Below are 121,896 nucleotides of genomic sequence, written 5' to 3'. Positions count from 1 at the left end.
CAAATGAAATGAAACATTGGTACACGTGCATGTACTTCTGATCCATTTTTACCAAGAAAAAATCATTTTGAACATGCTTTAATTTATTTTACAAAACATTGTTGGGGGCTAGCCTAGTAAAGCAACGCATGGAAATCTGTTAAGAGAATATGACCAATAGAAACTCTTGAAGGTGACAGAATAGTGGTGATGGACTTACAGAAAATGTTTACTAGAATGTTTCGCCTTGTCTACTGGTTCCAAGATAAACATTTTTTGAGGAAACAATTGTGAGAAATGCTTCTGTTTGAAAACATTTGCTTATGGAGCAAACACTTGATTTTGAAATCTATACTTAAACTATTAGGTTGCTGCCAAATAAAATACTTGTCCACCCAAACATATGTTTCAACTGAATAATGCTTGCCAATGTAGACAGTGAAAAAGAAAATGCCCCAAACATGGTCAAGCTTACCAATATTTTAAAAAGCCAAATTGTTAATTACTGAATTTTCAAAATGTTGATTTTCCAATCAATGTTCCAGTGTCACTTGTCAATTACTATATTATAAAAATGGACTAAGAATGTATTGTATGATCGTGAGAAGATTTTTTTAAAGTTCTTTTTTAGAATCTGGCAATTCTGTCAGTGAAAAAATTACTTTTTTTCCTTTGAGTCTACAGAACCTTATCATTTTTCTGTAATTTCTTTTGAAGGGAGATTAACCATAGTTAGTCTGTAATTAAAAACCATATAGGAAATGTAGCTGCCTATTCTAAAACATTTTCCTATACAGTTTTTACTTCAGAAGGATCTGGATCACTAGTCTTTTAAACTTCTCTCAGTTTTATTCCATATTCCATACGAAATGTATGTGTATATTTCATAGTTACTTACAGTTTAAAAAGAGCAGGTCAGAGCATTATAGCTTGTGCCATCCAGAGGCAGGAAATGGCATTGTCAAGCTTATCAAATCGTGGTCCAGTGTGATTTCTGTTGTGCTGATGGCTTCATTCTGGAGCCCTCAACGGTTTTTTAGTTATCTTAATAGTGAGTTGATTTTCAGACCTGAACTTAAGCATATTCGCTCAGGACATTCTCATAAAAACGTCTTTCTAAATCTATGGAATATGACTGAATGGACCCCATGGAGATGGAGTTCTGGCTGTAGGGCAGCCATCCATCCAATTGTTATTCTCATGAATGGACGAAGAAAAGTCACCTGGGCCTCCCAGTTTATTTGTGTAGGGTCATGTTTTGGGTTTTTGCTCAGGCCCTTCCTGGTCCTAGAGTGCCTTTCTTCAGTTCCTCTCTACCCACCTTAATGCAGAAAATCTCTATGGCCCATTTCCTTTGTGAAGCTTTGCATGTTTGTCTCCTAGCCTAACACCCAATAGCTTCCTCTTCTGAACTCTTTTGCCATTTACTGGCTCCAGATCCTGATGGAGCTAGTAAGTGGCAAAAGAGTTCAGAAGAGGGAATTCTTCTGGTGGAGAGCGAAGGCTGAATCTCTGAAAGATTTCCCCACCATAAGATGACTGAAGGCGGGGCACTGCAATTCACTCAATTGATGTCTCACCCAGCAATGTGCAGGTGTCTTTATTTTGGTCAAAGGCAAGTTTTCCGGTTCAGAAAAGGAAACTGAGGGTAGTTCTTTTTTTTTTTTTTAACTGAGAGGCTCTTACACAGAGAACATACATTCACCATAAAGAATACAATAAAAACAAGGCTTAGTGTCATCCTCTGACTGCCTAATTCAGAGGAGGGTAAGGGCAGGCACCAATGCAGCCAGGAGAGTGTAGGCTGGAGGGGCAGACAGGCTGCCTAGGGTCCCACAGGTGTATTGAAGAACCCCTGTGGGAGCATATGGGTCCTGTTACCTCAGGCTGGCCTGGGGGGAAAGACCTCAGGGCCCCCTCAATCATGGGGCTGCTGGAAGCCATCCTGGATCCTAGAGGTAGTGGCCAGGCACTCAGGGGAACCCACCATGCAGTAGGAACCACCAACCCTCAGAATGTGAATCAACCATAGCATCTGTTCCTAATTTCAAACAGATGTGCTGCAATATGCTTGTCTCATCCTGATTACAACCTAAGGCCTACAGGCATCACCTAATTTAGGCAACAATCTGGTAACTAAAGGAAGACTGTTAGAACTAGGTAGCATTTGCTGGAAGAGCTTCAAAGGAGATCATCCCAAAGATCCCTACCAATACTCTCTTGCACACAGTAGGTACACATTTGATATTATGTATAGCTGTTAATTTGCAGGTAACTTCAATTGGCCTTATCTATTCTTACAGATTCTTAGAGAACTGGAAGAGTAAATTCCTGGGGGAAGGGTGGATGTAAAGGAGATATGAAGGGAATACATGAGTTTCTGAAGGGATAGTTCTTCGTCTAATTATTTCTCTTTACTTGTCAAGACATAAAGAAAAAAGAACAGCTGTTTTTCACTCAATGGCTATTCATGAAATCTTTATGGGACTGAACAGCCCCGATATGTTTTAAACTCACAAGGCCTTTGCATATAATAATAGCTGATTTCCCTAGAAACGGAAAGGATATATTTAGAGGCTTTCCTGGGAGAATGAACTGGCCCCAGGGATTGGTAATGGACTGCAGAGCCTTTCACCTCGAGGTCAGCAGGTCAAATCCAAATCAGGCCTGGGGTGGCTGAGAGGCATTGTGTGAGTGACAGCTGTTGGGTGACCAGAATGAAAGGAGCTGGAGGGTTCAGCTGCATTTCAAGTGAAGTGAACAGGTGTTGTCTGCGGTTATCCTGGCGGAGGATGAAAGACAGTGGTCAGAAATGGGCTGAGCTTGGTCTCTCAGCCCCAGAGGCTGTCTCTGACCTGGCAAAGTGAGGAGCTTGGCTTCCTGGTACTATTGTGACTGGAGGAAAGCTAAGGCGATGACATGGATAAAGTGCCAAGGCCTCCGAGGAATGGTGAGGCTCATGCTGTACCATCTGAGGAAAGAGCTGACTTATGCATGCTATGCTTTCCAGTGCCTTCCACCTCATGCTTCGTACGTCTCACACCCTTTCTTTCCCATGGTAGCTGGCACTGTTTTCTGTCACTAAGTAAGGGCAAAGGAGTGAAGATGCAAAGAGATCAATGGGAAGACGGCAGTGATTAAAATATGTGACGTGGATTTTCTTGTTTTCAGTTACTCAATACATTTCACACACCATACACCTTAGACTCATGGCTTCTGGGAGGTGGGGCATAGTATGGGTGGTAGAGAATTTGGTAGCTGCTTCATAAAAAGCTTAATATAGGAAGCCACATTAGTCCCATCATTTAACTGTGGAAGACACAGGCCCAGACAGTTGGGAGTAGGTTCACTGTGTAAAGCTATGAGTTGCCAGCAACAGAGGCAACCTCAACTGATGTAAACAGTGAACAGATGTATTTGAAAGGATATCAAGTAGCTCACAGCATCTCGTGGGAACCAAGTGGGAAGAGGTAGGAGCAAAGGGAGCCAAGTGTGGCCAGGGGCTGACCTGATGAGGCAGAATCCTTACCCAGGGCCTTGCGGGATCTTTAAGAAGCCCCTTGTACTGTGTTCGCCCCTGGGCCATAGGTTAGGACAGGGAATGCCCCCTCTAGGCACAAAACTGGCATCCTCTTGCTATGTCCCTATTCAAATTTCAGCTCATAAGTGAAGACTTCTCTGACCACTACATTTAAAATAGTAACACCCTCCACTACTATTCTCTTTTCCCCTTATCCTCTCTTTATTGCTCTCTATAGCACTTATTACTATCTGACAATTACTTGTTTATTGTTTACTTTTTGTTCCCCCACCACCATGTAAACTTCATCAGGATGTGGACTTTTTGGTTTTATTTTGTTTTAATGCCACCGTAGTCCCTTTCTGAGGGGATAGAGCATCCACCAGAAACTGCCTGTGCCCCTAGGAGTGGAGCTTCCTTTAGATTTCAGGTCTGGCAAGTTACAAAGGACCTCCTTTGGCAACTTCATGGGGGGTGGAGGGTAGCCTTTTCCCAGAGATTTCCTCTTTTGCCTGTGTTCCAAGGTCCTCAGTTAGATGGCTCTTCTTGTGGAAAAGCGTGGAGTAAAGGAGCTTTCTGAATAAGTGTGAATGAAGAGACGTAGAAGTAGGGAAACTGACTACTGAAGGCCAGGGTCCTTGTACAGTTTAGATGCCACATTTTTCAACCAAGTTTTTGAGGGCAGGCGAGAGGGGCCTGTCCACTAATCTGGGTGAGCAAAGATTCTTCCGAGCGGTGGTCAGCCTCAACATTTTCCTTTTATTCCTTCTCCCCTCCTTTCACCTGCAGCCTAACCACCCCCACTCCACCCCGATCCATTTCTCAGGAAAATAAATCTCTGGGAGGATGCCGGGAGAGTGGATCTCAGAGAACCCTTCTGAATAAATGTCTATATTAATGAATTATTAACTCAGCCACCCATGACCTTAAACCTAGAAGCAGGAGCTCTGAGGGCAGAGAGGAGAGTTGTTGAATCCTTTATTGGAGTCCTGTCAAAGGCAACCGACCATTTGTTCCCCTCCTCCATCAGGAAAAAAAAATTAATATGAAAGGCAAACGTGAAAATTGTATGTCAAACGAAATCAGATAGAGGGTATCCCGGACAGAATCCTCTTCTTGCTCTCCTGCCCCTTCCTGTCACTCCCTCTCTGCTCTGGTCCCCAGCTCCCTTCTTCCCTCCCAGATAAGGGTACAATGGGCTTCCTAAGGAAAATTTTCGGGGAAAAAAATTGCTCGAGAAAATGATGAATTTGGGTAGTTAATTTATCGACCCCAGCTCCTCTTCCCACTTGTTTTATTTTCGAGGTCATTAATCAATGAAGAAAAACACCACCGTGTCCCCCCGATTGCATTTAATACACTCACGCTCCTTATTTATTCCTCTGGAACAAATTCCCAGCAAATATTCACCCATCGATTTGGGAGCGATGGATTTTTATAAAGGTTTGATCGCTTTCTAAGTGGTCGAAGTGATTTGTTTCCGCGGTCTTCCTCTAAGTAATGAAGAAGATGGGAGCGGATTTGATGGGTGCATGTTGGTGGGCTCCCTTTCTAAAAACCCCTGTGACTTGCCAGGGTAGCGTTGACCAAGCGGGTCCGGGATCAGCTGGGTGAGAAGCGGCCTCCGCAGCGTCTGTGGCGTCCGGGGAGCTCCTGCTGTCCTGATTACGGAGCTCGCTGCGCTTCTCCCGAGGGGGCTTGGAGGACCCGGCTGACCCCTACCTCAGCCAAGCCTCGCCTGCCTCCTGGAGGTTATGGTCGCAACAGGGGCCCCGCCCCGCGTCCTTGGTCCACTAGGGCGGCTCTGGGGGTGCTCGAACAACCATTGCACTCCCCTTGAGACTTTATTCCTGAGCTCCTGGACTCTGGGGCCTCTGAACGCCCCACTGAACTTTCGCCCACCTCCTACTTGCGAGTTCCCTAAGGCCTCTGGGCATAGAGTCCCATCACCACGACTCCCCGGGAGACCCTGGGGAGTCCTGGAGTCTGGGACACCATACACACACACACACACACACACACACACACACACACGCATAAGGGAGAAAACGGGGTTCAGTTACTGTCTCTTTTTCTCTCCCAGGTCCCAGGAGCAGTAGGAACCACATCTCCCCCCACACCCTTCTGGCGGCAGCCTGGACGGTGAGGGTAGAGGTTTGGCCAGGGTGAGCAGGAAAATGCACTTGGTGCCTCACTGATTGGGGTTTAAATCTGACTCATTAACGGCTTGACTTTAGGCAACTTCTCTCTAACTTTTCTGAGCCTCAGTGTCCCCATCTGTTACATGGGGTTAATGATAATGCCTTCTCCGCGCGGCTGCTCGGTGGACTAAATGTACTTAAAGCGCCTACCCGCGCCTGGCATGTAGAAAGCGCTCACTAACTGGTCAGCTAATCTTACTACGATGAGCTCCTCAGCCCTATTCCCTGCCCCTCCACCCCCCTGCCCCCGGGCTTCCCAGAGTGTGGGCGGCATGAGGCCTGAGGAGCAGTTGTTGTAACTAGCCTCTCGAGATTTTCAAGTGTGTTTGGGGGACGGCCAGTCCTGAGGAACAACTGCTTATTAAGTAGCCAGCTTTGGCAAAAACAAGAAGGCAGCGGAACCGTTTTCACAGTGTACGGGATTCCGTCCCCGGTGCTCCGTTTCTCCCTGAGAACACCGAAGTCTCTTCGTTTCTCAGCAGTGAACCTGGAGAGTGTGAGAAAGAGTTTGGCCCTTCTCTCGTGGTCTAACAGCCACTCTTGGGCAGTTCTGCGTGCAGATTAATTGAAACGGGCCTAGAACTTCACCCTCTCCTTCCAATGGAATTGTTCAAAGCCCGAGGAGCCTGCCTGGTTAGCCTCGAGGTCCACAGCTTCGTGGGTTTTCCCTCGTGGTGTCTGCCTTAAACTTGGTACTATCAATCTATCCAGGGATGACTGATGACCTTGTCACAACGACGCCAGTCAAAACATTTTCGGTCCAACGCTGTTCCAAGCAGCATTGAGGCATCCTGCGCGAGCCCCGGAGGAAGTCTTAAACTGCGCGTTTCCCAGGCTCAGAAGAAATGAGTGGGGGGAAGACAAAAAGAAACACACAGAAATCAGGAAAGAATGGCTAGTAATTGTTCAGAGTGGCGGGTGCTAAATAAGTTGGTTTGTTTGGGCAAAGACGAATGTCACTTCTTTTCTTTGATGTGTGGACAGAACTCCGAGGAGAAAGCGCCTGAGCCGGTCAATTTTCACACTCCCTGTCCTCGCCCTCCCCAACGGAGTACAATCACTACCTGCAAGAGCTGGGGGCGGGTTCCTAATTCGCCGAGACCATGCATGAAAGGGCGGGCATGGCCCAAGCCGCTGCAGTGGGCAAGGTGGCGGGTGGGGCTGCGCTCTCACCCTGCTCCTCCGACGACAGGTTTTGGGGTGAAAGACTTATACATGATCCCTCCGGGGCAGCCCCGGGCAGCCAAAGGCAAACAAGCCTCGCCCGTGTCTGGGAACAGTTGTATTACACTACCAGACGTAGCTCTGAATACTTGCCTCGGATGCCAACAAGGAGAAGGAGCGAGCCCCCCAGGAAGACAACTCGAGAATGAGAGGGCTGAGCGCTGCGTGGTGTGGGTGAGACTCCATTGCAGCCGCCTCCCCGCCCCGCGGCCAGGCTGAGTCTTGCCAGGACCAGCCGCCCTTTAGAGACCCTCGGTCTCACGTCTACCATCTGGACAAAGCCTGCTTCCTCCGCAGTGGATTGAAGGTTTCATTCCAGCGCGCAACTCGTCACCCCCCCGCACTCCCTCCAGTTACCCGTTCCCCCAACCCCAGGATTCATCTTAGAAGTTGCGTGGCGGGCTAGTTGCCTCTGGTACCCAGCAGTACTCCTAGAAAAACCGAGCGGGGCAAAAGCGCAAACGCGGTCCCGAGACTTGGTCCACTCTCTCGGCCGCGCGCGCCTGCCCGGATGCGGACACCCGAGTGCGTGCGAAGATGCATTCCGCATTTCCACTGCTTTCAGGATCCTGCTTTCAGGATCAGTACAGTGAGCCGGCACCTAGAAAAGACATATCATGGGACAGAAAGAGACAACAGGCGAGCGGGAGACGTCACGCCAAAAAAAAAAGTGGGAGGTGGGACAGCGAAGGAGGTATTTGTGCGGGAGAGGCGCACGGGCAGTTTGTGCATCCAGCCGAGTTAGAACTTCCTTCTTCCCTCTCCCCTCCCCTTGGTTCTTCGGGCCTGCCTCCCGCCTCCCCCTCCCCCTCCCCCATCTCTCTCTCTCTCGCTCTCTCTCTCTCTCTCTCTCTCTCTCTCTCTCTCTCTCTCACACACACACACACACACACACACACACACACTTGTATTTTGTGTTGTCGTAAAACCCACGTGTCCAGCCGGGAGGCTGCCAGAGCGTGGAGCCGAGAAGCCTGGACGCGGCCCGAGCGCAGCAACCCACGGCAGCTCCGTCCGGAGCCCCGGTCCGCCCGCGCTCCCGCGCGCTTCGCGGCACTGCTCTCGCGCCCTCCGCGGGCCTCCGTAGCCCTTGTTCCCGGCAGGGTTCCGGGAGGCCGGATCTCTAGGGCTCTCCTCCCGCGCTACCCTAGGGAATGTAGCGCACCTGGGGCGCACACGCTCCCGCAAACTCGAGACACACGTACACGCACACCCGCCGGAGGCTCCAAGTTTTCAGGTAAGGCGAGGCTGGTCCGCCTGGGGCTGTGGGTCTTGGGCCCCCGGGACAGGAGGCTGGAGATCCCAGGCTAGGGGCGGGGGGCGGGGGGCGAGACTGACCCGCCTCCTATCGCGGGAGGCCAACGCGGCTCGGGCGCAGCGCCACTCCGGCTCGGGTCGGCTCCGGGCACCGGCTGAAGGCGGGAGCTGTGTCTTGCAGCCGAGTTCTGCGGGGAAGCGCCCTCGCTTCGACAGTGCAGGGTGGGAGCTGGCAGCCTCGGGCTGAGAGGCCAGACAGCGTGCACACAGCTCTCTCCGCGCCGCGCCGCGGCTGCAGAGTAAACTTTGCGCCCCAGCGGAGTTGTGGGCAGGGAGCCGCCGCACCGGGCGAAGCCCAGGACTCCGGCTCCAGCCGCAGGGTCTCGGCGGCCGTCCGGTCCGCGCCACTCTCACCAGGCCCTGGGTCCGGCTCACGCGCACCCTCCTCTCTGCCCTCTGCCCCCCAGCTTGAGGCGTCGGACATGCTGAAGCCCGGAGATCCCGGCGGCTCGGCTTTTCTCAAAGTGGACCCAGCTTATCTGCAGCACTGGCAGCAACTCTTCCCGCACGGCGGCGGCGGCCCGCTGAAGGGCGGCGGCGCCGCGGGTCCCCTGGGCGCGCCGCAGCCTCTCCAACCGCCGCCGCCGCCGCCGCCGCCGCCCCCCGAGCGCGCCGAGCCGCCGCCGGACAGCCTGCGCCCGCGGCCCGCCTCGCTCTCCTCCGCCTCCTCCACTTCGGCGGCCTCCTCCACCTCGGCCTCCTCCGCCTCCTCCTGCGCCGCTGCTGCCGCCGCCGCCGCCGCGCTGGCCGGTCTCTCGGCCCTGCCAGTGGCGCAACTGCCGGTGTTCGCGCCTCTGGCCACTGCCGCCGTCGCCGCAGAAACGCTGCCCCCCAAGGACCTGTGCCTCGGCGCCGCCTCGGGCCCGGGGCCCTCCAAGTGCGGCGGCGGCGGGGATGGCCGGGGCGCGCCGCGTTTCCGCTGCAGCGCCGAGGAGCTGGACTATTACCTGTACGGCCAGCAGCGCATGGAGATCATCCCGCTGAACCAGCACACCAGCGACCCCAACAACCGTACGTAGCCGCTGCCCGCGCGCTCTCTCCCGTGGCGCCGGCGCCGTCCCGGGCGGGCGCCCGTCGGGGAGGCGGGTCAGACGAGGGAGACCCCAGGTGGTGGGCTGGTCCAGGCTGCGGGTCCGCACATCCTAGAGCACTGTGGCAAAAGTTTTCTGGCGTTAGAGGAGGGAGGAGAACGGATGGGGTGGCCGGGTGGCACCTTGGGGTTACCGCTTCCCCTCCCTTATCCTCTGCTTCCCACCCCCAAGCCTTTCGGACAAGATTTGCTCCTGGGCTGGGACTTTCAGATCTCCTCTCTCCCGCGGGACAGTGGCCCGGGCGGGTCAACTACCTGCAGGGCGCGATGGGGCGACCGTAGAACGGGCTGGTTTGGCCAAAGGGGAGACATGAGAGGGGCTCAGAGTTTCTGGGGAGCCTGGATTCCAGGGCTTGTTTCTCCTTATCTCTGCCTTACTTCTGGAATTAACTGCGCCGGCTCATTTTTGGGCCTCGGAGTTGTCTGGTGGAACGGCCCGGAGCTGCTGGCTGGCCTGGCCTCGCGGGAGTAGGAGTTTTGGATGATACTGGGTCAGTTTCTCCCTGCAGGCAGGCATTATTCTTAGGTCTACTATTTATTTAAAAAAGAAAAATGTCATCTAATTAGTAAGAAAAAAATCTGTCTTCAGGGTAGGGTCGTTCCCTGCGGTTCCCACGTTCTTTGTGCACCCTGGACCCTGCAAACGTTTGCAATCCGTAGCCACGCTTGATGGCTTACTTATATTTAAAAATTGGATAACAGTAATTTAGTATAAGAAACTTACCCGCCTTGTCCCGCACGCCAGTGGCAAATACCTAAGTAAACGTCAGGTCTCATCCAGCTTCGGTTCCTATATTCAGAATTTCAAACGCTCTTCACAAGTACAGTACCATCTTGAGGTTTTGAAGCAGGAGGCTAAATGAAGACCAAGAATGTCTGTTGCTTTATATCATCATCTTTTTTGGTAATTTCAGAACTTAAGCTATGTTTACACCTAGCGTGTTGGGGTAAGTACTAAATATAGTTCCAGAGACCTCTGGAAAGAAAATTACACCAGGTTAAGAGTCAGGTTGAAAAGCAATACATGATTTGAAAAGTCAAGCACTCACCGTTTTCTTCCTCTTATTCCTTCGTCTAGCTTCTATGTGAGAAAGATTGATCATAAACGCTTATTATTATTCTAGTTTGAATAAGTCCCTTCTGTCAGAATGTCTGCCATTCCGTGAACTACTTAATTCGTTTAAAAGCAAAATACCTCCCAGTTATAGTTATTTGAAGGACTCCCAAAGTTGTTACTTTGATGAAAAAACACTGGGCGTGAGCCTCGTGATTAGGTGTATTAATCTTTTCATAATGATAGGAGAAAATTGTTCTAATGAAGCTCATTATTACTAATAAAAAGAGCAGTGATATTTTCTTTTTTCCTTTCTATAATTTGAGAGTAATGTACTATCTTAAAATGAAGGTTTCCACTTGAATTTGTTCTGCAGTTAAGAAGACAGTTGTATTTCACAGTTTCAGCAAAAATTTTAAAATTATATTGTCTTAATGGATTTCAAAAATACTTATCGCCTAATGAATTTCTTGAATGTGTTGCTTTCAAAGCAGTTCTTTAAAAATGTGAAATAAAGAGATAAATACTTTGGAAAAGGCGTTTGTTACTGCTAAGTATAAGTGTAGTCACTGTGGGCTGAGAATGCTTCATCAAGCTTGCAGTTTCTCTTCTGAATGAAATCAGTGCTGGAAAATAAACCAGCACTGCACCCCCAAAGCCTTGGCTGTGTTGAGCTCCCTATACTGTTTACAATGCAGTCTTGAGGTTCAATATATTTTCACCAGAGAAAAACGTAGACTAATCAGAGAAAGAATTGGGATAGATTCCTAATTAATATATGGCTATTTGAACCAATTTATTGTCTAGGTAACTTTTTTTCTCTAGCTAGAGGAAATGAAGTATGATTTATTTAAATTATTCCTATTGTGTATATCTTCTGGTATCTCCTTTTTGAGTCGATGAATGGACTGCTTCAAATGTGCAAAATTCAGGAGAAAAGACAGTAAAGGAAAGGAAGTCACAGTGTCCTATTAGAGTTTCACTTCACATTGCTCCCTAATGTAAGGGCAATGGAGAAGGAAAATAGAAAGCAGGGGTGGGGTAGGAGAACAGGTCTCCCGTTTTTTCAGGAAATTCTCTGGGCAAGCATATATGCACGCATTTTACACCATAGGATGTGTTTTACAAAGATGAAGTAAGAAGTGATTGAGGTTAATGTAACTAGGCACTCAAAACAAATCAGAAATGCATATTATGGGAAACTGTTTCCTTAGGCAGGGAAAGTTGTTATGTTTGTTACTTGAAAGAAAGTGAAAAACAGAGCTTCTCCCCACCTTTTGGGGGAGGGGGTGTGAGAGGCAGGCAGAAGGGAAGCACCTATTCATTTATTACATATATATTCCCCTAGTTTCCCTTTCGGTGTTTTGCCATCTCCTTCTAAAAAAACTGGATGAAGTGACCACTCAGCATTGTTTCATTTTGTTACTTTGTATTGAGTCATTTTCTTTTTCTTACAAGGCAAAGAAAGGTGCCTCCTTACTTCTCTGTTCCCTATTGAAGAGTAACTTTTGTCTGGGATCACCAAGCCAGTAACACTGAATCAGTAACAGTAGTTTTACCTTGAAACTTTATTGGCATCTATGGCAAGTGCTATAGAGAAAGGTCTTGTAGCTCTCTTTACCACAAAAAGAATTAAAAACAGCAGAAACTATACACGCTACCCTGAGTGAGCTGTTCCAATGTATTTCTGTTATCTAACTTCATGTATTCAATTTATTCTATGATTGAAGTACACTTTCCACTGAAGCTTTAAATGCTTAGCTGCCTCTTCTTTCACCTCTTTAAAGTTGGGTGGGGAGGTGTGTAATATAATTGGGGGATAGGGCCCTTTCTTTCTCTTCTTGTATTACTGCCCTCATTTGCTGCTGGGTTGCCTGAAGCCATTGATTCCGTCAGGCTCTGTGGCAGTGGCCTCTTCTCTGGTTCTGGTGCATTGTTTGAGACCCTGTCAGTACTCTTGGAAGGCAGGGAGAAATGGCCATGGGGGGGGGGGGTGCACCTGACTTTTGTGTTTGTACAGAGAAGGCAGAGCCAATTAGCTTTTAATACCTTTTTTGTGAAGCTGTTCCTCCCCTGGTATCTGGCAGGGAGGCAGGAGCTAAGCCCGCACCAAGTCTCTGCCGAGAGTCAGGTCACTCAGCCACTTTCCCCGCTGGAGGTCTCTGTCTCCTCCGGGTTTCGGGAAGCCCCGCTACATGTACCCAGGTATATGAGTATGGGCTGACATTTTCTAGTTGGTAGTGCCACCCTTTCCAAGGGTTTGAGGAGCGTGGCCAGGGGAGAGAAGGAAATCTGGCCCCAATGCTGGTGTGACCAGTTGAGTGGTCAGGGAGAGAGATAAAAGAGAGCAAGTATTTTCTGACTTTCTAATCTCTTCCCACTCAGTTGGAAAACGCAGATTCTGTTTGGGAAGCTCGTGAGCCCAGTGACCCACCAATGGGCTTTGCCGCATACTCTCTTCACTCCTCCAGACCACTGTCTGCTGTCAATGGCAATGGAGCAACGTAGACTTCAGACGGGGTCCCTAGTGGGAGGGAGGCTAGGCGTCAGTGTGTGGGCTTTGGTGTTGTTCTATTTTTCTTTTTCTCTTTTCTCTCTTTTCGTGTGCAAGCCCAGCCCCATCCCATAACACACATGATTTAGTTACTTTACATCATTCTTTATCTAGCGCCCTGAAACTGAACATAGAGCCATATATTAGATTGAGGGTTAGAAGAGGTGGCGACTGTTTATTTAAGGTGATAAAATGGTCCATCAGCAGTAATCTCCATCGATATGTGCCACTAGGAGATGAAGGATGAGGGGACAAGCCACAATTAATTGCCCTATAGTTTCGTAGGAGCGAGTGGAGCCAGCCCAGACCCGTTTCGATCTCCTCGGCAGTCCCCTATTCATCATCTCCGCATTGTATATGGCGGGCCTCGCAGGGGCAGGGCCGGCGAGGTTTATCTCAGCGCAATATTCTCTCACCAGCACACACGGGCACTCCCATTTAATTTATTAATACAGTTATTGGGAGACAAATAAAATACACATGTCCTCCCCCCTCTTTTTTTCCCTCCCCCTTTTGTCTCTCCCTCTTGGTCCCAGGGCCCAGCACAGCAGGCAGCCCGGCTGAGCAGGGAAAACCCCGCGCCTCCGCGATTTGCCAGGAGCTTTAAACTCGCCTAAAGAGAGTCCTCGAGAAGGTTCCGCTCGAGCTGAGCCTCCCGCGGGGGCCCGACCACAAAGGAAGCTTCTGGGCTTCCTTTCCCGGTGGCCAGGCTAAACCTCTTCGCCTCCGGATCTGCTTCTAGACCCTCTCCGAGGAGCCTAGAAGACCGCTGCCAGGTGGAAGACGCCGGCCTGGTGGGTGGCAGGGCGCAGCTGGGGCTCCGGAGTAAGGTGGCGCGGGCCACGTCTGGCATTGTAAGAAAGCCCTTCGCTGGCAGGAAGGGGGTGAAGCAGACTAGGTGCAGGGGGACCCCAGCCGGCAGCCGGACCGCCCACCCTGTGCTTCGCCCATCGCCACCCCATCTGGCCGGTTGCGCTGGTACGGCTGGGGGAGAGTGCCGGGAGGACGGGCGGGAGCAGCTGGGGAGGAGGGTGGTGTGTGAACCCGGGTGCTGGAGCCTCCCAGCTACAGAGCTCCGCCTGCCCTCTGCCCCTTCGGCCAGCCGCCTTCGACCCTGCCGCCGGTGCCTCGGTGGCCGGCACCCAGAGTGCACGTGGCGCTGCCAGTAGGCGGCACTCCTGGGGCTGCATCACCGGGCAGAGATCAATGGACGCTGGCTCCGCTGGGCTCGGCCTGCGGGACTGAGGGCCGTGACCTCAGCAGCGCTTGTGGAGGATTTATAGTCCAGCCGTTACCGCTGCCCAAGCAGGGAGGCAGGCTTTTCAGCTGCTCTTTGGTTCCCTTGCCAGAGGATGGGTGAGGGCAGGCGAAGGCCGCAAAGAGGCATTGAGAACCCAAGGCCTGGCGTGTGGGTGCGGAGTGCTTCCCTGGGTCGCAGCTCCGCCTGTGCCCACACACACCTGTCGGCCTTTCTAGACACCTTAAAGCCCTGAAACGTTTTATAGTTCGCCTTTCCTAGAAGGACAAATGAAAATACCAGAAAAAAACATGGCCTGTTTTGTTACCATATCTATTTTAGATCCATTTTCAATTACAAAAGTAATACAGGCACCTGTACAAACATTCAAACCATACAGAAGGATGTGAAATGAAGAGTGAAAGTCTGCTCTTCCCTCCGCTTGGCGGGGTCTGCCGAAGCCAGTAGGTGAAAAAGTCTAACTTGATGGTGCCTCCTTCCCTTATTCAGGGACCCATAAACAGGAACATTAACAGATCTATTCAAGATAGAAAAGGGACCATGATCTGGTATATTCCCTGACATTTCAAAGTGTCTTGCTTGGAGACTATGGCATTTCTCACAGATATAGAAACACCTTTATGAATAATAATTATGAACTTGTACAAAAGCTTACCCTGACTTTAAGAGAAAGTAGGAACATTTATTTGCCTCCTCTTTATGAATACAAATAGACGTGTATTATGTATTGCTTGGCATGGAATGCTGTGTGTAATGTATGTATTATATATCATATATGTGTACTTTGGGAATCTAGCCCACTCTCCTTCAAACCTTTTCATGTAGGTGTTTATGGCTTGCTGTCTAGAAAACACTCTGTGAGAATGTTTGTCTGCTTGTGCCACATTTGTCAACCCCAAGTAATCAGTTACTGGTTTTAAACATCCTCACACTCCTTTGGGACTCCGGTACATAAGTCGGAAGCCAAATTTTTTTCTGTGATGGAGGTTTTGTGTAATAAAAAATAATAACATTAGGATATAACATGTATTTTGATGTAATTGGTCAACTTTTCTAACAGAATATTTTGATATAACATGAAGTGGTTTGTAAATTAAGACGACTCATGTTGGGTGGACTAATTAAAGAGGATTGGCCTTGCCTCGTCTGCTGTGGACCTAACATGCATGTAGTCTTCACGATTTTGGGAGAGCATCAGCTTTTTCACTCTGCAAAATGCTACTCATTAAGTTTTTTCCAACACCCTCGTAGAGACAAGTGAAACTTAAGTTGAAGAGAGCTTTAGAGAACATCTTAGAGAAAGGACTATCCATAGTGCTACGGTGCCGAGCATGCCGAGCAAATATCGGGAGTGTGCTTGCTGTCTGGGGGGCAGGAGGAGTGGTTGAATTTGGTACTTTCGCTCCTCATTTTATTATTGATGTAGTTGATGTGATGTTCTATGTTGTGGAAATGTTGGAACTTGACAGAATCTCTGGTATGAACTGTTAGGGGAGAGAATACTAAACGCTTTTGCTTCTCACCCTTTGTTTCATTGAGCCAACCAGAAAGGGAAAGTTAGTTAAACTGAAACCTGGGGTGATTTGTTTTTATTTTTATGCACATACAGCCTTTGCTTATTGTCATCTGTTTTAAGCTATTTTTGCTAAGGTGCTGAAAGGTCAACTCTGAAGTTGGGCACTAAAATTCAGGTATGGACATTATCTACTGTATTTCCTTGAAAATGAGACTGGGTCTTATATTAATTTTTGCCCCAAAAGACGCATTAATGCTTATGTTCAGGGGATGTCATGCTGAAAAATCATGCTGGGGCTTATTTTCCAGTTAGGTCTTATTTTCAGGGAAACATGGTATTTACTTATGAATTCATCCTCTTTAACTCCAAATAAGGGTGGGAGGGAAGGAGAGAGAGAGATCATTGTAATTCAATCCTGCTACAGCATTTTTGTGCTCCCCAAATAGTGACTTCAGTGAAATATTTTAATTCTATTAATTGAGTTATAAATTTGAATGTAAAATTCTCCCAGCTCTCATTAGTTTTCCTAAATCTTTAGGTTTGGAGGCTTTGGAGTCAGGCAACTGACTGAATCTTTCTCCACCACTTTCTAGTTTCTAGTCCTTGGTCAAGTTACATTGCTCACGAAACCTCAATTGCTTCATCTGCAAAATGGGAATCATGACATTTAGATAATAGGGTGATTGTTTGGGTCAAGATAGGTGCCTGGCACATAGTTGGTCCTTGGTAATTGAGTTATTATCGTCTTTCCATTCCCCATTTGTCTTGAAGATTTTATTTTCACAGTCAGAAGTTTGAGAGGGTGTATGAAGTGCATGTGTTCGGGAAGGGTTGACATGTGGATAAGGGTGGACATACCTTCCATCTAGGCCCTAGGCTCAAAAGCAGAGCCTGATACAGTTTTTACATTAGTTTGTGATTCTGGAAGAGGGGGCCTTTGTGTGATCCAGGTCCAGAGGCATAGACACTTCACTACCTGCAGAAACAGGTTGTTGCTTTTCACTTGAAAAGTCTGGGGACACGTACAAGAAGCTGTAGTCAGAAGGTCCCCTCATTCCCTGAGCTCACTGGCAGGCGTGAGGAGTAGCTGGCAGGGGAGACAGAGCAGGTTGGAGCCCTCTTCTGAGACAGGAGGCTCACATAGTCAACCCTCAGCCACTGTGAAGCAAATAGCAAAAGGAGGGGTTGAGGTTAGGTGTTCCTTCATTGAAGGTTCTTCAATGACTTACTTTGTCATAACTTCCTTGGGCGTTTCCTCTGTTTCAGCATGAAGAGGGTACATCCATGGTGACCCACCAGGACTGGTTGGGAGCAAGGCCCCGTACAGGTGCCTGGAGACCCGAGGGCGACCCCCCACCCCCAAGTCCAAGCCCTGGCGCATCTGCTGATGCCCAGCTCTCACCATCTCCTCCTGTTGGGACTCTCTCGGTATCAGGCCCAGTGCCACAGGGCTCCGTTGTGCTGGGGCGCCGCTGCTCCCCAGGGAGGCTGGGCCAGGGAGGCCGGCTTGCGCCAGCAGGCGCCGAGGCCATCTCCCTGAGGCAGGTCTGCCGGCACAGACACGGCGGCTCCGCCAGGCCCATTAATAACCCGGAGGGCGCTGAGATCCGACAGCGCAGTCGCCGCAGGCCCTGCTTCCCGCGGCCGCCTGGTCTCTTACCCTTTGAGTCGAGAGACGCTGGGCGTCCACAGCCCGGCCTGGACGTGGGGGTGCCCTCGAACGCTAGCTGCTCTGGAGAATAGCCGAGAGAGAGGGCTTTAGAACTGTTTATAACACAAGATAATCGCATTTACCCTGGGGACCAACCGTTTGGGCAGGAGTTGGGGCCCTCTCCATTGAACCATTATCCAGATCATTAAAGACCCATTACCCCATCGTTGAATTTGCTATTCGTTCCTTTTTGGCTTCTGGGAAGAGATGGCACGCAAGCATAGACACCCCTAGCCCGCCAGAGTAGCTCCCCTTTCCCCACCCATCCCCACCTGGCTGGAATGCCCAGAGTGGGCACTGCAGGGCATCAGAGGGGGAGCCCCCCACACACACGTGCTCCCTTGGTGGCTGGTATCTGGGGCTCCGGGCTCCACCCTTTGGCGTGGACTGTCTCTGGGTGCTGGGGGTGGGGGCGTGGGTCCACAGGAGTGGGAATGGCGCTCTCAGACAGGTCGCCCACCTGACCTGGTGATTTTTAAAATCTCTACTATAATTGTAAAAAAAGAGGAAAACCAAATATACTCAGGCAACCAATGTAGAATTTCTCCGATATTGGGCAAGAAATGGGCTTTCTTTGTTGCGCTTTCTTCATGGTACAACGATAAATACCCTTTGAAACTCCCAACAGAGAGTGAACCCGCGGGAATCCGGGAGAGGGACAGGGGACTAGAGACCGAGGGACGAGGGAGACAGACAGAGACTGGGAGCCGTCGGTTCCTCAGCGACAAGGACGAGGTCATAGGCACCTAGCTCGGAAGGCTTTTGGGGCAGCCAGGGTCCCGACCTAGTACTAGCCAGATTTGGGTACGGTGAATTCCGAGGGAGGGGTTCAGGTTCACCTCTCCCCCTACTCCTAGTGGCCTCGGGCCCCTCAGGGCGTAACCTCCCTTGCAGATGGCTTATCTGGGCAGGGTTGCTATTGTCTTGGGGGTTTACCCGAGGTTGAGCCGCCAGAACCGGGTTAACCCTCTGCCTTCCCTCCCTCCCGCGTGTCTCCGGCAGGTTGTGACATGTGCGCAGACAACCGCAACGGAGAGTGCCCCATGCACGGGCCGCTGCACTCGCTGCGTAGGCTCGTGGGCACCAGCAGCGCCACCGCCGCCGCGCCCCCGCCGGAGCTGCCCGAGTGGCTGCGGGACCTGCCGCGGGAGGTGTGCCTGTGTACCAGCACCGTGCCAGGCCTGGCCTACGGCATTTGCGCGGCGCAGAGGATCCAGCAGGGCACCTGGATTGGGCCTTTTCAGGGCGTACTCCTGCCCCCGGAGAAGGTGCAGGCCGGCGCCGTGAGGAACACGCAGCATCTCTGGGAGGTAAGTCACCCGCCGCCCAGCACCTTGCCACCCAGCCAGAGCTTTGGCCGGCAAAGAGCCTGGCCCATGGAAGGTGGCAACCTCGGGGACAGCCTCCCTTGTTTCCTAGAGAGTAATAGTGGAGATAGATTTCTCTGGTGTCTGCAACACCTGCAGTAAGCAGGTACAGAGCCTGGCCTGACAACAGCAACCCAACTGGGAAGGCAGGGCCTACAAGTTTCTGTGGGTGTAAAGAATCACTTTAATGAGTCTGTATTCCAGCTGGAATGGATTTGATCTGTGATTTCCCAGGATCTTGAGAAAAAGAGAAACCAGCTGAAGAGATGAAGCAGAAGTGGCTGGGCACTGGGGGTGTGAGCTAGGTGAACTTTGTGTCCTAGTCTAAACTCTTCCAATCTGTTTGTTTGTTTTTGTATACTGGGCAAGAAGGAACATAAGCATAAATCGCAAATAGAGTCAGGCTCGTTTTGTCAGATAAAAGCAATTTTGCAAACACTGAATCTGAGAGACTGCAACATGTTTCATAACTTTCAGAGTGCCCGAAGTAAGCAAATTATAGTAGTATGAACCAGAAATCACAGATTCTGGTTCTTCTCTGACAAGGTACAATGATGCAGTCTTTAAGAGAAAATCAAAGCATAGAAACACTCTGAGCACTTTGAAATAACCCAATTGATGACGATATTTCAATGGCATAATCTTACCTGACACTATTATTTAAAAATAAACAACCTACTTGAAAAACATTAACTTGAGATTTCTCCCAAAGCTTCATGGTTGATTATTGAGGTCCACTACTGAAGAGATAGACCCTTGGCCATAGATAATGCCCCCATCAATTAGCCTCCTCCAACCCATGGAGTTATTTATGAAATATAAGATTCTAGAATTGTCCTTTAGGGCAATATGTAAATCTGACTGAGGCAATATAATAGAGTGGCAATAGCCAGAAAAGAAAGTTTCTGAAATGCCAGCAGTCAAGTTGTCATGGCCTTCGGGCTTCGATAATGGGTCATTTCTATAGCTTGCGCCTTACACTTGGCTCAGTGGCCTGTCAAGGTGATCATTTTCACCATGAGCTGCCTCATATTCACTACCTAAAACTCATGGGACTCAGTAATCCACTCGTATCTTTGCTGAGCACTCAATCTGGCCAGCCCTATGTTAGGCCTTGGAGACACATTGTTGTGTTTTGAAAAACAGACTCTGTCTCCAGAACCCTTACATGACTATTGGCAATGGGGTGCTGTGGCCTGTGTCTGCAAAGCCTCCTTTGATTGGGGGAGTGGGGGGGGGGTAGGTTAAGTGTATAAGATCACAGCCTAGGTGCATATGGGCTACATGCCCTGTACCCAGGCTCCCAAGTTCCATTTCACTCCTAAACTATTGTTGGAAAACAATTTTACATCTTTAGTCTTTCGAGATAGGATTCTTGAGTGAGGCATGTTTATTTTACCAGATAGTGCTTTTATTTTTTTAAAAAAACAGGAATTTTTATAGGAAAACAGGGCAGGAGAAAATGCCTTGGTAAATAGAGGCAGGTTCGCAGTTAGAACTTTTGGATAGAAAAAAATGACAAGTGGGAAATAAAACGTGTGGTTTTGAAATATTTCCTAGTTGGTTTTTGTTTCTGACTAATTAGCTGTAAGCTTCCATGTGGTTTAAAGTTTATAAAACACTTTCAGGCACTTTTCATGTTCTAGTGGTATTATTAGGAACTCTAATACCTTACATTTAAAGGTCTGCCAATACTTTTCTGAGGAAATCATAAAGCAATTGTTCATTGGTACAGATTTGCTCAATCTGAAACTGTTGAAACTGAACACTATTGCCCTCCGATGCTTCTGGGTTGGAGTGCCAGGGGAGAAAGCCCCACACGTGAAAAAAAATCCTATTGTTTATTTTTTGTTTGTTTTTCTAAATGGCCTTGGATGATTGGGATGCTGTCAAGAGACCACTACACATATAGAATATGATTCTCTATATATTAATACTGAAAACTATGGAACATTTCTTTTACACCTTTACACATACTTGATGAAGTTAAAATTCTCTTGTAGTTAAGAGACTGGGGAGTTTATTTAGTTTTTTGTTGTTGTTGTTGATACTTCAGTACACATAAAGTGAGTTTTACTTGTTTGGGTATGTTGAGTGTGTTGCAGGTAATGGTATATGCTTGAATAATCTACAGGTCCCTTCTCCTAGTTCAGGACAGTCTATTTGTTTTTATCATCTGTAAGAACAGTTGGAATAATGTATGATTAGATTGAAGGGATATTAAAATGCACTCATGCAAAATGTATCAGTCTCCTGGGAGATTACATAAAATTTGACTGACTGGGGCCAGGTAACTTAGTGCCGATGTCTATTTATAAGATAAAACACTTACTTTAATAGGTTTCAGATTTTTGTTAGTAAAATTATTTTTAAGATATGAAGTATGAGTTTATTTGTAAGCATTATGATTTATTATTTTATGAAACATGACTATTTGAATTAAGTTATATTTATAACAAGATTCTAAATGTTGGATTGTTCTTTAAATTTTAGTCTTTCCTTTTAAACCTAAATTCTATTGTGAAAAATTTTTAATCATTTTATTGTTTGTCTTAGAAAGAATCAGTAATTGGAATACATTGTAGGTCTATAGGAAACTTTTGGCAATAATTATTTAATGACTCATGTAAAAATTATCCACTTTTAAAACATACTCTTTTAGATATCTTCCAGAATATCAGATTGACATAAAGCAGATCTTTAAAAAATTAAAAGCAGTTGAATCGTGACTATTTCATTTTAAAAGTCAACTGTAATCGTTTCTCTTCCTCACATTTTTTTCAAGTCACTTGCTGATGAAGAAATGTCTTTATATTTAGAGTTCAATATTCAGGTCCTGATGGATCTTACCAGGGTTACTTATCTTTATTTCAGTACAATAAATGGATTGCTAATCTTTTTCCCGTCACTGTTTCCAAGTAGATGATGGATTTTTGTTTCGGTTTACAGTTCATTGTTTTTAGTATGGTTGTACTTTATTATACACATGAAGGCTTATTACAGGAAAAAATCAGATTCACCTTAGTTACTCCTTCTGTTTAAAAATTAAAAACTATTTTCTTTGTAGAAAAATGACTTTTTAATATTTAACATACATCAATCAGCTCTGGAGAGCTTGTTTGATTGGTTTATAAGTGTGCTATCATCTTTTAGTTAACATTTTCTTTGTGTATAATCCTGGTTCTTAAAAATATAGCAATTTAAAGAAAGTTAAATATCATTATATTATCTTCAATATGTTTTGACTCTTTTGGGTGTTTTTGAGAAGTTCCAAGAGCTTTTCTGTTTCATTATTTTTTTTTTTTAGCAATAAGCTAAGGTAACTTTTTTTGTACTTTGAGGAGATTAACAAGCTAACACCTAAATTATTCACCTTTTTTGGCCAATTTCTTTAAGAATCAGAATTTTAATGTGTTTAACAAAAATAATAAATTCAGATAGTTTAAAACAAAAACATTACAGGGTGGATTAAATAATCACTTGCCTTGCTTACATACATTTATTCTAACAAGACTTGGATGTATGATATAGTTCTAGCTCTTTGGACATAATGGGAAAAATCTTTCTGAATGTTTTGCAAAGAAAACCTAGTCTTTCTCAGCAATTAGGTCTTGTTGATGAGAGTGAGATAATTTTATCCTAATGTGTTTTCTAATAAAGAAGTGAAAAGGCACATTTATTCCGACATTTATGAAAACATTATCTCAATTATTAATGTGTTCTTTTCCCTTGAGATAAATTAATCTAGTTGCACATGGTTTCCCCTTTCTGCTTAACATCAGAATTTAATATGACTGGACCTGAGGAATGTACACAGTGTATACTTAAAATTCTACTGGAATAAAATACAGAAGTTTAAAATAAAGTTACAGTTTAAGATAGGCTACAATTACTCAGGTCTTTCAACTCAAAGTCTGATTTGACAAGAAATTTTAGCAACAGTGACAAAATAAATTGCACTTATTGTCATCCGAGAAAAATTATTCTGCTAATTGAAATAATGTAGTGACTTGTTAGGATTACAGTCAAGGTACTACAAAGGGATTTAATTTTACAGAACCTTTCTTCTCTTTGCCCGAGCAAATTTGAGTGTCTCATTTTCACCTGCACTATGTGGAAACTTTCATTATTTTTCTTCAGAAAATCAAGGGGGATAATATGGTCCTTTTTGTGGTTTGATTTTGTGCCATAATATTTTAGATTTAATAAGAGTTTTGCTTTTAAGCAAATGGTCTATTTTTCATCATTACCATTTAGCTTAGGTCAAAAGACAGTAATGAAAACCAATATTAAAAATGTATTACACGTGGCTAAATGTTTATATTTCAAAACCATCACAGGTAATTGGTACTAGAAGGAAATAAATTGATTTTATATTTTAAATATATTATGTATGTTTCTATAAATGACCCAATTCCATTTATAATACTGTACCCATTTGTATCTATTTAGATGTTGAAAAAAATCATTTAAAGTTATTTTAAACTAAATTAAAGAAAATTTTAGATTAAATTAAAATCATTAAAAAAATTGTTACAGTGATAATACCATAACAATATGCTCCATAATTTGCTTTACAGAATTTGGCTCATTTTGGCTTGATTTATCAAAACACCAGGGGATAGAATTATGTAGCTGTCACAGTTATATTGAAGTAAAAATTGTGTTTCTTAGTAATTTATCATTTAATATACTGGACTGATTGTCAGCTTCGTTTTGAGTATGCCGATTTTATGAAATACAAATAATTTCTCCTTTAAAATAAGCCATAGTAATGTTACTATTACGTTTTAAATTATGCAGGGTAACAGCTGGTGTAGCTCTTTGGCTTTGCCTCATTTGATTTGAAGATGTCTTTTATAGTGGTGCCCATTTGATAGAGTGTGAGCATTTTGTAGTTTTACATAAACTGTAAAACCATCTGCTGCCTCTTGGAATGGTTTCCAGCATTGTGTTGAAAATCAAAACTTAGTATTTAAAGTTGGCTTTGAAAAGGTCCATTTAAAGTCTTGGTCCTTTTGGCTTATATAGTCCCCTGCACAGTGCCACCCTGGTGTTCTAAGTCCAAAAATGACTCTGCTTTAAAAAAATTGGTAATAGCCATTTGGAAATTCTCATGTTAGCGAGCTTTAATCCAAATATGCATGTGACACTACAGTGCTTTAGTTGCAAATAGTTTGTAAAGAGTGATGTGTTCTGTATCTGCAGGACTATTTTTCTCATTAGTCAGTTCAATTTATCTTGTTTACAGATTTCTTCTTTTATTGATAGCATTTATCCATATAAAGAAAATAATTCAAAGTATTCCATAACTGCATATTTTCTTACATCATATTTATTTTTTTTATTTTTTCATACTGACTTAAAAGTGAGTTAGAGAAATTCAAATCAGAATCTCAGAGAGGTTCCTGGACAGATGAAATCCCCCCATCCCAATTACTGCATGGCAGCAAGTGATCTGATGAAAATGTGATTGTGGTAACACTGGGCCTGAGAACCTACAGCGCAGCCTTTTTATTTCGCTGTGTCAATTAAGGCAGTTTTAATTATTTCAGTAAATTTATTGTATCACGCAGAAATCACTTATAGTTGTGGTATAATATTAGGGGTTTTAAAAATTGGTATATGAAAACTGTCTGTTATTTAGCTGAGGAATCATGTCCCACAATATCAGAAATCCTCTCTTTTCAGAGGATGGATGTGATACATTCGTAGTGTGGGAAAAACATTTTGCCATTTTAAAGAATGTCGTGCATAGAACCACTTTCAGTCTGCCTTGCTCTCTTTCTTTCTTTTTTAGAATCATATATACTCCACGATTTCATGAGTTCAGACATTCCTTGTGTATTTACACAAGAAATACAGACTCCGCTATAACTACTTAGCATAAAAGCCAGAGCAGAATATACTTTTCCTTGTAAGCATTTGCCACCTCACTCAGATAAGTTACAGAATTCCATTATCCAAATTGTTACACATGTGTGACAGAGGTTGACCTTTCGTCATGTCAATCCTTTTTGTGTAGGCCCCAGGCTCCAGCCTAATGGCTCAAACCCTGATTTACTCACTGTAATAAGGGCAGGAGGTCGAGCAATTGTCAGGCTGCCTGTTCGTACTCTTCTTGGAGCCTGGTTGAAGGCTGTTAACACAAAGCTTTTCAAAGTGAATTTACAACCAGCACCACTGACAGAGGCCAATCAGTGCACCATAAATGTCAGGTTAGTGAGATTGAGCAGTAAGTAAAGTACTGACAGCACACTATTGGCTGGAATCAATTGGCCAAGGTTTAACTGAGAAGAACATTCTATGTGTGGTGGGCTTAGGGAAAGAGCTAAGTGTGCAGCCTCGGTTTCCATGTGGAGTCTGCAGATTTACCTGGTAGTGGGAGCAGAAGGGTTGGGACGTCACCCATTTGCTTTCATGCATCCAGAATCATCCGTGTTGATGTGCTTTCTGACCTGGGAGCTGAGAGTGGCCGAGCCTGCTGACTCTGAGGCTTGGTGGTAAAAAATGGCCCAGCATTAGAAAGGAAAGAGAAAAACTATTACAGTATGTCAGGACTGGGGACACATCCAGTGCATTACAGTTCAATGGAAGGTAATTTGTTCAAATTCCAAAACTGAAACGGATTTATTTACATGAAGGCACAGACACGAATAAACCCATTCTTTTGCTCTTCTTCTAAGGCTTAGCAGTGTGAAACTTTCATAGAAGTCACTAACGAGTGATTATGGGTTGAGGGTCTGAATATCCATGAGATGTGGTTTCCCCACCAGACGGAATGTTTTTATCATTTTGTGTAATGACAGCCTGGACAACAATTCATTTAGCTCTGAAGGCATCAGCATTAAAATGGAAGAATCCATTAAGATGCTGTATGCAAGGGTTTATAAATTAGGCAATTTCCTTGATTATTGCAATCATTTACAAAATTGATTGTTCCAGTGTGGTATAGACAGATTTCAGCAATGATCATTGACAACAAGCACATTCTGTGAGCTCTATACGTAGCTGCTGGACACTAAACCAGGTCACTGTTCCTCAGGCTCCCTGCTGTTCTTGGTCTCAAGGTCAGGCAGACTTTTGTAATTATGATGTTTCAGTTGTCTTCAGAGGAGACCCACCTAGGCTGTGAGGGTAGGTGCAGGTTGTTTTAAAGGTTGTACCATTGTTTTTACATTTTAATCCTAATTTTGGAGGAAGGTGTTGATAATCCTGATATGCTTCAACTCAGCAGCACAGATTTTGAGAGGATGCCAATTTAAGAGGGAATAATTTTTGCAAATTGAAGCTATAAATATTTGTTTGATTGAAAATCTAAAAGTCAATAATGTGTTTTATTTTGGTCCTTAGAGTTCTAATTATCTAATAGATGTATCTTCCAATCACTGGATTTTAGGTCAATTAATTCTGGAAGCCATAATAAAGACATTGTTACAAGTGTGAAATGCTCAAAATGCTACAAATTTTCCTATACAAGAATGTACACAACAAGTCCACTTGGGGCCTTAATGACTAACCACAAACCACAAAGTTGCCTTTATTCCTGAAAGATCAGATATGGGCACGCCAAAAATGGCTGCAGAGCGCTAGCCAGTGAAAGTTAGCCTTGCGGTTCATGCTGACTATTATACAAAATAACAGACGTTAGACATTTATTTTTAATCATCATTTTGTTTTGAATCATAATTTTCCCTTTTTGGAGCTCTCACACCAACTGGAGCTTGAAATAATAACACTTTAGAAAATTGTTTAACGCTGTTGGGAAGGCCAAACTTTTTTAGTTTGTCCTGACTTGAATGTATAATAATTCGATCTCAAGGTAGTTCTTTGGTAAAAGGGGAAATGTTATGTTTCAGGAAATTCTGTGGCTTCATGGCTCCTTGCATGTTCATTTGGCGATGGTTGCTTAACAAGTCAGAAGTTCATTTGTATTTTTAATTGGTTTTAAAATCACGATTTCAAAATTCAGTGAAAAGGCAATATTTTCACTTGTCTCAGTATTATCTCATTTTTATTTAAAAATTTTGCAGGGTTTCTGGTTTCTGTTAAGACTTAAAAGCCATGTGACTGGATCTGTCTTGGGTGAGCTGTGAATGAGGCACTCAGTATTACAGATGTTTTTGCCAGTGTCCTTGTACATTTATTTAATAAACCTAACTCTACTGCATGCAATTGTGAAATAATGATATGGGATTAAGCCCATTTTATTAAAATGAACAGTGCTTTTCACTCTCTGTGGTCATTTTAAATTGAAGCTGCCTCAGAGAATGAAGTGTCTTTTATAGAAACATTCAGTGTAATCTAATTCTGTGGAAACTTCTTAAGTGCTTTTTAATTGGAATCAAATTAAATGTAATCAAATCATGTTTTCAGTGTCTTGTAAAGCAACAAAACCTCAGTGTTGTTAGCACACTTGGGAATATTAATGTTTATCACAAAAGGAACAGCACTAAATTCTCAGATATTCATGCAAACTCCCACATAGTAGATAGCCCATCAATAAATTTTAGGTTAGAGTACGGTGCTTTCAGAACCTGTTGTGTCTGTCCCAAACTAATATTAAAATTCATTTGTGGTATAAAAAATTGCACACATAGCTCCTGCGGTAGAGAGTCCTGAAACATACTGGGCTACTGAGGAAAGCACTTAATTTCAATTTATTGCAATTAATTGCAATTTAAGATTTGACCTGGATAATCTACAAAGTGGAAACTGGGTAATTATTAAGCTTTAAAGTAGCAGAAATGATCTTTTCTATTAAAAATAATTAATGCTCATAATAAGACATTCAAACTATATAAAAGTATAAAACAGTGGTAACTGTTGTTGATGATTTTTTATAATGGCCTTTTAAGAGATGACTAAGTAATATAATACACATTTATTTCATTGAATCACAGTGTTGGTAAAAGATACTTGCACTATCTCCTTGGTGCTGCAAAACCCATTTATTTTTTTCAAAACACGTTTTTTTAAAGCAGCAACCAATGACACTGTTTTCATAGGCTCTCCTGCAAATGTTTAAATTTGGCTCACCCATGAACAGATTTTGATTTTGTGTCTAGTCCCGTTCTCCCCTCTCTGTATCTTTCCTGGTGGGAAATTTCATTAGCAATCTACAAAGCCTACTGATATTATAGAAACACTTCTACCAATAATATTCATATGTTTTATAGCACATGTCTTTAATAAGACCAGAGCCTTTTGGGGTCTATAGGGAGATTTTAATGCTCTTCAGAGAGGAAGGAGAAAATTTCTGTTTTTCTTTTTACACATGAAGGTGTTAGCAAAAAAAAAAAAAAGGATCAGATCTCTTTGAAATGCTTTTCTAAGTAGCAAGACTAATTTATCTAGCTGTATGTGAAACGTCAGTGAAACTTCTTAATTTCTTTGTACCTCTATTTCTCCATGTGTAAAAGAGAGTCATACTGGACTGCTATGTGAGTCAGAGAGACAATATTTATGACTTTTGCATAACAAAAGAGATTTTTCCCTTTTTCAATTGGGATTTCAATAGTAAATTTTAAGTCTCTAGTGGACTCCGCAGAGTAGTTATAAAGAATTTCATTATTGGTCAGTTAAAAGAAAAGATTATGTACAGTGGACACACAGTTCAGATTTAATTACTTACTACAAAATCAGGCTTAAATAATATTTAAATGCAATTTTTTTAATGCTGCTTATAAGTAAGAAAAGATTACATGTTAAAGGGATACCATAAAACATGGATGGAAAAAAAATTGGATGGCTTTAATTTCTAAAACTATCCTTCTAATGGGGGGCAAAAAGGGGAACTACAAATACGGGGCACCTAAAGAACATTTCTTAGATGTACATGATTTCAGTAAGTGAAATCCCTCTGAATCTGCACAGCAGAGACTGACTCACAATATGAAAATGTGAGGGCAATGACTTAGTAACAGAGAGAAAAATCAGAAGGACCGCACATCAGGAGCAAATCATTAGGTAGGATTGACACTGGATTTTGAATTCTCAATAGAAAAACATCTCAATGCCAGGCATATTGTGGCTTGTCAATAAATATTAAATGATAACAAATCAACGTAATGGCACATTTGCCACTGCCTCCCAAAAGGTGTGTGCAGCTGGGTGTGAACCAGTGAAAACCGATGCGCGTCGTACAAAATACGAATGTGTCAGTGTTGACCCAATGAAAAGCAAGAATTTCAAGTGAGTCTGCAGTTGGAAAATGTTGGATGGAAAAAGAAACAAATACCAAAACGTGTCATAAAGAACAAAAGTTTAGACTAAACTTAATATTTTTTCTAATATATATTTGTTTCCTATTAATCATTTCTGTTACGGTATCTGAAGCTTTTACTTAGATGGGAATGTAAGCCGGGGTGATATTCAAAATATTTGACAAACAATTGAGCTTAGACCCTGCCCCATAAACCTGGATGCCTGCAGTCGTTTCTGTACTCCACACGCAACATGTCAGCTCCGACTCTAGGACAGCTAGTTAAGCTTTAGCAAATCTATTAAACAAATAAACAATAAGAATAATAATCTATGATGGGTATAAAGTTTCAGTTTTGAGAGATGAGAAAGTTCTGGAGATTGGTTGCACAACAATGTGAATGTACTTAATGCTATTAAATGATACACTTAAACATGGTTAAAATGATAAATTTTATGTTACATATATTTTACGACAATTAAAAAAAGAATAATAATATTATCAGTGATTTTTTTCCCCCTTCTAGCTCAGTAATTCTTCAAGTCTAACATATAGGTGCTGGGAGCCGAGCAAAATTCAGTCTGGGGACCTGCCCCTAAAAGATTCTGGTTTGTAGTCCTGCATTGGGGCCCAGGAATCTATTTTCTTAACAGATGTCTCCTGTGGTCCTCGAGCTACACTTGAAGAAACAGGATGCTAGTCTCCACTTTTCTCTACCTTACTTCGGTGCTTGTCGGCTTCCTTTCCTACTTCTTCCCTTGCTGGCTGCTCAAGCTCACCTGCCTTCTCTTCTGCTTCAGTTCCACACCTCGTCTGGTCTGGTCTTGTTACTGTGTTAATTCTAGTCTCAACCATGCTTTCATCCTCGCTACACTTTGTCTAATCTCTGCCCATTTCTACTGTCTTCCCTTACTGCCCCCCTTCCAGATAGACAGATATATAGATAGATAGAGATAGATTAAAGAACTACTAACAGTAAAATTGACTTCCCATGACTTTCATCTTTTCTGTATTTTGGAAGTTTACCAGGCCATCGCTTCTCGGCCTTTTGGCTAAGATCAAGTGTGGAAGTTTACCAGGCCAGGCGTAAGGAGGCAGCCAGAAAGGCAGAAAGCTTTACACTGCGTGTAAACTGCAGTGTGTAATTAGCCCTGAGTAATCACGGTGTGCTTCAGGAGGAGGTGGCCTACTCAAAGGCATTTGGGGGTCTTCACAGGGCCTGAGTTCCAGCTCTCACTGGGTCTGATCTGTGTGACTGCGAGCAGACACCTTCATTCCCTCAGCTCTTACTAGTGCTACATCCCACTGCACAGTCCTCTGTTTCTCCTGCCGGCCCCTTCTCTGCAGTCCTATATCATATAGAGAGGCCATATGCTCCTTGCATGACATTTGCAGTCTGTAAATTTTCCATATGCCAGCTTTATCTGCAAATTTGCTGGTCTTTTTCTGTTTTCCTCCTGGGCTTCCCATTTCTGCCATTGATGGAGGTAATCTGTGAGCATGCAGCCTATTTTCTGATCTTACCTTCTCACACTCAGACAGCTCACCTGTTCTTATTGTTTCAATTGCTCCCTGGGAGGGATGGTTCTCAGACTCCATTTCCCACACTGATCTCTCTTAAATCATATCTCCTCCGTTGTCTGTTGGACACCTCCATTTGGATATCCTGATATTGTTTCAAATGGAGTTCACTAACTGCCCCCACCCCACATCTCCTCAAATAGGCGTCTCTTTATCCTTAACTTGCAGTGTTCTCATAGACCTTTTTGGCCTATGAGTCCCACATTTTGGAGTTACTGTAATGGCTTTTTAAAATAGTTTTATTCCAGCCGCTAACAGAGTATCTAGCACATAAAAGGCACTTAATAAACACTGTTGATCTGATAGCAGTAATAAGAGCTAACACAATTAAGCTGAGACTGTGCCAGGTACTCTGCTAAGAGTTTTACCCGGGGTTATCTTAATTCATCTTGAGAATAACCCAGTGAGGCAACGACTACTATTTGTCATTTTTCAGATAAAGAAAGTTTTCAGATGAAAGCACAGCGAAGTTAAGTAACTTGCCCAAAAATGTATGCAGTAAAAGTAGGATTTCCACGGAGGTGTTAGGGGCTGTCGAGTCCTTGCTATGAACCAGTCTGTTGCTGTGCTGCCCTGCACCCCCAGCCCCTCCACTATCAGACCTGAACTCCCATTATATTATGGGCCACCGGTATCTGCCACAGACTTCTCCATGCAGTTGACCCTGGCCTCTGAACCTGGGTGTGAGCTCTCCCTCCTTGGTGGACCCTGCTTTGGTTTCTCAGACCCAGCACCCCACATAGAGCTTCACAGAGGCCCAGAGCTCAGGCTCTTGATGAGATTAGACAACCACTCTGTGTTCCAGGACTGTGGGCTCCACATTTATTTTCCCAGAAATGTAAACTCCCCAGCCTTCAGAGAAGCCCATTTATTGAGAAACCACTGTGCATGAGGCATCATGCAGGTCGCAGAGCTGGGCACGACCAGCGTAGGACCACGAGGAAGTCCAGTTGGAAAGAGTGTGCAGAAGTGCTTTGTGCGGTGCATGAGAGGAAGGGGTGACTTACTGCGGGAAGGTCAGGGAAGGAGGAGGAATTTGACCTGGGGACATAAATGGTGAATATGGGGAGTCAGGGCTGGGGTGGAAAGACAGGGATCAACCCCTCGTCAGTGGAGCTCCACAGTCCTTGCAAACCCAGCTTTAGGCCCCTCTGCTCCTTCATTCTAACTGCTTCTTGCTCTTTACTAAAGTTTTACTAATTTCCACTGCTGTTATGTAGCCCAAGCTGTTTCTTCACCTGGAAGGCCCTCCCTTCTTATTCTGGTCAACCTGTATCTTTTACTTTTTCAGAGTCACATCTCCCAAGAATTCATTCTGGGCTAATCCCAGGTTTCCACATGCTCTTTTCTCCAACCATCCGCTTGACAATTGTGGACGTTTTGCTTTATTAACCGATACTGCAGTGTCAGTTACTTTGATAAGCTCATATTGAGGACACACGTAGACTGAAAAGGCTATTTGTTTTTTATCTATAATTCAGCATTGAGTGGGTGTCCTGTATTTTTATTTGCTCAATTTGCTAATCCTATTAAGGGGACAATTGAAGAGAGACCTGATCGAAAAAGGAACGAACCTTGTGAGTGTCACGGAAGTCAGTGTGCTGGAAGCCTAGTGAGTTCAGAGGAACGTGGTAGGATAGGTCACAGGTAGCTGGGGTCAGATAAATTAGACTGTGGGAAAGACTGCGTTTATTTTGAATAAGTAGAGCATGAGCGAGGAGAAGTACAAACTGATCGCTCTGGGTGCTGGGTGGAGAACAGTCTGTGGTGGGGCAAAGGGGGGTGCTGTTAGGAGGAACTCAGCAGACAGGATGTGCTGGAGAAACAAAGGAGGAGCTGTGAGCCTCTAGCTGTTACTTGAATCCATAGGACCACTTGAGGTCAGCTTGGGTGTTTGGGTAGGCAGAGCTTTGACTTAGAGGAGAGCTAAGATGGCACCCTATAAATCCTTGTGCATTGGATCTGGATCTGTAGGTCGAATGTGGAATAAGAACCATGTAGTTCGGCACGGTGTGGACGCCTCATCTCGTTTCTCTCCTCTGCTAGTAACGGGAACATTCCTTGCTGTTGCCTGTATGGTTGACATGACAATGAGGCAGTATTGTGTCACCACTCCTGTGAACCAGGAGGCCATCATGTGTTCCAGTTGAGGTCTATACTGTAATCCTTCCCCAAAGAGAGGGATGCTTAATCTGACTCGTAAATCTTCTACCGAAAATCTCATTTATCTCCTCTACTCAGAGTGCGGCATCTCACATGCTCTCTTGCATTTTTCACAATGCTTCTTCTGAAGTCTTTATTTTCTGAAGATTACAAAGGCTACATGTATCTGTGAAAGGGAATTTGGAAAATGCAGAAAAATATTGTAAAAGGAAAAGAAAAATGAGCTATAATTAATTTGGTGTCATTCTTATTGCAGTTAGCATTTTCTCTTAATATATAGCTGAAAACATGCTGTTTGCCGCATAAAATTATAAACATTTACCTCATGTTGAAAACTCTGTGTGTATGTAGCCAATAAAAATTACTGGCTATATACTATTAAAAAATGTATTGGCTTTATACTCTTCATATGGTTGAATCCAATTGTTGGATGTTCGTGTTGATCTTCCCTCCTTCCCTCCGTCTTTTCTTACTTTGAAAATGTTACTAATCATTTGATATTCTGAGTGTGTTGGATCATGCTTGCCAGAATACCTGCAGGAAGAAGCACACACAGAGAAACTCCCTTTGTACTAACAACAACAAGACTAAAAAGAACAGCAAACATTTGTCCATCACTTTCTAATTTGTAAGAGATTTCACAACCAGCTCACTAATTTGGTGGCTGCAGCCTCTCAGATGCAGGGCGCGCTCCATCCTGCCTGGTGCGTGTGAGAGGGGGAAGCTGGATGGGGAGGCTGCCTGCTCTTCCGCACACGGGCCCGGAGCTGGCTCTTTTGACCTGTATGCTCCGGGGGAGCTTTCCATCTGTCCAAATGTTAGCCTGGAACTAAACGCCTCCACACAGTGATGAAATCCCGAACAAATGTAGTGACAACACTGAACATAAGGCCTTAATTTTTTTCCAATTGCTTGCATTTACAGTTAATTCAATTTGAATTAAAAGTCACCTCCGTGCGAATGACTCATCCACTCGTTATTATGAGCTTTGTTTTCGAAAATGTACAAAACAGAGAGAAGCTGGTGTGCAAACTGTGCATAGCCAAGGTAATAATACCGAACTGGTTTCCAACTGAGAAATTTGTTTCGTATCCTTGCACATCTCGTATTCCAGATTTGGAGTTCCACAAAACAATGGAAATATCTTTGAAAAGCGTGTTTGGACCACTGTCCACAGTGGCTATTGGAGGGGATAAATATGCAAATCAAACTTAATTATGTAGCAAAGTGAAACACAATTTTTTTCACTATTCTAGGACATTTTGCTCCGGGGCAGCCGAAACCCTTTTCCAAGTGCAGATCTTCCTGGATCTAGGGGGGCAGATAGATTAGGCCTTGTAGGTTGTGATGAAAGGGAGGAAATGGTTTTAAAAGCAAATGACTTTCACACTGGATAAAAGACTGGAAAGAAACAGGAAGGAAATGTCCAGAAAACAACCATGTAAATAGATAATTGTTGAAATATTTGGATAATTTTGAGAATAAATGCAGGCTAACATTTTTGGACAGTGAAATCAGCTTTTCATAATAACTCTGTCTCCCAGCCAGTAATTTCCTTGTTCTCCCTAATTTACTTCACTCGTCTGGAGCTGGCAAATTCCTGTGTTCCGTACCTCAAACCAACTGGCTTCCCAGCTACCATGCTCTGTAATGAGACTCGTCTTGCCCCCGGCTTTTAGGCACAATTGGTTCTCGCCCCCCAGCCAGGGAGCTCGGGTGCCCTAAAAGGGCCTTGGGCTTCCTGATGACGTTCCATGAAGCCTCCAGGGATGCCCACTATCCCAACAGTTGATTTCATGTTGGACCCAGGTCCAGACTAACCCAAGTTGTGCAATTTTTAACAACAGTCTTAGGCTCCCAGTAAAGGGGTGAGGACTAGGACAGAGCAATTAATACAACCAGGCTCTGCAGAGGGGCTGTGGCTAAAGTGGGCACAGCCAAGGTTGGGCTCCCCTAGAAGGCAGTTTGTCATTCGAGGTATCTTTGGCATTTGGCATTTATTTTCCTGGCCACGTGAGAGGAGTGGCAGTGACTTCTACTTTTGAAAACTCTGATAAGTGGCCTGGCACGATGGAAGTGTTCATGCTTTTGACTTTGGGTGGATGGCAGCAAGTTTGTGTCTGGAAAGTTTAAAATGGGTGCTTTAGGGACACATTAGAAAGCACTAAATGACCAGTAGGAAATACGGTAGGTTTCATTTGGGTGTCCCCTCACCTTTCCTGTTTGGCTAAAGGATGGATATTTCTCCGTCACCCTGCTGATGTAAGATCTTTAATGATAGAAGTTCCATTTAAAACTTGCTGAAGTTGCCAGAGGAAGGAGTGTCATTCAAAGCAACTGTGGAGTGGGTCGCATAGGGATGAACGTCAAGTACTAGCAGCATTTGCTTTGCATGTGTGGTGACTATCAAACAGAACTGGACCAGAAATTGCAGAGATGTGTAAAGTATTAATGGAGGCAGTCGCAGGTCTGGAAGTGTGTGCAGTGTGAGTGAGGAGAGCCATTCATGTAATCATTCAACACATATTTGATGAGCTTCTCCTGTGTGCCAAGTACTATACACGGTCATTGGAGGATAGTGTTGTGTTAGAAAGACATAGTCTGTGCCTGCCAGGAACTTACAATCCATAAGGAAGACATCACATATCGGAGAAAGATATTTAAATGGAACAGATCAGGCAAGGTGAGAAACCCTGGTTGCGCAAATCCAGAGGGATGACTGAGGAGCGAATGAAGGACCAGTGTGTGTGTGTGTGGGGAGTCACCTAAAGCCCCTAAAGGTGGGTTTGCACTTAAGTTTTTCAGGGATGAGTGTATGTGGAATAGTGACCAACAGGAGAGATGGAATTTAAGGTGGGAAGAAGAACAAGTGCAAAAGTGCAGAAGAGGAGTAAGCAAGTCATTTTTGTTTAAAAGGTTGACTTGGTCCGCGGGTCCCTCCCAGTGGAGTGATAGTAAGAAAAGAGGCTGAAGAACCGGGAAGGCACATCAGTGAGCTTCCTGAAAACCGGTTGGAGCATGGAGAGTTGAGGTGTGAATAGGAAACTACGACAGTCTTCAGGAGGGTGACTTGAGCAGGGCTGGGTGCAGATAAAGGGGAAGTAGGTTTGACTCAACGTAGTATTTCAACTACAGGTAAGGGAAGTTTCACCGACATCTGAGCTCTTCCCTTCATTCGGGCTGATACAGAGTATGATAAAGCTAGGGACATCCTGAACCCCAGAGGACTTCAGTGGCTAAAGCACAGTTTATCTTACACATGAGCTGTCAGAAACGGGGCGCAGCACTTTTTTAGGGCACTTGAATGTTATAATGTCTTAGGTTTGGTATGTAACTCCCAGTAACATGTAATTAGATGGGCCAAGGAGTAGAGGAGGAACATGTAGGAACAGAATGGGGCTCAAAAGGGAATAGGAACCTTTTTAAGGTAGATAACAATTCTCTGTGTGAGCAGCTTTTTATTCTGACGGTAGGGTCACGCACAGGTGGATGACCTTCTGTTAGAGCAAAGAGGAGTATCTTACAGTTTGTGACAAATGAGTGCATTTTGTGGTCAGGATCTAATTGTCTCTGCCATTGTTAGTCCTTCAAAAAACAGCAATGAGATGTGCAAATGTAGAGAAAAAAGACAAACAGAAAACTAGAAAGCCCAGCTAGCTAGGAGCACAGAGTTGAAAGATGGTGGTGGTGGTGGCAGTAGTGGTGGGTGTTCATATGACACTTCCAGAAAAATAATGGATACTATACCGAGTGGTTAAAGGGTAGAGGGTAGAATTAACTCTTATTTCCTATACACCAACAAACAAAAAAAGAGGGAGAAGATAACCTAAAATCTAAACTAACCTCCAAACTAACAAGAACAGTAAGGAATGCAAACTTTTGAGTTGAGATTAGGGTAGGAAAAAACAAGGTGAGAGAGTTATAAATAAATAAATAGATAAATAAAAATAAGAATAAAATGGGCGATAAAGGTTGGGAGTTGAGAAGAAGAGAGGACCTGAGCAAAAAAGATGACATGGCAATACATGAGATGGTGGAGAAAGAACGGCGAGGGGAGAGAGGCACTGAGAATAGTTTCAGTTACAGGTGGGGTTTATAGTTCTGCCACCTTCAGGGCCACCATGCTGCTTCCTCAGCTGCAACATCTCAACTGCTACAATGACCAGAAGCTTCTGCCGGTGATGCCTAGCCCTACCCCCTCTTGGAATTAGAGGAATGCATCTGTTTGTGGGCTGGAGATTAGAGTTGCAGGCAGGGGGACTACAGGGAAAGCTGTCTTTTTGGGTGGCCTCCCAAGATATGCTTCAGACCCTAAACTTCCTTCTCTGATAATCTATAATTTTCTGTTTTTAGAACTGCATTGTCAGTGGTGTCAGAGATTCATCCATTTAAGACCAGCAATAATATCTCTTGTTTGGAAATTAAGCAACAGAAAGGAATTTAAGGGGCAAGCTAAGTAAGGACATTTAAATTAAAATGTATCTATGGTTAGACTACCAAGTTAAGTCAGCTCAGTTTTATTCCTGAGCTTTATAGAAGGTTAAAAATTATAGTTTAATTTATATTTCAATTTTTTTTTTAATTTTAAAATTTTAAGTTGAGTTAAAAATTATTATTAAAGGGTTTTCCCTCACCATTTCTTTGACAATGCCAATACACATTAGATATTTTGAAAGAGTTATTGGTTAGTTTTGAATATCTTTCATTTTATTAAAGGGGTTTATTCTCAGTTCACCTTGTTCAAGAAAAAGTAGCTCTTAGAAAGTTTTTTAGAGATGGGTAAATGTTTTGAGAAGGTGAAAATTCTAAATAGAAACAAATATGCATTATTTAAAAAATAGTCTAGATACTGTTCTGATATTGGAATATGGTATGTCCAATTAATGTTGTCTTCACAAGGTTACCAAATGTATTCCTCCAGGTGTTCTGTCGTTTGTAGAATGGATTTGATGTTACCATGATGTGATGTTTTGCTCCATTGTCTGAAGGCAGTGTTACACAGTGGGCAGAGGGACACGTGCAGAGTGGGCAGGCCACAGTCTCCATCCGTGCGGGGAGCTGACTAGTGGTGGAATGCTGGGTTTCTTTATTAAATTGTTTTTTCTTATTAAACAAGTAATTGTTGTTTATTACCAAAAATTCAGAAAGTACAGAAAAAATAATTGTCATAGTCCACCACCTAGAGACAAACTCTAAAATTTTAAAGGTGCTATTTGCTAAAAAAATTACATGTATGTATGTGTGTATTATGCCGAAGTTTTTTTTTTGCTTAAAATTATTGCCTAAACATGTCCTAGTACCATTAATATTCTTTGTAATCATTCTATTATCCATCGAATGAATCAGAATTTGCTTCACTGTTTGTTTCCTTATTGTTAGATATTTAACATCTATGTTGCTTATAGCTTTTCATTATTTTAATGAATGTATTTAAACACATTAACTCTAATTTAGAGCCATAATTTTATGGCTTCTATATATTGGGAATTATTCCTCTCATAAGGGTTATGGTAATAATGAATAAGGTAATATATGATGAACAGTAGGTGCTTATTGAATATGGGCCCAGTTTTCTTTGCCTTTGGTCTTAATAGGGCTGTTTTAAGTATCTGTGAGTTGATGTTTACTCATATAAATGTTAATTCACTGATGTTTTGAAAATGATAACTCTGAAAATGTGAAATTCCTTTCTTAATGTAAGAGATAAGTTGCTTTAGGTCCAGCTTTACAAAGTGAATGAATATCTTTCAACTGCTAAGGCAGGAGTTTCCAAACCACTGGGATATTTTTTCCTAATTGTTTATAGAATTTAAAATATAAGCAGTAGAGTAAAATAAGTAGATAGAACTAGTATAATAAATTCTCTTATATCCAGCATGCATTTTGAAGAACACTTTTTTCATTTTTGTTTCTTCTGTTCTCTCCTGCTTTTTTTTTTTTTGTGCTTTGTGTTTATTTTGTGTTGTATTTTTGTTGTTGTTGGACTATTTTAAAGTAAATCTCAGATACTATAACATTTTATCTACAAATACTATAGATTAAAAACATACTGCATAACCTCAATACCATCATCACACCCAGTACTAACAATGGTAATATCATCTAATTTCTATATCACTTCATTTCCTCCCTGCCCCCAAAATCTTTTAACAATTGATGCGTTTGAATAACAATCAAAATAAAACCTTCATATTGCATTTTGTTGAAGTATCTCTTAAGTCTTTTAAAATCCATAACTGTTCAATAGTTGGGGAGGGTTTTTATTTTAACGAGAATTCTTGAGTCTCACCTCTTTCCTACTAAATCAGAATCATCAGGGATGTAGTCTGATGGTCTGCATTTAATAAAAGCTCTAGTGCAGATTCTGATGGACAGTTTTGAGAACCTTTGTACAAAGGAGCATACTTACGGCACCTTTGGAATGAATTTTTTAGAAGAGGAACAAACTTTTTGAAATATCAATAATCACCCTCTAGTTTCCTAGTTTATTTATTTTATAAATGTGAACCCTTTATTGATTGGATTTTTTCCCAAATGGGACTCACTTCTTAGGGATGACGATTGAGATGATGGAAGCCTTCTTTCTACGATTGCTTCTTTTTCTCCTAGTGAGTTTTCCGTTATGGATGTTTTCACTGTTTTATGTTGAGAACTCTGTACTCAAATTTCTCTGTCTGTTTGCATCCTATCTGTAGTTACGTTTCTTTCCTTGGCAAAAACATTTTTAAAATGGAGAATATGTAGGGAAGTAGGAAGAAATTACCTATAATCTCTCTGTTTAGGGGTAGTCACTATTAGTATTTTCACTGTATTTCATCCTATTCTTTTTGTGCGACAGTAAACTTTTTAAAAGACAATGTCTAAAATCCCACTATGAACATTTTTGTAACTCTCTAACTTAACGTATTGTAAATGTTTTTTTCAATGACTAAACACTTTTCACTGTAACTTTAATGGCAGCCTAGTAGTTCAGCATACGGGGTATGCATTGATTTTGGTATTTGTTTTGTTTAAATTTTTCCCTGGTATGGATAATATTCTATTAGAATCTCTATAGGTTTTTTGTTTGTTTGTTTTTTTTGTTTTGTTTTTAATCTATGACTGTTTTCCTGGTTTAATTTTTATATTTCTGAGTTAAAATGTTTATACAGCTTTTATTTTAGGTCTAATTTGCCTTCAGAAGGGTTGTATCAGTTTACATTCCTCTGAGTGGATGAGTTTCCCTAATCCCTTGTCTACATTGTCGTCTTTTCTATTATAAAACATTTAAGTGTCCCTCCCTCTTTCATATTAATGGTTTTCAATATAGGACCTCAGTTATGCTTTCTGAAGCACATCACACCTGAATATTAAGTATTTGGCCCTTTTGACTCTTTGAGTGTTAGGAAAACATGCTTTGGAGGTCTGGGACAATCCCTGTGGTCAGTTCAGAAGCCCTCAGTTCCTATTACAGGGATAAAGGATCATTGGAACTGTGTATCTGACTACTGAATTTGTTTCATTTAGTTTGAGCATTTTAGATATTGCATTATTGGCAGAGATAATGAAATGTCTGGGTTCTACAGGTGATTAGATTTCCTGGGTGAGCCAAATGAATCCAAAATAAATAAACTTTGCCAATTATCTTTAAGCTCCTTGGGGTCCAAGATTGCAGAAAAATATTTTATAATTGGTTATATTATTTTCATTTTTATTGTTCTTTGTTCTCTCCCCACGTTTATACTGATGCTGTACTAGGCGTATGTTCGCTCTCTCTTTCCGTGCAACCTCTGATACCATTGTGATAAAGTTTGAAACTTTAGGCCCATTTCATATAGACCCTTAGATGTGTCCCCTGATTTCTTATCTGGCTTTTTCAGCTGCCTTTAGTCTCTTGTCTCAGATGGGATATCATTACAGAGTGACTGAAAAAGGAATAACATGGAAAAGAAAGGGAGAGACAGCTGAGGTCTGGATGGGGAAGGAGAGAGCTGTGATATTTGAATATTTTGAAAAACTGGAGAAATCCATGGATTGGGGGGCATTATAGCCTTTAAGCAAAGCTCACCAGAGTGGAATGAGCAAGGGCAGGGAATACAGGATCCCGGCAATTGTGGACCTGGCCCCAGGTGGGCCAGCCTTGGTGACTGACCCGGCAGGCTTGGCCGCTGCTCCTTCTGTGTGAAAGGTCGGTTGGGTTGTGCATCTGTGTTTGGTAATGCGATTGTCCTGCACAGCCACACAGAAATTCTTTGCGTTTGTGACTGTTTCTGCAGCACAACAGGAAGAGCTGATCTGGTGATTTTCTAAATAATTATCTCAGTGTAGATGGCCAGCAGGATAATTCAGACTTAAATGGAAATGATTTTATCTTAGATTGTTCACTTTAGCCAACCACATTGGTAGGATAAATGTTGCCAAACTTCAGTTTACTTTTGTGCTGTTTAGACACACTTCATATGGTGCTTTGTTTTAAAAGACCTCAAAGTATTTTTATGGAAGCATTTACAGGAAGTTTGGTTCTCGAGGGCTAAGGCAAAAATATTATTACTCCTTTGGTAAATGGATTAATCCCAATCTGCGTTTGAAGACAATAGCCTAATTTAGAGCTGGCATTAACTATGGAATGATTCGGGTCTTTCATAGATACAGTGTCTAATTCAGGAACTTTGCTGTTGTTGGCAATCACGCTGCCTTGATTTAGGTGGGACAGGGATCAGGGATTAAAGGGCTCTACTCAGGAGGGACGTAGACAAGTTGGTCTGCAGTGAAAACCAAGACATTGCTGGAAAATTTATGGTTAAGACCAGGGAAGTCGGGAGAGTTAGACAACTCTGTCATTTATTAATTTACTGGCCTGTGCAACATGTTTTACTTTCGAAAGCTGATCCGTGACCTCTGAAAGGATATGTCTTCAAGCTCTGTATTTTTTTTCCTTCATATAAAATAAGGATATTCTGCTTACAGTATTCTAAAAGAGAAAATTGAAATAAAGAGGGAAAAAAAGATCCATGAGATCCAGATCCGTGAAAAAAATTTTTGCTTTTTTTCTCTGTTCCCATTTTGTGTACCCCGAAGGCTTGATGTACAACCTCTTCATTACAAATATTTCCCTGGAAACCAAGTGAGGGCAACTTATAAAACATTTTTTTTTTTTAAACCTTGTATTGCGTTTTCCTGAAAACTCTCCCAGCACACTGCTCAATCCTTATAACACACGCATCCAACCAGGGACTCTTCAGCTGTGGGTGGGTGTCTTTTGCACTGCTAACCCAGCTGGGCTTGTAGTACATTTTAGGTCTTGGTGACTCACAGTCTATTTGTTTTGTTGCCTCATTTAAATTGTGGTATCATAAATCACTCCATTTTTTAATCATTTGAGTAGCAAACACCCCAAAGCATTAAAGTTAAACAATGTTAATGGGGATTTACTTTGGATGCCATTGTTTTAGTATGACAAATGGCCATGCATCAAGCTGCGTAGCACAGTTTATTTATGCAGACATAATTAGGCCTTTGAAATGAAATATACAGTGAGCCATTTGCCAGAAATTCAAAGCCTACTTGACATGGTTCCTCCTCCAATGTTACTCCTTCTATGTGCTTAATAGGCTTAAAGCAAAATATAAGCTGGATGAATACCCTTGGTTGGGGGAAATTTTAACTTGGTTTAGGAAAGAAGTTACCTGATATTCAGAATGGAACACTTCCTCCTCCACTTCTTTGGCCTTTTTTTTATGGCTTCCAGTAGAAGAGACTTGAAAGTTAGAAAACAATTTTTGTTTTTCGGTTTCCGTTATCACAAAAAGAAGCAGTTTCCCAAAGTGGTCTTATTGAAGAGAGAGAAGGTTTCATGCTCTGAAGGATATTGAGACTCCGGAGAGAAATTGTGAATGTTCTTTCTCAGAGATCTCGGAGAACAGCATACGTATGCTCATTTTCAGGACCTTGTCCGGACACTAGGGTCCTGTCCCTACCCCTGTATATTTATTCTGTTGTGCTTGTGTGTGTGTGTGTGTGTGTGTGTGTGTGTGTGTGGGCGAGGGGGTAGGAGACGTAGTAGTTCATTTACGGCTGGACAGATACTGCTTTAAGGTCGTAATTACTTACATTTTAGTAGTTAGGAAATAGGGACTAAGTTGGCATGGCAGACAAGTTCTGGGAATGAGGAACCAATATGCAAGGAATTCTCACAAATTCATTTCAGCTTCTCACTCGTGTTCGATTATGACTAGGCCCAATCTTCCTCATTAATCTGAGAGGGTGTAGGGTAGTATCAATAAAGGCAGAAAGAGGGACCAGGATTTCATGAGTTATGTCATATTTGTGGCAGTCATTATATTTCTTGCTTGGTGTGAAATGTCAAAGGAGATAGGTGACTCCTTAAAAGTCCGAAAGCAGGAGTTGTCAATACTAATTGATCATGATTTTTCTGGTGAAGTTTCCAATGTAGCATCTCTGTAGGGGCCGAGACCCCTGGCAGTGACCAGTGGACCAGTACTGTTTGGGTGAGCTTTTTCTCTGGGTTTAGCTAATTCGTTATGGAAATGGTCCCCTGCCAGCCACCTCCATATCTAGGTTTTGATACACTCTCAGAATCAACCCAGTTCTTTTAAGATATTACCAGTTTCTCAGATTTCATTTTAACCAAGTTTTGTCTGGTTAAGCAAGATATATATCCTGGACAACAGATGATACATATTTCTACATTTTCTTGGAATATAGGAAATAGGATTAATTTTAAGGAGAATATTTCTAGCCAATAACAAGAATTTCCAAAGGTTTTATACCAGTCCCTACCTTTGTTTCCAAAAAAGAAATCTTCCACCTACTAACCTGATTTTAGCCTCCCATGAGTTACTATCATGATCATAATCACTAAGACACTTCTTGTGTGTTATAATGTGACACAAAGTGGTTTCTCCTGTTGATGGAATGCAAGTTGACAAGTGTTTATTGTTTTGGTACAAATGACTGAGCAGTAAATAAAACTGAAAACTCTGACTTTCAAAATTTAGACAAAAACCTCAGTCTACTCCCAACACTTACTTTCATTTATGCTTTTCACAAGAAACACTTGGCAAATCTGACAGTTGAGGTGGAAGGAAAAAAAAAATCAAGAGGTTGGGGAAGAGTTCTTGTTTCTGATTCTTAGAACTGTAAGTTTGAGGGTAAAAGATCTGGTCTCTATGCAGCATCATTGAGAGAGGAAATGGAGAAGTGACTGCTTGTTCAGGGTTGAAAAAATGAAAACACTGTTAGTTATGAGACTTAACCCTTTTCAAGGTTTGTTAACTTTTAAAATCTATGTCTGGAAAGATCTGTGGATGAAAACAAGGCAGAGCATTTTGATCCTAAAAGAGACCTTCTAAAGAAATGATATTCTAAGAGCTTTCTCAGGTAATATGCTACTATGAAAGAATTTAGGACCCTATCAAATCCAGGACTTGGTATACAGAGTATCATTAAGAAGCAATACCTTCCCATTCTAACTGCAGCAGGACTCTCCTGAGGTGTTCAGTAAGGCTGTAGGTCTGCCCTGCAGCCACTGAATCCGGTGTCTGGAAAACACCTTGTATTGTACACAAGCACAATTTGAGGGCATTTATAAGAAAGGTTATCGTGTGGGCTTCCCAAGCATCTTTCTTCCTTCTAGTGCTATGCCAAGAATAAACCTTTCTGTGAAAGGAGCTACGTGGGATAATAGAATGAATAAGGCCTTCGCAATTATACAGGTTCAAATCCTGACTGTACTTGGTGTGACTTAGGCAAGTCACTTTTAACTTTTCTTAGCTTCAGTTTTGTCATTTGTAAAATGAGGAATACCAATCTTACCTAACTTTGATAAGAATTAAATAAAACTAAGTTATATAAATTTTGTAGCATGTTGGTTGACACGTAGTAGGTTCTCTGCAAATGTTTCCTTCCCTTCATTGCGTTAAAACAATTTTTTTGATTTTGAAGTTCTGTTCCACTTAGAATCTAAGCCAGAGAGAATCAGAAAACCCAGTATTTCAAACCTAAGCAATTCCAGTTTATAAAAATAGCCTCTGAACTGGCCGACAACCAACCTCTTTTCTTTCCTTCCTTCCTTCCTTCCTTCCTTCCTTCCTTCCTTCCTTCCTTCCTTCCTTCCTTCCTTCCTTCCTTCCTTCTTTCCGTCTTCCCTCTCGCCCTCCCCCAGCCCCTTCATCTCTTTCTCAACAGCACTTAGCCCTGAAACACATTTTGAAGAACCGGGAAATCCTCAAGCATGGGGAATAACTAATTTCTTAATACATGTGGAAGTGCATGTATGCTTTTGGATTAGAATCCGGCACAGAGGATCTTTTTTCATAATGGCTTTAAATTCTCTCATTTATTTAGGGATATTTTTTAAATGATATAGTACATGTGCTCCATTAAAGTGTTTATAGTATTAAGAGCTTAAAAATTGCATTAGAGCCAAAAGATAGTCAATAAGCAGTTACTAATTCTCTCAAGAAATTGTCTGAGAAGTTTCACAGCTGTAATTGCACTTGAATTTTTTCATTCTTAATAACACAATATTCCCGGCTACTATACTCTGTTCATTATGTTAAAAAATTATCATTATCAATATTAACAGTGTTTACTGTGTGCCAGGCATTGTTCTGTACACTTTGTACACGTTATCCATCTTAGTCCTTGAATCATTCCTTTGAGGGTAGTTTTAATTACTTCCATTTTATACATCAAAAACAGAGTCCCTAAGAGGCTATATCTAGTCATAAATTTTAATATCTGTCTTTCTCCGTAGACTGAATAAAAGCAACTTGAGGTCAAAGGTCATATCTGACTCAAATGTATATCCTGAAGTTTTAATAAATATTTGCTGAATGAACAATGATGATGGGAGTTATTTATCCATATTGAGTGCTTGTTATGTGCTTGGTACAGTGTCAGATGTTTTGCATCTAAGATGACTTAGGTTTGCATCTCAGCTTTGTCCCCTAATAGAAGTGTGTCCTTGGGTGAGTTGCCTAGCCTTTCTGTGTCTCAGATTCCTCAAAGGCAAAATGGGCATAATAATGCTATCTTTCCCATAAGGCAGTTAAGGATTAAATGTCTCCTTCCAAAGTATGTGCTTTTTTCATAATACCTATCTTTCTTTTTAAAATTTTATTTGCATATTTTAAAATAAAAATTGTATAAATATGTACAACATGATAATTTGATATACGTATACATAGTGAAATGATTACTATAGTCAAACTCATTCATGTATCATCTCTTCACAGTTACCGTTTTTTGTGTGTGTAATGAGCAGACCTGAAATCTACTCTCTTAGTCTATTTTCAGTGTTCAATATGGTATTATGAAGTAGAGTCATCACGTGTGTAGGTGAGCTTTCTTGATGTCATACTTAAAAATGTTCATGTAGAGAGAGCCAAATTTCCTTTCTCTGTTATTTGAGCTAACTTCCCACATTGTAGTCTTTTCAGGGCTAAGAATCTCATCCATTAACACGTGGGGTACATAAATGTGGAGAAACACCTCAGGCCTTTCAGAATTAGAATTTTTGCTGGCTCAACCTTCACATAAGCAGGCTAAACAAATTCCTCTGTCCAAATAACAATGAGTTCTGTGGGGTTTTTTTTTGTTTGTTTCCTCTTCCTAACTTATCAAAGAGAAGTTTCCAAATCTTGGATGTTCTGTAAGTACCTTCTAATGGGTTTCCTTGTTTAGTTTTTCACAAGAGTAGGTATATCATCCCCATATCTCTGGTTGAGCACTCTCAAAGTGTGTTGACATTTCAGGAAGCTTTGAATGTTTCTAAAAGCATCAGAGTTTGTAGCTGAGTGGTTGGCTCAGACTCAGAGAAATCTGCCTACTCAAGATAGTTTCCAAGGATGATTTCTAATGATAGAATTGTGGTTGTACACACATATGTGTCTTCACAGGTCAACAGACCCTTGGCATTTTCTTGTTATTTTAGAGGTTTTAATTATTATTTTAAAAATTAGCTCCCAGATATAGTATTAACTTTTTGTGTTTTTTTCTATTTTGCCAAGATATAGATACTATATTTTTACAGTTGTTGAAGTTTGATAAACTCTCACATGTTATCTTTAACAAATATTATCTAGAAGGCTGCTTTCTGATGAACAGGACATTTTGTCCATCCAATTCTCCTAGACCATGAAGTGTGCAATGTTCCTATAATTATCTCCCAAATAAAGGGCCTTGAAAGGAGAGAGGACACATTAATATTGATAACACATTTCATGTTTTGGAAAGAAGATGCAAAGTCGGTCATACCTAGTGTGAGATGGCTGTGAATATGGGAGTCAAAAGAAAATAATTACTTGATTGCAAAAATAGTGTTTATCTTCTTTCTCATAATCTCCTTTTCCATTTAAAACAAAGCTTCTTATTATCATAGGTGATGCATTTTGCCAAACTAAGGAGAGTAGTAGGAATCTCATAAAAATTCTTTCTGTACAAACGTGTGCTTCTCATACAACTGAGGGAAATAACGACCTGTCATAGTACTAGTAGTCTTCTCCTTTTGAAATAGAATCAGAGTCATAGCTTCCATCATAGGAAAGGGGAAAAAAACAAAAAAAAGGTTTGGTAATTTATTGCACTTTCTTGAAAAAAAAACACAAAACAACAAGACAAAACTGAAATATCCCTTTTCATTAAAAGTCAGAATTAGTATGGCAAATAGAATCCAGAACTCCAGAGCTGTCACTAGGGTGAACCTTTTGATAAATTGGATCTTGATATTTACAAAATCTATTAAAATACAACCAATAGTGTGTTTGTTTATATGTTGACAAGATGATCTACACCCTGAAGGTCAAGGGTGATTTGAACTGTTTATGGTGTTCTTGTCAAAGTAGTGAAAAAAGAGGGGGGGGGGGAGTATTTAAACAGTTTTGATGGAATAATGGCTTCACCACAAGTGTGACAGCAAATGCATGGATCATCTTGAAAAACTTCAATTGATTTGAAACAAAAATCTGTGATGTTTATAATCAAAAAAAAAAAAAAAAAAAAGAAAAGAAAAGAAAAAATGAAAGTTTCTCTTCCTTTCGTGCATGTTAAAAAAATTGGCAGCTCAAATGGAAAAACAAATAGTGAAATTCAACAGAAAAGCATTGATTTAACTTCTTGGGTGGTTTATCTAATGCCACAACGAACTTTTCATTCTGTCTTGTCATTTATTAATTACCCTGTTTTAATCAAACCAGTAAAGGATCACATTACAATTTTTTGGGTTACTTCTGTATAAATAGTTCCAACAACTCAAAGTCACTTTGTCCTTTTACCAAATATCTTTCTCTAATTGTCAGCCAAGTTGTAGTTCTTTTCCCCTTGTAAAAACTCAGACTGTATCTGAAAAATAAATGTGGGGTTTACATAATATTTTTCCTAGCATGATTTTACCACTGCATTTGGGTTCCTTGTTCTCTTTTTCTTAACGATTGTACTGGCCTTAATTATTGGAGACTTTAACTCTAAAAGAATGTGGATTCATTCAAAATCAGTTAAGTTTTTCAGTTGAGATCTTTAGTACTTCAAATCGATATCTAGAAGAAGTGGAATAAAAATTGTACATGTTAATTTTAAGGTAATAGATTAATTTCAAGGTAATAGATTAAGTTTACTTTAATGAAGAGTGTTGGTATGGTCTATTAACAAAATATGAATTAGTATAAGTAGATGGATTTAGATGTTACATCCTCACCATCTACTTAGAAAGCATTTTAATTTTTATGTATTTTAAGTTATAGCAGCAGACACAAAGCTAATTTTGGGGCACATTTGAATTTATTTTTGAAAGGAACTGAACTTTTTATGTTTGTCATAAAATGGATTGATAAAATGAAATTAAGCCAGAATAATTGTAAACAGACAACAAAATATTTACTTCATTATCTCTACCAATCATGTCCTGCATAAAATTTCTGCTAAACTATATGTAGTTTATCACCCAGGAATTAATTCTTTGAATACATTTCAATTAATTGGTTCATCTCCAGTTACTACTCACTCTGCAGAGATGCGTGAGAGAACGTTATATAAGACATCAGTGTATTAAGAAACTAATCACATTGCAATGCAAGGACGTTTAGCTTGCAGTGATTTCCACATTTAGCCTCTACAGGCCATAAGGAAAACCAGATCTTATCAAAATAAATGCATAAAAGGGCAAAAATGTTCTTTAAGAAAAGAAAATCAATCCCTGTTCTCCTTAAGTAATTCAAAGCTTTTGTTGAAAACACATCTCTATGATTGTTCTTGACTTAACAGATCATGGTCAGCCTAGAATTAGCAATTGTTAGATGGTTTACATAGACTGGAAACCGTAGTGAGATAAAATATCTGAAAGTATTGTGAAAACAATAAAGTCTTACTACACAAGTGCAAAGTGTTGTCCTATGAACGGGAATGAAACCACCCTAGCCTGTGTGCATTTAAAACCTTTTGCTCCTCCTATCCGAGGAAGGCTTGCTTAGAAATCAGCAACTCAGATAAAAGTGTTAGGGGCAAATCTTTAAGGAAATAGAGATAGGATTGTGAAACTCACCATGCTACAAAAGCTAAGCCTGGTCCCCCAAGACAAAAATAAAGCACAAAGGCATCCCTGGCTGCAGGAGTGATCGTAGGAATGTCTCCCCCAAGGTGGCTCTTCTGTGTGCACGTTCCCGGGCTGTGGTTCAGCTTCGGAGTAAAGACTGTGGATTTAATTCAACGTTCGGCTGTGTCCATTAATGGCTGCTATAGACAGGGTGTAGGTGATGCAACGTTACCCCAAACCACTTTCGACTCCCTAGGCCAGCTCCCCGGGAATTACTTCTAAGCCACTAAACTATATCTAAAGCTGGTGAACCGCTCCTGATTGCTTTGAAATAAAACAAATAATTTAAGAATTAAAGTTTCTGTATCCCGTTATCCAACTCGTTAAGTCATCTCAAGCTGCTGAATTTAGGATGAATTTTCAAATTCCTGAGAATCTATTCATACACGTTTCACACACACACACACACACCCCCAAACACATATATTTATCCATGTTACAGAAATACTAAAATAACCAGACCCATCTATTTGGACAGCAGAGTTCAACATCATTATTTTAGAGTTTCATTCGTTTGTTTTGTTAACTGTCACACTGCCTTCGGATATTTTAAAAAAGTTTTTATTTTTCACTCTTACTAAGTAAAGGAAATTAAAGCACTAAAATTATATTTGCAGGTGGTCTAAGATCTTACAGTAAAAATGAAACTTCCTTGTTTGGCGAAATCTCACTGTTCTGCTACACATGTATGCATTTTGCAGAGGTCTCTGTGAAGTGCGATTAACTAGGTTTCTGGTGAGAGTTTCAGGGAAGATTTAAATTATAAGGCTATTGTTGCCAGCTCTGTCCCACTCTGAACTCAGACTTTTATCTCCTTTTGGAAATCATTCCATTTACAAGTTTTAAGGCTATGATCATATGACTACAATTTTGAATGTATTTTTTGGCACGTTGTATGGTGTAACATGAACTACATAGGCCTAAAGTGAATCACACCACTTCTATTTTATTTCTGCCCTGTTTTAATGTGTTTATGGGGTTCATGATGGTCCAGAATGGCAGTGAAATATACGATGTTATTAACCGAATTCAGTAGACTGTTTTACAAAGTAGATACCCAAGAGGGAAATCAAAGTGTTTCTAATTGTTATTATTTTCTATTCTTTTGTAGAAAGAATGAAAACGTGAAAAGAAAAAAAAAAAAAAACAAATTAGAAGCTATTTAAGTAGGTAGTAAAATATAGCAGGTTACGCATATACTTTAGTACATTTGACTTTATTTTGGGACATTTTGGCCGCACTGTTTCTTTTTAATTGTAATCCTTTTTTGGGAGGGAAGAGGCTGGGATACAATGTTATTTGGATTTTTTGTCGTTGTTACTCGTGGTACTGTTAAAATGTTTAATATTGCTGATCTTATATATGCTGAATTTAGGCAAAAGAATACATGTTGCTGTGTATTTCTTTTCCGTTTTCTTATCATTTTCCAGCTGTCATTCACTTTGATACTATTTTTTTGGTGTTCTCTCTCTCCATCCGTCCCACTGTCTCTTCACATGCTCAGAGTTCTGCCAGTAAAATGTGCATGGGAACCGTAGCGGCTGAGAGGCACCCCAAATTTGTAGAATGGTGTAGTGACGAAGCCCACACTCTGCAGCCAGTCTCCTGGGACTCCAATTCCCAGCTACGTCACTTTCTAACCAATTGTATAATCTTGTGCCGGTTACTTCTCTTCATGCCTCAGTTTGTTATCTGTGAAACATGTGAATGGATGGTTGTGAGCATTAAGGTATAATATGGTGCGTCCTTGGAACCGTCTCTGGCACAAGGTAATCACTAGATACACGTTTGCTGTCATTTCCCAGCATGCTCATTGCCCAGTCACTTGCACTTTTGTGTGCACAGTGATGAGGACAAAGGAGCACTAAATTGCGAGTCCAGAAACCCAAAGTCTGGATCTGGTTCTGCTCTGATTTACTGGACGAGGTGACTCTGCAAATCATTCTAGGAGTCCTGGGAACATCAAAATTTTGAATTTAGAAGAGACTTGACATTACCCTGACATTTTACTCATGCATGAGCAAACCAGGAGATCCACAGAGCTTGCAATTACTTGCATCTAGTACATCAAACCCACAATTTTATAAATGTTATTGGTTATGGTGAGGCTAATGTGAAAAATTGATTTAAAGTCATTTAAAGAAGAATATTAAGTACATGATGGTACAGATAGTGTAAAGATAAAGTGAAAATTATCAATGCTGATACTCAGGTATGGGGTATCCGGCCTATTCCAGGTTCTCCCGATCCCTTTCGGCTTGAGAGCCCACATGCTTTTCTATAATTGAAGATGTTTTTTAAATTTATGATTATACCTATGTCCAAAGATAAGGCACTTCTTAGGCCTGAGTTTTTTCTATTCTAGTAACTTAAAAAAAAAAAAAATCAGAGCACAAGTGAATATTGGTTAGCCATGTGACATACTGTTCTGGAATCCTAATTGCAGAAAGAAGCAGTAGTTGTTGGCAGTTGCACCACATTGGGGGAAGTGTGAAACGCACTTTAGAGGGAAAAGGCAGATATGAAAACCAAAATGTCAGGAATGGTTCTGATAGCGGGCGGGTTATCTTATCACACGCATACGAACATTTACTCATTCACTTTCTGCCAAGATGGTTCAGCCCCTATGTCATCTCTCTTTATCTGTGTGTACACACAGGTAAGCCCTACTTCACACAGTAGCTATATTTTTGAAATGTTATAAATACTTGGAATTTGTGTTATTCAAATCATTCTTTAGAACTCTGAGGAAGTTGGGTGTTCTAAGGAAAACTAGTTAAGTCTTTTTCAAGAAAAAGCACTCCTTTTGGAAATTTGGATTTTTATATGTCACATTTGCTTAACACATAGCAGACATAATCAGAATGTCCAAAATTGGGGCATATTGGCTAACAAGTGTTTGGCGTTGTTTCAGTTGTTTGTGCTGTTGGTTGTTTTTGAAGGCATGGAGGGAAGCCATTGGACACGTGTGCTGCTCTCTTACTGACCCCTGTCCCCTCCCCCCACTTTTTAAAGTACACTAGGTCATTTTTTAAGTAAATAAAAATTCAAACATTAAATTTGCAGTTCTTGGACAAATAAGAAAAAGGAGAGGTTGTTGATTCTACCTCAAACTAGGGACTTAGCCTGGCCCAAATCAGTTTTAAAGTATAATAATGGAATTTCTTGGTAGGTTCTTAAAGCCTCCTTTTCCAGATGGTCTGCGAACCGATCTTCTCATGTGGTCAATCAGAAGGAGTACAGCCTGTAATTTACAGATAATATTTAGTGAAAGTTATGACTTGTCATTGTGTTGTTAAATTAGCATCCATTTTTTTTTAATTTTGTTTTTTTTTCAATTTTGTTTTTTGCATGGTGAGCTTGAGCGAGAGGAAGATGTGAACAGTGGAGGCCATAGTGTCTTTGCTGTTCTTGAAAGGGTCATTGGAGAATCGTTTCTGTATTGGCATATGCCGAACCCAGCTTTGCTGACCCAGCTTCACTCAGTGTTGTGCAGGCTGTGTTGGACCCTGGTGACTTATTTCTATAAAATCACTGTATCTACTGTTTTGATTTTATTAACTGATCCAGCCAGTGCTTAAAATGGGGGGCTATCGGAACTTTCGGTTTATTATAGGCACAGAGTTGAATTGAAAAAAGACAGAGATTCTGGAACCACATGAGTTGAACTAAATAGGAACGAGGAGGATGAGGGTTGAGCTGGGTGATGGGGGAGCACGACCTGGAAGGAGGCAAGATGGGTAGCACAGAGGATGCTGCCAGAATGGCCTTCGTATGATATAATTATTCAAAACTGAATTATAAAACCAAGGAAGTACCATCATGAGAAGCTTGACAGCCTTTGTACTTTTCTCTACCTCAATAGAAATACTTAATTTCTGTTATCACCCTTGTAACAACTACCAGAATTAACCCTAAAAAATAATTGACTTCGTTTTCACAATTTGGGAAAAGATGCTGACATAATAGTAGCCCTTATCACAAACTGCAGTATGCCCTGCCTTCGATGGTTTTTTAAAAAAAGGAATTGTGTAATTGGTAGTTATAGCTGGTCTCAAACCATTCAAAAATATTCTAAGCACTACTGTAAGCTCATAGACTTCCTAATGACATCATAACGTCAGATCATAATTATGTCATAATTAAATAATAATTACTGTGGCTTATGGAAAAATGGGTTATGTTCTAAGATACAGTAACATCTTTAATCTGAAATTATCTGTGCTTTGCCAAATCGACTTGTCTGTATTTTCTTTCACAAAACATTTGGTCTCAATTGTAGTTTTCTTTCTTTAAAAAAAAAAAAGTTCAGAAAAAGTTCAAAATGACATGGTGAAATATATGTTTGTTTGGAAAAATAAGCTGGTTATTACCATGGCAGCTATCTTAAAATTTTAGGGTTATATGATATAGTTTTTATATTAATACCATCTTTGAAATTTATTTACATGAGGTAACAGCTCCAGTTTTTACATTACATCCTTGAAAGCAAAACTGTACAAACTAGCCAAGATTCATGCAGCTTCTAAGCAAGAGAAAATTATTAAATTTAAGGAAAATAAAAGATATTTGTTGCGTTTTAATTATGTCATTTAGAATTTGACATGTATTTAATTTATTACAAAAGAAAGGCAAGGATAGTTTATGGAACAAAATACTCTTACCTAATAAAAAATGACATATCTTGGTAAGGCTACATACTTTTGCTTTCTAATGAGAACAGAGGTCTAAGAAATGGGTTTCATGAATGAGACAGAATCTTTGTATTCCATCTTCCCTCTGGTACATGGAAATGTCATGTGCATTTACTCTTGCTGGGACTTTGGTTTGTAAAGGGTTTAACTGATCAAGAGAAGGCAAGTTGTTAATTCTTAAATAAATTTTAGTGATAAGTATTATTGTTTCTAGAGTTGTTTATTGGCCTAGTCTTTCATCAGACACATCCACTTTTTAAAATTGAACCTCAAATTCTAGGTTAAATATTTTAGTAAACATGAAGTCAATTATTTTTTAGGGGTAATTCTGGTAGTCTTTACAAGGATGATTATTGAAACTGCATATTTCTATTGAGACAGAGAAAAGTAGAAGTTCTGTGAAGCTTCTCATAATTTTACTTCCATGGTTTTATAACCCAGTTTTGAGTAATGATATCCCAAGCTCAGAATTGTTCTGTAACATATATATACACCAAATTCTGATTGTTTTGAGCATATAGGAGTAATATGATTTTTCCCTTTAAATGTTTACTTTAACTTAAAAAATATAGTGTGATCCAATGAGGTAAAAGTGAAATGATTTGGAAATTTATTTTCAAGTTTGAATGTGTCTCCATTAATATTTGAATACATTGGCATTTATATTTTTAATGCAAAACAATTATATAGAAGTTTTTCAGAATTTGTTATTATTTGGCACTTTTAGTATTTAACATAATGGGATCACTAAACTATAGGAAAACAAAATTTTTATTTTCTAGGAATACTCTTTTGTAGCTGCATCTCAGTCACTGTTCTCAGCCCTTTATATTCCTTATTTCTCTAAATCCTTGGACACTCTCAGGTGTTATTGTCTTTTTACACATTAGGATCAAACTGGAGATATTAAGTAATTTGCTTAAAGTCACACAGCTGAGATTTGATTCCTGCCCAGTTCCACTTAACACACAACATGCAAGGATTGAACATTCTGTCACTTTCTTTTGTACTTAGTTTTTCAGAAATACTGAAGAAATACTGAAGTCTTTCAGAAATACCGAAGAAGGAAATTTGTCTTGGAAAGGAAAACCCAAACCCACCAGTAAAAAGCAACGATAATGGTGCTATTTATTGAGCACTTACTATGTGTCAGACACGTATATGGATTATCTCATTTCATCCTCGCAAAAACTCTTTGAAGTTACATTAACACCTTCCTCAACTTACAAATGAGATAAGTGTTTTGCCCACAATGACACAGCTCCTAATTGCTGAATCCAAGATTCAGACCCAGTCTGTCTGATTCTGCTCCATTACCGGGTCTCCATTTCACTGAAATCTAAGTTTATCCATTACACATTTGTACAATTGAGTTTACTTTCAGTTATGTGGAATTTTAAAAAGTATAACTGTGTAAGAGTTTATTCTCGACTTAGTTATACTCTATAGCTTGAAAGGTATAAATTATAATTAAATTTGCACAGGTCTAATAAAAAAAAGTGTGTGATTTATGGTTATGCTCTTCTACCCCCCTTATTGAGCGTCAAAATATTTTTATATGTACTCGAAATGGTTGTGTTATGGCTTTTATCCTTCTGGGTTCCAGCAGCCAAGTACTTATATGTAAGACATATTTACATAGTCATTAATTCAGGAGATCATAGAATTTGGGCTGAGAATCTCAAAGAACATCTAATTTAATGTCATACTTCACACGGGAGGACATGGAGAGTCAGGTTAACTGAGTTGCCTACGTTATAAAGTTAATACCGCCCAAGTAAGAATTAGAACCCAGGATTCCTAATTTGTAGCCCATCTACCAATGAATAAACTAGGAACTATAAAGGCATAAGCCAGAGAAAGATAAACAATGCTTTAATTTATGAAACATTTACATGTTACAAAGCAAGTGGTTCCATTAGATGGGCTGATTTAATGTGATTACATGCTTTCTTTTTAGTAGGAAAAAATGGTGGCATCAAAGGGTTTGCTCAAAGCTGAGAGGGAATCAATGCTTTGTTGTATTAACCACTGACTTACCAAATTCAGAATAGGCAGTGGTCAATGTCCACAAAGCTGCAACACTGAGCCACCTGATACAATCTGGCCCACTCACATGGTCTCTAACCAAAAAATATCTGTCTTATGAAAGAAACCAACCAAAGGACTCTATTCCAGTTGACTTTTCTAGTGGTCCTGGAAATGTGGTCAGAGATTTAGGCAAAATCAATGCATCAAAACACAATTACAATCAAATACAAAATGAAAGTACAGTAAAAGGAACCTAGGAAGCCAAAGAGGAGGAAATGAGAATGAGATCAGGAAATTCAGGGACCAAAGAAACCTGTCAGTCTTTGAAGAGTACCTCCTCAAACATACATAAAACACCCCTAGAATTCTAGCTCATCCACTCATGTTCTTATCTCCATTTTTTCATTCAATACTCTCCTTCTTTCAGAATATATGGAATTTGGCAGTAGTGTGTGTGTGTAAAAACATACCCCCTTTTAGAATCTGCTAAACTCTATGGACCTTCTTCCCAGATTACTTATATGCACATACGCGGTAGGCTCAAAAAATGTAGTGAATGTTTAAATTGAAAAAAAAATTATTATAGTAAAAGACCATTGCTATTAATCCCCCTTAAAATACTCCCCCTCACTTCAAACACACTTATCCCATCATTCTTGCCACTTTCTGAAGCAGTTCTGGAAGTCCTCTTACATGAGTGTCTTTAGTTGTGCTGTCATAGCTGCCTTGATGTCCTGAATCGACTCAAAATGTTTACCTTTCATGGTCATTTTGACTTTGGGGAAGAGCCAGAAGTCGCACAGTGCCAGATCCAGTGAATAAGATGGATGAGGACACACCGTAATGTTTTTATTTGACAGAAATTGCCGTACCAGCAGTGATGTGTGACATGGAGCCTTTCCGTTGTGATCAACAAATAAGGTGACTGCTGCTGCCGAGTGCCATCAACAGAAAAGCAGGGATCTTGAATATGGGAAGTGGTACATCGAACCTTAGTAACAGTGTGTGATAAGTTTCAACTTGTTTGGTGCAGTCAGTTGGATGTGAGCTATGGTTGAGAGAAGGTGTGCTTTAAAGTGTGCCGAAAATCATCCTCCATCATGACAACTCTCCTTGTCACACATTGTTTCTGGTATACGGCAATTTCTGTCAAATAAAAACATGACCGAGTGTTCTTATCCACCTTATTCACCGGATCTGGCACCGTGTAATGTCTGGCTCTTCCCCAAAGTCAAACTGATCATGAAAGGTAAACATTTTGAATCAATTCAGGACATCGAGGCAGCCACGACAGCGCAACTAAAGACACTCATGAAAGTGGACTTCCAGAACTGCTTCAGAAAGTGGCAACAATGATGGGATAAATGTGTTCAAAGTGAGGGGGAGTATTTTGAGGGGGATTAATGGCAATGTATCTTTAAGTGTAATAATTTTTTGTTGTTGTTTAAACATTCACGGTGTTGTTTGATCACACCTTGTACGTCATTTTCTTGAAATTCCAGAGTGTTTGTAGCCTTGTCTGAAACCTCTCTTTGGACCCCAGTGTAAGAGATTGCTTTCTTTTCTTTCAGCCCACAGATGCTTCCTGTGGAAAGAAGAGAATCCTAAGTCTTGCCTAAAAATTAGGGAGCATACAAGTTATAACAATGTGGTAATTAGGTGGTTGCTTTTCTTGGGTGTTGACATTAGTTATACCTCTCCTAACCAGAGGATTTGCAATCCTCATGCCCCAGACGGTCAGGTTTACTGGATCTCTTGGTTGGATTTCCGGGGAATCATGCTTTGTGGACTTGACTACTTATCCAGAAACACAGGGCTGTCTCTCTGTAAGAAAGCACCGTGTCCCAGTGCCGGCTACACACTTGCCAGCCGGTCTGGCCCAACTATGTGAAAGGAACTTTATCAACAAGCCCACACCAGGGCTGTTTAGAGGCCTGGGCCACTTCCATTTTTTGAGGCCCTTGATATATGGAAAAATGAAAAAAAAATGCCAAAACAGGGTTACAAAAACAGGGGTATACTTTAAATGTTTACCTTTAACAACTTAATACTTTTAATACCAGAAACATATAATTGTGCTATTCATAAGTTAGTTACAGGATTTATAAAAATGTTAATTTATGGCTCACTACAGGCAGTGTGGTCTGGTCAAAGGACCCAAGTTGAGAGTGTGCAAAGAAGGCCTCCTTTTAATCCTGTCAGTCTATCTCTGGGATTGTATTTATAACCTCATTTGAAAATGACTTCAAAGGTCTAAATTGGAAGGTCTTTATGAATGTAAGGCAGAGTGGCCCTGCTGGCACCCCTGGAGAGGATCCACAGAAAACTCTTCTGCAGGAGGAGCTGGGTTTGCCCGTTACCAGAGTCCCCTGCCTTTCCCTCTGACTCCCACCCTTCTGCAGAAGCTCTTGTCCTGGAAATGCAGCAGCACAGTCAGCGGCCTCACCCTGGATCGCTACAAGGACCCAAATGGACCATCTATGCCATAGCAAGGGTCCCAGGAATGGTCATTTGTCCTCCCCAGGAGGACTTCAGCCCTTATTATGGTACTTTGAATTTCTTTAAAAGAGCTTTATGCCCCCTTTCTTGTCTCCCTTGAAGATAAATCTCAAAATGCAACTGTTCTTTTCCAGGAGTAGCACGTTGACCTAGGTTCACAGCTAGGAGTAACTGTGGAGGGTAGAAAAAGAGTCACCGAAAGGGAAGACTAGGGAGAGTAACAGTAACCCTCAACAGGGACAGTTTTGGGGGTTGGGATGGGAGGAGAGACCAACATTGGCAGAGAGGCAGGTATGTGCCACGCGACTGACTGAAATCTCCATCCAGGTGCTTTGCAGCGGCCTCAATTCTGCAGAGACTATTGGGCATTTTTTTAAAAAAATAATTGATAGTTTATTAAAAAGCTTGATTTAAGCATCTGCAATGGTGACTTCAACCTCGCCTCCTGGTTCAATACTAATGAAAATAATCCGCTTCACAATCTTAGAAGAACTGTGCGAGTCAATGAGTTGCTTGTGGATCTTCATCTGAAAACATTCCTAAGGCTTAGAACCTTCCCCATGGGGAATTTTCCTTGTAGTGATGCTCAGAGTCTTGGTTGGCATCCCAACTGGTCCTTGCACTTTGAGATTCTTTTCTTTTGTGCTTCTGATCAAGTCAGCACACACCTTCTCTGAGGATTTTACGTTGCAGCTGGTTAGAGTCATTGTAATTCGGTGAATCACCACTTCTGGTTCCATGGGTGTCTTTCCAGTGTCTTTAAAAGCCAGAGCTGCAGCATGTTTCCTGACCAACCAGTTCCTCAGTGAGAGCGAATAGCGAATAGCGGTGAGTCAGGTGCAGGAGTGGGCGGAATGGAGCTCCGCGTTAGCTGTGACCATCCTCCTCCAAGAGTTGTTGGGCATTTTTAAAGGAACTTAAATGTTCTCACCAAATAATAGATAAATATGTGAGAGGTGAGGGCTGTGTTAACTAATTATATGGAGGGGGGATCCTTTCACAATGTATACATACACCAAATCACCACAATGTAACTTTGAATACCTTACAATTTTATTTGTTAATTATACCTCAATACAGCTGAAAAAAAAAAAAAAAAAGAAACAAGAACTAAGGGGGGAAAATAATAATTTTAGCCAGTGAGGCAAAGCACCCTTTTTCAGGTATCATTGCATCCCTTAAAATTCTCCCAGTTGGATATTCAGTTCTCCTCTAACTCTGTTGACCTGCCCAGACAGCAAAGAGGCATGGTCCAGCCCTTCGCTTGCATACCTAGAAGTTATCCTATCCTTTCATCTGTATCCTTGTAACTGTCCATCCTTTTGTCTACGTACCCACCCATCCATCCATCCATCCACCCACCCACTCTCCCACCCACGAAACCAACCAACCACCCAACCAGCCAACCAACAGACATTTATTCAACACTAGGTACCAGGGGTACGATAGCAAACAAGACAGATTTTTATCTTTGCCTCATTGAGGTTATAGTTTGGCAGATTTTAATCAAACATTTACTTAATGCCACCTTCACAGTCCAGAATTTGTGTAAATCACTAGCTTTAACTTTCGCTTTAAGTCCTGATGTCCTGTTTGTAAAATTGGAATGGATGACCCTCCCACACTTAGGAACCCATTCTAGACATCAAATGTCAAAGTTGGGATGGGAAAATCTACAGATTGTGGTGCCAGAATAAATGTCTTCTGATTTGTTTATGTGTGTATCTCTTCTCATGAACTGTCAATTACTTGAAGGCAAGGCCTGGATCTTAAGTTTTTGATGGTTTGTGTTAAGCAGTGACTGGCACATAGTAGCTGCTTACTAAATGTTTGTTGAAAGAATGCCTTCTGGGAGGTCAGAAAGTCTACCTTTAAAGCTACTGCCATCACCTTCTATCTTCAGTACCTCATCTCCTACATCTTGATGGGGAGGAGAACTGTGGCAAACCAGTGTGCTTGTTCAGTCCTCTGCACAGCGGTGCAACCCTTCCTTTAAGAAAAAATGGTTCAGAGAAGCCAAAATCCATCTCTCCATGTCTCTTGTTCCCAGCACAAACTTGGAATTCCAGTAGGTTTTTCCTGTAAGCACTTATGTTGGGAGGAGAGCAACTTCAGGGGGCTCTCCCAAGGGACATGCCTGGTCTAGGCCAGTTGTGCCCCTCACACTCTCACTTTCTGGAGCACCGTGAATTTGAGAGTTGATTCCGTCTCTGCCATTGTCCTAGGACCCAGGGCAGGATGGTGTAAATTGGGAAATGAGTGCAAGCTCAGTACCGTCCCGATGTGACGTAAGGAGTGTCTTCTAAATTATTTAAGATCTGAAAATCTAAATTATTTAAGATCTGTTTTCTACCCTGGGCAGATGGTCGCTTTCCCCTTAATAAAGTGTGTCTGACAATCACACTTTATTGGTGTGGTTAGGAAAAGAATGTCGTACACTTAGGAAAACATAATAATTTAAAGAGTGACACATTTCAGCAAAGAAATAAAGCTGTAGACTGCTCTGCAAAGAAGTAAAACCATAGGAAACCATTACTTCATTGGGACAAATATTTTGTGTCTTCAGAAATTTCTTACTAAAAAAAGCTGGTGAGTTCTAGGGCGCAGTGTGTGTGTGTGTGTGTGTGTGTGTGTGTGTGTGTGTGTGTCTGCACATACATGGAAGTAGCCTCCGTCTGACTTTTTTAGGGATATTCCCTACTTACTACCTTGTAAATATTTAATATGATTCTGTCTAACATAGCAGTTTGCACCTAGGCTTCGGTCCAAGCTTCTCCTTGGAAATCGTATTCTTCATTAGCCACCGTGCTGAAGTGTCAAATGAGTAATAGTTTTCACCAAGGTCTATGTAGTGTTACACCCACTAAAATTTATAAGCCCCACATTTCCACTACGGTAAGGGTTAAATAGTATTCCGTAAGATGCATTTCATGAACCATATGGAGAATTCAAGGGTGTGCCACAGCGTGTGCAATAGCTTTAATGCGCGATTTTACAGTTTTCAAGTGCAGAACTATTTGGTGTACTATTATGGATAATGTGCAAATCCCATCAGCTCACACCGGTAATATTTCTAGAATTATTTTAACAAAATGTTGGTCCCCGTTCTTGTTTGGTGGAAAACTAAGGCTCTGTTTTTCCGCGTGGAGGAGCGTGTTAATTCAGATTTCCCTGTGGTTTATTTTCCAAAATTGATACTTTCTCACACATAGCCTGTTTTTGATGTTTATTTTTTTCACGACCCACCTTTACTGACGAGAGAAAAGATGGTGAATAGCTGTGCATGGTTGCTAGTCAGTCTGAGATGAGTCTCAAGGCAGGAGTCTCTGCTGCTAAATGCTGAGATCTAGTTCCGACTGATCCCTTTCCTCCTCAGCAAAAGTGAAAATGAGAGAGAAGACTGAGAAAGGCCGGAATATGGGAGGCTCACTGGGAACTGAGCCGTTCTCCTCTGTCATCTCAGTACGTGGGGAAATACTTGGTAGTAATGTGAGCTGCCCTTTGTTTATAATACACACAGTTCATTGCAGCAATCTTTATAAGCCCCCAATGGCACTTAATAAATATGAGAAGATACGGGCTTTCTTGATTACTTAGATCTAAATGTTTATTCAAGCTTTCATGAGAGTTTTTCTTCTTTTTTTACACAGGGTTCTCTCCACTGAATAAATGTCCATTTTAAACTGTAGACTCAGTACATGTGAAACAAATTTTCACAAGACCTAAGTTCATTTCATTTGTAAATATATTTAATAGAGGTCAGGACTGCTTGTTGGTTATGTTAATTAAAACGGGATTTTTAATAAACCAAACTGAAACAATTTTTAAGTGGTTGGATTGTGTCAAAGAATTTTACAATTTGTAAAAGACATTGATATAAAAAAAAAAAGAAATGAAAAGAGAAAGGGTGGCATGAAAATATTTCTGAGGCTGTTCTTAGTCATGTAGGATTAGCAGTATTTTCCCTTTGAGTGTTGATGTTGTATGGACACTGGAGACAGTTGTGCACTGTGGATAGTATTACTGCAACGGAGGAGAGGGAAAAAGAGGTTTGCAGCAGAGCCTGTGGATGGCACCCAGCCAGTGCCCTGAAAAATGGCAAACATGTCACAGCTAACAGCTGGATGCAGAAATATTTCTCTTTAATTTGGATGGATAAAATTTTTTTCACAGCAGGGCACTCTCAAAAGAGTACAACATCAAAGAGGGCGGGTCTCACCAGTCAGACATCAGCTGGCTCTAGGATAGAACAAAATGAATGAACTGTCAGGACTTTTCCAGCATATATGCTTCTGCCAAGTGAAAAGTTAAAGGTTCAGTGGCTCGTTCAGATCACAGACAAACTCCTGATAATGGAAGCCTAATTCCCCAAAGTCTTCCTCTGATCAGCAGACAGAGGATGTCTGAAGAGGACTCCAGATTGATGGATGGCAGGCTTTGTATTGATGGCCGCCGCCATCCCTGGAGATAAGTGGGACTCACCAAATGCCCAGCAGCTCTTGGGAGCTCCTGGATCTCTGTGCTGGAATCCTGAGTCACCCACTCTCTTCTGCTAGCCTGACACTTAGCAGCAGCTGACCCAGTGTGACCAAAATACCCATTTTAATTTCTTCACATGGCTGGCTCTCTGATGTGGGCTTCACGCACCCTACCATGGGTGTTTTACAGTGTATTGACACTTTTCAACTGTTTTTCTGATTACCATATTTCAGTCTTGACTTATATGTTAGTATTATCTGCAAGCTCAACATAAACCTCTAATGATTTTCTAATATTTCTGGGACTTGATGAATGTGAATTGACAAAGTACAGTATATAGCTTTATATCAGCATTACTTAAAATACAGCAATGGTGTATATAACCATTACTCATTTATTTTATGGGGTGTTTATTACTTGACTTTTGAAACCTCGTCTCAAAATCTTGGCATTCCAAACATTCCAAAATATTCCAAACCAGAGTGAGGGGAAAGAGTTTTCTTATTAGAAATATAATAACAACAAAATAAGCTGTTATTGTATCTAATAGAGGGAGGAAGGAGAAATCATTGAAGTGAAAAAAAAACACACCAAAAACCTATAGTACTATATATTTGCGAAAAAATTTGAAAAACTGACCACAAATAAATATGGCCACACTAGATAGTATTTGCTTTAATAAAGAGGCTTTTATTGTAAAGTACACATCTTTATCAATGGACTTACGCCTTGCCCACTTTTTTGCCTTTCCTGGTCAGCATGGCACATTGCCAGTGGAAGGAAAATGGTTTTACACAATATTGGGGAGCTGTGTCTTTATCCATTGCGTGGTTGCTTTGTGTAATTTTTGCTAACAGATTAAGTAATTCTCACTCAATTGACATTTACTCTGAAAATAGAAATTTGATATATGACATTGTTAATCATTGTGAACTTTTTCATGGCCCTCATTGGGAGAATTTCACATGCTTTTAAGGAGAAAGCTCTACTATTTCTCCCTGATGGAATGTGAGAAAAAAGCAACAACACGACGGCCTGTGGTTCGGGAGGGTACGTCCTTGTCACACTCACCACCTGTATGATGGCGGGCAAGTCGTTTAACCTTCTCAGCCCAACGTTTCTTAACCTATGAAATGGAATAATGTTCCAACCTACCTTTCAGGTCAGTTGTAAGGCTCAGATTAGCTTGTGAAAGTATTTTATAAACAAAAATCCCACACAAATGTGTATGACCTAGTCTTTAGCTGTTGTTCTTACTTTGTGTTCAGGTGAAGGCAGGTCATCTCACTCATTTTTAAGGGTATTGCTTCGGGGTCTGTCTTCTCACACCCGGATGTAGCTTGATTGGAAAGTTGAAAAGTGAAGGGGTTAAGAGACCACAGTAGTGTGTGGTTCTGCTGTCTTCCTCTCCAACGTGGGAAGCAGAGCCTGGAGGCCCTGGCTGAAAGGGCTCCCTATGGATCTGATGGTCCACACTGCCACACACAGATGTCCCCTTGTCATCATCCGGGCACACTGGATTGCACCGATGGCTCACCTGCCTTAAACATGTCTGTTGTTCATGTAGCACTGAGGCGCTATAAGTTGGGGCCTCCTCTGGCCAGAAATGTCAGTGGCTTCAGAGGTCAAGCAATCCTGCATGTTCAGTGATGTTCAGTGAGAGGTCTGTTGCTGTGCTGAAGCCACAATAATTAAAACACTTGTAATGACTACCTGTTAGTTACAGATATGCTCCAGGAATGCTCTTAAGGGGGCGATGGCTGCATGTGTCTCTTGGATGACATTTTTATAGCACTGTGTTACACTGAAGACTGATTAAATCTACAAAATGGAAAATGTAGGACTGAAGAGATGCTTCCGTACTGTTCTCTAGGTAGTGTTCATATTCATCCAGTGTTTTTAATATTTTGTTTTGTTTTTTGATAGACTCATCTGGGAAATAAAAACACAAATTAGGATGACTGGTTTACTCCTATACGTCCCTTATGTCATCCCAGTTTCTCTCTCTCTCACAACAAAAGTTGATGTCCTGGTATGTACTAAGCCATGTGTAAAGTACTTATGGGTAAATTTCAAAAATATTTAAAATGCATTTCTGCCCTCATTGAGCTTATGTTCTGGTAACCTTAGCAAAAATGAGTTGGCATACACTGCACATACTGTCTTGTTGTCAGCAGCCCCAAGAAGGCTGACATTTCCCATATAATTATAGTGATGGCCTAAGGATAGTTAATGCTCTTTGGCCTCTTACTGTGTTCCCAGAGCCAATTTAAGTCCTTTACATATATAAGCTCATTTGATTTTTATATCAGCCCTTTGACATAGGAATTATTATTAGCACCAATTTTTTCAAAGAAGGTCTCGGTTTCCTCAAGAAGTTAAGTAACTGCCCGAAGTCACATGGCCACCTGAGGTGGTGCCACAATGATAGCTCATAGGTATGGGAGCCGACATCCATGTGGGTGCTGTTAGCCTCTGCACTTTACCCTCTCCGGTCACGTCCCGGGTATGTATTCACTGATAATACTTCAGAAACTTTCCACTACCAACCATACTTATTAAAAGTGGAATTGTTTATTTAGCAACAGAGGTATTCTGGTTTTCACCTTTCACAGTCAAAATGGTTTTGTAGCCCATAGCTATCCACAGGCACAAAATATTGCACCGCTGCCTCCCGACACAGAGGAATTTCACAGTGAAACCTTTTTATCCATCTTGGCAAACAGTGTATTTTTCAATTGAGTTTCTCAAATTACTAATACACTTGATTATTGAAACCCTAATTTTATGAGTGTTACAGAACAGGTGGGACCGTATAAAGACAGTGTGGACAATGGGTAGAGGAGATCTGAGAAATCATCTTTGTGTCTGTTCTTCCCTGGACCCCTCCACGTGTTGTGAAAGGACGTAAAACTATGCTGGGTTTTCAGGTCCAAACCGGAAAACTCGCAAAGACCTTTTCTCAGCCCTTTACTGGGGTAATTGTTTAATGCATTTTAATCCTTATATGAAATTAACCCTTGCATTTCATAGAATTAAAAGAAGTTAGGAGGATGTCCTATTTTCCTTAAAAAGCCCAAGTTGTTAGTGTTTAGAATGAAGTTTTAATTGCATTTAGTGGTGATTTCTCCTCAAGTTTTGAATAAAATCTGAGATTTTTAAGAAGCTGTAGAATTATTAGGAGAATTCCGTTCAATTCACTTCAGTATGTTTTGAGTTCCTCCTGTGTGCTGGGCCCTGTGTTAGATGTTTGGGCATAAAATGTGCTCCCTCACGTCAGCTGCTTAGCAAAAGCCGAAGGAGGCTGGCATTTTAGTACACAATCAAATGCTGGCGTCTGGGGTCTCGGCGCAGGAATATGCCAAGGTGTGGAAACGTAGGAGAGGGAGCCTGAGATGTTTCCCTACTCCCTAAAAATCGGCTAATTCCTTTCATACAAAACCTTTGAATCTCACCAAAATTCAGGGACCTAGGTTCTGGGAGGAGCAGGTTACTGTTTCCGTTATAATCCATGTTCCTTTTGTTAAGATCGCTGGCTGTCTTCTGGGTGTTTGTAGGATTAAAGGAGACGACGCAGACCTCAGCACACGTCCAGTGGGAAGGCAGAGGCATGGAAAGGTGTGAGGAGGCCTGCAGACTAGGCCTCATTTTGCCACTTGGTCTAAGTCACCAACTTTTCAGTTCACTGCAGACCCTTGGTGATGTCCTAGGAACCATCTCAGAGAGCAAGGGTGAGGTTGGCTGAGCTGCTGGCGTGTACCTGGTGAACTTTCTTTTTATCTGTTTTCATAGTGGAATCATATTTAAGGCTTCATTGAATTAAAGGGGATCCTTTGCTTAAAAATCTCTTTGAAAGCCTCTGCTGGTAAAAATGAAAAAAGGGAATGCTTCCCTCAGCTCCCTCACTCCCTGGAAAGCTACAGCGCAGAAAGTTTGGCTCGCGGTCAGCTGATGGCTTCAGGGCAGCACAGCAGTGATAGGTGTTTGCAGCTTCCAGGCTACCAGGTCGGAGGGTTTTCCTTGAAAGTGCCCCCAGCTGTAACGGACTGATTTTCAGGGGTAGCAATAATTCCTCTACAGCTAGGGTGACAAACTTAAATGAGGCCAAGCAAGTACGTAAAAAATGAGTGAAGTAAGAAGCATGTAAGACAGTAGGGAGTGGTAGGGACTACGGGGAACTAGAAAAGCTCGTAGCTGATCTAAAGGGGGGCACTTTCTTTTCCTCAGTTTCAGTGGATTATGGTCAGAGATGGGTGACCTGTCTTTTGGCTTTTCCAAGAAAAATGAGAAAATATATAAAATTTCCAAATTTTTCAAACACGGAGGAATAACAATGTTGGTCAATTTCCTGAATTCAGCCTGAGAGCCACTAATTTACAAAACTGTCTTTAGAGGAACTGATTGCTCAGAGCCACCAATATACACAAATCTTATCATTCAGAAGATGATTTTCTTGCTATTATGCTAAAATGGACCCAAGTCAGTCTCTGGCTTACATTGTTTCTGTGATTATTATTATTGTTAATGCAAATTGACAGCGTTCACAAATTACAAAGCCCTGGACAAGCCACTCATGACCAGCGTTTGTAACACACACCATCGGTGCATTTTCCACTCATGCTGTTCTCATTTAAAATAGATTTTTGTTCTAGGAAAATAAGATCATGGGACAGAGTGGTGCTCTATAATATCCAGGATTGCAATAAAAAAAATGCCTTTGTGTGGTGGTTTTCAGTCAGTGCCGTGTATGGTTTGTAATGAGCAAGAACTTGTGTGATCATTATTTCCACCACATATGTGGCATCCCAATAAATATTATTGGGTTGAAAACTATAAAAATCCTCTTAAAAAGGTAAGAATTAGCCCTTCCGTTTACTTTCTGATCCCACTGATGCAAGATAAAAGAGAACATTCAAACCATAAACAGTGGTTTTAAAATAGCAACAACAATCACACAAAAAATCAGTGGCTGATAATGTAGTGATACATATTGCAAGTATTTCCCCAGTAGGATAACACAGAGACACTTTTTAACCTTGGGTAAAATAGTCAACTTTTCTATTTTAACAACGCATGCAAAAACTAAACTACAAAGAAATAAATGGCTAGCTTTTCTTTTTATTTATTTTTCTCCCTTTGATTTTTTTTGAAAAATAAATCAGAAAAGCACAAAGTATACTATATAAATGCCAATGTACAGGCCACAAAAAAAGTCAGTGTTAACACTTTGCCATATTTGCTTCAGATTTTTATTTATTTTTATTATTTATTTATATATTTATTGCTTCAGATTTTTTTAAAAGAAAAATGAAGCATTTCAAATCACGTGTTAGTTCCCTTTGTTTTTCTAACATTCTCTTCTTTCCCAAGGGCAGTACTATGATAAAGTTATTGTTAATTCTTTCAGTGTTTCTTTTCAGAATTTTACAATATGTATAGGTACAGAGAGATAGATATATTGCTATATTTATTACAATATATGCTATTATAAAATATACTATTAAGAGAGTTTGTATATTTTTAGATTTTAACAAACAGTATCATATGTATCAGTCTGCTGCTTGCTTTTCTCAATCAACATTATGTTTTGATATTTATCTACATCAACTGGATCTTAATACAGCAGATCTAGTTAATTCATCTTAAATGTTTTATACTATTTTATTGAATAAATAAACCACAGTTTGTTTATTCTGATGATTCTAATTATTTACTATTGCAAACAATGCTAATATGAATGTCCATGAACTTGTCTCCTTAGGCACATGTATCAGATATCATTGGAGTAATTCCCTAGAAGTGAAATTGCTGAGTCATAGGATATAAGCATTGTCAACTTTATTTCGATATTGCCAAAATGTTCTCCAATGTGACTATGCCATTTTATACTCCATTTTGGCAATGCTGGTACTAGCTTTCTAAAGCAAATATGCCAAATATACTTTCTACAGTTTTGAGGATTTTTCCATTGCAGAATTAAACCCTTTTCCTACCAAGTGTCTTGTGTGTTTCTTTATACATATTTTCCCTACCTCCAGAGGGTCATTTGTTCGACTTCCTTAGAAAGAACAAAGCAACTATGAAAACTTTGGTAGTTCATGTTCATTCAGGATAAAGTCCAGGTTTCAGCAGAACTATGCTGTATTGAAGTGTTTGTTCAGAACGAATCTTTCCCTCATCTAAACTTAACTTTCTTGCCTTTGGTATCAGTATTTGAACGAATAAAATTTCTTACCTTTCAACATTTTCACAGGTCCTGAGGGGATTGCCTACACACTTTGTACATGATTTTCAATATTTTTCTGCTTATTTTAAATCTTTTCAAAGATAATGAAAACAAAATAACTCTTGGGCTTGGCATTAATTCGTCTCCTAAATCCCTTAAGTTTTTAGACCTATTAGGAATTTAACTTAAAATTTCAGTTTGAGTGTCACACAAATGTAGATGTTAACACAACCTCCAAGAACAACTTCCTAAACTTGAAATTGTTGCTGCTACTCTACACTGAAACCTGTGAAATGTTTCCACTTGTAGTTCCTTCTCACGTAGGAGGCAGAAGTTAGTGTCTGTCTGGTACAGTCGATGGGTATAGGCATGGTGTACTTGTGTAGTTCAGTTACATGCAGAATTTCACCCCCTTTTAAATTGTTTGTTTGTTTTAGCTGAGCTCTTAAATGCAAACAAAGTTGAGCTAGTGATGGAGAATAATAATAGGGCCCAAAGGAGTACCTAGAGCCTTTAGAGAAATCATCTTTAGTTCCTACTTAGCATTCACATTGGGGTATTCTGGTTTACCACGTTTTATTCTCCTTCTGCTAGAGGAATGGACAGCAATAGGCACCAGTGCCTTCTGGCCCGTTGTTTCTCTTTTAAAGAACACCGAGTAGAACCGCACAGACCAGAAAAGGCCCAGGATTATCTTGAGCCAAATGCAAAGGCACACATGTTTGGCCTCCCTAAATAACTGATAGGAGGCACGGACCCCTTTGAGGAAATCCCACATGCTGTGAATATACGTTGTCGTGACTTGACATTTTATGACATTTATGAAGCTTTTTTATTTGGGGTGGGGAGTTGGGTGAAACAGATGTCATCAGATTTGTGTTTGGAAAGATCACCTTGGCTACGGTTTGGAGAATAGGTTGGAGGGGCCGGAAGGAGCTGCAGGAAGAGCAGTGAAGAGACTGTTGCAATACTTCAGGGGAGAAAGGAAGCTGATTTGGGCAAGGATGTTAAGTGGAGAGGGAGAGATGGATGTACTTGAACAGTTTAGGAGGCAAATTCAACTGGATTTGGTGATGGCTGGGCTCAAGGGGCTGAGGGAATCAAGGTTGAATGAGTTTCCTCAACTCTGATTGGGTACATGGTTATGGGTTATGATGAGGTACGTGGGAGTCTCATCAGAGCTTCATGTGACATAATTTAATACCAGTATTAGCTGAAGCCAGGGAGGCTCAACCTCATGCCATGTGCTGCATTGTGTGATGTTTGGAAAAAGCCTGACAAAGAGCCATCTACTTTTCCTCAGGCAGGCAAAAATTGTAGGATTCCTGTAGTCACAATATACTTAGTTTAAGGAGGTTATTGTTGAAACAAGCGTGTACAAGGAAACACTTTTTATACTCATTTTCAAGACTGACTGGCTAGTGTCTGGTGTTCAAATGAGCCAACGCTCAAGGTAGCAGCCACTACAGATAAATGTGAGAGAGTTTTCCTCGCTGTTGAGGATATTGGCGAGAAGTACAAAGGAGAATTGTACTTCTGAAAATGCCTCATAATTGTTTTCATCAGCAGTCCTCATGGAAGGTTTGTTTGTAGGGAAAGGACAGGGCAGAGGGCTGGGTCATCAACATTTTTGGCTCCATTATAGATAAACAGCAGCTTTTAAGGAACCGATGACTTTGTTCAGTGTTGCATGGCCTGTCAACAGCAGACTCAGGGTTGAGACATTGAATCTTTGAACCAGCTTCTTAAAACAAAAACAAAAAAACAACAACAAAATAACTACAGTGTAATCTAATGTAAATACGAAGTCTGTTATTAGATTGCTCATGTAGCGATGTATCCACCACATGAAACGTGTCCATTCTCTGCTATCATCCCCAAACTGGGAATTGGAAGAAGTCACTAATTTGAAATACAATGTAATCTAGGAATTTATTCATTCTTCTCGGGCTATATTGGTTCTCAGCTGCGATCACTCTGGCATGCTATGCAGTCATAACTTCTCAAACAATTGTCTTTATTAGATTGATGTCTGTCTTTGTTTGTGGGGGTTAGTGGAAAGGTTGAGGGTAGAGACAAATGAGTTCAAGAAAAGAAAAAAAATCAGCCATTTAAAAATGGTGATAATAAAAATAAACTGTCATCACTAAGCCCTTTGGCCCCCAGAATAGAAATACTGAGCTAATTTAATATGAATGACCATACTAATTTTAGGGCTGAAAGGTAACCTGTGAGGTTCTCTGTAAGATACATCTCCATGTCCAAAGGGAATTGGAAAGGCTGATTAGCAAGAGTAAGAGACATGCATTCTCAGGATGCTCTGGGAAACACCTCAGCAGCTGCTGGGATCTTCCTGCTGATTTTATTTGCAAAGGTCCAGTTGTACCATGGTCCTTCTGTAAACTATACCCCTTGCTTCCTGGCTGCCCCTTGGACTGGGGATGACTTTCTAGAACACATGTAACCCCTGATCTCCCGCTAATGTAGATACCACGTCCCACCCAGGGCAGACCTGGTATCTGGAAGTGGGAGCCACCTGCCTCTGGTGTCGGCACCAACTCCATGGCCGCTGGGTTGGCTACTTGTCATGCATAAGACTTTTTGTCCCACACTTATTGCCTGGTTTGAACCAGACGACATTTCCTTGGATGTGATCTTACAAGAAAATCTGTTGGAGATGACCTAAGGCAATAATTATTAGACCAACCTCAGTGAAGACATTTAAATCCATATGAAAGTTTTGTGGGGGGGGTTCCCCCCTTTTTGAGGATCTCTCTTTTTTGATGACTCCTCTCCTAATAGTTTCAGGTCCTGACAGCTGAAGTCTTACATCTTCTGTGAGGTGAGAATCCATTTATTTCACGCAAATCAGAGTCTGTTTTACTAGTTCTGTAGCGCCATAACTCTCTCACTGCCTTCTGCTAGGTGTAATGCAGCTTGTTGAACAGACGGTTACTGCCTCGAATGCCTCTGAACAGTTAATGTGTTTGAGACTGGGGGCCTTTTATGTGGACGTTCCAGCTATGTCAGAGTGGCCTCTCCTTTCAGCTTGCTTTGTTTATCCGTCAGCTCATTACTTAAGAGTAGCCTGTCAAAATTGGTTAAATATTCTTTGGGAAACATGGTCACTCACATCCTTGAAATACCACAAATATGTTTAATACAGGGAAGATTGGCTTGATAAGAAAAATATGATTGACTTGCCTCACCAAAAAATATCTTCCTGTTATTCCAGTGGAGTTTCCACAAGCATCCGTGAGCACGAGCAAACCTAAGGGCAATAAATGTCTACAGCGAACACATAAAGACACCAAGGGAAGCAGGGAAAATGATTGCTGATGATTCATTCTAACTACTTGACCTTCTGACCTCTTCCCTAGATATATGACCAAGATGGGACACTACAGCACTTTATTGATGGTGGGGAACCTAGTAAGTCGAGCTGGATGAGGTATATCCGATGTGCAAGGCACTGCGGAGAACAGAATCTAACAGTAGTTCAGTACAGGTAAAGTATATCTCAATTTACCACTTACAGAGCTAAAGCCCGTGGGCTCGCATATGCAAATTCAGGCTTGCTGCTCTCGTTTTTTGGAAAAAATTCTGCAGGAATTTTTGCAGGAACTCTGCAAGGACTGGCAGTGAGTTGTTTGCTAGGGTTCTGAAATCGCCTTAGTTCTTGAAGCAGCAAATTTCATGAGCATTCAGAACTAAAGGTGCTAGTAGAAGGCCCCTGTCATTCAGTGCACATGGTCAAGTTTTCTTCCACGTCCTCGCCTGAACTTCCACCATGGCCCGAAGGAGCCCAGCAAACCCACTGATGTGGGGCAATTCCCCACAGCAGATGTGGGCACACACCCAAACAGGAGTGCAGAGATTCAGCCCCAGGTCCTTTGCTCTCAGCACCTTCAGGCCTTCTCCCAGGGGAACAGTTTCATTTGCACGAAGGCCTCTCAGCCTTCCCAAGATTGCGTTTCCAAAACTGGTATGCTCAGCTGCACTTTGCGAGCCAGAGTAACCTCTCCTGATCCCTAGGAAGGTGCCGAAGCATTGGGCTTTGGCCCTTGGACAATTCAGAATCTGTTTCACGTGATGAGGTGGCTCCAGATCATAGGGTTTCCCGAGATGTTTGGGCAAAGCCCAAAGGGTAAGAAAGATGTGGTGGAGCCACCCCCATTTCCTAGAGTCTCAGAGGGAGGCCTCTGGGGGTGGGGCCTGAGAAGCAAGGTGGATTCCCAGATGCTGAGTCACCTCTGCTCAGTGCACCTGTTGATCAAGCTTTTGCATTTAGTGCTATAGAAACCTGGAGAGGAGACGAGAGGGCAGAAACAGATCACATAGGAAAAAAGCCCTACCACTAAGCCTTCTTTTCTCAAAAATCCCTCGAAAACATGTGCCATATAAATATATGACCTCAGTTATAAACAGCCATGTTCCCTTTAGAATCAGAAGCAACTGTTTAGCTTTATTAGGCACCACAGACACATCAAAGCAGAAAGCCCTGAGCTTGGCGACTTGGAGTCCTGCCTGTGGCTATTTATTTTCCTTTCCTTCTCTTTCTCTCTCTCCCTCTTTTTTCTTTTTTAAATGAAGCCTTTAGAAAAAGAAGAAAAAGTTTTATTCCCCTTATAGGTTAAAGGCTGCACAAATCTGGCTCGCTCTCCGAAGGTCTCCAACTCCAAAGGAACATATTTGGGCAGCATGTGACTTTTCACTGCCTTGGTTTCCTATGCAGTTCTAGTTCATGAAATAATGGTCCAGATGAAATAGTGCACGACGGTATTTGGTTACACTGCCGTGCATGGGCTTCCTTCACCTTTATTGCAGCTGCATTTTTGTCACGAAGATTTTATGAAACTCGGAGATAGAAAATTAGTAAAGATTGTGCTTGTCCATTCAGCAAGAGAGAGTTCTGCTGGTTCTATAATGAGCACCCAGGGAACTCTTGAGGCGAATTCTGAATTTGGGCAAACAAGAAACCCCTAAGAGGAAGGTGGGCATGAGTAAGTCATTACTTATCTGTCAATATTAAGTGGATTTTATAGCTCCCCTTTCATGATGGCACTTAAACTTCAAGTTCTCTCTGCCGATCTGTTTTCGATTACTTCAGATCTTTATAAAATGAACTACAAAAACACAATTTAAAAAACTGGCATCCATCACCAGTGACCACGTCCAAGAGTAAGAAAATAGAAAAGTTGGACCCTGAAGAGCCAGCCTAATTTTTATTGTACATGAATGTCCTCTTCACAAAAAGTCAGCTGGTTTAGATTCATTCTGTTATGATTTGTAATATCTAAATGGAATTTTCTTCAAAGCGCCCTTGATTGATTGACCCTTAGCTGAACGTTTTGTTTTTATTTGGAGACTGACAATAATGTTTGTTGGCATGTGTTCTGCTTCAACTGCGTTGGGACGCCATGAAGCTATCTTTATGAGTCATCCAACCACAATACTAAATACATGTCAGCAAAGGAAATATTATCTGAAAAGGGAAAAATCCCTTTGATGTGCTTCAACATGCAGAGATTTCTGCGAGTTTTGGAAGCTCTGCCCGCTTGTAAGGAACGGTGTACGCTTACACTTTTTTTTCTTTTTTTTTTTCCCCTTTCGGCCTACTCCGTGCCTCAGAAGACCACCCATTGCTCGAAAACAGTTCTGCTCTTTCAGCGGCAAAGTGTGTCATTTGGTTTTAGCACATTCATTTGCCGGGCGCTGTGTTTATATTAAGGGAAGCCAAACCGAGAGATGAAATGTTACAAGGGTGAAGTACAAAGTAGACTCAATTTTTCTCAAGTTAGGAGATGCCAGTGATTTATAGCTCGGCTCCAATTTTGATTTTTTTTATGTAGCAGTGGAAAGAATTAATAAAATGCACAGCTCTTGGAGATGCGGAGGGAGGAAGGGTAGCGAGGTCCGGACAACTGGCTGGAGTTTTTGTCAGATATTCATAGAATGTTGGGAAAAAACATTCTGCTTAGCTAGCAGTGCCCTCGTGAGACAGAATGGCAGCAAGTAAGGAAAATAACAAGATAAATGAAATTTTTGCAGCTGCAAGTAAAATATTGAGAATCTGCACTTTTTTATTGATCTTTATGATCCTATTGCCAAGAGCCACTTTGTGGTGACAAAATATGTTGACAAGTGCATATCTCACTGCCATGAAAAATGTGGTGAAGGATTCGCCTTCTGTCTGCAGTGTTGTACAAGGAACAAATTGCCCTGCTACAGCCAATTCCTTACAGAAAGGCTAAATTTAAGGCCCACCAACCCTAAGCACTTTTATCTTGAACTGAGGCTAATATTTGTAGCAATTCTTCATTGAGAAAACCAGTCGCGATCTCATATATATATATATGAGATCTGTGGATTTTTAACCTGTGGATATTTCTTTACAGTACCAAAGCTGTTATAAAAAATGTTTATTTCTTGGTACCTTCACTCTGTCATTTCAGAGTGTAATCTTTCAGCCAGAGTAAAGTGCTCCTCTTGTATTTATTGAATCGCCATCCATTTCACATAACAGGGTTTTTCTCTTCTGTATCAAACTTTAGAAGGAAGGCAATGGGGGCGATTTTTATTACTCTCAATCCTTCTGTCACAAAGCTGTTTAATTTTATTACAAATTTGAGAACTCCCAATGCCAACTTGCAAGAATACACGTAATGCTTTTTCTTCAAATAAGAAATCAATAGTATTAATTTATATACGAGGCACCAGTGTCTGCAATTTGCCAAGAGAGAGAATTTTCTCATCAGTGTGAGGTGGAATTTTTTTTTTTTTTAAATGAACTCTTCTATTCTGCTGTCTCCTGGGCCAAATATCTCTCACTTCAGCCAAAACACTCTGTGGAGGGACACTGTGGAAATAAACTGTGAGGTATTTATCATACTGGGTTACAGGCTCTAATTGGTTGCTGGAAACGCTAAGGTGGGTGCAGATTTTATTACAAACAGAAACTGTCTAGGTGGAGCTGGGCAGAACATTTTCGGGGCAATAAAATGTGGATGGGGGCACGTGAGTCCTACCTCTTACTAAGCTGGGTTTTCTTTTGTTTTGAATAGGTCGAATATATTCTACCGAGCCTGTATAGATATTCCCAGGGGTACCGAGCTTCTGGTGTGGTACAATGACAGCTATACGTCTTTCTTTGGGATCCCCTTACAATGCATTGCCCAGGATGAAAACTGTAAGAATTTATTTTAGCTCTGAATTCACATCTCAAAATACCTATTTTAAAGCTAACTTTGTAAGAGTGTTGTTTGAAACTTCTGAAATGCAGTTCACTCTGATATATAATGCAAATGTACACAAGTCTGTTCCATCATTTTCTTTTCCCTGTATGTCTTTTGCTTTTTCATCTTGACTTGTACAGGCCAATCCTTCTTCGCCTGTTTACAATGGCAAAACCTTTATTAGAGGTTTAAATAATTTGTAACGTCAGTGTTAAGGCAGCTGGTATTTACTGAGTGCCTACTATGTGTCTGGCTCTGTGCTTGCCACGTTTCAGGGTCACAAGGGCAGCATAAGCTACAGCTTCTGCTCTGAAGGGACACACAGTCTTGTTGGAGTCGCACTATATGCAAAAATGAAGTAATGAGAAAACAATGTCCTTTAATCAGGAGTAACACCCTTCCCGTCGATGAGGTGTGCTTCCTCCTAAATAGTCATTGCAATGAGAAATGGCAGTAAAAATGGTAGACATTCGACTGAGGAATTTGTGTCTCTAAATTTCTTAGTCCACATGAACCATGTAATTTTTCTTCTATCTTTATTACTATGGCCATCATTATCATTTAAAAATAATCTAACAGCGAGGCAGGTGCAAACTTGCAGCAATTGTCACTTAAACTTTATGTTTTTATTTTATGAATTTTTTTGGAAAAAATTTTAAGGTGATTTCCAGTACTTAGAACAGAATTAGGTGAATCGATTCTGACGTGCTTCAGTGAGAAACACTGGTTTCAATGATGCTGTTTTTTTCTTGTCACAAAATTGATCTGTGAACTGATAATTTGGGATTATGCAACAGGAAAAGAAGCAGAGAGAACAAATCTATTTAAGAAACTTAATTTTGAAAAAACAGTGTTATTTTACTTTATCTTTCTCCATTTTCTCACACACACACGAACCTCAATAAAAAGTGTTCATATTACTACCGATCAAAATGCTGATAATCAGATATTTTTTTCCATGCTGTCTTTATTTTCTTTGTAAAAAAATAGAATCTTTAAAAAACATATTACTATCAACTTTCCTTTTCTGCTTTACTCTTACACCAAACCAGTCTCAGATCAAAACATGAATCTTTGGACATACAGTACATTCTTCTGACTTCCCAAGTTTCCATTGGAAAGTTCTTTTCTGCAGTGATACTCCTGTTTGAGGGAGTGTCTTTGTTTTCATAGGAGAAAATCTCTGTGTTGGACATGAATGTGTGGTTGGTGCTAGAGGCAGATATGGGCATCAAGGCCAGTATGCTCTGTTTTCTTAGAATGGCTTCATGCCCCAGCTCCCCAAAAACTAGATCTAGGTCCCCAAACAGAAAAGCACCAGTTCGGCACGCCCGCGCTGATCTGCAGATATGGGCCTGTATGTACATTAGAACCTTGACATAACCTCACATTCTGAAATATGGAACTTGATCCAAAAGTCTCCAGAAATCCTTTAATATAAACTGCTGCAAACTCAGAAGAAGTTACTCTGGTGTGTGTGTTGAGGAATGTCTGGGAATAAACACAGCAAAACCTAGAGTTCTGAAGTATATAGTACATAGTCCAAATAGTCATTCGTTCGCTCATTTATTCATTCATTGTTGAAATATTTATTGAATACCTACTATGGGCCACTGTCTTTGCTAGATGCTGCAAATACAGCAGTGAACAAAGCAGAAAAGAATTCCTGCCCTCATGGTACTTACATTCTAGTGGAGCAAGACAGATTATCAACAAATAAATGAGTAAATAAATTGTTTGTCATGTGGTGATGTGCTGTAGAGATAACAAAACAGAGACGGGGTAAGGCATGCCAGGAGTTGGGAGTTGCACTTTTAAAGAGTGATTGAGGTTGGTCCTACTGGAAATGTGACTTTTGAGATAAGACGTCAGGAGGTGAAAGAACAAGTCAGGTGTTGTTTGGGAGAAGAGTATTCCAGGCAGCCAGACTAGAAGTGCCAAGGCCCCAAGATGGGCACCTGGCTTGCTGGAAGAGCATCACAGAGGTTTGCGCAGGTGTTTGGCAGTGAGTGAGGTGGGGAGAAATTAACTAGACATGGGGGCATGGTGGTCAGACATCTTGCAGGGCCCTGGAGGCTGTAGTCAGGACCCTGGCTTTTCCTCTGTGTGGACCAGGCAAAGGGGGCTACTGCAGAGTTTTGAGAAGAGTAGTGTGATTTCACTGAAGTTGTAATGGGATTACTCTGGCTACCTGAGTGGAGACTAGACAGTAAAGGCATAGGGTGGAGCAGGGAATCCAGCTGGAAGCTCTTGCAGGAATCCAGGGAAAAGATGATGGTAATTTGGACGAGGGTAGAAGTGGTGGAGGTGGTGAGAAGTGGTTGGATTTTGGATACATTTTGCAAGGAAAGTCAATAGCATTTGCTGACACATTGAATGCTGAGTGAGACAGAAAGGAGTCGAAGATAACTCCAAGGCTTTGGTCTGAGCAACTGGAAGGATGAAATAGCCATTTACTGGGTTATGAGCCAGAAATGGAAACTGCCATGGAATGATGACTTAGGGAATAGATTTCTTACTCTTGACATGGATCTTTGGGATGGAAGTCACACATCTACAACATTGCTTCTACCTTGTGACGATGTTACATGAGAGGGATTTAGGGGGTGGGCTGGAGAAATCTTGTGTGCTATTCATAGCCGCCAGACAATGGGTGTCTAAGAGTGAATGGTCTGGTCTTCAGATTTAGTGCCATAGTCACATTCAAAAACGTCCCTTCTAGAAGCATCATATGCTTTGCTTTTCAATCCCTCCTTCTGCTAGAGTCTAACCTGTGTGAAGCATTCTTTAGGTTGCTGATTAGAGTACTGAATTAATTCTACCAAGACATACGTTCTATCATTTAGCACCTGAAATCCTTGGAAGAAAATGCACAAAGCCACAGCAGCTGGAAGTCTTGTGGATTCGCTGGGTAAACTAAGCCGCTCTTTTGGGTTGTGTGCAGAGCTCTGAGTGAGGGTGGAGGGAAGTGTAAAAGGGATTAAGTCATTGACTAGAATGACTCAACAGTGACAATCCTCCTTGCCCCTAAGGGTATTATAGGAATTTTATTTCAGTTCCTGTCTCAAAGTCATATATCTGTCATGTGATTGGCCACCCAAGAACCCGGCAGAAAGCTCCATCAGATAGTGTGGGGGAGATATATGACTTTGACTCTAAGATGGATTCTCAGTCTATATGATTCACTGAGAGATCTGGGAATATTTGTAATGAAGGGTCCATATTCTGTACCAAGAAAATACTCCATGTGTGATTTAAAAGCACAAATGTGTGAAAGGGCAGGGGCGGATAATTTAACAGATAGCCTTCCACAGTCCTGAGTAATTAAAATCATGACAACAGGATTAGCAATTCTAACATCATTTTTGTCCTAACTGCACTAGCCATGAAGTAAATTAGGTACCTTAAAAAAAAAGCTTCTTGAGCTCAAAGCTTTACTTGACAGAATGCCTCCACAAAGCCTCCTTATAGTTCTATGCACATAGTAAACAATTAATAAATACTCACTGGATAAATATTGGGAATTTCAATATTGAGAATTTTATTGCCATTATTGGCAGTAAAAATATTTATTTAACGGGATTAAATATTTCAGCCAGATTTTTCTTTGTTAATGAAATTGATACATGGCCCAAGACATTCAAGGAAAATATGATTTTACTTAGTGAATAATACTTATTAAGCACTTTCATTTACAAAAATATCATTTTCTTCCCATGGTTCTTTCAACATCGAAAGTACACATTTCCTATTGAGTGTGTGCGGTGGGATCAGGCCCCAGTAACTGCCCCCCTCTGGCAGTGGCCGTGAAGCCGTGGGGCACTCACTGCCTGGCCAAGCCATTGAAAGCTGCCTTGCCTCAAAGAGAAGGCAGCGTTTCACACAGGCATTTGGGTTCTGGAAGCAATTCCTGGGTTATTTTCTTTGAAAAAGCCATAGTTATAAATGTAATAGAGCTCCAAAGAGAGAGCCACTTCATCCACTGGGGGCTTTCAGAAGAGCCTGAAGGAACGCCTGTGTCGACAGCTTGCGTCCGCACGAAGGAATGAGGTTCCCCAAAGCTTCCAGTGGGGGGATTAGCTCCTGCGGAGTGTAAAGACCACGGTGTATTCATATTCATTTCAGAGGAAATTAAAAAAAAACCTGGGAATAAATGTTAAACAAGTCTTCCTGCTGCTTTTTCTGTCTTGGCGTATGAAGCTGAGGTAGCAGAATGTGAAACTCATGGCAATGCAGAAGCTGCTGCACTGGAGTAAACACTGCCTCTGCGAGGCCGGCCTTTTCTTTTGATTGGAAAGAGCAGAAAAGTAAAAAGGGGGCACCTCTGCATACTGCTCCTCACCTCCTCTATCCCACCGATAATGAAAAAACTATGCCCCGGGGTAAAGAAGGCCATCCTCAAGCCTTGTCTGCCTGAGCATGAGGGAGATTGTAGTGTGGTTCAATCCAACAAGAACATCCGTGTGCAAGACCCTATGGGAAGCATTGTGCTGGGGTACAAACACAGAGGCCCCGACCTAAGTTCAGGCCAGGAGAAGGCACGTTAGCCCATCACTACAGTACAAAATGCAGGCGTGCTGTGAGATGGTCCTGGCAGTGAGCCTGAGCTGGGGGGTGTGAGGCTGAGGATTGCCGCCGGGGGGAGGAGTCACGGTTCCAGGCCCCTGTATAGAGTAGGGAGCTGGCATTGGACTCCTTACATAAATTCAGCAACTACAGGTTGCATTTTGTCCCTGAATGAGGACTGGAAAAATGCTGCCCTCAATCCACCATCCACCAAGCCAAGGAACTGTCCTTCATAAGGCATTGAGTGAAAACACAATGTCACACTCTATAAACCAGCCCCACGATGGGGTGATGTGGGCTTGATTTTGTACTACCTTCCAGGTAGGGAAACCCTGGGCCAAGAAACTAATATAAAAATGGGTCCAGAAGTGGAGATACCTGTAGTGTCCTACAAAGCAGTAAAAGAGAGGTCACCCCATAGGGATGCCACTTTATCTGCACAGGACTCCAACACTGAAAATGCATTCCCACTGAGAAAGGACTAGACACAGGGAAACCCACTGTCGTGAGAGAGTTCACCTGTTGGGTTCTGTGGGATGCTGTGGTGTGCTGCCTAGATCTCAACCTTGGCACAGGATTGAGGCCCTCATTCCCCAGTTTATGGGAGTGTAGCAGTTGACAGCTCTCAGGTATGTTTGTCTCCAGGAATTACCTTCAGCCTGAGAGCCACTCTCTTCTTGGTCCTGCTCAGTCCTCATGGAGCCCATGTCTAAGGATGGCCAATGCTGGGGCGGGGGTGGGGTGTGGGGACTGGTTCCCTTGTCCCAAAGCAGGACAACTCTGAAGGCCCTTCCCAGCCCCAGAGCCATCAATTTTTCTCAGTAGATTCTCTTGCCTCACTCCCTAGTAGGTGTTGATTCAGGAGGACTCCCCAGGAAACCTTCTGCACACAAAACTCCATATCTCCATTGCAGAGTCTTTTTCTCAGGGAACTTGACTTAAGACAGGCACTCCCACTGTATTTTCAATCCAGACCTCTCCACGGAGCCCCAGACTCCTATCCTACTGTCCACATCTTCACTTGCATGTCTCATAGGCGTATCAAACTAAACATGTCAAACTGAAACCACTCTCCTCCCACAAACTCACTCTCATTGACCCAGTTGCTCTTTCTGGAAACCTTGACCTTGTATCCCATCAGTTATCAAGCCCTGATGATTGCATATTCTTACATGCATTTCCTTTCACTTCTGCTGCCACCACCCTGGTCAGCATCACCATCAGCTTTGGTCTAGACCACAGGCATAGCCTCCTGCATGTCACCTTTTCTGTCCTTTAGTATCATAGCAGCTAAAGTGAAGTTTCATTGGTTGTCTTATTTCATGGTTTCAACTTTATTCACTGTTTTGTTAATAGGTAGTTCAGTTCCATAGATAAAAAACAAAACAAAACAAAACAAAAAACAGAAAGGACTATACATAATACATAATTCTTCTTCCAAGTGCAATCAGTTGACAGGATCTTGGGTATCCTTCCAGACACATTTTTCGTCCATTCCATTGATGCGTTCGAGCATAGTCTCCCGCTCTTTCTCTGGCCCCTCCCCCTTTTATCCAAATAGTAGCATACTATATACATTATTTTGTACCTCATTTTTTCATCTAACAGTATAGACTGGTGTGTTTAAAGCATAAATCTGATCACTTCATACCCTAGATCTAAACTTTTTTTTCTCTTGCCATTCCTCTCGTAATAATAGATCTCCAGTTCTTTAATATGGTTTCCTTTGGGCCACAGATAGTCCTCAGAAATATTTTGTATGGCTCACATAATGTTTTACAAAATTAGAATTCAAACATCATTAGACTGGACATGCCCTATTCAGTTTGCTGCAGACCCACCATCCTTTGTTGTATTAACCTGCTTCCCATCACTTACTTCTATTACCTGTCCAGCTCCTACAGGCATTGGCGCTTATGCTGCCTTCTTCTCCAGCCTCAGCTGCAGCCCATCCTCCCCCTGTTTCTCTAGCCACGTTAACCTTCTTTCAGTTTCTTCAGTGCCCTGAACGCCTTCTACCTCAACATGACACACACACTCTATGGCAAAGCTTCCAGTGTTTCCATTGCCTCTTCCTCTTTACACACCTCTCTGATCTGTGCACACTTCAGAACTCACATAGGTCACTGCCTTAGGGAAGCCATCCTTCACACCCCAAGTTTAGCCATACCGGATATAGTATGTTTCCCTGGCACCCCTTTCTTCTCTCTCATAGCACTTGTCACACTTGTAGTAACTGTGTATTGTCAGTTCTAAAATGCATATATTCCTCACATTTTAATCTTTCTGAACCTGGACAATGTTTTACAATTAATGGTGACTTAACAATTAATGGTACAATTTGCAATTAGTGGAATTTCAGATTGGATGAAACTGCGTAAAGATCTGTTAAAGCATTTGTTCTCTATCTGTCTCTCTCATTAGACTTTAAGTGGCATGGGGGCAGGATCTGTGGCTTTCTTGTTCTCCCTATAGCTGCAGCAACTAGCACAGGGTTAGGAATGGAATAGATGCTCAGGAAGGACTTGTGGACTGAATGCATGGACAGGGGGGTAAAGTAGGACTTTGTTTTATGGAACCTGAATTTGCGTCTCTCAGGAAAATTTTTCAGGATTTGATGAGTTTGTGTTCTTCCTTGACTATCTCCTTTAGGGCTTTGAGAGTTTGCCCTCTTTGCGTAATCTTTGTCTTGTAGACTGAAGAGAATCTCCTAGCTCAGTATGTCCTGTAGAAACCACTTCATCTTTTTTTGGTCATTTTAGTTAGTCATCTTTGGGCCTTTTGCAGTTGTTCGTATTCTGTTGAGTTGGGAAGAGATAATGTTTTCTAATTCATTTTCTGTCCTCTTTCTGATAATTCCCATGTTTTATTAATCCTTTGGTGGTTGCCAGTCAGGCTGGTATTTAGGAAGAACAGTCTTCTGTATCCCTTATGAAATTATACTTTAGGGGTCTCTAGGATCCCACAGAAGTGTACAATGGCTGTGCAGGACAGTTTAGAGGTCAAATATGGTTGCTTTTGTGAAAATTACTTATTCCTTTCCTTACTTTTTTTTCTCTCTAAATTATATGCTCATTTTATTCAGTAGGATTGAATTTATTCACAAGTACAATAAAGGAGCATGCAAAAGTAGAATATAGAGTGCAGGTGCGGCTACCTGTATTTCTAAAACATGTTGCATTTGTTTTGGAGTTTTCCAGAGTAGAAAATAATAACCCAGAGAATAATTTATTAATAGCAATGAATGATTATTGATGTTGGTCATTAAACTTAACAAAAATTCATTGGCCCACAAATTCTTTAGTTTAAAGGTTATGTGACCTTATCAATTTTTGAAAATTAATTTGTTAGGTCCTTTTCCAGGAGCATAAGTGAGAAGTCAGAATTGATCATCGATACTCAAGAGTATTATTTGTGTTATTTCCAAAGGCATCATGTCCCTCTTTCCAACACTGAAGCTTCTGGCCAATTTTCCTGCTGTCATGCGTGTTGATGACACATTCATTCCACAGTCTTCCCACCAGGCCTTCTTCCTGTTAGTCTGGCATCTCAACCTGCAAGAGCTTGGTGTTGCCTGAAAACTTGTGTGTTTCCCTGTGCTTTGTCTCTTCCAGATTAGTTATAAAAAGCCTAATTAAAATGGGTTCTGCCCTAATCTCTGACAATGCTGCTGTTTTTATTTTTTATTAAAAGAGTGCCAAAACGTGATAAAACATTCCTCCTTATCTTTCAATACCTATTTGAAAAGTCAGTCTGTGCTAAACTGTTTTGAAAGTCTAAGATGTGTGGACAGATTTCATATTGATTATATACTTTCGCCCTGGAAGTCAAAATTATATGTAACTATTTATATATAAAATATATATACATACATAAACATGTGTATGTATGTGTGTATAGGTATATATAAAATTTATATTTATATATGGCACATATGGTCATGCATGTGACATGTATCTATATCTATGTACATATGTACACAACACAAAAACAACCACTGTACTAGCTGTAAAATGTCCTTTTTAGTTTTCAAACAAGCTCATGAGCAGAGACAGTATAGGAGTGTGCTCAGAAAAAAATGCCCTGGAAGTCAGAAAGCTAAAGCTTCTAGCTCAGCGGTGTCCCTACCTGGATGTGTGACCCTGGGCAAGATATTGGACCTTCTTAGGTTTGAGCTGTTTTCATTTGTAATAAGAGAGGGTAGGATTAGATCACTGATTCTCCACCCTGATTATACATTAGAAGCACTTGGGGACCTTTAAAAAAATGCACATGCCCAGATTCTACCAAGTGATTCTTATTTAATTTTAAAAACTCTCCCCTGTGAGTCTCAGGTGCAGTCAGGGTCGAGAACTGCCATGTAGGAAAACTCTAGGCTCTCTCCAGGCCTGGGAGTCTCTTGTTTTATTTTTCCTTCCCACACAGGATGGGCCATGCCGACAGAGGACTGTACAGCTGTTCCTTTCGTTGGATTTGTCTAACACATGTGCTCCTGCAGAATGCTGGGAGCTGAAGGGTCCTTAGTGGCGGCACACGAAGCCCTCTCAGTTCCCACCCGTGTGTCCACCCCCTCGCAGTCACGGGCCTCTGCCATTCTCTCTTTGTAGTTGAGCATGCTTGAATTTTCATGCTATGTAGGCATCTCAGTGGTCTGTGGCAGGAAAGGATGAGAACTCCCAGTTCCTGTGTTTCCTTCCATGTGGCCTTGAACCGGTGGCGGCAACCATAGTTTACTTCCCATCACGGATCCTTTTTGCCAGTCAACCTTTTCAAATTTTTTGGTCTCTAATTTTCTTCTCTTGACCACCCTATAACCTTTAATCTCTTTGACCCCTGAAATAACCAATAAGTACATTTATTGACACAGTAGTTACTTAAAAAAAGAATAATTGGTTTTAAGCATATTAGGTTCTCATCACCTCTGAACCTGTGGGTTGAGCAGTGCACACATGATAAATACTGGGGGTGCCAAAAAAAATGTATACAAGTGGACACTTGGGTCAGCGTTGCTCAAGCAGTACTTCGCCATAATCAGAAGTGTCTGGACGCTGATGGTCACCACTTTGAACGTCTCTTGTAATTACAGAAGTCATACGTGACTTGTAGTCATGTGTTGTTATCAGAATATGTTATTACAATTTCAATACAGTTTTCCTTCCTTAAAATGTGTATACATTTTTTGGCACCCACTATATTAACGCATTAACAACTTAAAAAGAAAAACAAATTTCAAATATATTAGGTTTTCCTCTTCACAAATGTTTCTTCTAGTTCTTTCCCCATTCCCACTGCTACCACCCCAGTTTAGGTCCATCTCCATTCTAGTCTCTTCTTCTATAAGAAGAATCACATATTGTAGATGGTCGGCCCTGTGATGAGTAGTTCCATTCATTATCTCATTTAAACCTCATAAAAGATGAGGAAACCAGGCCTCATAGAGCTCAACGTCAACTGCATGGTAACGATGGCCTTTACTAAGTGCTATCTATGCATTGTATCACTTAGTCCTTCGTGTGACCATTTTCGATTTGACTGAGGACTAAATGTGGATTTCAGTGTTCCATCCTTTCCCACAGTCACACGGCTAGTAATAGTGGAGTTAAAACCTAAGCCATCTCAACCACTAAGCCATGCATGCTCTTATTACTCTTAGGATTATTACCACCACTGTCCACATTTTACAGATGGGGAGACTAAGGCACAAAGAGAGTGACTAACTGGCCCAAGATCACCACGCTACCAAAGGCAGAGACAGGATTTGAGTCTGGGTCTTTCTCATTCGAAAGCCCAAGTTGCAAGCACTGTACTCTGTTGCCTCCCATTCTTTATCCGCTGCACCCTGTCCATAAATAATGTCTCACACAATCCCTCTGTGAACACTGATTCTGTTTTCTTGCTGTCTCTGCTCTGAAACAGTCTGTGTCTGACAACAGTTTAGTGGTTATACCAGAGGGTAAGGGGGAAAGGGGGTCGTAGAAGAGGGTAAAGGGGATCCAATACATGGTGGGAAGGGGAACTGACTCTGGGTGGTGAGCGAACAATGTGATATATAGATGATGTATTGCAGAATTATACTCTCGAAACCTATGTACTTTTACTAACCATTGTCACCCCAATAAATTTACTTTACAAAAAAGGAAAAAATAAAAAGAAACAGTCTGTGTCTATTGCTTAGGCCTGAAGTCTTGTTTATTTATTTGTTTGGACTTAAAGGTCCCCTTACCCCCCACTGCCCTATTCCCACAGTGTCAAAAACCCATGCCCTGCTTACTCAGCCTGTCTCCCTGACCATCCCACCAGCGTGCCAGATTTCTGTCTCCACACATCTTTCATATTTTTCTCTTCATCTCTCCAGCCAGTTTCTTGCATACTTGTCCTGTGCTGGTATGGTCTAGTGGAAGGCCTGAAATCCTGAAGGCCTGAATCTCCTTTCCCTGCTCGGCTCACGGCCACCCTCTCTGGGCAGCCCCCGCTGTTTTCTTGCTGTGCCTCCCATCAAAACTCCCTCCAAACATAGCAGGCTGTGTGAAGCCTCATTATGGAGTCTTTATGTCTCCAGTCGTAAGTGAAGACTCTGAAGGCAAAGACCAGGGACAAACAATCCCGCGCATAGAATAGTTGTTTAATAAGTAGGCATTGAATGAGTCATTAATTTGTGCTTTCCCCCTCAAATCATCTGTTATTATTTTAATTCCGAGACCAGAAAAACACATTTTTTTAAAGGTTGATTTATAGGAATTTTTTCAAAGTGCAATGTTATTGTGCTTATTTTAAGGGCTTATAAAACTGATCTTCTAAAACTGTTGTTCTCCCAGTAAATGTCCCCTCCACGGTAATGGAAGCCATGTGCAGACAGGATGCCCTGCAGCCCTGTTTCAACAAGAGCAGCAAACTCTCCCCAGCCACCCAGCAGCGCTCCATCGTTTTCCCACAGACTCCGTGCAGCAGGAACTTCTCTCTCCTGGATAAATCTGGGCCCATTGAATCAGGATTTAACCAAATCAACGTGAAAAACCAGCGCGTCCTTGCAAGTCCAACTTCCACAAGCCAGCTGCACTCGGAATTCAGTGACTGGCATCTCTGGAAATGTGGGCAGTGCTTTAAGACTTTCACGCAGCGGATCTTGTTACAGATGCACGTGTGCACGCAGAACCCCGACAGGTAACCCCGACTCTCCCTGCTCCATGTGTGTTTGCTTAGTGACACCCACAGCTTGCCTTCCTCCCAGGTTCCAGTCACATCCTCCATCCACCCCTTGGGGAAAACCCTGTGATAAGAGGTGTCTGTGTCCTGGAAGGTCAGAGAGTCACATGAGGCCATGGTTCGACTTTATTGTTTAGAAGGGCTGCACAAACAGTGGCTATAGAGAGGAGTCTGCACTTGCTTTCCACACAGTTCTGTCCAAGTGTAAAGGGGAGCAAAATAGAAGGAACAGTTATGAATATCATAGATGGAAAAATGAGGTCAGGATAATTAGAATCCTCTCTGTCTTCCAAAGATAATATAGCTGGCTGCTCTGCTGCTGTCACAGTCGTTTCAAGGTTCACCTCCAGTGTGCCGTGGGTATGAACTTAATTAAGTACCAAGAGGTAATGAATTGGAATTTTTTGCTTAGTACTATTTTTCTTCAGAGCATGCAAACCCATAAATCCTGCAAAGCTGTCAAAAGGAAATACCTACTCTGCTAGTGATGTGGAGGAAAACAGATGCCACTTATTCAATAAACTAATATCCACACAGAAGAAAAATGTTGACTAGATACCTCAGAGTCAAAGTTGGTTTGAAAGTTTGTCAATAAAGAATTTTATCGCCATGAACTGAGGATGAAATTTAGCTGAACAAGTGAATTAAAATTTCAGGTACTCTGACGAGTGGCATAGTAGATATAATGGAACTATTATTTATGAATCAAAACTGGTTTATTTGACAGTCTTGATAGCTGGGAGCGCAAAAGACAAAAATCAAATTAATTCAATAAGAAAGGATTGTGTTTTATCTCTCCTTCATGTCCTGTGAAAATTTGATTAAACCCAAAATATCTAATAGCATTGAAAATGCACTTTGAATATAAAAGAAAAATTTTGGAAGTAGGATAGGAAAATTGGATATAGGACTCCTGAGTTATTTTCTTAATTTGGCCACTGATTAACCTGATAAACCTTAAGCCAGTCAACTCTCCTTGCCTTATAATGAGGGCAAAGGAGCTCTCCCCAGCTCTCCCCTCCCAGCTCTATAGGATATGGCAGTATGCTAGGAAATACAAGCAGGTTGGATGGAAAGGGGGTCTTTTGTAAAATAATAATAATCCATTTTAGGGTCCATGTGCTTATTTACATATGTATACGTTTTTATTTGTGCCATTCTAGAAACTACTTGCTTAGCATCAAACATTGCTATAACTAATTAATGTTGAAACATTTGCTTTAGGGCTATTAAGGCAACTGTGTCTTTATAATCTTTTACTTTCAATAGGAGACCCCCCCATCCTAGTAAAAATTAGTACTATTTACTGGCTTTAGAGGTGACAAAAATTTTGAAAATGTTTTCTTCACCCAGAAAGGATTTTGTTTTTGAAAGTTTATCTTACTTGCAAGTACACATATAGCTTCAAGATATAGCTATTCAAAGTTTGCACGGCATTTTGATAGGTTTTTAATATAAAAGATGCACTAAAATCTTATTATAAACTTGCTTTTTAAATTGAGTGAGTTCAGATGGATGGATCTATTATTTGCACGGTTCATTGTTATCATAATAACTGAACATATGAGGTCAAATGAAATGATAGTTGAAAGTTTCTGGATTTTAAAACTTAGCTTTGAGTCTATATTATTCCACGCTGAATGTCACTTTACGCAATGAAAATATGTCATGGTAAATAGGAATATACCCCAGTTATGCTTAGAAAACCGTGTGTGTTATGGTTTAAGTCCTTATGAAGTCTGTCCTGTAAAATAATAGTGTTATGATTTGTAACATATCTATGTAAACTGTCAGAGAAGTACCTGACAAATTAGAAGACTTAACATGTACAAAATACACTTCCACGAGAGATGGTTAGGTCAGTGCTGATTCTAAGCTTATTTAGAGTTCTTAGCCAAAATCCAAGTGGCATGAGACTCCGGTCCTATGCTAGACCCTGATGGGTTTATCTGACTCAGTGGCCAGGCCTTGCCTTCCCAGATGAGGTGAAGTAATGGGTGATTGATATCCAGGTAGATAGAGTAGGATCCAATTACTCAAGCAGTGGGTTTCTACTTCTCCCTTTCTTGTGCTTTGTTGGTGAAGACTTGAGAGGTGGTCACATGATTCATAAATAATTTAAAATTAAGATTTCAAAAAATTAGTCCCTTTATAGGCAAAGTGATTAAAGTATAATATTTCTTAGTAATGATGAGCAGATGCTTGAATTACTCCATCACATCTGAGTTGATTATTGGAGATAAAGGGAAAATAGAAGGAGATGCCCGTTCACTTTGCCACACTAGTTTCATTCTAGACACATAATTCGCTTTTAGCATGTAGGACTGGCATAGTTGTTCTCTGTTTCAGAACCTAGAATGCTCTCTTTGTATCAGCAAGTTTGGAAGTAAAAGATAATTCATAACCACATGGGTGCCAAATAGGAGAAATATACAAAACTAGAATGGAACATCAAATTTGTGCATGATGGTTGCAAAATTTGGAGCCTTTTCTCTTATTACCCATCTGGAGAATTATAACTGCTAAATATACATGTTTTCTTTAGTGAGTGACCATAAATCAGGTGGTTTTCCGTCTTTGGTAGTTTGTGCCCATTCAGTCATACACAGTGAAAAAGCACAGAACTAACCAGTCAGAAACCATTTCCCTTCGATTTGAAAAACTCAAATGCTTTTATTTTGATAGGAAAATCTTGCTAGAACCAGAGGCAAGAGAGGGAGACACAGAAGACAAAGTCAGAAAGTAAACAGGTTAGAGTTTCAAACAGGTCCAAATTTGAAACAGGCCCCTGAATCGTAGGTCCAAAAGATTTTTCACTCAACGGACTGAATATTTGGCCATGAAATCCAAGACATTTGAACCTTCATCAAAGAGACTTTGTGTGTCTATATTTGTGAACTTTTTCATGTGAGGGACCATCAAAAAGTCTATGCATTGATATCAGGGAAAGAGATCCAAGGATACCCAGGGTTGCCAGAATCACCACTTTTTTTTTTACTACCATGTTATTTACATTAAACATAGAAAAAAGATTCCATTTGACCTTGTAAGGTAGGAATTAATGCAAAAGATAAAAACACATCCATGAGGGTCCAGGAGCCACGGACTTGTTATTTCTTGATTTTGTTCTGTTAACATTAAACAAACAAATCCCCAAACCTCTTCTTCCTTTCCGCCAGTCTACTCACTTTTTCTTTTCCTAAGTGAATTCAAAGGGAAGAAGCTGTTGGAATTTAGATCAACCAAGATTTTATTTAGGGACTTCATAAACATTTGGGGTTTTGCATAAGCTTTATGACCTAGGCCAGGGCAGCTTGACTCACTTTTGCCTGAACCAGGAGTTAGAAATCCCTTTTCTTTTCTGTTTTTCTGCTGCAGAAACTCTCAACAGTCCCATTGGGGGGGCTCCAGAAAGGGGTAAGCAAAGCCTTCAATCACAGTGGATTATTTTCGGATGCACATGTTCTCTTTTATTTTCTGCAGAAAGTGTCTTTATAATGCTTCTCATCGTTTTGCATCCTTTTTCTTTTCTCTTTTTTGATTGTTTGTGCCACATGGGGAAAGTTTGCCTTTAGCCCCCTGGGTGTACCTTCAGCTGCTCACATATGTGTTCGGAGTATCATTGTTCGTAATTGGATGTGGTCGTCCCAGAGGGAAAGATGACTGTAGAAGGTGCTGCTTGGTGGGAGGAGCCTGGAGATAACCCATCACCATAATAGTTTCTTTGGAATGTGTCAGTGTCTTTGTGTTCCACTGTTCCCCCCTGCCCCCAAGTGTGAAGGTTGTGTTCTTTCTAGCAGTCCATGTTTTCCAGGTCCTTTGGCTCTGCACTTTCTCTGCTTTCCTGAAATCATTTTCTCCTCACATAGAGCTAAGTTCTTTTCTTACTCCACCCAGCCAACAGTGACCTAAGTAGCGCTCCCTTTGAAGTCTTGGGAGATTTGCACTTGGGTTGACTAACCCAAGGAGAGAATGCGACCCGACGGAACAACTTTTGTCCTGGAGGCTTTCATGCCATGAAAGAAAAATCAAAGGAGGATTAATAATATTTTCAACCAAATCACACTTAATTTTGTTAGATGTTTCATTCTTTTCCTATGTGTACGCCAAACCAATTATAGACTCAAAGTAAATGAATTGCACGTTTTACTGGAGTAATCTCTGGCAGAGGAGCTGCCAGTTACAGAGAATGCCAGGGGATGTACAAAATTGTCTTGCTGCTTTCTTTCCACTTAAAAATTTACCAGCATTGATAGATGCTAACTACATCGACCCAGGCTTTGTCTGTTTTTTAGTTATTTCAGTACAGAGTATGGAGCTTGATATTTCTGTGGAAACTAGCCACACAAGGCTGCTTAAAATTAATCGAAATTAAGTAAAATAATACTTTAGTTTTGCAGTTGCCCTAGCCACATTTCAAGTGCTTTAACGGCTGCATGTGGCAAGTGGCTTCCACACTGGACAGTGTAGATATAACACATTTCCATCATTGGACAACATTGCTAGATGTCTCAAGTGGTGTAAAGCCATACGCTTCTTCTGGTTGTGAGATATTATCCCTTTGTGAGGAATGGTCATTGCATTTGTTTTGAGAATAATCAAGTGCTATCTGTATATGATTCGGGAAGAATCAAAGTGCCTTAGAAAGGAGATTCCTATTTAGTTATTCGACGACACGAGGTTCTGGAAAGACTAAAGCTGAACACAGCTCTTGACAATGTCAGTCCTTCTCTGCTGCTTCTGGTGCGATGCACCAAAGGGAGACAAAACTTTGGAGTTGAACTTGGTTGTATCCAAAAGTTGAAGAAATTAAGTCTTACCTTTTGGCTAAACCTTTGAAAAGTTAATGGAAATATTAGTCATCAGAATAAGAAGGAGAGGAATGGCAATTAGTTCTGTGTCCGCAATGCCCCTCAGTAGTAAATGGAGAGCTGAGCTGTCAAGGGTTTACTAAAAGAAACATGCATGCAGAGTCTTAACACCTGTGGCCAGTTGTCCAAAAAGAAGTTGTGATGTTTGAGATTCCACAGTGGCGATGATGTTTTCGAAGCCCTGCTCATTGGGCTTGAAGATTTCATTGTCTTGAATGAATTCCTATGCCCTTAGATGAAACCCTAGGACGTAATCAATGTTAAAATTACTTTTTGATAATCTCCTTTTATTTATTTATTTATTTATTTATTTATTTATTTATTTATTTATTTATTTATTTTAAGGAAATACAATCCAGGAAAAGAGGAAGCTTGTTTACTTGCTGTATAACCTCTGTGCTTTCTGAGGGCTAATTTCTATAAATTTCTAGGCTGAGAGAGACAATCTGTTATTTTAGTGGCAAGCAGAGTACACATTTTAATTCTAAATTCTGCATAAAATCAGCTTCTGTAAAGGTGAATGTGACCTTGTGGTCTAAAATCTTATCAAGGTACCTAAGAATGAAAAGCTATCACTTTGTTGAGCTCAACTAAAATATGGTTTGGTCTTACAATTTGGTGTTGGATTTTCTTGTTGCTCTGATTCTCAACTGTTTACTAAATAAGTATAAATGGTCCCTACCACACACACAAAACCACAGAAAGCCCGATGCCTAGGGAACTGGCTATTACAGCATGTTGTTGATCCTGTCTCTTGGGAGGCTATGTCTCGGGCAGATCCTCAGGCGGCAAACATTTACTGATCATCTGAAAGCAGGAACAGAGCATGATGGGATGCAAGAGAGCATCTAATGTAGTCCATGCCCCTCACCAGAGAGGTGAGAAAATAGGGAAGTTGAGTGACTTGTCCGAGTCTCACAGCTGATTGGAGTTAGAAGCTGAAGTAGGCCTTACCTCTCCTATCTCCCTTGTTCTAAACCCTTCCATTCAGTCCAGCTAAATTCTGCAAAGTTTTAAAAGCTGTACCATAGGTCACTGGAGCCCTAACAGATGCCTCTCGGACCAGTGCTGGGTAAAGGTGATGTGTTAAAGTCCTATTTGTCTTTCGTTGGCATTACCTTGATGTAAGAATTCAACCTAAGCCTTTCTGTGGTCATTTCTGTTCTTCTGTCTGTAAATCTTTGTGACTATTAACATAAAAAGGATGGATTGACTTCTGACTATAGGAATTAATCACCCCAACTTTTGACAGCAGAGTTAGAAAAGAAAGAAAAGATTAATTGGTTTTATTTAGTGGCTTATTGTTTATTGTGATAGCTATTAAAAATAGATAACCAGCGGCTAATAAATGTTAATGGTCCCTTCACTATTAGAAAAATCAATTGTCAGTGGATATAGCATACATTAATATATTAATTTTGTTTATAATCTTCAATAACAGTTTTTTAAAAAATCACACCTGAGAGCATGATATCTTGAGGAACTCTTTAAGGATAATGGTTACTACAAAGGACAGATTGGGCAGGAAAACACTTTCATCTCCATAAAATTTTAATGGCTTTCAAAGCATTATTTTATAATTATAACATGCACGTGCAATTTGTCAAAATTGATAAACTCCTTATCAAAGACTCTTATATAATTCTTGGAAACCTGTTTGAGAGCAGTTAAATAGATTTCTAAATGTAAGTAATTAAAATTGTATAGTATTGAGTTATTGACCAATCCTGGACTATTAATCAAGCTAAAAAATTCTACAATCAGTGCTCAGTGTGCTGAAGCCTGGTAAAATAATAGTATTTGTGTTCAGTGAGGCAAGTAGCCACAATTAAGCACTTCACTGACAAATGAGAGGGTACACTTTATTTTGCACTTAATTGAATTGTTGTACATGCTGGATCACCATTGTCTTCTAGCCCTTCGTTTTGGTTTCCAGTCATTGGAGCTGATGCATTTGTTAGAGGTAACGCAATTAAGTCTGCTTTCGCCGTTGGCTTTCTAAGTGCGGTCAGAACTGTCGGGGCACAAACCAGGGCTTTTTCAGTGCTGTGACTATCCGTCATGACAGATTCTTAACAAAAATTTTGATAAACAAATTAGAGCCCTGTCAAAGAATGCTATGAAATAGCTTCAAATAGGGAAACTCCCCAGGTTTTATATCCCTCAACAGATTACGCTTAAGCTAGCAGAAGAACTCCTAGAGAGAAAATAGAATTTTAATCTAGTTTATGAAAACCAAAAAATTGATTTATTTCTCATGAGCTGGAAGGAATGTTCTCTGGTAATCTTGCTAATTATTGGGTCTTTGTCACAACTTCCTTCCATTTGTTTTTTGCATCAGAGCCATTCTTCTCCAAGCACAGTGACATCCCGTCATTCCGGTGCTGCTCTATAAATCATTGCTTGCTACCAAATTAAACCGGAGAGCTGAAGTTCAAGAAAAAGGCCCGGTGGATAAATATTATTCAGGGGTGGGGGTGAGTAAGTAGAAATCAGGATTTATTTTACAAAGAAACAAATCTGGATGCACACCTGTGCTCATCTGTGCAATATCAGATGACTGCAAATTGAGGTTGTACTACAGACAGATCCCAAGACAGCTTAGTATTTATTAACACACACATCCAGCTTGCTGACTTGCGTGTTTATCTGGCACTTAGAATAGGTCCAAATGCTCCAGAGTAACCTTGGCATCAAGAGCTATTGCCTATGAGGACAGTTTATCCTCAGTTTTTTTTCACTGACAGAGATAATAAAGCCTGCTTTCCCTGCCCCAGAGGATTATTGTAAACATTAAGCTAGATAATTGATTTTAAAGCACTTTGAAAAGTTAAAAGTGCCATGGAATTATGAGAGACAATTACATATTTTCTCTTGTAACGTTCTGCTTACCAAACTCTGTAATCTCCATGCTCCCCAAAGTACAGTAATGTTTTCCTGGGGATGGGGATAGAAACAAGAAAAGTAGGGGTTCTTGAAATGGTATGGTTAATACCAGAAAAATACAATCAGTTGGGAATGAACGTATCTCAGCAGCTCTGTGGATTTGTTCCAGTGGCAACAAGTAAAGTAATGAGAACCTGGTGGCCAAAGATCTATGCGGAACAGGCGATGTCACCAAAACCTTGTTCCTTTGCCTCCCGATGCTGACTTCCACTGACTAACATAGAAAATCATGACCAGGCAGTCTCTCTATTTATTTCAGACCTTACCAATGCGGTCACTGCTCCCAGTCCTTTTCCCAACCTTCAGAATTGAGGAACCACGTGGTCACTCACTCCAGTGACCGGCCTTTCAAGTGCGGCTACTGTGGTCGTGCCTTTGCCGGGGCCACCACCCTCAACAACCACATCCGAACCCACACTGGAGAAAAGCCCTTCAAGTAAGTAGCGGCTAACCTTTCACCGCCTCTTTCTCTTAGCCTGTTCCAAGAGCCAGCCGATGAGGCGGCATGGCGCTGCCCAGACGAGCCAGCCAGTGGAGAAGGCTATCTGGAAGGTCAATGTCCAGACTGCAAACGGACCTACTTGTTTCGTGGCTGACATTCGGAAAATGAAGTCAGGAAACCTGTGCATTGATCCTGAGCTCAAGTTGCACAACCCTGGACATGAGACAATCTTTCTGGGTCTGTTTTCTCATCAGTAAAATAAAGAAGTAGGAGTAAGTCCTTTTAAGATTCCTTCTAATTTATGAGCATCTCTTCTTCTGGAACTGGAAGTAGGAGCTCAATTTCAGAGTGCCATTGTATGGCCATCAACAAGCCGCATGGGCACCAGCAAGGTGGCCACGATTTAGGACATCTCTTGGGGAACCTGAATCCTTTAGGATTCCGGTGAACTATTTCCTCCACTTTCCTACGTGTTAAACAGTTTTAAATCTATGATAGCAGCCAACTTGTGTCTTTGCAGTGTGCCTTTTGAATCTCAGAATTACCATGTTGGTGAGAAAAGAAAAAAACAAACACAGGGCATGTCTGAGTTCTTGAAGATTTAGGGAATGTGGAAAGAGATGGAGCTGAATTCCAAGGGCTCCAGCAGAGGAAGGGCACCTGAGCAAGAGAGTGTGTTCCTAGGTACAGCGCAATCATGAAAACGGTGACATCTGAGTCATGCAAGATGGCCTATTTATTCACTCACTCACGCATTCATGTATGTCCGTGTTCGTTCAGTCAGCAAATACTTATTGAGCGCCTCCTTTTGTACTAGGCTCCTGCTAGATACAAGAAATACAAGGGTGAGTGAAACTCAGCCCCCAGTCTTTGAAGACCTCATAGTTTATGGAGAAGCCCAATTAAAACAAGTTTACTGCCTGTGGTGAAGGGTGCAAACACGAAAAACAATAAGACATGTACGTACAATGTTTCAGAGTAGCACAGAGGTGGGATAATCAATGCTATCTGGAGGAGATGATGTCTAAGATGTGCTTTGAAGGATGAGTAGGAGTTTTCTAGACATACGTGCAAAGGAAATAGACATTTCTGGTAGCCCAGACAGCATATGGAAGGCTTGGGAGTGTGAATCAGTGTCTGATGACTGGGCGGTCGTCTCAAAACCGTTTCTACTGTCTGTGTAATGAACTCTTTTCTGTTCAACACTCTTACATCTCTCTTTCCTCATTTACCATACTGGCTTTCCCCTGGTTAAGAAGGAAGATTAAAAGGGCGTGGATGCACAGCCTGTTACTTTCTGTAGGACAGGATCAAGCAAGAAAGGAAGTGATTGAGACAGTAGGAGACCAATCCCCTTTGTCAGTCTTGGCCATGGCCATGAATTTCCTGTGGGACCTGCGTGCCTGACCATTGCCGTGGTGTCATTCTGAGGCCAGCTAAGCTCCATGTAGCAGAGTCCAGCTGGTCTAGGTCCTGTCCCCCTCTGCCTCTGAATCTGTCAGCAGAGGGAGGAGCTCATAAAAGGCTGGTACTTTCACTCACCTCCCCATGAACAATCTTTATCTATTATTCTGAGCTATTTTCCATTGTTTAATTTTTGATATTAATCAGTAATAAAAAAGGCTTAATTTTTCATCTTTGTACACGGATGCAGCTTGTTCACTGCATAAGGCATCTGGCTAAGGGGATAGGATGGGTCTGCACTAATACCAGCCACGCTGTGACATCTGAGGCTGCGATAGCCCAAAGGGGCCACTGTTTTCTAATCTACCCTATGGGCCAGGTGGGTTAGCTCTGTCCTAGAGTTCCAGATGTTTGTGTTCTGCATGGTGGGCATTGCCATCGCCCTGAGGTCTGACCCTGAGAGGGAGGTCACAGATCCTGGCTTCCCCACTGCTCTGGATATGAAAGATGACAGTGGCACGTTTCCCATGCTTTTGAGCAAGAGAGCTTTTCAAAAGTGGAGATGCAGGAGGCCTGACGAGCCTCTGGCCCCTTATATTAGAGAGGGCAGCCAGATGGACACAGTGCCAGGAATCAGATTGATTTTTATCTTGTTGCTGTGTAAATAGATTTTAGTAATTAATTGAAGAGGTTTCAGGGTCAAAATGGGAAATAGATTTCTATTAATGTTAAGGTGTTACTTATGTGTAACCTCGTTGACTCCACTCAATTTTTTTTCTTTTACATCCTCTTTTTGTCATGTTTCCAATAGAGTTGCCATTTTAACTTACTTTTAATTCATCAGATTAATATTTTATAGGCTTTAACAAATATATCTTTTTCCTTTGTAATAGTATGCTTTTGTGACCATAACCTAATTTCATCTGGGGGAAAAAAAAAAGCAAACCAGAATTGGTTGGATTATATTCTATGTGCATGTTTTAGTTTCTTTTGCTTCTACTCTAAAATTAGGCACATGCTGTAGGGATTTTTTTTTTTTTTTTTAACTTATCAAATACGTATTCCACGGGGGAGAACTGAATGTATACTTATTTTATAAGTGCAAGATTTAAACGTCTTCTAGGAAATGGAAAGCCAAATCCTTCAGTGTATACAACCAGATCAGTAAGGATTGAACTATCCCAAGGGAGTTTTGGGAATCTTCCAACCATAGCTCACGGATATCCATCCCATGGACATTTGTAAATATTATGAAGATATCCTTTTACAAGCTTATAAAACAAACATTCAAAAAAACTTTCGTTGCAGCTTAGTCAATAAAATGGGTTTCACCACAACAGTTAATTTTACTACTTCAACTAATGGGTATTGGCTTAAACAATGTTGCAAAGAAGGAAAAGAATCTTGTAAAGATGCACAACCCTAAACTATCTGCCTTGGGCAGCTTCCAAATAGATGTCCTAAATGGCTCAGTACCCAAATTGACCCACCCGCCCCAGGCCCAGGATGCCTTCACGGAACATTAAAGGTCTGGGCCACACTGAGCCTGCCATGTTTTCCAACTTCTAAAACCTTCTGCTGAGATGTGGGTTTTCAAGGTACATCCAGATTATTGCTATCTAGAGAAGGCTGGATTTGGCATTAAGAGGAAATCAGAGTTTCATACCAGGTTTTGCCTCACAATCGGATTGGCTGAAATCTCACTGAGAGATTCCACCCCTCAAGCGCAAGTAGATCATAGCCTGTGGGGTAGCTACCTTGGCTGTAGACTTAGAATTTCTCAGGTAAAGGAGCACGGAGGAAAACAAATATTAAGGATCATATTGAAGCTCTTGGCTTTCAGTTTGTACCGTGAGACTGGAAGTCGTGGAGAACAAAGAGCAAAAGCAAGACATCATTTCATGTAACGGTAATTGCCAAGCACTTTGTTGACAAGAAGAAAGAAGGGAGGAAGTTGGCCATTTAAAACTTATTCTTTGCAATGAGGACTCCAATATCCTCTATTAATAACCACGATCTCTCATGATTTCAGGGCGGCTTCTGCACCTAGGCACTCCAGAACTTTCCATAGGAGGGGTTCTGCTCTTCATCTGTTAGAAGCAGGTGAAAAGACTCATAACTACATTTTTGCCTTAAGTAAAGACAGTTTGCCTTAGTTTTAAAACAAATCAAAGGATATTCCAGAGAGCGTCTAATATTTTAACAAGATCTAGGCAAAATCAAAGCAAATAAAAAGAGCACATCAATAAATATGCATTGAGCACATGTCTGAAGCTCTGTGCAGTTTGGTTCAATCCAAGAAGTATTGTGTGACAGGCCATAGAGGCACAGAAAGAAAGCTTGCAGGTTTTCTGTGTTACAGAACTTGGCATTATTTTGTGTCTCTGTCAGTGTCAAATGGTAATTGTGAAGCAAACTCTGCCTTTAGTCCAGTCAACCATCACAATAAGTAAAGAATGATCTCAAATCTAAAAGGAAATCCAGTCTAATTAAGATGCCTAATGCTGGTAGAAAGTTGGGGACTTTCTCTTCGCTGCAATATTTGGACGACTTTCCACTTCACTGTTTCTGTGATTTTTTTCCTTCAAGGCTGTGATGTCATCACAATGAGGACGACCCTGTCTTTACTCCCGGCTCATTACCTGCATGTCTCTTTCTTTTTTACTCTGCTCCACTGCACGAAGTGCAGGCTTCAAGGTACCCATGCCCAGTCACTCATCTGGGATTGTAGTTCAGGGTTAATTAAATGTCAACCCAGCTGAAGTCTGGCTCTAACCTGCCAGAACTGAGGTATTTGCATGGAATCTGTCCTTCTGATGAGTTTTATTAAGCCATGAAGATAACTGGTGAAGGAAGGTTTTTCTGAAATTAAAGATGATGAATCTAAAACTGACGTCCTTCTTTTATTTTTTAAAAAATATTTTTACATCTAGCTTTCTTTACGTCCTCAGTTATACAAATGGTGTTCTTATAATTCCCAACCCATGCAAATATTATTTCTAGGAGCCTAGTTCTGCATGTGTTTTTACTCTCACTTCTTGAGCAGACGGCACTAGAGATGATTTTTCAGTGATAACTTCAGGCCACCTATAGATCAGACTTAGTAAAGTCTCTGACTATGACAACAAATTATTCCATGAGGGTAAATATCTGTGAGGCATTTAGGGAAACACTTGAGAAAAATGTAACTTTCCTCTAATGTCTCTGTCCAATCTGGATGTTTAAATATTCCATATATACTTACACTTTTGCCTTCTGTGAAGCACTAAACTTCTCACTTTCGAATTCTTGATATTCTAATGTACAAGATTAGAAGTGCAAAAGTATGACCCAGATAAAGTGTTATTCCTCATAATTGTTCAAGCTATTCTCTCATTGAAATTGATCCTAGAGCTTCACCATAAAAAAAAGAAATATAATAATTTGAAAGTTTGTCAAGCAGTGAAAGGTAGTATATTTTGACACACTAATCCAGTAACTAATCAGTTTTCTAATAAACAATCAGCAATTCACTTACATGTCATCAGCACTTCAGGAGCTCTGGAGAGGGGATGAGCTGCCCGTGGACGTTAATGAATACACTAAAAATCATTAGCTGATCAATACTTCTGAGTTATTTTCATTGAGCTGATAGGTCTGATACATTAAAGCTGACATTATACATTTGTCAAGATCACAGTGCAGTTTTTAACAGTGGAACAGGCTGCTAGAAATATTCCCTGAAAGACAATCAAAGAAACACAACTTTGTCATCCTGACACACTCAGCTGGCACAGGAACCCTGAAAAGTCCAAGTGTGATAGTCAGGCTCTAACCTCCCAACATTCAAAAATATGCAAGACTCCCCAGAGTGGATAGATGTGTTCTATTTTTATAGGTAATTATTCCTATGGCAAGGGACTTTGTATAATTTACTAAAAAGGAGAAAGAAAGGACCGCTCACCAGATAACAAGACACATGGCTCACGATAGGGCAGTGCAGACTGTCTCATGATGATTTGCCACAGTCCCAATAGTGCAGGGAGCTGGGACCAAACGGTGTGTTATTTAAAAGAGGGACCATTGTCTACAGCTCTCCTGAGTATCCTTCCCTTCAAAGGTTTGAAGAGAGGACATTAAGGGGATGGCGAAATGGCTGCTCTGCCCCAAAGCTCAGTGCTCCAGGCAGCCCGTCTGTGTCCAGCATGCTGCCACAGTTCGTGTGTGTGTGTGTGTGTGTACACACTCATAGACAACCAGCCAGGAACAACCACCACAGAAAAACTAGAAGCCACGATTAGATTGTGGGTGTGTGTGTTTGTTGTAGATTGAGTAGCCATTAAGCTAGTGTGTGTGTTGTGTGGGAGGAAGGCGGGGCCAAGATTTCTAGATTACAATTTTTATTATTATTATGATTTTTTTAAGTTAAGGAGCGGAGATAGAGCTTCAAGTGTGAGACCAGTTTTCTCATTAGACATGGTGGCCTATAATTATGGCCCAGAAGTACATTCTTTCACTGTACTTTCTGGAGAGGTCAACTTCTTGAAACACACAAACATTGGGTTTTCTGAGCCTTCTACCACACCCCAAACATTGCTGTAACCCTGAGTTTGGTTGGGCTGTGATTCTATAACTAGCTTTTGCACAAAAGCAACCACCCACATCCACCTGCGTAGTCACTGCAAACTAATGCATCGCTTCCTCTCGTTTCCAAATTCAGAGATGACCGCTCCCTGGCTGCCGTGCCGAGGGGAGTAGAATTCCTGGTTTTAAATTAGCAGCAGGTGAAATTCTATTTGTCATCAATTTCTCTTTGGGGTTACAGAGCAGAAAACTGCAGACAAGCTGCTGCTTTGATGGCTCACTCCTAAAAATCTCTTTTTGTTCGTTATCTATTTGAACTGACAGTGATCAGAGCTGCAGCAGGACAGCGCTCTCTGGAGAAATCACCTTCCCCCTGCCTATTGACAGATCCCTCTGTTCTGCATCAGACGGGCTTTGTCCCATCACAGGCATCCAGGCCTTGGAAGGAGCCACCAATTAAACCTCTTGAGCCGGGAAAATCTGAAGCCACTTTGGTGTGTCTGTTCTGATTAGGCAGGATGAGAGGCGGCCCATCACCCTGCAGGCCCTGCTCCCTGGTCTCAATTTTCTCTCTTGCCTCCACCAGGTGCGAGAGGTGTGAGAGGAGCTTCACACAGGCCACTCAGCTGAGCCGACACCAGCGGATGCCCAATGAGTGCAAGCCAATAACCGAGAGCCCAGAATCAATCGAAGTGGATTAACTGATTGACTGGTTGGAATTAAACTGCAAGGAAAGTCATGATTAAATGTCACGGACACTTAAGCAAAACCAAAGATTTCCTCTGAGCAACTTTCAATCAGTCCCAGAAAACCAAAAGCAGTAATAAAATAAGTAAGATGTTAAGAGATATTGATCCTGGCGTGGAAGTCAGACCAGGAAAGAGATTATTTATTTATGACTAGGGATGAGACTTATTTCAGTGGATGACTAACCTGGGGTGGGCAACATTTCCAGTGCCACCATGTATTTGCTTTGTTTCTAAAAAGCTTTTTAAAACTGTTATTTAATACCAAAGGGAGGAATTGTATGGGTTCTTCTGCCCACAGTTGTGACTAAGAATGCACAGGGACTTGTTTCTCGTTGCACCTTTTTTTAGTAGCATGATTCAAGGGGACCCATTGTACAGCCCTTCTTCCTGCTGTTTTGGTTTGGCCTGGCCCGGCGCGGGCTGCCCGGGCGGGACCACGGAAACGGAAGTGAGAACCTTCCCTCAGTGGGCACCATCATCAGCCCCACGGGCATTGCATTTCTGTGTTTTCCACGTTCACTTCTCATGCACTTTCCATGTGGCTCCTTCCATCCAACAACCTGGCCTTGGTGCAGAAGAGCCCAGAAGAGGAAGAAAATGGTTTAAATTTTAAAATTCAAGGGAAAAAAAATGGGGACTTACTTTGCCCTGTCAGGATTTCAAAAACATGTACCATGTACGGAGCTTCATAATACAGTATATTGTTCTGAAGCAGCTAGTTGAGAAAATTTTGTTTTCAGTAACATTTTAGCTTAAAAAAAAAACAAAAACAAAAACAAAAAAAATAAAAAATAAAAGTTGTTCGGTATGAGGCTGAATATAAGGTATTAGGCTTCAAGTAATTTTTTGTTGTGTCTGTGAACGTGTTGACTATGTGAACAAAGATAGTGCCAAACCCCACTGTCAGGGCCTTTTTTGGGCAGTTTCATCTGCCTTCTTCATATAGGTGAAGACTGGGAGGACCTCCTGAGAGGGAAGCGTTTTTACAAACATAGTTGAAAGTAACCGAGACAAGGAAACCTTGAGAGGAGGAGCCCGGCAACAGCTAATTTTATCAATAGGAATTACCTGTTTCATCTCCTATGGCCCTTGATAATATTCTTCTCTCAACACTGATCCATTGAAAGAAAAGGATTATGTACACAATTTCACTGTTCTTTGACTGAGTGCTAGGAAAGTGAGTTTAACTTCAGTAAGCCTATGGTAATTCAACAATGATGCTCAATAAAATTGGGTCACATTACATGACATGATTCCACTTCAGGAAAAAAGATGGCCCTTGTCTCTTAGCTCACAGCAGTGTCTCAGAGACGAAGCCCTACCTTGATGGCCAGTGTAGCTAAAACTGAACAATTTTATCTAGAGTGCTTAATAGCAGCAATCTCTGTCGAGTTTTTGGTCACTTGATAACAGGACATAGCCTTTTAAGAACGCCTCGTCTTTCAGCCCTCCCATTGTCTTCCCTCAACAAAATTATGTGACACATCATTAAACTGACCACTAAAAGGAAGGAGACTGCCTGGTGCAGTTTAATGGCTCATCATGTATTTGGTTCTCAGAAAAATCTTCCTTCCCCATCCATAGCACCCAACTGCCAAATTTAAAATGGAGTAAACAGACCTTCCCTAATTGTAATTTTTATATATATATATATATATAATTTATATATTACATAATATATATAAATTTATACATATATATAGAATCATATGAATACATATATATATATATATATATATATATATATATATATATATATATATATATATATATATATATATCTATCTCGTTATAGGCCCCAAAAAGGAATTTGGCTAATTCTGACTTCCATCTCAAGTCTTTGACTTAGAATCCTAGAATTTTCCCCTGGTTCTTGTTGGCTTCTCACTACTTGTCATGGAAGTAGTAAGCAATCTGTGCTGCTGTGTAGCTGTTGCTGACTGAAAGTGTTCTCTCTGCTAGATAGGGGTGTGTTCTCATGTTAACCCAAAATCTGCAAGACAGTGACAGATCAACGACACAGATGAGCAATCTGCTCCATTTATTAAGGTTGAAACATTTGGTTGTGCTTTTTGAAAATAAGGGACTCACCTGTATGTTTCTAATATTTTTCTTTTCTTCTGTGAGAAAATCAGTTCAGCCATTTGCCTCCTTTCACAAATAAACACGATGCACCCCACCCATTTTCATGAGCTCCACCCCATGCAAGAATAGGAAGTCTTTACTCCGCTCTTGATATCTTGGAAACAGTGTCCATAACAATGGTCTCTGCCTCTAATGGCTTTGCCAGCTGATCCCAAACTCCAAATTAATATGGCAGCGACCTCTATACCAAAAGATTCTTTTAGTCTTCTGGCCCATTTAAGTTTGTTTCTCTCCTTTATTAGCAAGGGAGAATTTTGGCATGTATTTTCCATCAAAATTTGGTTAGAAAATATTTTCTACTTAACAAATAGAAAATTGGGGACATTCACAATTTTCCCACTGCTGAGCCATTGCCAACTTCTAGAAGATCAGCCTAGGCCTTTTGTCCGTGAGACAGGCCTACACCTGCAAACTGACTTGGAGCTTTGAAGCAAGTACTGAGATCATTTGAGTTTCAAATGCTTTTTTGACTGAAATATGTTCTGGGAAGGGTTTTTTTATTGTTGTTTTTTTCTTACAACCTCCCAACAATTGCTTTAGCCTTTTCTATTTAAAATTGACAAATATTCTCTTGGGACACTGTAAATGGATGGTAGAAACTGCTGTCATAAAGGTTTGTCAGTTTCCCTTATTAGCAAATTCCTGATGAATTATGGTATAAAGAGAATAAAAGCTCTGAATCATCGAGGAAAGAGGAAGAGAGCTAAGATGAGAAAGGGAGACTATCAGAGCTGAGTCAGTGTTTGGCTCTTGAAGTAATCTCTCTTTGCCCTCTCCTATCGATGTGGACAAACTCCCTCCTCCCACCCCAAGAATAAGAGTACCTTCCTACCACATGCTCATTGGTCTAGCTATGCATCTAAACCAAAGGGTAGACCACATAAAAGTCGAGGTGCAGAAGGATGAGGGTGGGGCCGCAACACCACGTTTCTAGAAAAATCTCAGTCATTTTAGGCAAAGCTGGAGATTTCCCCCCAGGAAATGTGCACGATTCTTAAAGATAAGCTTTTCATCTTGGTTCTCTTTATCATTAAAAATGAATTTTTTGAGGGGGCCTATGCTTTTATAGAGTTATTGTGTGGGTAATTAAAGCTATCAAACTAAATATTGTGTAATTTATATCATTTAATTCAACTAACAAATATTTATTGAATGTCCATTTGAATGTAGCCTTATGGAGGAAACTGTGTTTCATAACAGAAAAGGATTATGATACCATTTCTATTCTCACAGGGCTTACAATTTATTGGGTTGTACATTGGAAAGCATTATTCTAGTCTAGACGTGCAACAATTTATAAACACGTACCAACTCATCCAATTTTTTCATTAATCGATTGGTTCATTGTTTCATTCATTTATTCAACCAACATTTACTGAACTATTGTATAAGATCCCATTTTAGGATCGCTATTAAGCAGCATTATTTAAGTAACTATTGGTGAGAAAATAATATTCTCTTCTTAAGTGGTGGGCTAGTAGCGTGGATGTTTTAGTCCTTCAGACTTTTGTCTTAGTGAAATTACAGGGATTGCTGCAGTTGGGAAAACCAGAGGTATGTAAATTAAGCTGAGGACCAGAAGGCAGCATATTTCAAAACAAAGTAAGACGCACAACATGATTGGTTTTGGTCTACCCACTAGGCTGTTGGTTCTTAGCAGCAATATCAAGATACCGGGATTAGGGCCAGGGTTGTAAGGTTTTTATGACCCTACCCCAGTGAAAAGACAACAAATGGGGACAGGGCTGGAGTTGCTCAGAGAAGGAACCCTCCAAGGATCTGAGGGGCCACCTTAGTGACAGGCCTTGGCAGGGCAGGCCCTGTCCCCAGTGTGTGGCTGTGGAGCTCTCAGAGGTGGAGACACCTAAATGGCACCCCTGTGCTTCAGAGAACACTGTCAGGGTGGACATTCAACACTACTTTAAAAAGAGAAGTTTTTGGTTCAGTTTGTTTTTGCACCTCCCTACCAAGCTCTTCACGCTCTGAAACTGGAGGATCTTCCTGTCCATGGGCGTCACCCTCCAAGGCCCCAGGTCTCTGGTACATCATTGCAAAACTAATTGCTTGTCATTGGCTGTAAGCGTTGTTCATGTGAAAAACTAATATTTAATTGCTTTTCATAATAGAAGTGAATTATTCCTGTATTTGTTTTGCATGAATTTAAAAATGAAATGTATCTCCTGAGTTGTTTAAAACGGGGAACATGGCACATCTCAGAAAGTAGGGCATTTCCAGAACAGCCGGGGGTCAGGGAGTTGCTTTGAGCAGGCCCCCCAGCCTTGTGTTTTTAGGAGCAAATACGTAATTCTCATATTAAGGCTACATAAGCCTGCAGAAACCAGGCCAGGAATGAGCAGATCAACTAAAGAAGCACCTTTTCGAAAAAGTTTGTTTCTGTTTTCCTTCCTTGATGCGAATTTAATTGTGCTTTCCATAGCCTTTACCGATTCCTGACACCAAATCCTGAAAGATACTAAGTGATATGCTTCTTTTAAGTGATTACAGAAGGTTGCAGAAATGTCATTCGTTTGTCAGGATCCTTTCAAGGTGAAGAGGTTTGGAGACATTTTACAAAGTAACTAGATGTTAGGGTACTTCTCCACCCAGGAGTTTGAGGTTTTCCCATCACTAGAATTTACCTGCACTACGACAAAACAACAAATGGAGTCCCAGGAAGAATTACATACTTCAGGCCTTCTCGAGATTAAATTCTACGAGCCGTCGGGTACAACTGTCCAGAGAGAGCACGACTGAAAAGCCTTGCCACAGATGTTTAGCCTGTAATCCAAGGTTGTGTTGAACAGTTAAAATATGTATTTAGTTTCTCCTTTTAAGTAACAAATGTCAGATGTTTCAGATCAATGTGAAAAATTATTTTAAAAAGTCAGAAAACAGAGCAAGCACATAAAACTATTGAATTGTCTTCCCTATATATTAAGATGCTACCATTGTATTTAGGATTACAAAAGAATCTGTTGAGTAAATGTTAATGGAAAAATAAAGTCTGAGCTTATTCCCTCAGATGTAAATGGGATGATAATAATGATAGAAACATATATTGTGCAATTACTGCCAGGCATTGTTCTAACTGCTCGACATGGATTATTTAATTTAATCCTCAGTTACTCTAAAACAAAGCTACTACCATTACGCTTTTCTCATATATACTTATCTTAACCGCTTCTTTACTTTTTTTCTCCTCCTCAACCACATGATGGTAATTTTTTTAAAAGGGAAAATACTTCCTTATTCAAAGCTTCTTTTTGAGAACAAGAGCTTTTTAAAATAAACACAAGTATAATTTATTCATAAAATGTGTTTGTGGAAACAAGGCTAAGATCCTCTTAAAATAGACATCATTGTCGTTGCTGATTTTGTAATCTCTAAATCTGTGCTGTTGAACAGCGGAATTTGGAATACCCATTGCTGGCAGGTAATGTTTTTGGTTTTCTATGCATGCAACTAAAATTCCACATTAAAAGAAAACAAAATCCTCTCACGTGTGTGATACACATTAGGACAAATGGCAACAGTCTGTAAGGCAGGTGATGTTGGGCAGAGGCCAAAAAAGAAGATCTAGGCTTCAACACAATTGACAAGTGAAAATGCATCCTGAACAGGGCCACGTGAAATCTAGTTTTCCTTTGTTCTGACTGAATGCTAAGTGAGTTACTTTTCAGGAGTCACTGGATTAATTATGCAGTCGTGTCCATTAAGAATATGAGCTTATGTGGTTAGCCTGTTGGTTTAAAGCAGTGAGGGAGAAAGACTACAGTCATTATATAGTTTGGGTTTGTCAAAGGCACAAATATTGTATGTGCATCAGGTACGCCGGGAACCAGTTCAAGGTCTTGGGCACCATCTAGATGCGACTATTTGTAAGATGTGTTCAAAAAATTTGCAAAATTTCTTTATGAACTGACTTGATTACTAGGGAATTCTTTACCACAGTATTGAAACCGCAATGAATTTTTCCAAATTCAGATTCTAGCAGGCACATTTGTTTATCCAAACAATGAGCACGGTTTCCCTGTCAGTCAGACATGGTAGACTTTGGTTGGTATTTCCTGTTTCTTGCCTTAAAAACATCCCTGCTGCTGCCTTTCTCCCCCAAAGCTTGGCACATCACTCCCAACTGAAAACAATCTTGATATAAACTTCAACAAGTTGGAGGTATGTTTCCACAGAACTCTTTCGAGTTAAAAAAAAAGAAAAACTCCTGTCACAGCAGGTGATCACCACATGTCGGGGAAGGCAGCCATTTTAGACCAAATGTCCACCAACTCAGTCCCTGTTGGTTCCCTTTCGAACATTATCTAATGCTAAGAAACAACCCTTGTAGACTTGCTTTCCCTGAACAATGTAGTACAAATACTCAAGTTTCTCCCAACTTGGAGAACATGAAATAGCAAAAATAGAGGCAAAATTCTTTTCCTGGGAAGTTATAAGGACTCTATGAAAGAGGCTTCCCCCCCTTCCCCCCTACACCCCCCCCCCCAGTACAAAGTTGCAAAGGCCAAGGTAGTAATTCAGACACTAAGGAAAACTCAGACACTAAGCAAAATTATTTTGGAAACCTGATGTTTCCAAGTGAATTTATTTTGTTATATTAAGGGGAAGGCATCAAGCTTTGTAGTATATAATAGATGTGTGATATTAGGTGCTATAAAGGCATTGTGTAAATTTCCTTTATATGCTAATTTTCAATTTACTGTAACTGTTCTCCATTGGAATAGAAATATGTCTCTCTCCAACTTCCTACCAAATAAAATGGTTAAGGTTAGTGCTCAATTTCACTTCTGCTTTTTTGAGGTTTGGACAGTCTAAACAAGTCAGTCAAGAGAATGAGGAGAAGCTGACTGTGGGTGGTGAGGACCATTTGCTGTAAGGGCCACTGATATGACAAGAATGATTATCCTGCAATTAGAATGGTAAATAATTTGCTTATGTTTTTTTAGCTTTATTAAACTCACATCTTTAAAAAAAAAAAACTACAAAGGATCAATGAGATCATGCATGCAGCTGTAAGTACTCTTACGATAGAATCTACCAGGGTTACATTATGTTTAAATGAAAAACAGGCACACATTTAGAGATAATTGACCAAGAAATGTAAATATATTTGATTAATAAAACATTCCTATGCTTACTTGATCTGCTGTATCTGTCTTTCTAGTCCCACGTTGGTTCTTTCTCCAACTATTCGATTCTCGCCTGCAGTTTAGGTAGTAATCAGTCAACAAACTCTCCTTGGGAAAGCATTAGTTGGCAAACAGAATGCTTTTTGCACTAGCTAGCAGAATGATTGTTAAAATTCAGCCCTGTGGTTTATTCAGGTATGATTGACATTGCTTTTTTCCTCACTCCTGTGTTTGCATGCTCATTTGCTCAGCTGAGGCAGGTCCATTCTCAAGGAAACATATACGCAGAGGCCAGGCCACAATTCCGTGGCAGTGTGAATTTGATGTTTGACCTCTGGCCTCTGTAAGAGTTGGAGAAGAGCAGAAAGCTCTTGCCCTAGAGTAGCCTGGGTCTGTGGCCCTTCTGAGTGAGCAAGGCCATAGAGCTCTCAGAGAGCCAAAGCCAGCTGTTTGAGGGCACTAAGGCTGGAGTGGATTGAGAGGTGGGAGAGATTATAGGAAGTAAGGTCAGAGATGTAAAGTGAGGTAGACTATGAGAACCTTGAAGGCCAATGTGAGAACTTGGCTGTTTCTTCTGAGTGCAATAGAAAAACTGTCTTTGAGCAGAAGTGGGGCATGCTCTGATTGAAAAGGATCATGCAGCATCATTCTGGCTGCTTTGTTGAAAAGAGTGTAGGGGAATATGGGCTGAAGGTGGAAGGTGGTTAGGAGGGTATCTCGATACAGGTGAGAGGTGATGGTGTCTTCTGCAAGGGGGTAGTGGTAAAGGTGGCAGGAATTGATTAAATTCTGGGCGTATTTTGAAGACTGACAGGATTTGCTGATGCAATGGCTGAGATGTTAGATAAAGAGAGGAGTCAAGGATGACTCCAGGGTTTTGTAGCCTAAGCACGTGGAAGATGGAGTTTTTTTGGGTTGGGGGTTTTTACTCTGTTGTTAGGTTGCTGATCCTTTTTCTAAGCATCAGGATGATGACAGTGAAATAAATGTGACAATGTACATGCACAATAGGCAGCTCTCTGAGTAGAACGTGGACTCCCCTGAGTGGCCAGGCTCAGCAGCCAGCCCCGACCTGAAAACAAGGAGCTGCATGTTATCCTGCTTCCTCCGTCACCACGTATGGATATTCCATTGCCCAGGAATGACATGTAAATGTTTCTTGAGAAAAAGATTACATCAGAAGTGAGGGTCTAGGGGCCGGCCCAGTGGCTCAGGCGGTTAGAGCTCCGTGCTCCTAACTCTGAAGGCTGCCGGTTCGATTCCCACATGGGTCAGTGGGCTCTCAACCACAAGGTTGCCAGTTCAACTCAAGTCCTGCAAGGGATGGTGGGCAGCGCCCCCTGCAACTAAGATTGAACACGGCACCTTGAGCTGAGCTGCCGCTGAGCTCCCGGATGGCTCAGTTAGTTGGAGCACATCCTCTCAACCACAAGGTTGCCGGTTGGACTCCTGCAAGGGATGGTGGGCTGTGCTCCCTGCAACTATCAATGGCGACTGGACCTGGAGCTGAGCTGCGCCCTTCACAACTAAGACTGAAAGAACAACAACTTGAAGCTGAACAGCCCCCTCCACAACTGAGATTGAAAGGACAACAACTTGACTTGGAAAAAAGGCCTGGAAGTACACACTGTTCCCCAATAAAGTCCTGTTCCCCTTCCCCAACAAAATCTTAAAAAAAAAAAAAAAAAAAAAGAAGTGAGGATCTACTTTCAAAATAGTAGAACTCTGCAACCACGACATACCTGAGTCTCATTGTGAAGATTCTTTAAGGAAAGGGTACTCTGGGAAAACACCATTTTCCTGTGTTGCTTGTTTCTCTGGTCAGACTGTAAGCTCAGTTCAGTGCCTCTTGTAGGTGGGGGAGGGCAGGGGCCTGACAGGGAGGTGGTTGTGGTTTTCAGCCTCCTGGTTGGGACAGTTCTAAACAGCTTTAGTGCGACTTTTAGTCCTCAGATAACTTGTATTTGTCATTCATCCATTCATTCATACATCTACTTAACAAATATTTTTATTAGGATGGTGCAAAAGTAATTGTGGTTTAAAAGGTTATAAATAATTGCAAAAACCTCAATTACTTTTGCACCACCGTACCTAAATTCTATGTCCTAAGATGCTTATATAAAAAATGAGTGCGACATGGTGAGTAATACAATTTGGAAGAGAGAGAAAAACATGTAATCAAGTAAAATATAGAGGTGGTAGGAGACCATCCAGGAACCAGTGATGACAGATTTGAGGTATTAGCCAGTTCTGCCTGGAGGAGTTGTTCAGCCAAGTCCGAGGAATTGCTTTTTGAGATGAGCCGAAGTGAACAGACACGTGTGTGGATTCCCTACTATCCTCCAGCTACCACGAAGGACTGTCAGTGTGGGCTCCTTTGGAAGATCTGCCACCTGCATTGATGGCTATCTAGAGGGTGCCCTTTCCTGGGACATTTCTTTCAGATTTGATTCAATGTCTTGTCTTTTATGGAATTTTTATCATTGCTATAATCCCTTGTGTGGGTTATAGTTTTGCATGTGGAAACTAAAGAACTTGGCAACGGTCAACAACAAACTGATGGTTCATAGCACTGAGCCAACCTGTGGATATTCTTACCTTTTGGCAGGGATGGACTTCTTTGAGAATGTGATTGCTCCACAGAAAACTTCACAAACACACCCAACTTTACAATGACTTTCGGGGTGGGAGGGGGCCTTGGATCCCAAGTGAAGAAACCCTGACTCTAAGATCCTGCGTTTGGAATGGCGCCTTTCAGTCGTCAATTATGTCTTCAAAAGACGGAGTAGAAACGAAATCAAAAGACTCTTAGTAGATAATAAAGACACATGTTTCTTCATTTTCTACATGAAGATTCTAAGCAATGAGGAAGAACAAGCAGGATTGATTGGTTCACTCTTCTAGCAAGATGCAACAAGGGCCTTGGAGCCTGCTTCTGAGACCAGGAGCTTCTCTTTCTGTTTATGACTTGGTATGAGGCCCATGGCAACCCAGAAGGAAAGCCAGGCCAAATCAACAAGCTAGAGAGGTCATTTTGTTATCATTTAAAAGGGCCACCCAGCCAGGCAGAGATGTTTCCCACCTGTTATCCCAGATTATTCCCTTTTCTTATCCCCAAATTAAAACCAAATCTGTGTATGTAGAAATGATGTATAATATCCATACAAGTGTAAGGGAATCCTAATTATTTGCAATCCCAGTCACAACCAGAATCAATTATTATTATTTTTAAATTTTATTGGGGAATATTGGGGAACAGTGTGCTTCTCCAGGGCCCATCAGCTCCAAGTCATCGTCCTTCAATCTAGTTGTGGAGGGTGCATCTCAGCTCCAAGTCCAGTCGCCATTTTCAACCTTTAGTTGCAGGGGGCACACCCCACCATCCCATGTGGGAATTGAACCGGCAATCTTGTTGTTGAGAGCTCGCACTCTAACCAACTGAGCCATCCAGCCACCCCTCCGGAAGCTCAGCGTCAGCTCGTTGTCTTCAGTCTAGTGGTGGAGGGTGCAGCTCTCTGGCCCATATGGGAATCGAACCTGCAACCCTGTTGTTCAGAGCTCGTGCTCTAACCAATTGAGCCATCTGGCCATCCCGGAAATCAATTATTTAGTATCTATCAGAGGAGGTAAAACAGAACTTTGAGTCCCAAACTCACCATATAATAAAATGGGAAGTGCTCTTATAAGGCCTTTCCTTCAATTTCTTATGCCTTCAGGTAGCCAGTACACACACACACACACACACACACACCCCTGCACAGATGCACACGCACACACACATTTTATGAGATAACAATCTATTTTATCTTTAACATCCTTAACAAAAGAATTTCAACCCTCTGTTTGAATTCTCTTCTGAGTTTTTACCCTGTTCTTTCCCATTTGTACTGGGCTGAAGGGTACCTGCCCCCGTGCCCCCCCCCCAAAATGGTATGTCCATCCAGAACCCATGAATGTGACCTTCTTTTAGAAAGGAGTCTCTGCCGATATAATTAAGGATCTCGAGGTCATCCTGGATTATCCAGTTAGCTCCTAAGTCCAATGATGTGTCCTCATCAGAAAGAGAAGAGAAGACACGCAGAGGAGACCATGTGAGGACAGAGGCAGAGGTTGGAGTGCCGCAACCACAAGCCAGGGAGTGCCTGGGGCCACCTAAAACTAAGAGGCAAAGCAAGATTCTCCCTAGAGCCTTTGGAGGGAACATGGCCCTGCTGACACCTTAATTTCAAATCCGGGAATCATCCAGATCTGTGAGATAATCAATTTCTATTGTTTTAAGGCACTAAGTTTGTGGTCATGTGTACAGCAGCCATAGGAAACTAACACACCATGTAGCTCATGATCCAGCATCTTGCCAGCAATGAGTTGGCACTGAAGTGTACTTTGGGAAAATTCTCTCCACCAAGATCATTTCCTTTGCTCTTATTCTCATTGGTCAATGAGTCTTGCCATGTCGCTTTTGCAATGCAGAATGACAATGTTCCTTAATGATGACTCTTCTTGAATCAGTTAAGTGCCTGGTTCTATGCAGAATCTGTATTCTGCTGAGTCTCAGGGTTGGCAAGCTCCTTTTCAGACATTTGCTAACTATTACTTGTTTTTCAAATTTTTATTGTCTGCAGACAATATAATGGCAAAGAACATATGTGTAGCCTGCCAATTTTAGGTGTATTTTAAAAGAGTTGTCATAAGTTTTAATAAATAGAACATTTAAAAATTCATCATCATTTTTTTTATGTAAACTATAGGAATGATAGCATCTGTAATCTTTCCCCAAATTATTTTCCTGAAAGGTAATCTCATCATCTGGCTGCATAATGGATAGCTTGAGCCATAGATCTGTTTGCGCATCTCATCGGTTTCTTTTCTTTTTCTTTATTTCTTTTAATTTAGAAACATTTAATTGACAGTTATAAGTGACTGGCAATGGCAGTGGGTATTTGATGGCTGTGTCAGAGTCATCAACATTCACATTAGATACAAATACGGGAATTACAAATTTTTTCACTGAAAATTTCTTTCAGCAGTGTCAGAATCTGACTTGAAGAACATAAACTGTTTCAACATTGGAAATTTGAAATTTCAACATGAAAGTTACAGGTAAATGGTTTCCTAATCGACTCTGGTTGCATATGGCCATGAAAAGGTATCTTTTCCTGTTCTGTTGTAGTGTTTGTTTATGGTTTTAAAATGTGTCCAATATTACATCACTGATTTTTTTTTCTCCAACAAATAAAATGATCAAGTATCAGAAAAGCTCTTGGCAATTAGACATGTGCATTCCAGTTTTGTCTTATTAAGAAATTATGGTTTTAACTTAAAACTCATTATATTGCAGGGCTTATTGTAGAATCAGTGTTCTCAAACCACAGAGCACATTATGAGCAGTTCATAAAAATACAGCCCACCAATTTTAAGCACATTTGAAAAATGCATCCCTTGGAAAAAAATACTGGGGGGAGGGGAAACCTTTTGAATGATTGAAATGGTCTTTGAATTTGCCTCTCTTTGTTTTCATTCCCTTTGCCATGTGAGCGTGTCATTTTGGCCACTCCGGAGGTGGAGTCTATTTCTCCACACCTCAGGTATGCCTTGGCTTTTAACTTATTGGTCAGTAGAGTGTGCAAAGTGACTGTGCCAGCTCTGAGCATAGCCCTCACGAGGTTTATATGTTTCTGCTTGCACTCTTGTACCTCTTTCATTGCCATGAGCACATGCCTGGGGTAGCCTGCTGGAAGATGAGAAGCACTTGGAAGTGGGCCAGGTTGCCCCAGTAGCTTTAGCTGATAGCCAGCCAACCCCTAGATGTGTGTGTGAGCCCAGCCAAAGTCAACAGTGCTGCCAAGCCGATCCCCAAATGATTCCAGCTACACGAGCAATACGTGTATTATTGCATGCCACAGAGATTTTGTGATTCTTTGTTACATGGAATAACTATGTCAATAGATAGTCAATACAATAGTCAGCATAGCTCAGTGTGGACGATCAGAGGGCTTGTAGTCACCACTTTTTCATACAGCACATCGGAAAGACGTTCAGTGGCTGCGAGTTGATTATAGTTACAATTTTCATTATTTCCTTCAACATGTAATTAAGCTTTGGAGGCATATTTTTGGCCACTCACTGTTCTCTGCGAATAAAGCTGGGTATGGATTAACACTTATTTAATAATTGACAATTATTTTACTCTTTTATTCTTGGTACACACATCGTTTAGCACCTCATCAACACTTAAACTAACTCACCTTTTCTGTTTACGTCATAGCTCATCAAATAATTATTAACTTAACCCAAAACATCTGTTCTTCTGTAGTTTTACCTTTCAGTGTTAATTAGAACAAAAGTCATCCCACATTTCTCCTTCATACATGTACATGTGTATGTGCTATATTGTACATCAGCGGTTTTATCCACTGCAGGGTGAAATACCTGTTCGGACACATTTTATTTACTCGTTTGACAAACATTTATATGCCTGTCACTGTCCCAAGTGCTTTGCATTACTGAGTTACTTAATCCTCTTCGCAGCTTTGAGCAGGTACTAGTATTGTCCCTGTTTTACACATGAGGAAACTGAGGCCCAGAGAGGGTGGCTACCTTGCTCAAGGTCACAGCGCTAGCAAGGAGCAGAGTTAGGATGTGGTTTAGGCATTCTGGCTGTGGGGCCCATGTCTTAATCACTGTACATGATAGTAATTGCTCTTCCACCCTTTGTGTCATTGTTATTATGTGACACCCACAGAGCCATTTGAAAAGGGAGCTTCTGCAATAGCCTGTTCTGCTTCCTTGCCAGACATGGTATCAGTCAGTAAATATATAGCTGGCTTTGCAAGATTATTGGCAATAGAGTGACTTGGTTTGCTGTAGAGAGTGTCACTTTAAACGGTACTGCTGGTCTCTCCTCTGCCTTAGTAGCACAACTGTAAATTTCTTACTGGATTATTATTTTGCAGTTGTTCTAGAAAAACTCTGTTGGTGTTTCAGGAAGGTGGTTGTGCTGTATTTTAAATGAGGAGAAGGCTTGAGTTGCTTCTTAATCCGACACGACAAAGTAATGTACTAGAGACAAGGGGTAAAGGGATAGGTGATATAAAATCTAATTTGCAAATATCATATACTTAGTTTCACTCATCACTCACTCATACAAATATATATGAATATTGTATATGTACATATAATATAGGTACATATTATATGTTTGCACTTGAGTTCTAGTGATCATTTACACTTATGATATAATCCCGAATGGTATATTTTTATTACTTCTTTTGCACTCCAGTGTACCACTTGGGTGTGTGTGTGTGTGTGTGTGTGTGTGTGTGTGAATTGGGAATAAAATGATACACAGTTGAGAGGCAGCAGAGGGTCAAAGTTCACGGATTCAAGCCAGATTGCCTAGTTTCAAATCCCAAATCCAACACTCAAGAATTATGTAACCATGACGGAGCCGGGCCGGTGGCTCAGGCGGTTAGAGCTCCGTGCTCCTAACTCCAAAGGCTGCTGGTTCGATTCCCACATGAGCCAGTGGGCTCTCAACCACAAGGTTGCCTGTTCAATTCCTCGAGTCCCACAAGGGATGGTGGGCTTCACCCCCTGCAACTAAGATTGAACACGGCACCTTGAGCTGAGCTGCTGCTGAACTCCCGGATGGCTCAATTGGTTGGAATGCGTCCTATCAACCACAAGGTTGCCGGTTCGACTCCCGCAAGGGATGGTGGGCTGTGCCCCCTGCAACTAGAAACTGCAACTGGACCTGGAGCTGAGCTGCGCCCTCCACAACTAAGATTGAAAGGACAACAATGACTTGGAAAAAAGGCCTGGAAGTACACACTGTTCCCCAATAAAAGTCCTGTTCCCCTGCCCCAATATAAAAAAAAAAAAAAAGAATTATGTAACCACGAGTTAGATACTTAACCTCTCTGTGACTCAGTGTTCTCATTTATAAAATGAGGATAGTAATAATAATACATACCTCCTGGGGTCAATCTAAAGAGTAAATGTATTCACTTGAAACAGTATCTGACATATAAGAAGTGCTGTGTAAATATTTGTTATCTAACAAATAAAAATGTACATATAAAAAAGATTTAAAAATGCAAATTTAACTCTTGTAACTATTAACATGCAACTATAAAGAAGAATTGTACCCTGTTAACTGAAAGCTAGCCATGATAAACTGAGTATATGTAATTTTAATATTCCATGTGTAACTTTTAACAGTGTTTGGTTATTTATGGGTAGTAAGAACAGAATCAGATTTTCGTAAAAATCATTATCAACCTCCCATTGCACATTTGTGACATGTATATTATTTTTCTGCTGAAATCACCAAACTACCAAGGAACCACATTCAGGCTACTGCTTCTCCATAACCAATTACCCCAAAACTTTGTGGCTTAAAATGGCCTTTGCATTTGGCTCACAATTTTGTGGATAATGAATTTGGAAGGGCTCAGTTAGGCAGTTCTTGTTTGGATGCATCAAGAAGTTGCAGCCAGCCCTTGCATGGGGCTGGATCATCTGAGGCACAATTGGGCTGCACGTCCAAAATGGTGCCCTGATGTGGTTGGCAGTAGATGCTGGCTGTTAGCTGGGGCTGTTGAGCAGAGTGCCAGGACATAGCCTCCCTAGCATGGCAGTCTTAGGCAAGTTTGACGTGTTGCATGGTGGCTGGCTTCCCCCAGAGTAAGCATCCCAAGATGACCAGCCTTGGAAGTTATATAGCCTCACTTCCACCATATTCTACAGGTTGAAGCTGTTACAAACCTGCCCAGATTCAAGGGAAAGAACATTGACTCTCCCCACCCACCCCACACACACTTCTTGATGGAAACTTGGTGGAAAGAACTTCAAAGAATTTGAGAGCCACGTTTTTAAACTGCTACAGATCACTTAATAGAATTCCAGTAACTACCAAAGATCTGCAGAAACATTCCTCTGTGATATGTGTATCTAGGTTATTCAACCCAGATACTTTATTTTTTTCTTAAAGCTCTACTGTTTTAACGTTTGAGCCGTTCACAGAGATTTATTCTGGGCCTTTCATAATAGCAATAGCCCAGGGCCAGAGGAAAGAGAACTTGGAAATCAGCTAAAACTTTGAAAGAGTGAAAAGAGGGCAGCGAAGTTTCTTGAAAGTCAGTGACAGCTATGGTCATGTGTCTCAGGGCTTGGCAATCTCACTAGTCCTGCAACCACAGGAAATGTAAATAGCTCCCTTTATGGACTGCCTCAGGACTCAGCAATGTCTAAACATCACCTTTCCTTAGGCTTGGGAAGGGAATTGCTGTTTCTTGGCCTTGCTGCTTCTCCACGTGACGTTTGTATATGACTCTGAAGAAACCCTTCCTTCTTCACACTACACTCCATTTTGTCTCCCTTCATAGACTGCTCACTGTCTACATGTAGAGTTTCCCTGCTCTGAGTATTAAAGTGCCTTTTGGCTGGGCACTCCTTTTTAGGAGCAGGAAGGGATCTGATCCATTGAGTCCCAAATATGAGGGCACCACCCATATAAAACAAGCCAGAAAGGAACTTCTCTAAGAGAAATCCTTAGATGAATCCGTATGGAAATAGGCCAAAATCCATAGCTGGATGAATTCTGTTTTCAGATTTAGAACTAGTTTGCTTTCTAAAAGTTGACGTTACCCAAGGGATAGATATATTTGGTATCTCCTATTGCTATTGACTGGGGGCAACTTCGATAATTTTGCTTTGGGCCAAATAATGAAAGGCCCCACGTCCCTCAAACAAGGCAAATAAACTGGATTCAGTGTAGAGGTTCCTTGAGTTTCACCAATTGTGGTGCAAAGAATCATGAATAGGTTTGCTTCACTTTCTTTTCAAAGATCATTTCCCACAGTTAAGAGCATCCTTCTAGCATTCTGGTCTTCCTCCCACTTTGTAGCTTGTTTTCCATTTAAGATGGCTTTCCTGGACTGAGTTGTTTTCATGTGCACCTCAGGTACTAGCTGGGTGGGGCACATTACTCTGCCATAGGCTGTGTCTCTGTGAACACGAGCCAAGCAACCAAGAGGCAAGGCTGGGATCCTGGCCACATGCCCTCACCCTGCTTTTGGCAGGAGAAGCCTTAAGGAGTTCGAGCTCATCCCAGCTCACTTTTCTGGTACCCAGAGTTCTGCAACTTTCATTCGGCAGCATTTCCTTACAGCTCTTTTCCTTTGTGCCAAGTTTTGAAAGTGCTCAAACTCCACAGGCCTGAGCTTTGGATATCAATTTGAGTCTTACTGGCTTTGCCATCTTCTGGCCAATCACAAAGACTCCTTCATTAAAAACAAAGGCAATAAGAAGAGGCTAAAATTTTTCTGCCATCAACAAGATCTTCAAAGCAACATTGCAAATGACTCAGAACAGACAGAGTCCATTTCCCTGAACAAGAGTATCTAAAGAAGCAGTAAGTGAAGCTCACGCAGACCAGTGTCTTTCCAAACTCCAGCCTCACGCCAAACACGATCAAGCTGCATCCTGCCTTCTCTCCTCACTTGTCTGTTTGAATGGACACTGCCCTTCAGCCTTTCAAGGAAGGCTGACTTACCCCAGGGATAACCTCAGACTTCAAACTTGGGTGGGATTCTCAGACTCTCTTCATTACCCTAATGCTTTGAGTGCAGAGTAAATGTTTAATTTTATTATTATTTGTTTAACTTGTGGTAAAATATACACAATAAAATATATTTACCACTTTAATCAACTTTAAATGTACAGTTAAGAAACATTAAGTACATTTACATTGTTGTGCAACCATCACCGCCTTCCACCTCTAGAACTTTTTTCACCTACTCAAACTGAAATTTCGTACCTATGAAACAGTAACTCCCCATTTCCCTCTCTCCCTGACCCCTGGCAATGATCATTCTACTTTCTGTCTCCCTGATTTTGTCTACTCTGGGGGTACTTCAAATGAGTGGCATGAGGTTTTTTGTCCTTTTGTGACTGGCTTATTTCACTTAGCGTAATGTCTTCAAGTTTCATTCATGTTGTGTAGCCTGTGTCACAATTTCTTTCCTCTTTAAGGCTAATAATATTCCATCATATTACATATTACATTTTCTTTATCCATTCATACATTGGTGGACACTTGGGTTGCTTCTCCTTTTGTGAATAATGCTGATAGGAACACAGGTGTACAAATATCTGTTCGAGGTCCTGCTTTGAATTCTTTGGGGTATATACCCAGAAGTGGAATTGCCAGATCATATGGCAATTCTGTATTTAATTTTTTGAGGAGCTGTCCTGTTGTCTTCCATAGTGGCTGCATCCTTTTAGACTCTCACCTGCAGTGCACAAGGGTTACAATTTTTCACATCCTTCCCAACACTTATTATTTTCTTTCTTTTAAAATTTGTTATTGTTTT

At 41.1% G+C, this 121,896-nt stretch overlaps 1 protein-coding gene and 1 pseudogene across 2 annotated transcripts; one reads left to right on the top strand and one right to left on the bottom strand.

Moving 5' to 3' along the window:
• Positions 1–7,777: 7,777 nt before the first annotated feature.
• On the top strand, positions 7,778–104,053 carry PRDM6 (PR/SET domain 6). 2 transcript variants are annotated; one of them, XM_074328556.1, is made up of 8 exons: positions 7,778–8,161; positions 8,649–9,252; positions 18,427–18,734; positions 72,637–72,764; positions 76,321–76,445; positions 87,873–88,218; positions 96,337–96,513; positions 103,073–104,053. In XM_074328556.1, the coding sequence occupies exons 2-8, from the start codon at positions 8,664–8,666 to the stop codon at positions 103,185–103,187; spliced, it is 1,788 nt and encodes a 595-aa protein (XP_074184657.1). In that variant the 5' UTR covers positions 7,778–8,161; positions 8,649–8,663; the 3' UTR covers positions 103,188–104,053. The 2 variants fall into 2 exon arrangements, with proteins under 2 accessions (XP_074184657.1, XP_019583597.2); XM_019728038.2 differs by lacking the exon at positions 7,778–8,161 and having other exon boundaries at positions 8,300–9,252.
• Positions 58,962–60,768, bottom strand: LOC109445568 (small ribosomal subunit protein uS10; annotated as a pseudogene).
• Positions 104,054–121,896: the final 17,843 nt, after the last annotated feature.

This window comes from Rhinolophus sinicus, linkage group LG03, assembly GCF_036562045.2.
Source record: "Rhinolophus sinicus isolate RSC01 linkage group LG03, ASM3656204v1, whole genome shotgun sequence".
NCBI classification, from domain to species: domain Eukaryota; kingdom Metazoa; phylum Chordata; class Mammalia; order Chiroptera; family Rhinolophidae; genus Rhinolophus; species Rhinolophus sinicus.
The sequence above is the reverse complement of the archived record's forward strand: the minus strand, read 5'-3'. Positions and strand labels throughout refer to the sequence as shown.

Coding starts and splice junctions, on each gene's coding strand:
- PRDM6 (XM_074328556.1), top strand. CDS start 8,664: ATGCTGAAGCCCGGAGATCCCGGCGGCTCGGCTTTTCTCAAAGTGGAC. Junction 18,735..72,636: donor ACACGCAGCATCTCTGGGAG/GTAAGTCACCCG, acceptor CCTCTTCCCTAG/ATATATGACCAAGATGGGAC. Junction 76,446..87,872: donor CATTGCCCAGGATGAAAACT/GTAAGAATTTAT, acceptor TTGTTCTCCCAG/TAAATGTCCCCTCCACGGTA.